Source organism: Symphalangus syndactylus, chromosome 8 (assembly GCF_028878055.3).
Source record: "Symphalangus syndactylus isolate Jambi chromosome 8, NHGRI_mSymSyn1-v2.1_pri, whole genome shotgun sequence".
Classification (NCBI taxonomy): Eukaryota; Metazoa; Chordata; class Mammalia; order Primates; family Hylobatidae; genus Symphalangus; species Symphalangus syndactylus.
Window position 1 is genome coordinate 121,193,887 of NC_072430.2, and position 142,496 is coordinate 121,336,382.

The 142,496-nt window shown below is 47.9% G+C and overlaps 3 protein-coding genes across 3 annotated transcripts; 1 reads left to right on the forward strand and 2 right to left on the reverse strand.

Moving 5' to 3' along the window:
* Positions 1-36,410: 36,410 nt before the first annotated feature.
* On the reverse strand, positions 36,411-37,034 carry LOC129488406 (proteasome subunit beta type-3-like). The gene has a single exon (XM_055290581.2). It carries the CDS (start codon positions 37,032-37,034, stop codon positions 36,435-36,437), a length of 600 nt encoding a protein of 199 aa, XP_055146556.1. The 3' UTR covers positions 36,411-36,434.
* Positions 37,035-59,685: 22,651 nt separating this feature from the next.
* On the forward strand, positions 59,686-89,990 carry IGFBP2 (insulin like growth factor binding protein 2). Its single transcript, XM_055290582.2, has 4 exons — positions 59,686-60,270; positions 85,789-86,018; positions 87,098-87,238; positions 89,494-89,990. Exons 1-4 carry the CDS (start codon positions 59,829-59,831, stop codon positions 89,656-89,658), a joined length of 978 nt encoding a protein of 325 aa, XP_055146557.1. The 5' UTR covers positions 59,686-59,828; the 3' UTR covers positions 89,659-89,990.
* An 8,006-nt stretch (positions 89,991-97,996) lies between these two features.
* On the reverse strand, positions 97,997-122,155 carry IGFBP5 (insulin like growth factor binding protein 5). Its single transcript, XM_055290584.2, has 4 exons — positions 120,580-122,155; positions 104,729-104,958; positions 103,989-104,108; positions 97,997-102,771 (listed from the first exon to the last, which is right to left on the reverse strand). Exons 1-4 carry the CDS (start codon positions 120,914-120,916, stop codon positions 102,640-102,642), a joined length of 819 nt encoding a protein of 272 aa, XP_055146559.1. The 5' UTR covers positions 120,917-122,155; the 3' UTR covers positions 97,997-102,639.
* Between the last annotated feature and the right edge of the window lie 20,341 nt (positions 122,156-142,496).

A 142,496-nucleotide genomic window follows, 5' to 3' on the forward strand; every position in this document is an offset into this window, starting at 1 on the left:
CTTCCAGAATACCCAAAATCATGAAACCAGTTTTAAAGTTCTTGCTAGTCTGCAGGCAACCACAGACTCAAAATATTTGGGCTAGACTCTTCGATGGAAACAGAAATCATCTGGCCTGATCTCTTCTTTTTACAGATCAAAGCACCAAGTCCTGGAGAGAGGGTGAAATTTTGACTAGACCTACAGATTATTAGAATTGCAAGGCAGCGAACAGCACCACAAAGGACAGAATGAGACCCAGCCAAAAGTTTCTGTGGATCTGGTGACCTCCAATCCACACCATTTCCTGACGACTCCAGTGCACGATGGTTGTTCCCACTGCTGGGCGACTAGTGTGGCAGGCTTCTGCTTGTGTTGCCCCATTGCTCCTATGACTGATTGGCTTATAGCCTGCTGAACCCAGGGGATAGTGAGTTCTTTGAGGGTAGGGGACACTTTAGCAATTAGAATCCTAAAATCACAAACATGGTTTAGCTGGAAGGAACCTTAGAAACGCCATTCTCCTATCCCTTTATTCTACAAATGGGAAGACATAGGCTCACATAGGGAAGGATCACATTATGGTCACCAGTTTCATGGTGGCAGAGCCAGCTCCAGAGCCTCGAATCCTCTGACCACTTCACCAAGCTGTGTAGTTGCACTGCACACTCAGTAGAGCCTCAATATGCTGATGACTCATCCATTTTTACCCCTAGATCTGTCCTCTACCCAGAATTTCTGACTTGCAAATCCTATTTCCTATTCAACATCTCGACTTGGATAAGTAACAAACATCCCCACATGTCCAAAATGGGGCTCAGAGAAGACTGGGCATGTGTGAGTGTGCATATGTGGTGTCAGGAGGTAGGAATAAGCACTCATCACACATTAGGTTCTTGTTGGCTAGAAACACTGTCTAGCTAATACCAGTGGGCTAATAGATTACATAGGGCAAAAGAAGGGTTGTGTGCTCTCTGTAGCAAATGCCAAAGAGTAGTGTTATCATACTGGGGAAGTTTCAGAGCCAGCCCTTCCTCTTGCCCACACATATAGCTGGCATACACTGGCATAAGGAGGAACACACCGGGATGTCAACAGAGTCACACACACACACACACACACACACACACACACACACTCTCTCTCTCTCTCTCTCTCTCTCTCTCTCTCAATGTTGAAAACTGTTGTAACTCTTGTATTATTGGTAGATTGAAGCTACCATGTTCAATTCCACATAATATTAAAAAACTACTTTAATCTGAAAATTTATTAGACCAGCTGTTATCTGTTATCACCTGTTCACTCCTGAAAACTTTTTTTTTTTTGAGACAGAGTCTCTGTCGCCCAGGCTGGAGTGCAGTGGTGCGATCTTGGCTCACTGCAACCTCCACCGCCTGGGTTCAAGCGATTCTCCTGCCTCAGCCTCCCGAGTAGCTGGGACTACAGGTGCATGCCACCACGCCTGGCTAATTTTTGTATTTTTAGTAGAGACAGGGTTTCACCATGTTAGCCAGGATGGTCTTGAACTCCTGACCTTGTGATCTGCCTGCCTCGGCCTCCCAAAGTGCTGGGATTAAAGGCATGAGCCACCGCACCCAGCTGAGAAAAAATTTTATTATGGCTTCTACAGTGCTATTTCTTACAATTCTGATTTTCTTTTTTCAGGACTCTACCCTGTTTGAACTGCCTTTATGAAAAAAACTGCAAAATGCTGCCCCAAGGGAGAGAATAATATAACTCATTATATAAGATTGATCAGAGATTAAATGAATACCTACCAATACCAATGTCTTCATTGATGCTAAGCTTCTCCCTCTTGCAAAGATAATCAACAAATTCAATTGCTTCCTAAGTTGATGGCAGTGGAACAGTGCGAGCCCTCCAATTTGCTGTGGCAGGAAATAATACATCTGGTGTCCTCAACCACCACTCTGATTTGTTCAGATGACAACTCAACAGGAAGGGCCTCTCAAGGTGCAGTCCTTTCATCTTTAAGACGAGAGATTGTGTTTCTCATAAAATAATCTTGCTTTCTCTGATTTCTGCAGTAGAATGTTTTATGTGCTGTGGAAAAAGAATAATACAATTAGGGACATACCAAGGTCATATCAAGACATACCAAGGTCATCCACACAGGCCCTCTTACCTTCAGTGGACTGGAGATAGACCATCAGTAGATGAACTCCTCAGAAAGTCTTCATGGACTCTATTCTGTTTCCTTTTCTGGGTCCTTAGGAAATAGAGAGTGCTAGAATAACTACATTCTAAATGTCATAGAATAGAGATTAGGAATAAAACAGAGAAGGAAAAGAAGGGAAGCAGAAAAAGACCAAGATAAAATTGATAGCAACAAGGAGATCACACATGTCACTATTCAGTGCCTACAATTTCCTTTCCTTCCTTTTTCTTTCTTTCCTTCTTTCCTCCCTTCCTTCTTTCTTTCTCTCTCTCTTTCTCTCTCTCTTTTTTCTTTCTTTCCTTCTTTCCTCCCTTCCTTCCTTCCTTCCTTCCTTCTTTCTTTCTTTCTTTCTTTCTTTCTTTCTTTCTTTCTCTCTCTCTCTCTCTCTCTCTCTCTCTTTCTTTCTTTCTTTCTTTCTTTCTTTCTTTCTTTCTTTCTTTCGACACAGTCTTACTCTATTGCTCAGGCTGGAGTGAAGTGGCACAACTATGGCTTACTGCAGCCTCAACCTCTGGGCTCAAGTGCATTCAAGTGATATTTCCACTTTACCATCCCAAATAGCTGGACTGCAGGAGTGACTCACCATGCCTGGACATTTTCTTTTGTTGACCATGCAGTCAAGAAACGCATCCTCCTTCTTGAAGTTGTCTTCCTTAGCAGCCTAGACAAGCTGAAATTTTTCCTGAGGTGAAAGTTCTGTTTTTCTCAGGAGACACACCCCAACACACACACACTAGAGGCTGAAGGTGACTTTGCTCATGCCTTTATTGTATCCCCACAGGTCCCAGCCCCAAGGATGGAAGAGAGCAAATGAACGTAGACATTTCCCCTTGGATAGAAAAAAAAAAGAAAAAAGGCTGAAAGTTTGTTCTAGTTTGAAAGAAAAAGAATTAACAGTAGGGGAAAGGAGGGGGTTTTACTGGGATGTGGTGAACATACAGAAGGTTGTTTATAAGATGTTTCTTAAAAACGACCTTTCAACAAGCTGCTCATCTATTGCTGTGTAACAAGCCACTTCAAAACAGCGGCATCAAACAAGCACGATTTATTAGTTTTCCCAGTTCTGTGGGTTTACCGGGCAGGTCTTCTGTTGGCCTCACGGGGTTCCCTGTCCAGCTGCATGCAGCAGGCGGGTTTGTGCAGCCAGCTGGGCCTCTGTCTCCTTTATCCTGAAGGAGGCTAGACCTCGCCTCTAAACGTGGTAATGACAGTGTCCCAAGAGAATGAAAGTAACATCTGCAATGCAAGATCCCTTAAAAACCAGCTCAGAGATTCACACTGGGACATTTCCGCCATATTCTATTGATCAAAGCCAGTCACAAGGGCAACCCATGTCCAAGGGATGGAAAAATGGATTCCATCTCTCAGTACATCTATAAACTGACAGAGTGAAGAGAGGAGGGCACAGGGGAAGCATGAGTCATCAGTGGCCATTATCATAACAACATATCACATGAGGCAGTTGTCAGATATTAGAATGTTGGAACCAAAAGGGACCAACCAGGACAGGAACCCAGGACTCTTGACTTCCAGTCCAAGCCTCTTCCCACTAAGCCAGTTATTCCAAGCAATACTTAGCTCTCACTCAACTGCCGGGAGATTCAAGCACATCATGCTGCTAGATGTGGCTTCCAGCACCAGCTCAGTCAAATGTGGAGAACCACCTTCCGCCCTAAGCAAGCCTGGCTTCTTCCCACCCTTCCCCATGCTTCCCATACCATTTTTAAACATTCCATAGAGTCAAAACATTCTCCGTAAATTTTAACAAGTCGATGAGGAATTTCTACAGTGAAACTCTTTTTCCTTTTGCAGCAAAATGGAATAACAGCAAACAACATTGGAGGAGGACTTGTCTGGGAGAGCAGCCATTTTAAAGAAGAGCACATTAAGTCACAAACAGTCGCAGCTGATCTACTTTGCAGCGTCGCCATACATGCCTAACTAAATATTGAAATCCCAGGAAAAACTCACTGTGCATCATGTTCCAGAAACTAGCTTTGCAAACAGTCTTTTCAGATGTGTACATTTTGTGTATTTGAGGCATACAATATATATCTTTTCCTCCATGCTCACCCAAGCTTTACTCCTATATTTAATTCAGCTGCACTGCCATAAAAGCATTTCTATAAAGTACTTAATTTCAGGTGAGGCAGGGCAAAGAGAAGCCCCCAGGCCCAGGCTCTCCCTCTAGGAGAGGTTTTCTATTGGGGATGATTTTGTCTCCCCACCCCCACCCCAAATCTTCGGGGACATTTTTCAATATCTGCAGCACTTTTTGTTGTCATGGAGGAGAGGTACTACAGGCATCCAGTGGGTAGAGGTCAGTGATGCTGCCAAACATCCTACAATGCACGGGACAGCCCCCTAAATGAAGAATGATCTAGCCCAAAATGTCACTAGTGCCGCTGTTGAGAAACTTGCTCTAGGAGCTTGTAATTATGACATCAGGGCTGGCCTGTTTTGTGTTCAATGAAAACGTGGTTGCAGCTCTCTATTTAAATCATCGTTTGGGCTGGGTGCAGGGGCTCATGCCTGTAATCCCAACATTTTGGGAGGCCGGGGTGGGTGGATAACCTGAGCTTAAGAGTTTGAGATCAGCCTTGGCAATATGATAAAAACCCATTTCTACAAAAAATACAAAAATTATCCAGGCATGGTGGTACATGCCTGTGGTCCCAGCTACTCAGGAGGCTGAGGTCAGAGGACAGCTTGAGTCCAGGAGGTTGATGTTGCAGTGAGCTGAGATTGTGCCACTGCACTCCAGCCTGAGCAACAGAGCGAAATCCTGTCTAAAAACACGTTCTATTCAAGTATGTTTTAAACTATGGAGAAGAAAAGGGACATGGGAGCACATTTTTGGCAGGGGTTAAGTCGTGAAATACACAGTTTAGAGAAGAGATTATTTTCCATAGCGATTAGGCATTCATCACAAAGGAGGGACAGCTGACTATGTTAAAATATAATTGCCAGGTAAATATTTTCTTGACTACAAAGTGATGTTATAGGGTATTACTCAGAGAGGGAGGCGTTCTAATTAGCCGCTAATTTTTCTTCATTTTTCCAGTTCTGATCTGGAGACAGATGCAGCTGTCACTGATGTAGAGCCAAGGTTTTCAGGACCTTTCCTCGTCACTAATAGGAAACTACCCTCTTCCCCCAAAGGGCCGAGACTGGCAGGTACAGTGAGCCCAGAGATTGGAACTTGTCAGTTTCTCATATATGTAGTTCCGAAATCAAAACGTCTCTCCCAGAAGTCTCTCAGTCATGGAGAGCCTGGCCAGGTGATGGGTAGATAGTCTTGTATTGCATGGGCAAAGGGACTCAGGCTCAGGGAATTTACATAACTTGCCTAACAACACACAACTGGTAAGAATTGGAACCAGGCTCTGAGGTCCCATCTTCTCGCTTCTAGATTGGATTGCTTTCTTATTGACTTGGTATGTTGAAAAGGGTACTTGATTGGGAATGAAAAATAGCATCAAGTTTTCTTTTCTCCCTTCCCTTCTCCTTCCCTTCTCCTTCCCTCCTTCCTTCCTTCCTTCCTTCCTTCCTTCCTTCCTTCCTTCCTTCCTCCCTCCCTCCCTCCCTCCCTCCCTCCCTTCCTTCCTCCCTCCCTCCCTCCCTCCCTTCCTTCCTCCCTCCTTCCCTCCCTCCCTTCCTTTCTCCCGCATTGACTATATCAGCCCTTAGTTTATTCTGGAGAAGTAAGAAATAGTTTGTTACATTTTTTCCCAGATTCTAGTTATTATGCTAACTTTACATTCTTTTAAAAATGTTTTTAACATCAAGTTCTCTGTGGCTTTAACATCTCTAGACCTAAGTCTAGAGATGTTAAAGGAGGACCTAAGTCCTCTTCTGTAAATTGGGATAGCAATAATGTCTGGTGTGTCCACAGCCCCTCACAATATCCATAATCTCATTGGATCTAGACTTCCCTCACTAGGCCCCTAAGAATTCTATCTCTTCCATTCCCAAGGAGCCATGAGGCCATTGGTGAGTGGATGGAGGGTGAGGGTTTGCAGGTGCTGCTGCTCAACTCAGGCTCTCCCTGCCGCAGAGTAAAAGAGGCAGAGAACAAAGAGGGTGTGGTGTGGGTATGGGCCATGCAGGACGGTGGATAGATCGGGACTGTCATGGTAGCAATAGCAGCAGAGTCAAGCTAAGGAGAAGCTGGACAGAGCAGAGCCCCGAAGAGCATTTTCTTGACTTTCCTTTGGTCTATGCAAAGTGCCATTTACTCATTCATCCATCCGTCCATCCATTAAGCCTTCACTGAGTCCAAACTGTGCTCCAAGCACACAGTGGAGAGTTAAAGTTAACTAAGATAAGGTGGATCCCTCCCCTCCTAAGGTGTCAGAGTGGGTAAGGGTGTAGGTTTGGGTATCAACAACCTGAGTTTGTCTTCCAGGTCTGTCACTTCTTTGGGCAAACTCTTTAACCTCTCTGTGACTCAATTTCCCTATGTGTAAAATTGGAATAATAGCAGTCTATATTAAAGGGATGCTCAGAGGATTAAGTGAAATACTTTAGGTAAAGCACTTAGCATAAGGCATGGCACAGAATCAGTATTCCATAAGCATCAGCTGTTGTGTTACTAGTAAGTGATGAGGCACATATGTCAATAATTCACTGTTAGCTGACCTGGACCCCTGGTAGATGGAGCCCATTGGAGGAAGCTGGAACATTCAGGCAGGAAACAGGCACGAAAAAAGAAAGGAGAGAAGATGACCCAAAATGCCACCATGGCATGTGTGTCTTGTTTTTATTTTTTATTTTTTTGGCTTCTACTTGGGCAGAAAAATAAACATATAGAAAAATCCCCATGAGAGGAGAATTCAGATGCCACGAAAATGTAGCGGGTACTCACACAAAGCCAAGCAGGTCTACCTGTGACCTCCCTCCATCTTTCAAAGAAGCCTGTGAGGTAGGTACTATCTACCACCTGTACTAGCTTCCTGGGGCTGCTGCAACAAATACCACAGACTGGGGGACTTCAAACAACAGAGATATATTTTCTTGCAGTTCTAAAGCCCAGAGGTCTGAAATCAGTATTGCCGGGCTGAAATCAAGGTGTTGGCAGGTATATCTGTTTGTTAAGATTGCTATAACAAAGAACCAGAGACTGGGCAGCTTAAAAGACAGAAATTTACTTTCTCACAGTTCCTGAGGCTGGAAGTCCAAGATCAAGGTGTTGGCAGGGCTTTTCTCCTGAGGCTTGTCTCCTGGGCTTGCAGGGGGCTCCTGCTCACTTCTTTGTCCTCACATGGTCTTTCTTCTGTGTATACATATCCCTGCTGTCTCTTCCTTTTCTCTTTTCTTTTTCCTTCCTTCCTTCCTTCCTTCCTTCCTTCCTTCCTTCCTTCCTTCCTTCCTTCCTTCCTTCTTTCTTTTCTTGAGATGGAATCTTGCTCTGTCACCCAGGCTGGAGTGCAATGGTGCTATCTCAGCTCACTGCAACCTCAGCCTCCCAGGTTCAAGCAATTCTCCTGCCTCAGCCTCCAGTCCCTTCCTCTTCTTATAAGGACATCAGTCCTATTGCATCAGGGCCCCACCCTAACAGCCTCATTTTAACTTACACACCTCTTTAAAGACCTTATCTCCAAATATACCTACATTCTGAGGCACTGGGGGTTGGGACTTCAACATACTACTTTCGGGGTGGTGACACAATTCAGCCCATAACAGCAGGACCATGTTCCCTTGGGAGGCCCTGAGGGAAAATCAGTGCTGCTTCTTCCACACTCTGGTGACTGCTGGCATTCTTTGACTTGTGGCCACATCGCTCCAATCTCTGTCTCAAGGGCCACTTTGACTCCCTCTTCTGTCTATGCAATCTCATTCTACCTCCCTCTTACAAGGACATTTGTGATGGCATTTGGGGTTCACCAGGATAATGTTTTTATCTCAAGATCCTTAACTTAGTTATATCCGCAGAGACCTTTTTTCCAAATAAGGTAACATTTGCATGCTCCAGAAATTTGGATTTGGATATCCTTTGGGGGGGGCATTTTTCAGCCCCCCAAAACTGAGGCTCTGCAGGATGAAACAACCTGCCCAATGTTATGGAGAGAACAGAGGCAGAGGCAGGTTTCCAAACACAGGGGACGAAGCTCAGTTCATGGTTCCTTCCAGTCCATGTATTAATAGCTGCACATCTTTGAAAGCAGGATGAGAGACATGCCCTGCTAAGGAGGATGCCCTCACCCAGAGTTTTTCCTGCAGAGAGGAGGAGCACAGAAGCTCAGCAGAGACCGTGGGACCAGAGAATCATATTTGTGGTCAAGCAAGTTCCTAGAAGCAAGGAATGTGATGTAAGCCTCAGATCCAGGGAAACGGAATTTATCTTGGAAAATGACGCAGGTGCAAAGGGCCAGGGCTGCTGGAAGAGCACTGGGGTGGTGACTCTGGGCAGGCTGCAGCTGAGCCAATGTTTACTGTCTTCAGAAATGAAACGGTGGGCAGGGAAAAACTCGCTGTGTCTCAAGCACAGAGACACTGGGAGGTAACCAGGCTCGATGAAGGTGGCTGCCTGCACAGTGGTTTGGACCCTGGTGTATGTGTGCATGTGTGTGTATGTGTGTGTGTGTGTCAGGGAGAGAGGGGGCAGGGCCAGGGCCAGGGATGCTGACAGGTGCTTTTCTGTTTGAGAAACGTGCTTGCTACAAGCACAAGGAGCAGGTAGGATCATCAACCCACTCTAGTTTGCCGGGAACTTTCCCTGTGTAAGCATTGAAACTTCTATGTCCCAGGAAAACCCTTTTTCCTGGACAAACAGACACAGATGGTCACTGTAGCTCCAGTACTCCTTTGAATATAATGAATGCCTCAAGTCTATTTCACATGGTAAGGCCATGGCCACGGCTCTGTCGCCAAGCTGAAGGGGAAGGAGAGGCAATTTGTCTTTGCGAATTGCCCCAAAACAAGCAATACAAAAAATGATGCGGCTGGGTGTGGTAGCTCACATCTGTAATCCCAGCACTTTTGGGAGGCTGAGGTGGGCAGATCACTTGAGTTCAAGAGTTTGAGACCAGCCGGGCCAACATGATGAAATCCCACATCTATTAAAAACACAAAAAATTAGCCTGGCACGCGCCTGTAATCCCAGCTAGCTGGGGGGCTGAGGCAGGAGAATCGCTTGAACCCGGGGGCAAAGTTTGCAGTGAGCTGAGATTGTGCCACTGCACTCCAGCCTGGCCAACAGTGAGAGTCTGTCAAAAAAAAAAAAAAAGATGCATTCATTATGTATGAGCTTGGCTGCCCTAACAGAGACTACAAGTAACAGTGGCTTAGATGTAGTAGAAGGTCATTGTTCTTCCACTTAACAACCGGGGCTTACACAAGTCAGAGTCAGCGTGGCAGCTCCATGAACAGGGTTCCCTCTGTCTGGTTGCTGCACCTTCTCTAGGGTGCTGCCCTGGTGCGCATGACCTACCAGCTTCATGCTCCTCACCACACTGCTCCCTCTCAGCTCTCCCTCTCCATGTAAAGAGTTCCCTGTGTTACAGTTCCCCTATGTAAGTGTCTAGAGAGCTTTCTGCTTTCCTAATTGGATGCTGACTGATACAACCTGTGACTTCAAAATGATAAGAGGTACAGAGTGAACATGGGCAGAGGAATGCCACAGACATACCCGTGGCAGACATATCTCAAGAAGTGAGACCAGACAGAGAAGAACGGGCATTGATGGCTTGGTCTGAGACGGAAGAAACATCTTCGGGTTGTTGTTCATGAGCAGGTGGTTTGAGCTGCATGGAGCTGTAGAGTGGAGCTTGGGTGGAAGTTGATTCATGGGCTCCTGAGTGGAGGCTCCACAGATGGGAGTGGACTCAGGCAGCAGTCAGGGCTGAGTTGGGTGAGGAGGGAGGCCCTCAGCAGATTGGCTAGAGGAAGCAGGGGTGAAGCCAGGAAGGGTCAGCAAGGGGCAGGCAGTGGAGCAGTCAGAAGATCCTGCCTGCATGTTGGAAAGAGGAGGGGAGAGCAGCAGAGTCAGTAAGGAGAGGTGAGAGGCTCCTGGATGAAGAGGGAAGTCAGCAGGGGGCACCAGTGAAAGTCCCGGTTATGGGCTGACTTGTCTCCCCCCGAAATTCATATGCTAAAGGCTTAAGCCCAGTACCTTAGAATGTCACTGTACTTAGAGGCAAAAACCTTTAAAGAGGTGATTAAGTTAAAATGCGGTCATTAAGGCGAGCCCTAATCCAATTTGACTGGTTTCTTTATAAGAAGAAGAAATGAGGAGCCTGGCCAACACAGTGAAACCCCGTGTCTACTAAAAATACAAAACTTAGCTGGGTGTGGTGGTGTGCTCCTGTAATCCCAGTTACTCATGAGTCTGAGGCAGGAGAATCGCTTGAACCCAGGAGGTGGAGGTTGCAGTGAGATGAGATCGCACCATTGCACTCCAGCCTGGGTGACAGAGTGAGACTCTATCTCAGAAAAAAAAGAGAAGAGAAAATGGGGACACAGAAATGTACAGAGGGAAGAAGCTGGGAGGACACAGGAAGCAGATGGTACCTACAAGCCAAGGACCATCTACAAGCCAAGGAGAGAGACCTCAGAAGACAACAATTCCACTGATACCTTGACCTTGGACTTTCAGCTTCCAGAACTGTACAAATAAATTTCTGTTGTTTATAGAACAGTGTCCTGACCTTGGTCTGTGCTGTTTGTTACAGCAGCCCAAGCTGACTGATACAGTCCCTTACTTATCAGCATATGTTGAATTCTTCCCAGCAACTATTTCTGGGAGCATTTTGCCTGATCAAACTTTTTTCTTCTGTCTCTTTATTTTCTTTTACATATTAAAATTTACTCTTTTAAAATAAAATTTAAATTTTATTTTCTTTTAAAAATGCATATAAAGATTATTAAATATCAATGTCCTTGTTATGCAGAATAAACAACTGTAAAAACATTTTTTCATTTGTTTCAAGCATTCTTGATAAAATAATTAAACATTTTGATGATAGTTAAAATTTGACACAACCCTCAGCCCTTTCCTCTTCTCTCTTTCTTCAGAGGCTGTCACTATCAAGGAACTGATGTGGATTCTTTCAATCCATGTGCCCATGAATAGCATTTAGTATTGGTTTGTGTGGGTTTTATTTTTTTGCATTCATGATACATGTGTTGTGAATTTTGACTCTATCACTTCCAAACCTCATGTTTCCTACTTCCCAAAGTCTAGCAGGCAAATCATGGTATAAGAGATGTTAACTGGTACAGGACTAATAAGGCATTAAAGAACATTGAATGGGTCCGGCGCGGTGACTCATGCCTGTAATCCCAGCACTTTGAGAGACCGAGGTGGGAAGATCACTTGAGGCTAGGAGTTTAAGACCAGCCTAGGCAACAAAGGGAGACTACATCTCTACAAAAAACACAAAAATTAGCCGGGTATGGTGGCATGTGCCTGTAGTCTCAACTACTCAGGAGGCTGAGGTGGGAGGATTGCTGGAGCCTAGGAGTTGGAGGTTATAGTGAGCCATGATCACCCACTGCACTCCAGCCTGGGTGACGGGGTGAGACCCTGTCTCCAAACAAACAAACAGACAAAAAAACATTGAATTGAATAATGACGTATTATTCCCTGCAGATTAAGTCTCAGGGGGACTAAGTATTAAACACCTGCTAATTTCCTTCCGTAACAAAGAGGAAGTACAGACTCTAAGCTAGTCAAGTTATCTGGCTAGATTTTCATACCACTGTCATTTTCCATGTGTTTATGTATTTGTTTACTATTTTTTGAGACAGAGTCTTGCTCTGTTGCCCAGGCTGGAGTGAGTGGTGCTATCTTGGCTCGCTGTAACATCCACCTCCCAATTCAAGTAATTCTCTTGCCTCAGCCTTCCGAGTCACTGGGGCTACATGTACCTGCCACCACGTCTGGCTAATTTTTATATTTTTAGTAGTTGACCAGGTTTGTCTTGATCTCCTGGCCTAAATTATTGATTCACTCGCCTTTCTTTTTCTTTTTCTTTCTTTTTTTTTTTTTTTTGAGACGGAGTTTCACTCTTGTTGCCCAGGCTGGAGTGCAATGGGGCGATCTTGGCTCACTGCAACCTCCACCTCCCAGGTTCAAGCGATTCCCTTGCCTCAGCCTCCTGAGTAGCTGGGATTACAGGCATGTGCCACCACACCCAGCTAATTTCTTATTTTTAGTAGAGACGGGGTTTGTCCATGTTGGTCAGGCTGGTCTCAAACTGCCGACCTCAGGTGATCTACCTGCCTTGGCCTCCCAAAGTGCTGGGATTACAGATGTGAACCACTACACCCGGTACCGCCTTGGTCTTTCGAAGTGCTAGGATTATAGGCATGAGCCACTGTGCCTGGCCCATGCACTTATTTTTATAATTCCTACTTAAGATGAATAATATTTGTCTTTCTTTTTTTTTTTTTTTTTTGAGATGGAGTCTGGCTCTGTCCCCCAGGCTGGAGTGCAATGGTGCGATCTCCGCTCACTGCAAGCTCCCTCTCCTGGGTTCACGCCGTTTTCCTGCCTCAGCCTCCCGAGTATCTGGGACTACAGGCGCCCGCCACAACGCCCGGCTAATTTTTTGTATATTTAATAGAGACGAGGTTTCACCGTGTTAGCCAGGATGGTCTTGATCTCCTGACCTCGTGATCCACCCGCCTCGGTCTCCCAAAGTGCTGGGATTACAGGCTTGAGCCACCGTGCCCGGCCTTGTCTTTCATTTTTGACAGTAGAATAAAGCTACCCTATAAAGCAAATTTATTAAAGTGTAAACATTAGGTAGATTTAAATTTAAAATATTAAGCCAATAATGGTACACGTGGCATGTGAATACTGAAAATTAGTGAAGGGCATTCATGAATAGGATTTTGGGAAAAGCTGATACCTACATTTATTGAGCACTCTGACTGCCACTGGCACTATAGAAGGCATTCTATATGCAATTTGTTGTAATCACACAACAACCCTGAAGAAGGGATGACTAGTCCCCTTTGGCAAATTAGGAAACTGAGGCCCGAGGGGAGATGTAAGTGGCTGAGCCCACGTTTGAACTCTCTGATCCGAGACTCCTGTGCCTAGGCTATGTGTAATGTCTGAAGTCTTGTCTGTAAGATGAGTCTTAAGGCACACCTGATCTAATGACTTCAAAGAGCTGCCTAGGGGAGTGCATAAGGCAAGGATGCTGTCGTGCTTTGAAACATGTCAGAGTGGCTTCATGGCACATGCTAGTGCAGAAGGATCCGTGCTTGGGTTTGATGCTCTGCTATTGCCTCCTTGAGAATCTTAATACTTTTTCTTTAGCTGTGTTTGTATTTCAAGTCTGATGGGATAATGCACAGGAGGCTTGAAGCCTCATCTCACCTGCGACCCACCCCGACTGTCTCCCTGGGATGGGTTCTCTACAGCCCACTCTGGCCTCCCCCTCCCCACCCCCAACTCCATAGTGGTGGCTACCCTCTGCCCAGTGTGTTGATGGGCCACGTTCCACTATTAGTCGTCCTGGCCTGGGTGCAGCCACAGAGTTGGGCACGTTCCACAGTATCTCACATGGGGCGAGGTTATGTCCCTCCCCAGGGTTGCAATGCTGTGGCTTTTGCAGTGGACAACTGAGCATGAGCCTCTCATTCACCCTCATTCCAGGGACCCTGGCACCCAGGCACCCTGGCACCAAGGTTGCAACTCCTGGGGAGATCGCCTGTCCTCTACAGGTTGAGGCAGTGGCTCACCCACAGGAAGGGGAGATCCACTTTCCTGCCCCCTGCCAGGCTCCACGTCCCATTTTGCTTTTGGCCTCACAAATGATGTAGTCGGCCCTGAATGCAGTACAAGTATAAGGAAGTAACTAATGTATGTGTCCCTGTGTGCGCTATGTGTGTCCATGTGGAAAAGCAAGAAGACAAAGGGAAAAGCTCAGGAGGAAGGAAAAGCCTTCTCTTCCTTTGGGAAACCTCCAGGGCAGGGGAATCCACAGACATATAGCAGAGCACACAGGACAGATGTCCCAAACGGCAGCTCTCCTCTCCAATCCAGCAACTTGCTATGGGCCTCTGTTTATGCAACTGCAAAATGAAGGGTCTGGGAATGGGATGGAAATGGGAATCTATGGATTCCCTCCCCAGAAAAATGGGTATGTTACATGGGACTTCAAACCATCACAGCTGCCCCACTATGTGCCTGTGAAACTCACTGATGGGCCCCAGGGGCTCCAGGTTAGGAATCCCGGGACTGGAGAGTCTCTGACCTTCCTCCTGACATCCAACTGGGCAGGAAGAAGCAACCAACCTAAGAAGGCTGAGTGGGTGGGAGACGGGCTGCAGTGTAAAGGCTCCAGCTGAGACAGAAGAGAAAGGCTTAGTGAGACCCGTGAAAAGTGCAGAGTAATGAAGATGGCGCAGTGTGACGGTTATAAAATCCCCCTGGGAAATGAGGCAGTCAATTAAAAAGAAAGAAAATGAGGAAAGACAAAGAAAGTACGTCTCGATAGAGTAGAAAGTGACAGGTTAGCAAAGCTGGCTCATGAGATGTGTGCACTAACAGTCCCTGGGGACCTTACCTGAATTCCATGGCGGGCGTGACAGCTCTGCCAGCTTGCTCTCTGATGGGCCACTGGAAGATTTCTGGGGCTAGCTGGCCAAAGCTCTGGAGAGAAAGAGTGAGTGGACACCAGCTTCAAAGAAAGCCACTCCAGGGCCCTGGGGTAAAGTAGCGTAGAATAGAGATTTGAAGTGAGTGAAGCAACAAATGGCATAACAAAATGCTTAAATTCAAAAAAGGAAGCCCAGTGTCTGGGGAAATGAGCAGGTAAATGACCAGACACAACATGAGAAGGGCCAAAGGGAAAATCAGGGGAATTTCTGATATTCACAGAGATGTGATAAGTGGATGTTTTTGTTTGTGGGAGAAGACAGGAAGGCTTGTGTTACACATTTTGTAATTTAATTGCATAATTTGTGCAAAATTTAAAACTCACACAAAACAGGACCAAATATTATTCCCGGATACCTAGATTGAAAAAGAAGATTCTGCGAGGAGTGGACCAGGCTGAACACAGGAGTGGAATTATTTTTTCCAGAGCGTAGGCCCCCATGAGAGCCAGAACCACAGGTCGGGAAGAGTGTTTGGACTCAGCCCTGGGTTTAAATCTGTCCTCTGCCACCCTGAGCACTGTGATTGTAGTTATTTAAGTTATTTAAATTGCAGTTTCATTGTTCTTCAAAAGGGGAAAGTAATATTTGTCATGCCTGTGCCACAGGGTGGTTTACAGGCTCTTATGGAAAAAATGTGTGTGTAATAGCTTTGTAAGCTGTAAATAACTTCAAATGTAAGACATTATTGCTTTGCTCATTTATTTGTTTATTACCAGTCTAAGTACTCCCATTATCCTAGCTAAACATAGTGTTTTCACAAAGTTAAACAAAGTTAAAGTACTGTAATAATTCAGTCCATTCTGTCCTTCATTTTATTACTGTTATCACGGGAACATGGGCTGAATGGGGCTTTATCCAGTCATTCTTTCACTTCTTTTTTCTTTTATTGGATTCATCATTCATTCAACATACAGTAACTGAGACCCTGCTGAGGAATAGACATCCCACAACTCACCAGGGCAAGGAAGGCATGTGGCATTGTCTTTCTTGGGGGAGCTTGTTGGCTAGTGAGGGTTTTACATCCCATCGACAGAAAGGAAGGAACTCTCCCCACCTCCATTCACACTGAAGCTCATCTAAGTTCTATTTTAATTTTTGCCAAGCCAAAGCAGATTGTCCTCTGTTTCTAGAGATTAATTTGACGTCTGCCTGGGCCTCTGCTGGCTTTCCTCATTTTAGTTTTCCTGAGACCCGTCAGTTTTCTGCGTGGTGTGTAAATTGGCTTTCGAGACTCACAGGCTTTAGGCTTATTCTCAGAAGTATAGTCTTCATCTTCAGTATGTCTAACCAAACAAATTCCTCACTCCTTCGGGCTAAACTACTGAAACCATCCTTGGAAAGACTACTTTTAATTTTTTGATTTGTCACAGCTATGGAATATGATATCCTCTCCTTAAGCTGTAAACGCCTTAAAGACAAAAGCCTTGTTTCTTCCAAATTGTCCTAGACTCTAATTCCCACAGCTCAAAATATGTTGAAGTGCTGGCCGTGGGGTCTGTCATCTCTCTGGGGGAACCGACACTCAGGAAGGATGCGTCCACATTTCTCCTTAGTCTGCTGCTTCCTTGGGGTGACTCCCCAAGCCAGAGCTGGGAACATGAAAAGCGGAGTCTCAGCCATGGTCATGCCCTCTGGAGGTCGATCACAGCCAGCTGGAGAAGTTCACCCAGGGGCTCTAGGAAGTACTGCCAAGAAGTGGAGGAGTGAAGCATCTGTCCGTGTGGGACGTGGGTACAGTTCCAGGGGAGGGTGTCACGGGTTTCTTATGGCCACGTACTGTGGAGCACGGCAGAGACGATACTTAAAATGAGAATTAGGTCTCAATGCCTTCTCTAAACTATTTGCTTAAAAAGTAATAATCTCCTGGCAAGGCACGGTGGCTCACTCCTGTAATCCCAGCACTTTGGGAGGCTGAGGCGGGCAGATCACTTGCAGTCAGGAGTTCAAGACTGGCTTGGCCAATGTTGTGAAACCCTGTCTCTACTAAAAATACAAAAATTAGCCGGGTGTGGTGGCGGGCGCCTGTAATCCCAGCTACTTGGGAGGCTGAGACAGGAGAGTCGCTTGAGCCTGGGAGGCAGAGGTTGCAGTGAGCCGAGATCGCGCCACTGCACTCCAGCCTGGGTGACAGAGGGAGGCTCTATCTCAAATAAATAAATAAATAAATACATACATAAATACATAAATACATAAACTCACTCACTCTCCTGGTAACATCCCCCCTGCCAGCTCCACCCCAATGCATATCTCATCCAACTGAGCCCCTCCCCACTGCTCCCTCCCATGGTTTTCTCCCCTTCTCTCTAATCCCTTCCATCGCCAACATCTTGAGGTTTCATTTTTTTCTTTTTTTTCTAAGAGAAGACTCTCCTGCAGCTGGTTCCTTTCCCATGCATGCTCAGGCCCATCTATCCTTCCGCTTACCCCAAACACCTGTGGACCAGGAGCTGTTCTTCCCTGGAAAACTTCATTTCCCCGTCTCCTGAGACAGGACAGCAGCCAGCTTATGGCTCCTCTGTGGTCCCAATTCTGTATTATTGTTCGGCTACAATTGACTAAATGCCTTTTCTTGGTTGTTGTTTATTTTGGTAAAAAATACACATACTATAAAAATAAGTTGCAATAGCCATTAACTTGGGTTAATGGCATGCTCACTCCACAAATATCACAGAAGCTGTAGGCAGGAGACCAACAGAGCCTCAGTCCTGGTTGTAGAGGACTGGTTCATAGAGACAACATTGAATTGATATGCCATTTCTGAGCATGACTCTCATGATCCCACATGGGCAATGCCTCACTCTACCCCATCCCTAAACCCTGCCCCAGCCCCAGGCAAGTGACAAACCATCAGGGAGTGAGCATCTACCCCTCATGGTACCTTACCAATGTGGGAAATGGTGAAAAGGGGCACATGGGGTTCTGGGGTTCAGTGAAGCTCAGCAGATTGGCTCTCGAGACTCACAGGCTTTAGGCTTATTCTCAGAAGTATAGCCTTCATCTTCAGTATGTCTAACCAAACAAATTCCTCACTCCTTAGGGCTAAACTACTGAAACCAAGCATTTCCTCTACACGCTATTCTTCTGCGACATCCATATCAATGATCCATCTATTGTTTGGATCCCTGAAAGCACCACAAAGGAATGTTTGTTGCAGTTCAGGAGTGGGCTCTAGCTCACTCCCTATAATCTCTGTCAATACCTCCCCTAAGTGAATTCTCCCAAAATCTAAGAGAGAACAATTTTCTTCTTAGCAAACATAGCTTCGAGATACATCCACAGGATGATCTTCCCACCAGACTGCCCCCTCTCCTCTCTGAGTACTGGATGCACTGCTACCCTAAAGGCGTAGCCATACCATCAATTGCTACTTAAGGCTGTAACTTTGTACCAGCGCCCACCAAGCAGCTGTGTCAGCTTCAGTCACGCTCTGATTGCACCCTCTTTACCCTCCTGCTTCCCTCCCTTGAGTCAACCTTTCATGATCCCTGAGATGTGCCCCAAGATAAAGCAGCCCAAGGCAATGATGGGGCACATGGGGTATAAATAACTGGAACTGAAATTCACTAGCCATGCCACATTGTCCAAGTCACTTTCCCTCTCTGTTCCTCTCAGCTCTTTCATAGTTGAATAAGGCCACTGGAACCAATAATCTTCCAATTCCAGATCTATAGGTCCATGGTGGTGTTTCCTTTGATACCTCCATAACGTGTCCAAATGCCACAACAACCAGCCCATTGTTGGGTCTCCAGCCCTTGGGACATTTTCATCCCCTGACTTCCTGCTTTGCTCTTTTTTGCCCATGCTTAATCATAGCTCATCTTGATCATCCGCACGTGGGATCTGCCATTCCCCGGACTCGTCTCTCAGATGGCAAAGTGTTTCTGGAATCTGATTGGGCCCCAAGTTTTGCTCTGTTTTGTTACAAAGTCATGCCCTTTAATCTAAGCTGACTCTCACTGTTGCTAAGGACTCCTTTTATGTATCCCTGAAGAACCATTATTACACATCTCAGCTTGTCTATTGCGAACATTTTTTAACCCAAATTCCCATCTCTAGCAGATGCACTCAAGCTGGATCTATACCTTCTCAGCTTGTGCTGTTTCCAGGCATGCTTCCAACCGCCTGCACCTGGCTGCCAGAGCGGCTGTGTCCATGGCACTGCCCCCTAATGTGCCCCTTAGAAGCATCTCCAAACCAAACACTGGTGGGAGCTAGCGGATCAATGAGCTGGCCCCCTCACCTTTCTAGAAGGATACTTCTGAGAGGTGTGTTCTGTGCTGGTTTCTGGAGTTCTCCACTGGACAAAGCTGCAGACACCATGGTGGACACTGGCCTGAGAGGGCATCCTTTGCTGAGCACCCTCCCTCCCATCTCATCTCATCTCTCCACTCCCTTACGGTTGCTTCTGGAATCAATTCCCACGTAAACTAATTGTCCCAAATCCTCATCCCGGAGTCTGTTTTGGGATACCCAAACCAAAACACCATCTCTCTTCCATTTATATCTCTCATAGCCAATAACCTCATATCCTATTTTGTGGGGACATAAGGCTGGCTGAGTTTATAGGGAGAGCTGTGTAGCCTTACTCACGTGCCTCTGTATCCAAACCTTAAAACTTCTGAATATATCCATGTATCTTAGTCTCAAAAGGGAAGGGAAGGGAAGGGAGAGACCAGGCAAAGCTTGTCTACCTTTCCTTAGGAGTTCTTTCCGCCTTGTGGGGTCTTGCTTAACCACTCTCCCCACAACTCAGCTTTTTTTTTTTAATCGCCTTTATTTCTTTTCTCTACTGGCAGGTTTCTTTCTGTCTTTAACCTGTTGGGAAGGAAAATACACCTTTCCTTGAATCTGTTCCATAACCTACTGACCTTCCCTCCCCTCGGAAGCATCTCCCTGGAATTGTGAAGGCTCTTCACCTTGGTATGACCTACCCATTCCTCCTTCCTTTGTGACCTGGTTTCCATCCATGTCACTCTGGTAGTGCCATGGTAAGATCATCACTGCCACCTCATTTTCCAAATCCATTAGCCTTTTCTTGTCCTCATCATATTTTCCTTGACTGTTTGTCTTTTCCCTCACTTTAACCTGTTTGTTATATTGGCGTTGGGTAATATTGTGAAGCCCCACTGCAATCACATCACTCTCCTGGTTACAATTTTTTGAGAGCGCCTAACTGGTAAAGGGATTAAAGCTGTTTTCCTAATTCACACATTTCGTCTTCCATGGATGACCTCTAGCTTTTCAGCTCATCTTGCAAGCCGTCCACTATAGGTAATTGGTCTACTAATGAGTCTCCAACTATCCAATATCCATTTTTGCCTCCAGAGATACCTTAGGCCAAAATGCCCTCATTTCTTCTTCTTACTTTTTTTCATGTCCCCACCGAGGGCAATTTTATCCTCATTTACAAAGCCTTTCCCATTTTCTCCCAGCCCTGCTTCCTTATCTAAGCCCTCAGGGGCATTCATTGCCTTGGCCTATTGTTTCGTACTTTCCTATTTCCTTCTTCAAGTGTGTGCCCTTTCTCTTCAATAAGACAGGGACTGTGTATAACCCTAGAGCCTGATCCATGGCATTCCATGTATGTTTGCTGATGATGACAAAGATAAAATAGAATGTCTAAGTCAGTGTCAAAGAAGTCATATACTGCCAGGTGCGGTGGCTCACGCCTGCAATCCCAGCACTTTGGGAGGCCGAGGCGGGTGGATCACGAGGTCAGGAGTTTGAGACCAGCCTGACCAACATGGTGAAACCCCGACTCTACTAAAAATACAAAAACTAGCCAGGTGTGATGGTGGGTGCCTGTAATCCCAGCTACTCGGGAGGCTGAGGTAGGAGAATCTCTTGAACCCAGGAGGCGGAGGTTGCAGTGAGCTGAGATCGTGCCACTGCACTCCAGCCTGGGTGACAGAGCGAGACTCCCACTCAAAAAAAAAAAAAAAAAAGTCATATACTTGCCCTCCTGCAGCTTAGCCTCTGGCGGATGGAAGACTGAAGAGCTTCTCCCATCAGAGGTGGCTGGAACACAGTTGTGAGGGTGTTGTCTTTGGAGCCTCCTCCCTTTTTCCTCCTTGGGCATCACCCCAGGCTCCCACCCTAGGTTTACTCCAGCAGAGCCTGGTCTCAGCCTATTGTTTATGACATCTCTTTGGGGACTTTTGGGAAGGGTGACACCCAAATTATCTTTTTATGTTATTTTATTTTTTTATTTTTTATTTATTTTTTTTTGAGACGGAGTCTCGCTTTTTCACCCAGGCTGGAGTGCAGTGGCGCAATCTCGGCTCACCGCAAGCTCCGCCTCCCAGGTTCATGCCATTCTCCTGCCTCAGCCTCTCCGAGTAGCTGGGACTACAGGCGCCCGCCACCACGCCCGGCTAATTTTTTGTATTTTTAGTAGAGACGGGGTTTCACCGTGGTCTCGATCTCCTGACCTCGTGATCCGCCTGCCTCGGCCTCCCAAAGTGCTGGGATTACAAGTGTGAGCCACCACGCCCGGCCCCAAATTATCTTTTTAAAAACTTTATTTTTATTTTTATTTTTTGAGGCCGAGTCTCACTCTGTTGCCCAGGCTGGAATGTAGTGATGTGATCTCGGCTCACTGCAGCCTCTGCCTCCCAGGTTCAAGCAATTCTCGTGCCTCAACCTCCTGAGTAGCTGGGATTACAGGCGCCCACCTCCATGTCCAGCTAATTTTTTTATGTTTTTAGTAGAGATAAGGTTTCACCATGTTGGCCAGGCTGGTCTCGAACTCCTGGCCTCAAGTGATTCACCCACCTTGGCCTCTCAAAATGCTGGAATTACAGGTGTAAGCCACCATGTCTAGCCCCAAATTATCTTTTGATAGATATACTCCAACACCCCGAGAGGGAAAGAAATTTGTCCAAGGCCATGTGCTAATAAGTGGCAGAGTCAAGCCTGGAATTCTCCTCTCCTCTATCCCAATCCAGGGGGCTTTTTCACAGGCCTGGGTGAAAATTCAGCTTCACCCTGTGCAGGAGGAAACAGGAGTCTTCGCATTATCTGGGCAAAGACACAGCTTTGGAGGCAGCTGGGCCTGTCACTTACTAACTCTTTGACCTTGGGGTAATAATTTAGTTTTTCAAATCCCAGTTTCCTCATGCATAAAAGTGGGCATAATAACATCTATCTCAAAGAGTTATTGTGAGAATTAAATTAGATGGCCTGTAGAATTTTACACTGGGAGGAGGTATGGCATTTTGTTGAGAAGACGGGCTTGGGTTTGAACTTTGGCTTTGTAATTTCTTGGTGGTATAACCTAGGGGGAGTTATTTGACTTCTGAGAGAAAGACCTCAGTTTCCTTATACGTAAAATGAGGATAATAATAACTGTACTTCATTTATAGGAATAAAGGAGATAATGTGTATCCAGTGCTCAGCAGGGAGCCTGGCACATGGGGAACCTTCTGCTCTTATGGATGATCACACTATGTCAGGCGCGTGGCAGACTTCCAGAGAATGTTAGTTTCCGCTTTCCTTTGCGAGCAAATACTATAAACAGGATAATGGGAAACACATTTTAACAACGAGAGACAGAGAGAGAGAAATGTTTTCTGGGACTTTAGGGCATTTTAGGCAACCACTGTTCCTAATTACCAGCCCTGTCGTGTTATCTGTGTTTGTGCTTCTCTCCTGCACTAACCTACGAGCACCCTCAGGGTGGAGTCACGGCTATTTATCTTTGCTTTCCCAGCAAGCAAAACAGTATCAAGTACGTAGTGGGCGATCAAAAATGTTTGCTGAATCACTGTCATAACTGGCTTTTTAGGAAAAATAATGGAAGCATTACATGAAAAAGGAAATGCAAAGTAGCATGAATATGTATTTGGTGGAATATAAATATAAGATAGTAACATCCTAGAGAGCTTTGTGTTTGTCAGGGACTGTGAGTGTGTAATTATGTGTTCAGTCCTGGTCACAAATCCTACAAGGTGTGTACTATTATTATCCCCATTTTATGGATGAAGAAATTGGGGCACAGAGAGGTTAAGAAACTTGTTGGAGGTTATATAACTAGTGAGCAGTGGAACTGGATTGGAATCCAGGTGACTTGGCTGCAGAGCCTGGTCTTCTAACCAGTATTCTGTACACCCCTCCTTCTTACGATTAAGCACTAAATTAGCCTCGGGCAGTTGTGAGGGTTAAATGAATGTAAACCAGAGTGCGCATCACATAGTGGATGCCCAGTAACCATTAGCTCCTTACCAAAAAAGTCCCACCTACCCACATAGCTCAGGCCACCAGAGATCTGGCAAGCTTGTAAGGCCAGAGGGATTAATTCTGCACAAGTGTTTGCAGTAGTAACAGGGGTTCCTTTAAAAAGCAGTTTTGCTGACTAATTAATTAACTGAACTCCCCTTGCACCTTCTACTTCCGTCTCTGCGCCTGTAATCCACACCATCTGGCAGTACAGTTCTTTGTGTGGATATCTGTCTCCCCAACAGGACAGAAGAGATCTGATCATGTCTCATTAATTTTTCCATTTCCTGCCGTGCCTAGGACAGTGCTTGGCACAAAATAAGCGTTCCATAAATAGTTGTGGAATTTTTGAGCTAAATTAAATATTCACAGTGGAAAAACAGGAATGAAATAGTCCATGAAAAGGCAGAAAGTAATCTGTAGCATCACAGTGCCAGTGATTTACAAGATTTGATGCCTCCTTCTCATTAGGCAAATAACATATGTCCACGGTAGAAAAATGAGAAAATACAGACAAGCAAAGAAGAAAATGCCGAAATTGCCAATGATTCCATTGTTAACACCTTAGTTTATTTCTTTTTACTTCTCTTTAATGATAGGCAAACTCTTACAGGCTTGAGGTTCAAAGAACGATTACCTTACAAGCAAATGCTTTTTCTTTTTAGAATAACTTTATGGAAGTGGACTTACATAACCATTACATTCACCCTTAGGGAGTATCCAGTTTGATGACTTTGATTATTTCTTTCTTTATTTTTGAGACAGCGTCTCACTCTGTCACCCAGGCTGGAGTGCAGTGATGCAATCATAGCTCACTGCAGCATCAAACTCCTGCACTCCAGCGATCCTTCCATCTCAGCCTCCTGAGTAGCTGTGACTATAGGCTCATACCTCCATGCCTGGCTAATTTTTAGTTTTTGTTTTGTAGACAGCATCTCACTATGTTGCCAAGGCTGGTCTCAAACTCCTGGCCTCAAGTGACTCCAAAATGCTGGGATTGGCTGGGCGCCAGGGCTCACGCCTGTAATTCCAGGGCTTTGGGAGGCCAAGGTGGGCGAATCATGAGGTCAGGAGTTTGAGACCAGCCTGGCCAACATGACAAAACCCTGTCTCTACTAAAAATACAAAAATTAGCTGGGGGTGGTGGCACATGCCTGAAGTCCCAGCTACTCAGGAGGCTGAGGAAGGAGAATGGCTTGCCCCAGGAGGTGGAGGTTGCAGTGAGCCGAGATCATGCCACTGCACTCTAGCCTGGGCAACAGAGTGAGACTCCATTTCAAACAAACAAACAAACAAGCAAACAAAAAACAAAGTGCTAGGATTACAGATGTGAGCCCCTGTGCTTGGCTGACTTTTCATATAATAAATTGATACATTTGTGCAACCATCACCACCACAATTTAGTTTTCAAATATTTCCATGCCTCCTAATGGGAGAATTTTAAAATGTAAGCATTTTAGATAAGCTTAATAGAAGAGCGCCCTGTGAGCTGAAACCATCTTTCTGCAGATTCATATCTGAATCACCCAGCAAGGTGGAGCACTGTGTGCCAAGACTGGGAGCCAGGAAACCTGGGCGGCTGGGTGTTCTGAATTTCTCCGTGTCCTTAGAAAGTGGCTTTACTTCTCGTCCTACATCTTCCTGGGTTCCCATTAGGGAGGCAGAAGTTCCCATGTCCTGACTTATCAGGTAATTTTAATTTTTGCATTATGTATTCACTTCTTTTCTCTCTACTCCTTTTTTTTTTTTTTTTTTGTCCTTTCTCCACTTTCCTCTCCCATCCCCCTGAGACAGGTTGCAGCAGCTCATCCATTGGGCATCTTTGGGCATCTCTGGGCATGTTGTCACTGAGACACCAGCTCCATTTTCTTCCACTCTGATCTTCCTTGATTCTGGTCTCTACCCTGCAACCAGAGGGAGCCTAGTCCAAACCTAATCAGAGCCTGTCACTCCCCTGCTTAAAGCCCTCCCATGGCTTCCCATCCCACCTAGCATAAAATGCAGACTCCTTGGCACGACCTTCAAGATACCTGCCCAGTTCTCCAACCTCATCTGCTAGCACTCTCTTCTCTGTTCACTTTCCCTGTCGTGTTGGTCTACTTGCAGGTCCAAGAACATGCTGCATTTGTTTTCACCGCACAGCCTTTGCACTTGCTGCTCTCCTTCATTTCCTTACTTTATCATTTCACTGGTCTCTGCTCAAATGTCACCTCCTTGGGGAGACCTTCCTTGGCTACTGATGGAGTGCAGGACATGCTACTCTTGCGGGAAATGTGGGGTAGCTACGAATGCTACACCTTGTACACCTTCACCCCCATGCTACAAATGCAGCACCTTGGAAGTCACTCTCTGACCTTCTCCCACTCCCTTTTTTTTTTTTTGGAGATGGAGGTTCACTCTGTCACCCAGGCTGGAGTGCAGTGGTGCGATCTCGGCTCACTGCAACCTCTGCCTCCCAGCTCCAAGCGATTATCCTGCTTCAGCCTTCTAAGTAGCTGGGACTACAGGCACCTGCGACCAAACCTGACTAATATTTGTATTTTTAGTAGAGATGGGATCTCACCATGTTGGCCAGGATGGTCTCGAACTCCTGACCTCATGATCCGCCCGCCTTGGCTTCACAAAGTGCTGGGATTACAGGCATGAGCCACTGCACCCAGCCTCTCCCACCTTTCTGTGTGAGAGCTAGCCATTAAATAATTCCCTGACTTACCACCCCTGAAAGTAGGTCATAAGACCGTCATGTGATAGGTGTCCTGCCCTACATCCAGAGAAAAGGAATGAAGACAGAGAGATGCCAAGAAGAATCTGAACAAACAGGCCTTGCTAAGTTTCCCTCACTTTCTCACCATTAGACCATACCATCTTTGTCCAATCATAATTTACATAACTGTCCATTCTTCATCAAACCTAAGCATAAAAATACACAGTTTTTTCTGTCTTTGGTTCTTCACTTCTGAAGACTCCTGTATCACATAAACTTACATTAAATCGGTACAGTTTTTCCCTTGTTAATTGTTCTTTTGTTATAGGGGAGTCAGCCATGAACCTTGGAGCAGGTAAGGAAAAGCTATTACCTTTTCTCCCCACACTACTCTGTCTTAGCATGGCCTAGCCCTCCTCCACCATCACTCCCCACCCGTTTGCTTTGCTTCTATGTTCCTTTTTGTAGCAGGATCTGCAGTTATATCATAAGCTCAACATTCATTGAGTGAATGAATAATTGGTTAACACACAATTCGCTTTGACTTATGAAGATACACCCACTAAAAAGCATGACCCAGCTGGGTGACGCTCATGCCTGTAATCCTAGTAGTTTGGGAGGCCGAGGTGGATGGATCACCTGAGGTCGAGAGCTCGAGACCAGCCTGGCCAACATGGTGAGCACTCATCTCTACCAAAAACACAAAAATTAGCCAGGCATGGTAACGGGTATCTGTAATCCCATCCCAGGTACTCAGGAGGTAGAGGCAGGAGAATTGCTTGAACTCAGGAGGCGGAGGTTGCAGTGAGCTAAGATCACGCTATTGTACTCCAGCCTGGGCAACAGAGCAAAAAATCTCCATCTCAAAAAAAAAAAAAAAAAGTGTGACCTGAAGGATCTGAATATGTGACAGTGCTATGCTTAGAATGTTCATGTCAATGTTCGTGTCCCCTCCAACACTCAAGTTAAAACTTCATCCCCAACTCAACAATATTAAGAGATGAGGACTTTTGGAGATGGTTAGGCCATGAGGGCTCCACCATTTGTACCTTGTTAAAGGGCTTGAGGGGGCAAGTTTGTCCCTTTCACCATGTGAGGACATTGCATTTGTCCCCTTGGAGGATGCAGCAACAAAGTACCATCTTGGAAGCACAAACTTGGCCCTTACCAGGCACTGAATCTGCCAGCACCTTGATCTTGGACTTCCCAGCTTCCAGAACTGCAAGAAATAGATTTCTATTCTGTAAAAGTTGCCCATCCTCAGGTATTTTGTTGAAGTAGCACAAATGGACTAAGACAGATATAGGGTGTAAGAAGAAGGCTTGCACAGGGGAGGTGGTTTCTGGGGTCTGTCTGCCTGGCTTCAGATCCACCACGTAATAGCTATTTTCATCTAAAATAAGGTGCTATTTATAGTGCCTACTTCATTCATTTATTGTCATCATCATCATCACTCTTTCAAAATAGGGGCCTAGAATCTCAATAATGCCTCATGAGAAGTGGCTTTGGCAGCATGTAAGGAATAACATGGCGGTGGTGTTGGTATTCCTATAGTACAGGGCAGTGGTTCTGAAAGTGTGTTTCCTAGGTCAGCTCCATCAGAAGCTGAAGCTCCATCAAGCAGAAACTCTGGGTGGGCCCAGCAATCTGGTTTTGTTTGTCTGTCTGTTTGTTTGTTTGTTTTTAGACAGAGTTTCACTCTGTCACCCAGGCCGGAGTGCAATGGTGTGATCTTGGCTCACTGCAACCTCTACCTCCAGGGTTCAAGCGATTCTCCTGTCTCAGCCTCTCAAGTAGCTGGGATAATAGGCACATGCCACCACGCCTGGCTAATTTTGTATTTTTAGTAGAGACGGGGTTTCACCATGTTGGCCAAGCTAGTCACAAACTCCTGACCTCAAGTGATCCGTCTGCCTCGGCCTCCCAAAGTGCTGGGATTACATGCATGAGCCATGGCACCCGGCCACCAGCAATCTGTTTTAACAAGCCCTTTTGGCTGGTTCTGATGCACACTCACGTTTGAGAACCACTTGGATAAGGTAGAAAACTGGTACCTACAGGTTGAGTCAGACTCACAGACATTTTTGCTTGTCCTGCATGATGGTTGGACATTTTGAAATTACCTGTCCACATTTACAATTTTGGAGATTTCACATAAAATCACAGATTTTCAGCTTCTTTGGCTGGAATAGAGTAGTAGCTGCCCCTTGAGACACAGCAAGGATTCTCCAGTTTGCTGTATCCCTGCTACGGCCTGTTGTTATACCTAGCAAGGTTTATTTGTTCCCTTTACCTGTCTGGCCCCTGCAACACCTGTTACGGAACTGTTAATCATCAAGGTCAATGCCATTCCATAGAAACCCTTCATTGCACAGATGAGGAAGCAAAATCCCCAATAGGGAGGTGGCTTGGTTGCCCGTCATGGCCAATTCCAGACAGAACTCAGAGCCAAGTGACGCCCAGATCTGCTCTCTTGAGGGAACTGAGACCAAGATGGGCCGAGGCATTAGAGCCTCTCAGGGACCCAGTCCTGCCAACCCTGCCCAGGACTCCTGTGCGAAGCCACTGAGATACTTTCAAGGATAAGACTCTGGAGGATGCAGAAAATTTCCCTTTTGTCGTGGAGTTAGGGTGTGAGGAGAGGGCCAGTGAGCTGGTGGAGAGGTCTGTTCATTTTCTCAGCTCTCAACCTGACAGAAGGGCAGAGGGGGTGCTGTGTACAGAGGGTCCTGGCTGTCTGCAAGGCCCCACCCAGACACTGGGCTTTCTCCTGCAAAGCAAGCATCCCCCAGACACTGCCAGGGCAGAAGCTGCAAAGTACAATGCCAAGGGGTCCCCTGGCTGCAGTGATGGTGGCCATAGCTAGGTTGGCTTCATCCTGAGCAAGCCGTTCCTGACTTCACGAGGTTCCAGAGAGTTCCCTCAGTGAGGAGGAGGAGGGCCTTGCAGGGCAAGGCAGCCCTCCAGGAAAACCTCTTCCACAGACTGAGCCAGTGGTGTTGCTGGGCTGAGCCCCTGCCTGCCCCGGACATCACTTCCAGCCTTTCCCAGCCTTTCCTTCACCTGCACCCAGGCTGCTTCTCTTTCCCAGCTGGCTCCTGAAGAACATTCCTTGCCTCCTGTTTCAGGGACTTCTCTCCAGGTAGTCTTTCAGTTCTTTCTCTCCTCTTCATCCTCCCTCCAGCTTAATCCCTCTCTCCCCTCAGGAACGTCTTTCCCTCACAATTGACCCCAGGCCTCTGACTTTGCTTTGTACCTGACCTGGAGCATGCTCTGATAATAAAATGCCAAACCGCATCCCTTGGCCGCCGGCTCTTTTCCTGCCAGCCCCAGCACCACCAGCATCTGCAGCAGCTCCCGGGCTCCCACCTTGTCTGGCACGCAGAGCACCTTTCTGGCACTCTATAGTGGGAGGGTGGGGGAGGAGGAGCTGGGCTTCCAGGGAGAGAAAGGCTGGGCAGTTTTGATTCTCAGAGGCAGGGAGGATGAAGGAAGGGGTGAATACAGTGCGAGGAAGGGGAGGAGAGGAAGGGGAGGGGAGGAGGAGGTGGAGGAGGGAGAAGTGGTGTTTGCTTGAAGGTCAGAGGGGAACTGGAGTGTTGAAAAGCATGAAGGGCAGAATTATGGGGAATGCTGATTTAACCTAAAGCAGTAGTTTCAAATTTCTTGGACTGTGACACCTGGTAAGAAACACATTTTACATCACAACTCAGCAAACTACACTACGTGTATGCACACATGTGTCCACACATACACCATACATCCTGAAAAATCAAGTTTCACATGAGGATACTTACGCTTACTACATGCGATACACTAATATTTCTATTATATTCCTTTTTCCATATGCTTATCTTTTGTACATAATTATAATAAGTAGTCATTAAACATGGATACTGTTATACCTATTAAAGTGATTTCATAATCCACTAGTGATTCATAAACCACAGATTGAAAAACGATAAATACAGGCAGTGAGAGTGAATTTGTTACTGGCTCCTAAATCTATGAAGGATGATTAATAAATAATGATATTTATAAATAATGATAGCAAATAGACATAGTTCTCAGCAGTTTTACATACATGATTTTATTCAGTCTTATAAATCTATTAGGTACTATTATTATTTCCATTTTACAAATGAAGGAACAGACACGCCCGAGTTCATATAACTTTGCTCAAGATGGTAAGTGGCAGAACCAGGATTCAACCCTCCCAGCCTGATGCAACAGCCACGGTCCAATATTCAGACATTCCTGCTGTTAAAGAAAGACATTATTCAATGATACTTGCTAAACCAGAGTAAGGCAGACTTTACTCAGGACTATCCCTATACGTTTAGGGATCACTGCAATGAGGTCTCACAGCAGGGGAGAGGGACTGGGCTCACCTGGGCAAGTGGGGATTTGTAGCCAAGGAACAGGGTAGGAGCCAGTGTATGGAAAATTACTGAAAGTAAACATTAGGGGTAAGGAGAATTCTGGCCAAACAGAGCTAACAGGATTCTTGCTGAAGACAGGCCAGGGTGATCAGACAGCACCTGGGGGATGGTAGCGGATGAGGAACCTGATCAGCTAGAAACAGTGTCCAGATCTCAAGGATCAGGGAGCTTCTTGCTAAACTGATTTAGCAGGGCTCTTTGCTGAAACTGGATTTTATAAGAAAGAATCTCGGAGGAGACTCAGAAGCCTAACTGAAGTTTGTCCAAGCAAAGAATTTTTGTCACTGCACAAGGTGACCTGTACACATTCATCGAGTCATTCATTCAGAGCTTTGAGCTTGGTGCTCCAGAGTGACAAATGACTGATTGTAGCTCCTGCCACTTGGATAGCTGTCAGCAGTAAGAGGGGAGCAGATCTGGAACACGGAAGTACTGACATCACAGAACCTGAGGAATCACAGAGTGGGGGCAGAGATCATCAAGGCCACCCCTCACTTCACAGATGGGAAACTGAGGCCCCAGGACCCCCAGAGCTAGAGACTGAGCCTGGCGTGAACCCAAGAGCTCTAGACAACCAAATCTGTTCTCTTCCCTTCAAGGGCCTCCCTGCAGGGTTATAAGAAGCCTAGATGGTAAAGAGATATTTGTAGTTGCCATCTGGAGATTCTTGTGGGCAACATCATGAGCTCCTGGAAAGAGAGGTGAGCAAATGCCCAGTTCTGCCCTGCTGTTCCCCTGCACCTGGCACCATGCCGGGCACTAGCTACCTTCTGTGAGCATCACTTATACTGTCCATTTTCTTTTGGTCGCGTGCACCCTCATCATTGCTCTGCTAGACTCTTCTTGCATTTACCATTTACATCTTATATTTTAGTTAATTCTCATTGCATTTGATATCTTCCCAACAGACTAGATCCATAAGTACCTTGAGAATGTGGAATGTGTGTGCCTTCTATACTACCATCTACTCAATTGCCGTGGACCATGCCTATCTCATAAGCAGATGCTGAATAAATGAATGAATGAATGAGCATTGGGGAACCATATCCTGAACTTCCCAACTGAAGCACTTCTCCCGGATTCCTAGTGGGCAGCTTTGTACATAGAAGCTGCTCCACACATGAGTTCATGTCCTTCGTCCTTGGCAGCAAGCAGTAACTACTTATCCAAGGATCAGTGTAGGGAGAGCAAGAACCTCAGGGATAACACCACTGAACCTGCAGCTTCATTTCAGCCTGCAGAGAAAATACAACTGTGGCTATTGGGCCAGGCAGGTCCAGCCTTCCTGGGTCATCTAAAATGACTGCATGCTTGCTCTTCAACCCTTTCCTTGCACCTGCATTTCTGAGGTGCCTTTGCCCTCTGGCTTCCAGGTAGCCGTGGCTGATTGGAGGAACTGGTGGATCACTGGAGGGCCACCAGAAGGAGGGGAGAAGCCGGCCATTCCTCCTTCTCCAGTCCCTCCACTTCCTGCCTTCTTGGGCAGCATTTGTCTCCTCTGTGGCCCCAGCTCCCTTGGGGGCAGCCCCCACCATCATTCTAGTACCTGCTAGATGTAAAGTGGCTAAATTTTTAAAATAAAATACAGGCCACCAGTTAAATGTGAATTGCAGATAAACTGGATACTTTTTTTTTATTTTTTGGAGATGGAGTCTCACTCTGTCGCTGAGGCTGGAGTGCAGTAGAGCGATCTTGGCTCACTGCAACCTCTGCTTCCCAGGTTCCAGCAATTCTCCTGTCTCAGCCTCCCTAGTAGCTGGGACAACAGGCGTGTGCCATCACACCTGGCTAATTTTTTGTATTTTTAGTAGAGACAGGGTTTCACAATGTTGGCCAGGCTAGTCTCAAACTCCTAACCTCAGGAGATCCGCCCGCCCCTGCCTCCCAAAGTGCTGGGATTACAGGCATGAGTCACCATGCCCAGCCCAACTGGATGCATTTTTATATTACATTTTTGATTACGATAAAGTACACATAACATAAATCTTACCATTTTAACCTTTTTAAAGTATACAATTCTGTGGCATTTAATGCATTCTATACTGACTTTTAAAATACTAGCAATTATTATTTGTTATTTATTTGAAATTAGGATTTAACTGGAGTTAAATACACTAACTGTTATTGTTAATACAACCATAGTAGGGTATTGTATTGTAATAGGGTGACCTGTATTGTAATAGGGTGACCATTGCTCCTGGGCTCTGAAAAAGCACCTCTTCTTGTCACCCCTCCAGTCCAAGGAGGTTTTTCTAGCACCTCTGTAACCAATTCCCTTCATTAAAGTCTCTGAGTAAGACTTAGCGAACTCCCTCCCTCGTGCTTCCCTGGCTGGACCCTGACTGTACAAACAATGAGAATTACCCACCCTCCAATCACCAAGAGCCCAGATATCACAGTAAGGTCCCGGAGTGAGCCCCCATGTGCTTCCCTCCGGCCCAGCCTGCTCCATCATCAACTCCCTTCCTCAGCAGCTCTCAATCCTCCCCTACTCCAGAGAGCAGGCCAGGTGTCTCTGTAATTCTCAGGTGCACCCCCACCCCCTGCCTGGGGTGATTGGTTCCATGTGTCTGTCTGCGGGGCCACCCGGCCCCCTCCTGGCCCCCCTTACCCGCCTTCCGCCCACCTGCCTTCCTTCCTCACAGCTTCGCTCTCGCCTCGCTGAGCCCTTCCTGTCGCACGTCTGACACGTCCCCTGCGTCTGCGGGCTCTCCTGCTCCCTCCCTGCCCCCTTTCAGACAAGACAAAGAAAAGAAAAGGGTGGCTCTTGTTGCATTCACTACTTTATTAATGAATGCAAGAACAAAAACAGCTGGCCCTGCGGACGTCCTGCTGAACTGGGGTGCTGTAAAAGGAGATGGAATCCTAGCATTTTGGTTTTGAAAGGGACTTGAGGGGCGAATTAATCTCATTCCTGTACAATACGGGGTGCCTCTCCCAAAATCACAAAAACCAGAAACACGGTGCGAGAGTCATGAACCCATGGAGGTGAACAGTTCAGCCGCTGGAATATAGATAAGTGGTTCCCAAAACTACTTTACATCCTGAGAGCCTGAGTGTGTAGTGAGATGGATTGGCACAGCACTACCCCAGGTGCGTGTGGCCTGTGCTGCTGGGGCAGTGTGTGTTGCCACACCACAACGTGATAGCGACAGAGACAGAGAACTCTCAGAAACTTCGGGAACTATTTGACATTGCTGCACCTTCCAACGCCTAACCCTTTTGCTACTCATTCACTTTATGATTGTATTGTCAGTCTGTGATGAACTAAGGTGCAAAAATGGGTTCTTTGCCAGAGGTGATTTGAAAAGCACTCTTTCGGAGGAGCCACACTCAGGAGTTGGGTCCAGTTTTGGAAAGAGGATAAATGTCTGGAGGCAAGTGACTTAACCTCTATGGATCTGAGTTTCTCCTCTGTAATATGGGGACAATCTTGACTCCTACCACATTGGACTGTTGCGAGAATTCTACAAGTACACGACATAAGCACTGTGGGGCACCAGGCACACAGTGGGGGGTGTGTGTGATTATTTGCAGATGCTTCTTGACTTGAGTTGACCAAACCACCAAGATCATTGTCCACTGACACTCTTTCTGGGAATCTCTGAGGACGTAGCTTCTATTCCCACTCTTTGTTGGCTGTTATAATAATTACTGATCTTAAAGTTCTCTTCTTTCCATGGCGACATTTCCATCCCATCCTCTGTCTTGACTCACGGGACCTACAAGATGAAATCTGGGATCTCTGCATTGGACCCGAGCACTGGGTCCACTCTGAGGCCAGGTTGGAGCTGATGAGGGAAGCCAAGGGCAGTTATGGGGGTCTGAAGAGAAGGTATTAAGTCATGAGAGGGAAAGGCCACAAAACCAGAGTCACAAAATAGGCACTAAAATCGGAACTCCACAAGGGCAGCAGAAGGCAGACCATGAGAAAGAAATGTGGGACAGTGGGGCGTCGTTGTGTTACTATAAAGGAGTCCCAATCCAGACCTCAAGAGAGGATTCTTGGATCTCATGCAAGAAAGAATTCAGGGTGAGTCCATAGAGTAAAATGAAAGCAAGTTTATTAGAGAAGTAAAGAAAAAAAAAGAATGGCTACTCCATAGGCAGAGTAGCCACAAGGGCTGCTGGTTGGCTATTTTTATGATTATTTCTTGATCATATGCTAAACAAGGGGTGGATTGTTCAGGAATTTTCTTGGAAAGGTGGGCAATTCCTGAAACTGAGGATTCCTCCCCTTTTTAGACCAAATAGAGTAACTTCCGCATATAATGAGCAGTGAGGACAACCATTGGTCACTTTCCTTGCCATCTTGGATTCGGTGGGTTTTGGCTGGCTTCTTTACGGCATCCTGTTTTATCAGTGGGGTCTTTATAACCTGTATCTTGTGATACCAGTCCTGTCAACCTCCTGTCTCATCCTGTGACTAAGAATGCCTAACCTCCTGGGAATGCAGCTCAGTAGGTCTCAGCCTTATTTTACCCAGCCCCCACTCAAGATGGAGTCACTCTGGTTCAAATGCCTCTGACAATTGCAGCAAGCTGTTGGCTTATTCATAGCATCCTTTTTTTTAAAAAATTATGTTTATTTATTGATTTTTTTGAGTTGGAATCTTGCTCTGTCACCCAGGCTGGAGCACAGTGGCGCAATCTCGGCTCACTGCAAACTCCACCTCCCGGGTTCAAATGATTCTCCTGCCTCAGCCTCCCGAGTAGCTGGGATTATAGGCATGTGCCACCACACCCTGCTAATTTTTGTATTTTTAGTAGAGATGGGGTTTCTCCATGTTGGCCAGGCTAGTTTCAAACTCCTGACCTTGGGTCATCTGCCTGCCTCGGCCTCCCAAAGTGCTAGTATTACAGGCATGAGCCACCACACCTGGGCTATAACATCCTTTAAAGTGTAGGACATGATCCTTCCTGATATGCTTCTGGAAAGCTGAAGATGTTCTCTGATGTCTGATAACCACTATTCACACCTGAACACATCTCCCTCACTCTAGGAGGGGATGTTGTTGCAGACTCTGTCACGTGGTGGACAGGAGACAACACCACACTGTCAGCTGGTAGGCAGCTGTGGTTCTGGTTGCACTGGTGTGCCCTGCCTGTGTCTCCCTTTCCTTCGTATACCTCTACTGTTAAAAAAAATCTCTGCCAGAGGACTCAGTACCAATCCTATATTCACATCTAGCTTATCAGCATGCTGGGTGTGCTTTGTACTACGTTTTTCTTTTCTTTTTTGAATTTCGAATTACTTGGCAAGACTTTCAAATTGAGAGAATTAATGGAAAAGTCTGGAGAACTAATTTTGCTTTGAAATGAGCCCCTTTAGCTACCTTGGACCTTCATTCCTGCCAGGCCACAATCAGCTGGAGCTGAGTGGCAGCTGACCCCTTCAGATGCATATGAGCTCTCCCCTTGGCACAGTCCCCACCATTCCTGATGGTCAAGAAGCATCTATATATGAATCTTCACAGCTCTCTGCTTATCTAACTGATTAATGTTCCCTTTCTGATACATATAGACATCTGAGTTTGCAAACCCTTGTCTAAATTTTGGACTCTTAAGAAGTCCCTAGGGCCAGGCACAGTGGCTCACACCTGTAATCTCAACACTTTGGGAAGCCGAGGCAGGTGGATCACCTGAGGTCAGGAGTTCAAGACCAGTCTGGCCAACATGATGAAACACCATCTTTACTAAAAATACAAAAATTAGCTGGGTGTGGTGGCGGGCGCCTGTAGTCCCAGCTACTCAGGAGGCTGAGGCAGGAATATCGCTTGACCCCAGGAGGCAGAGGTTGCAGTAAGCTGAGATCGTGCCATTGCACTCCAGCCTGGGTGACAAGAGTGAGACTCCATCTCAAAAAAAAAAAAAAAAAGTCCCTAATACAGTTCTTCTCTTAACTGGCTGTTGGGATATGCTTTTTTTCATTTCCATCCTCTACTTCAGCCCCTACTCCATTCCTCTGCCCAATCTCAGCTCAGCTGGCATTAGCATCTGCCCAACATTTTTCTTTTCTTTTCTTTTCCTTTCTTTCTTTCTTTCTTTCTTTCTTTCTTTCTTTCTTTCTTTCTTTCTTTCTTTCTTTCTTTTTCTTTCTCTTTCTTTCTTTTTCTTCTTTCTTTCTTTCTTTCTTTCTTTCTTCTTTCTTCTTTCTTTCTTTCTTTCTTTCTTTCTTTCTTTCTTTCTTTCTTTCTTCTTTCTTTCTTCTTTCTTTCTTTCTTTTTGAAAGAAAGGCTATTTTATTAAAAAAAAAAAAAGTGTGCTCTGGGAACAGGGTTAGTCCATTTGGGCCTTCAGTGTCCTGGTGGTGTTTTGTCCTTCTCGGTGCTGTGGATGATGACTCCCATGCCTGACCCTGCATCCCAGTCCACAGCATTCAGCATGGCTTGGGAGATGGTTTCAAACAGGTGTTCTGGATCCATGTTGGGTTCCCAGAGGGACTCGCACATTCCGTACATTTGTTCAGCATAGCTGCCACTGACCACAAAGTCATCAGTCACCATGGGGCAGCCGATGAGTTCTAGAGAGCAATTGAAGGGCTTAAAGGTCTTCAGGTCCAAACCAGCAATTACTGGCTCAGTGTAGTAGGGGCCAAAATGTTTCTCATACAAGAGGTTGGCCATCATGCTCATGAAGGTATGAGGTTTGATCTGCTGACCTTCCTTCAACTCATATAGATTCTGCCGGAACTTGAGGCACTGGGCAACTGTCTGGACGTCAGTGGCAAGCCCGGCCAGACTGATGTACAACCAACCACCCATGGGAAAGATCTCCTGGAAGTCCGTGGTCACCATCTGGGCCTGGATCCCGAAGTGCCTGTCTGCAGCGATGGCCACACCGTTCTTCCCCTTCATGGCCATGATGGCTCCTCCGTTGTAGGACATAATAGACATGATTGTGTGGTGTACGAGGACCCCTCCATTGCCACAGCAATTCCAGTAAACCAGGTCTAGCCTTCACTCCTGCCCATCATTTCTGACATTTAGACTGTACATAGAGGGTCTTGAGATTCCAGGCCTTTACTCATCCTGCATCCCCTACTTACTTGGATGAATATTAATATTTACAATAACAGAGAAAAGTTCTCCAGAATGTCTGGCAGGTGAAAGAAGTTAAATAAATGGAAAGTGTTGTTATTGTTTGCACCATACTCTAGTTCTTCCAAGGGCCGGCTTCTAAACCTTTCCTGAACATCTCTCTTCTGATGTCTCCTCTACAACTCGAGATCATGCTCTTGTCACTTCTCCATGGACACGGCCACCACTTTCTAACTGGCTTCTCTGACCCTCCTTGGTCCCCTTTAGATCCTTTCTGCCAGCATGTGATCTCCCTGAAATGCAATTTTGTCCATGTTACTCTTCTAATGAAAAGATGCTGCTCTATTGTTTCAACATGAGAGAGTCTGAGATTCTCAGTAGGACTTAGGATTTCTCTGTGACCCACCCCCTCCCTACTGCTCCAGCTCCATTGCCTGCCATTCCCAGTTTTACCCTGGAGTTTTCCAGGAACACAAACTACTAGTGGTTGCCACAGTACCCCGAGCTCTGTTTGCCTCCATGCCCTTGGCTGTGCCATTCTGATGGCCTGGAAAGCCCTTCCCAGCCCGTGCAACGTCTTCCTCTAAACTCAGTTCCTGGGTCTCTACCACATCCCATGCTGAGTAGGTGCCCTGCCACACTGCCCTGGGCATCCTTAGCACTGCCCATGCCCTCTAATCCTGCATGGCCTGCCTGCTTTGTTGGGGTGTCAGATTTTTGAAGACAAGAACTGCATCAATCTAGCTCACTTTTACATCCTCAAAACTCAGCCCACAGTAGGAGCTTAATCAATGCTGATGAATAAATAAATCACGTCTCCAATTAGAAAGTAACTTTCCTGGTCCGGTACTATACCTTTCTAAAAAAGAGATGAGTAGGTGAAATTGAACAGAGCTCTTAGCTGTGCAACTCCAAGCTTTGTGAAGCTGGAGGGCTTCTGCTCACTGTTTTCCTAGGGATAGGCTTGGCTAGAAACTCATTTTGCCCCATTCCTTCTCCAGCATTTCACACTGAAGTGGCTTCTATTTTTCTTTCTTTCTTTTCTTTTTTTTTTGGAGATGGAATGTCACTCTTGTCATCCGGGTTTGAGTGCAATGGCACAATCTTGGCTCACTGCAACCTCTGCCTCCCAGGTTCAAGTGATTCTCCTGCCTCAGCCTCCCGAGTAGCTGGGATTACAGGCATGCGCCACCACGCCCTGCTAATTTTTGTATTATTAGTAGAGACGGGGTTTCACCACGTTTGACAGGCTGGCATTGAGCTCCTGACCTCAGGTGATCTACCCACCTTGGCCTCCCAAAGTGCTAGGATTACAGGCGTGATCCACAGTGCCTGGCCTGGGCTCTATTTCTCATCATAGTTGCAGTAACCATATGACCTGGACTGTCTGAGGTCAACCATTCTGTCTTTGGCCCTGTTAAATGCACCTGCATTGTGAGACCACAGTCCTGATTGGAGGTTTAGGTGCTGTGGCTACCCTGCCCACAGCTCTGGATTCCCAGCCCTTTTAATTCTTTGGAAAAAGGAGATTTGCACAGATCAGATGAGAAGACCATGGGCAGTATGGGGTGGAGAGAATGATGGCGTGTCAGGCATTTATTCAGCACATTGTGTTGTACCAGGCCCTGGTGAGGTTCTGGACATACGGTGGGGAGTGCAGCAGACTCATTCCTTATGTGCAAGGAGCTTACAGTTCAGTACAGAAGACACACATTCATCAGAAACTCACCCAAATCAATGTGAAGCTGTAACTATGAGAAGTGTGACAGATCCCTGGAGTTGGTAGGGAGAGTTTGATGCAGGGAGGACAGGTCTTCCATGGGAAGACAGTTGAAGGAGGAGTTGCATAGTAAAAGGGGAGGGACTGGAAGAGCTTATGATGGGGGAACTGGCTGTGGAATGAGGCTTGCCAGGGGCAGAGATCCTATGCAAGACCTTGAAGGCAGGTCTAAGGTGTGGGGGCTTTATCTTAAGAGCCATGGGAAGCCACTGAGAGTTTTAAGCAGGGGTATGAGTGAATCACATTTATGTTTGGAAAAGAATCTTCTCTGGTTACTATGTGGAAAGCAGATTGGGGCAAAGTCTTGCTTTCTCAATAAGAAGGCAGTGAGCAGAAACCTCTTAGAGAGTTTGCCAGTCATTGCTGCTCCCCTCCCCCTGCAAGCTACACCAGAGCATGAGGAATTGTCCGTTTGGTTCACTGATGTATCCCAAGCAACTAAAATTGTGTCTGGCATGTAGCAATTGCTTCCAAAATGCATGCATGCGTCAAAAATTCCCAAGAGCTTCAGGGAAGGTTTATGTCAATCTCAGATCCTTGATTGACTAAGTAAGGGATCAGTCATCTTGATTCATTTGATCAACTTTTACTGGGACCTAGCACGTGTCAAGTGGAGGATACAAAGGATCTCATTGCCTCAAAGGGAAGAGACAACAATCAAGGAAGTGGCAAGTGCAAGATAACAATAAGGGCTCAACTGTCCACAGTGCACGATAATAAGTTCATCAAAAATGGATTTGTTGGACGTTTTTTGATCAAGGTCAGGAAAATCTCACTCGGTATCTCACTTCGTTGTCATGCTGCTGATAAAGACATACTTGAGACTGGGAAGAAAAAGAGATTTAATTGGACTTAGTTCCACATGGCTGGGGAGGCCTCAGAATCATGGCAGGAGGCAAAAGATACTTCTTTTTTTTGAGATGGAGTCTCACTTTGTCACCCAGGCTGGAGTGCAGTGGCGTGATCTCGGCTCGCTGCAAGCTCCACCTCCCGGGTTCATGCCATTCTCCTGCCTCAGCCTCCTGAGTAGCTGGGACTACAGGTGCCCGCCACCATGCCTGGCTACATTTTTGTATTTTTTTTTTAAGTAGAGATGGGGTTTCACCGTGTTAGCCAGGATGGTCTCGATCTCCTGACCTTGTGATCCTCCCACCCCGGCCTCCCAAAGTGCTGGGGCAAAAGGTACTTCTAACGTGGTGGCAGCAAGAGAAAAGGAGGAAGACGCAAAAGCAGAAACCCCTGATAAACCCCTCAGATTTCGTGAGACCTTATTCACTATCATGAGAATAGCACGGAAAAGATGAGGCCCATGATTCAATTACCTCCCCCTGAGTTCCTCCCACAACACGTGGGAATTCTGGGAGATACAATTGAAGTTGAGATTTGAATGGCGACACAGCTAAACCGTATCAGTATCTGCTTTTGGTAAGCTGCATGACCTTGGGCAAGCAGCTTTAACTTCTCAGAGCATCACTTTCCTCACCTGAAAAGTGGAGATAATAAGAGCTGATTTGTAGGGGTTTTTTGAAGATTAAATGAAATAATTAAATGAGATCACTTTTGGATATCGCTTTGCTAAGGGGCTGGCACATAGTGGACTACCCAGCCATGCCACTGTTCCGTTCCTACTTCTTCTTTCTCCTCCTTCCTATTCCTCCTCTACTTCCTCTCTTGTTGTTGCTATTATTATTATTACTATTAGCGAGCCAAGCTGCCTGTATTTCTCCAGAAAACCATTACCCATGGTTTAAAAAATCCACCCTTGGCCAGGTGCGGTGGCTCACGCCTGTAATCCCAGCACTTTGGGAGGTCGAGGCGGGCAGATCACAAGGTCAGGAGATCGAGACCATCCTGGCTAACACAGTGAAATCCTGTCTCTACTAAAAATACAAAAAAAATTAGCCGGGCGTGGTGCTGCGCACCTGTAGTCCCAACTATTCGGGAGGCTGAGGCAGGAGCATGGCGTGAACCTTGAAGGCGGAGCTTGCAGTGAGCTGAGATCGCCCCACTGTACTCCAGTCTGGGTCACAGAGTGAGACTCTGTCTCAAAAAAAAAAAAAAAAAAAAGAGAGAGAAAAGAAAAAATATCCATCCTTGCTTCTACTCTTTTAGAGGTATATAGAGTTGCCCACAAGAGAAGCAGTTCAATTACGATTGTTGACTACACGGCCTCATCACTTTTGGTTTGGAGCTCACAGTTGAAACCACGTTTGTCACCTCTGTCTTCCATGGATTAATATGTGCAGCCTGTCTCTCCTAATCAGATGTCACTGTGGCCTCTCATGGTATCCCCTGAGTAGTCGCTCTCTCCAGAGAATGGCCACCCCTCCAGCCCTTGGGGTACCCTCTTATGGGCCACTTCAAAGGAATTTTTGCCCACTGCTCATAGCCTATATTTTAAGTCAAATCATTTGAAATAAGCCCTTCAAACTGGGTGGAAAATCTCTCTAGGCATTTTTATGTGAAGTGGAAACAGAAAATCTTATTTTTATAGAAAGACTCCTCCGGGATCTCACTATCTAGTAGAGAAGACTGGGGCAGCCCTGAGGTTTGTGTTACAAGAAAGACTTGGGAGGGAAAGGCGTCTAGGCCATCTTCCTGGGAAGGTCACATAAATTCCTGCTTAGCAATCAGCATAGGCTGAGGGCACACCTTCAGGAGCGAGGAGCAAACAGACTCCAGCTCCTCTTCCATATTCTTCCAAAGCAGTTTTGGTGAGTACCAGGACCAACTGCTGTTGAAATGCACACCCACTCACCTCACAATGTGGCCCAGAAGGAACCGGAACCCAATAGGATAGGGGCAGAGTTATAAACAACTCCACTGGCTACATCACACTGTGCTTATCGCTGCAAATATTGACTCTGGAGGATCAAACAAGTGGCCAAAAGAACAATAATATTTTCCCCAGAGAGAAGGTCTTGTTCCAGACAGCCAGGATCAAGTCGGATGGGCAGGCAGTGACAGATGGCACGATGCAAGGTGAAGGTCTCCATGCAAGGGTGCCGCTCTCACGTGGTGGGTCCCCTTGGAACTGCTATGCCCAGGGAAGGAGAGACCAGACTCAGGGTGCCATCAGGTGGTCTTAAAGAACACAGGGCATCCCATATCGTGGATCAGAGTTTTCAAAGTCAAGAGATTGCTCCAAGAGGCAAATGTCCACAGCAAAGATCCGACTCCAGGTCTGGCAAACATTGACCTGAATCCCTTCTTTGGGTCAGACATCCTGCCAGAAGCCCCCAAGAACGATCCCACACAATCCTTACAAAAGCCTCATGAACTACGTGTTCTTACCCCATTTTGCAGATGCAAAAACTGAGGCTCCTAACAGTTTGATGACTTGCAAAATAGGTCACATTGTAGGTTATCTGGCAGAGCTGGGATAAGGACTCCCCAGTAAGTGCCTCTAAAGTGTGCTGTGCTTGTTCTGGTTGTTTCGAGCTCTGAGTTCTTCTGTGTTACGACTCAAATGCCCCTTACACAGTGCAAGTCCAGAGAGCAGGATTCTGGACAAAGAGCAGGAACTGAGGTCATTGATTGGCTAAGCCTCGGGGTTGTTTACTATTTTGTAAAGAGGTGGATAGAAATAATTATTGATTCTGCATTCTGGCTCTTGGGCAGAAGGCACAGTTTTGAAAGTATCAGCAAGATGCCCAATGCTGCACCCTAGCCATGCAGTGTGTGTGTGGGGGGGTGGGTGGGAGTGGGTGGGTGTGTAGGTGGGTGTGGTTATGTGTCTAGTGCAATTGTGGTAGAGGTTTCATTGTGACCCTCTAAAACCTCCCTTCTGCCCAACCCCCAGACAATGATACCTTACAGCAAGAGCAAGCTTGTCCAACCTGCGGCCCAGGATGACTTTGAATGCAGTCCAACATAAATTTGTAAACTTTCTTAAAACATTATGATATTTGTTTGCGATTTTTTTTTTTTTTTTTTTTTTTAGCTCACCAGCTATCATTAGTGTTAGTGTATTTTATGTGTGGCTGAAGACAATTCTTCTTCTTCCAGTGTGGCCCAGGGAAGCCAAAAGATTGGACACACCTGCCTTAGAGTCCCTTGGCCACTGATTATTATTATATTATAGCAGAGTCACCTCGGACTCTGCTCTATAGAAGGAAAGGGCTGGGTCATAGAAGGAGGCCTTCAGTGGATCAGGCCTTCAGGGGATCAGGAGGTGGTGGGAGGATGAAGATAATAACAGTGGAGGAAAAGGAGTCATAGAACACAGAGAAAGAGAGAGAGGGGAAAAGAGAGAGAGACCAACCCCAAGATAAGCTACAATGTGACAGAGAGAAACAGCAATGTAAGAGATAGAAATAGTTGCACTGTGACAAGTTGCTGAGAGGAGAGAGAGAAACACTTTACAGAAAGTGAGCAAGAGAAGTTTCACTGGAGGCGGCAGTGGGAAAGATTTCAAGTGGGAAGTCGGTGCACATGGAGAGCTGTGGATGAGAGGGGGTGATGGACGGCCGTAGAGAGGACTCGGAGAGACGGTGGGTGCTAGGCACTGTGGGATACCACAGAGACACGGTGCTGCTGCTACCCGTGGCCTCGAGGCCCTGCCAACCACCAGCAGCCTCCAGAGAAGCCGTTTCCAGTAGGCACCTGTTGTCCATGGCTGAAGCCCAAGGAGAATGTGGAGTTCAGATGTGGGAGAGAGAAAAAGGATCCCAGAAACACCTTCACGACCGAGGAGACAGAGCTCTGATTTCCACCACCACCTCCAGGAAGTCCTCCCAGCCCACAATTTAGGCTGCAGAACTGCAGAGCTCCCCATGATTCATCTAGAGGCTCATCGTCCCTTTGCGTTGCCTTCATAGCTCTGTAGAATTATAATTAGGGTTATAATTCTCTATAGGCCTTTTTTATTTGTGTTTTTCCTGTGGGCGTGTATTGTTTCTTTTAATAGTCTGTACATTTCTCTACTATTTCTATCTCCTTTGCAGTATCTGGTGCAGGGCTTCTGTTCTTCTGGGTATGTATAACACTTTACTTCTTCCCCTTTAGCAATTTATTCTTTTACAAAATTCCCAGCTTATTACATCTTATGCCATTCTCCTGGCCATGTCCTTTGTTAAAAATCCCCTTCCTACTTGATAGCTCTTTATACTGTCCATTGCCCTACATGAGGTATTTATTATCTCATGAAGGCAGAGCAGAAGTTATTATTCCTGTTTTAAAGATGAATGGACTGAGTCTCAGAGACATGTCTATTACTTAACTTGGCCAAAAGATTAAAATATCTTCTACATCGTGTAGCAATATACAGCATACAAGCTGATTTTAGGTGGTATTAGAAGAAAGATCTCTTATTTATGTATTTTGTCTTCATGTGTAATAGGAAAATAATATACTAAAGCTGTGTTTTGGGGCATATTATTCCTTGCAATGTTTTTATTTCAATAAAATGAGTGTGGCCTGGTGTGGTGGCTCACACCTGTAATCCCAACACTTTGGGAGTCTGAGGTGGGCGGATCACTTGAGGTCAGGAGATAGAGACCATCCTGGCTAACATGGTGAAACCCTGTCTCTAATAAAAATACAAAAAATTAGCCGGGCGTGCTGACAGGCGCCTGTAATCCCAGCTACTTGGTAGGTTGAGGCAGGAGAATCGCTTGAATCTGGGAGGTGGAGATTGCAGAGAGCCGAGATCGTGCCACTGTACTCTAGGCCGGGTGACAGTGCAAGACTCAGTCTCGAGAAAAAAAAAAAAAATTAGCCGGGCATGGTAGCACGCACCTGTAATCTCATTTACCCGGGAGGCTGAGACAGGAGAATCGCTTGAACACTGGAGGCAGAGGTTACAGTGAGCCAAGATCACGCCACTGCACTCCAGCTTTGGTGACAGAGCAAGACTTTGTCTCTAAATAAATAAATTAAATGAGTTGATTTAAACATAAATATTAGAGAAATAATAATCGATGTGGTTCAAAGATAATGCACAGAGTAGGAAGAAGTTCTTGAATGGCTGATGTTTGGGAAATACTGCTTGGTGTGAGCTCTGAGCCCAGTGGTGCTGAATTAGTTGTGTTTTCCTGCCCGGCCACAGTCAGGATGAAAAGGCAGGAATGCCAAGTAGAATGGCTGTTGCTTTGGGAGTTACAGGATCATCCAATGGCCCTGAGGGGTGAGCTTCTTTTCCTCAGGCTGCGATTCTTCCACCTACGCAAAAGAGAATCACTGAGGCTGCTCACTTGGAGGCATACCAGGAGAATGAGAATGGAGTAACCTCTCTACCATAGGCAAAGCCAGGCAGGAGGGTTGTGGGGAGATGGGTGAGGGGACGGGGGCACAGGAATCAGAGAATACTAGTCTCTGTCCTCACTGAGCTTTCAATGTCATCAGGGAGGTGGAGGTAGGGCACAAAAAGAAACACAAAGCCACCTGAACTCAGATCTTAGGACAGCTTTGAGGGGGGCTCCATGCCTGGTGTTAGGAAGGAGGAACAGGCTAGATGAAGTTTGCCTCACCTTCAGGAAGGTGCTCAGCAAGGACTGAATCAGGATTTTAGAAGAGTCTTCCTCCTACAAAGAACGTTTCCAATCCCCAAACTGCCCTATAAAGAGTCTCCAAATTGAGGGTTCTACTTTTCCCCTGGGGAGTGATTCTTTGCTACCTCCACCCTGCAATGGCTGTTTCCAAATTGGATTATTTCATCATTTCCTCCTATTCCTCCCCCCGTTCCCCCTCTGTCTTGGTAGAGCAGTAACAGCCTCACCACCTGGCTTCTGATTAGAAAAGAGAGGCAGCGGTTTAATCACAGAGCAACAGAGAAACAAGGCCTGTCTGTGAAATTGCAGCATGTAGTCTACACATCCCTCTCCCAGGCGGGAAAGAGTTGGGGAGGCGGAAGGGTGCAGTTCAAACTCATTTCTCACCACCACCCAGCAGCAATTTCATCAGAAATCAAATGTGCCTACAGCAACTTCTTGCTTTCCATGTCATGACTCTCTGCTGAGGCAACAGACTTCCTGAAAAGGGGAGTTAGGGCAATGAGTGTCTGCTGCATTGAGGTAAGGGAGTGAGGAGACGGGGAAGGGGAGACGGCTGTGTGCACAGCTGGGCACACAGGGTCTGTAGCCAGCATTGCAATATGCCTCTGAGGGGTGTGTGTGTGTGTGCATGTGTGTGTGTGTGTGTTGTGTGTCTATGGGGCAGGCTGGTGTCTGTGAGGTGTAAAGATAAGCTGATCAGTGAGCTTGTAATTTCCCATTGCCAGGCCCTTGGAAATGCTGGCTGGGTCGCTTTCCATCCTTTATTTGTTTAGCTTTGCCTGCTTCTCAGTGGCCTCAGGAGGGTGAGGGTGGGGGTAACAGGGAGATGAGATAATTGTGGGGGCCTGGACAAGTTTGCTCAGACAGTATTGTGTGGCTAAGACTATTGAGCTACTGAAAGAGAGAAACCAAGTACAATAATACTAAAAGTAAACATGAAGGCCGGGCACAGTGGCTCATGTCTGTAATCCCAGAACTTCGAGAGGCCGAGGTGGGTGGATCACCTGAGGTCAGGAGTTCGAGACCAGCCTGGCCAACATGGCGAAACCCTGTCTCTACTAAAAATACAAAAATTAGCCGGGCATGGTGGCGTGTGCCTGTAATCCCAGCTACTAGTGGGGCTGAGGTAGGAGGATCGCTTGAACCTGGGAGGCGGAGGTTGCAGTGAGCTGAGATTGTGCCCCTGCACTCCAGCCTGGGCAACAGAGCGACACTCCATCTCAAAAAAAAAAAAAAAAAGTAAACATGAAGACTCCAAAACAAGGATCTGTTAGTGTTGAGAGGAGCTGAAGGTGGTAAGTATGCCGTCTTTCTCCAAGTCGCTGGCTAGGGAATGGGGCGAGCAGGGATTTGCTTGGAGGGGAGGGGGAGCTAGCAGACAGATTTAGGATTAAGAAGTCTGCTGCGTTTCAGGAGCTCCCCCACTGGAATAAGATGGGCTGTTGTTTGCCAGGCCTGAAAGATTTATTTAATGATTCCAAATAGAATATCGCCAAACAGATGTAGTCTCGTTCCTCGAAAGAAAAGCTGCAGCAGGAAGCAGGGGGCGGGCCGTCCAATGGAGGCCGCAGCGCTGCTCACATTGTCCACAGATGCTGCACTCTGCTTGAAACCTTTCCCAGGCCTGTTCTCGCAGCATCTGCTTTGCTTCCTTCTGCTGCCTGCCTCTCTTCCTTTCTCCAGGACGTCTCAGGGTGCACGTCTGAATCTTGTCCTGACTGAACAGAGAGGGGCTGCCAGGGCCCGGCCAGGGCTGGGTTGAGATTCTCCTCTGGGGACGCTGGGGACTGGGAACACCTCACCCTGAAATCCTGGGAGGGAGTGGGGACCCTCATAAAGAACTTGACATTTGTGGAGCTGGCCTTTCTCACAGGCATTCTAGGGCTTTCTTGGGGTTACATGGATGGCTGCTCTAATGGGGGTTGGTTGGATGCAGGCTGGGAAGTGATACTTCAGGCCCTATGTTATCTCTTGGGCATGGAAGCCTTTGAAAATCTGCTCTCTCAAACTGAGGACGCCCTCGAGCAGGGGTGGACCAGCTACAGCCTGTAAGCCAATCCTGGCCGCCATCTGTTCTTGTAAATAAAATTTTATTGGAACACAGCCTGCTCATTTGTTTAAATATTGCCCTTGGCTGCTTTTGGGATATAATGGCAGAGCTGAGTCCTTGCAACTCCATGAAGCCTGCAAAGCTTAAAATATTTACCACAGCGCCCTTTACAGCCAAAGTTTGCCAACTTCTAATCTAGAAAATTCTGGCTGAGTGATGCTTTGCTCAACACCCCTTTCCGTCAGTTGCAAAAGGCCCCTGTCCTGAGCCATCAAGGATTTCCACAACTCCTTGACCCCAACACAACCTTCCAAGAGGGGAGGGAAAAAACTTCTATTTGTTTGTAATGTGTTTAATGGGAAGCGCCTCTACCCAAGGCTTGGAGCTCTGTCTATAGTGCTCTTTGTAAAACTGTGAGCCCCAGAAGCTGGGCAGGACTCCTGGCCTGGTAGAGGGTTGACCCATTTATCCAAATTGGCCTGCCTCTGGAGAGCAGCAGTTGTCCCTTGCTTCCCAGGGAATGACCAGCAGTCGGAGGAGACAAGGGTGAGTGGAGTTGCCCCTCAACTCCTTGGAACAAGGCCTGGCTTCTATGCAGATGTCCCGTCAGTGAGGAGGTGTGGATGCTGTGCCAATTACCCTTTCCAAAGATGGCCTCCACAATATCTCTGTCCCACTCGTTATTTCTCCCCGCCTTGAACATGGGCTGACATTCTACGTGTCTATAGGATGTAGGGGAAGTGATGCTGCGGGACTTCTTAATGCCAAAAAGACTTGCAACTTCTGGGCCCAAGCGCAGTAGCTCACGCCTGTAATCCCAACAACTTGGGAGGCCGAGGCGGGTGGATCACCTGAGGTCAGGTGTTCAAGGCCAGCCTGGTCAATGTGGTGAAAACCTGTCTCTACTAAAAATACAAAAATTAGCTGGGCATGATGGCGCATACCTGTAATCCCAGCTACTCAGGAGGCTGAGGCAGGAGAATTGCTTGAACCCGGGAGGCGGAGGTTGCAGTGAGCCGAGATTATGCCCTGCACTCCAGCCTGGGTGAGACTCCGTCTCAAAAAAAAAAAAAAGACTTGCAACTTCCATCTGGTCTCTTGGAGCACTCACTCTTGGGACACTCCCTCTCAAAACCCAGACCCAGCCACCATGCTCTGAGCCACCTGAGCCACAGGAGAAGCCAGATGCAGGTGCTGTTGTTGACCAGCCAGCTCAGCTCTCAGCCAGCAGCCGGCACCCACTGCCCCCAGGGGAGTGTGCAGCCCTCTTGGGTGTCAGTTGAGCTGGGCTTTCAGATGATGACTCCAGTCCCAGACACCGTCTGCTATAACTACATGAAACAGCCCACATGAGAACTGCCCAGCTGAATCCAGTCAACCCACAGAACCACAAGAAGTAAGATAAATGGCTGTTTCAAGACTTAAACTTTGGGATGGTCTGTTATACTGGAAAGGTCATGAGAACAAGGCAATGGCAGCGTGGGCTGTGAGGGGAATAGGGGATGAGGGTGGCCATCTGGTTAGTCCCAGGTGGGGTTCCATTGCTTTGGTCTGGAAAGCTTCCTCTAGTAGTAGAAGATTTGGACTTTTCCCTTCTGTGCCTTGGTATCTCCTTTTTAGAGGAGAATCACCACAAACTCCCTACCTACAAAATATAAATCAAGAAGAGATTTTTTTTTTTTTTTTTTTGAGACGGAGTCTTGCTCTGTCACCCAGGCTGGAGTGCAGTGGCCAATCTCGGTTCACTGCAATCTCCACCTCCTGGGTTCATGCCATTCTCCTGCCTCAGCCTCCTGAGTAGCTGGGACTACAGGCGCCCACCACCTCGCCTGGCTAATTTTTTGTATTTTTTTAGTAGAGATGGGGTTTCACCGTGTTAACCAGGATGGTCTCGATCTCCTGACCTTGTGATCCGCCCGCCTTGTCCTCCCAAAGTTCTGAGATTACAGGCGTGAGACACCACGCCCAGCTGGATTTTTTTTTTTTTTTTTTGAGCCTACAACATGCCAGCTGCTGAGCTCACAGGACCCTCACAACTACTCTTTGAAGTAGACATTATTGTTCACATTAAAGATAAGGAAACAGAGGCTCGGAAAAGTCAGACGACTGGCTCGAACTCATCCAACAAGCAAGTGGCAACGTCAGGATGCAAACTCGGATCTACTGTTACATGTTTGAATATTAATTGAAACTGACAATTTCTATTGCTACTGGAAAAACATCCTACAAAATAAATGTGATAAATAATACTTACATAGTACTTCAATGTTTTAGCTGTTGTTTTTAAGTCTTAAGTGCGTAAAATATTGTTATTCATATGCTCACAACAACCCTATGAGGTAGGTATTATCAGTGTCTCCATTTTATAGATGAGGAAACTGATACACAGAGAGGTTAAGAATCTTGGCTGGGTAGGCCAGGCGGGGTGGCTCATGCCTATAATCCCAGCACTTTGGGAGGCCAAGGCAGGCAGATCACCTTAGGTCAGGAGTTCAAGACCAGCCTGGCCAACATGGTGAAACTCCATCTCTACCAGAAATACAAAAATTAGTCAGGCGTGGTGGTGCACGCCTGTAGTCCCACCTACTCGGGAGGCTGAGGCAGGAGAATCACTTGAACCCAGGCGGTGAAGGTTGCAGTGAGTCGAGATCATACCACTTTACCCCAGCCTGGGTGACAGAGCAGGACTCCAGCTCAAAAAAGAAAAAAAAAAAAAAAAGAAAAGAAACTTGACCGAGTTTACACAGCTAGTAAATGGTTGCATTAGTCAGGATAGACTAGCCTATGTTACAATAACAACCCTCTCAAATCCTAATGGCTTAAAACAACAGAGGTTTAATTTACACTCATTAGCTGTTCAAGGCAGGAGGCTCTATTCTCTAATCCATACAGTCACTCAGGATCCAGGCTGGTGGAGATCCTGCCATATTGTAGCCTCACCATTTAAAACATGAAGAAGACAGAAACTGAGGAGTCACGTAGGTTTTGTTCCGTTGCCTCAGGCTGGGAGTGACACATCACTTCACCTCACTCACAGCTCACTGCCCACAACTAGTCACTTGTGGCTGTGTGAGTTAAGCTTCTGTGTGTGAAGGAAGGAAAAGAGAATGGGATAAAGGTGAACATCAGCAGGCTCTACCACAGTAGTTTGAACCAAGACTTGAGCCTAGGTCATGTGGCTTCAGAATCCCTGCTCTTAATCACACTAAACTGCCTCTGTAAGTCATCCTTTCCTTCATCCAGTGCCTAAGAACATGCAGTCCAATGCCTTCATCCTTCAGAAGAACTTGAGTAAACTCAGAGAAATTGAGTAGAGTGCCGCAGCATGCCCAAGGCCACACACCCTGAGATTGGCAGTAGGTCCTGAATTAGAGTTGTCGTTTCTTGGCTCCCCTGGAAGTAGTGGAAAGGTAAGTTTTTGGCATACTAGTTGGATGACCACGGGCAGGTCACTTAAATTACCTAAGCATCATTTGACACTTGTAAGAATTAAATGAAATAGCACCTGTAAAAGTGTCTGCACGGACTTATCGCTGTTAGTTTTGTTCCTTTCTTCCTGTTGTCACTGCACTTCCCTGCCTGTTACCTAGGCCATGCAGACGAGCCAGGCCTTCGACTTATACTGCGGATAAGATTCCAAATCTCCACGGCTGGTTTCCATACTTTCTTCCAGGCTTCTGAGGACGCTGTGCTCTGGTTTCTTCTATTTCTTTTCTGTTACTTTTCTGTTACTCTTGAGCACACTTGCTGGAAGCAATGTACATCCAGTTCTCCCTCTCTTGCCTCATTACACTTTGGGGAATAACTCCAATCCCTTCCAACCAAGCAGTCCCTTTGAATTTCTCCTTCCTCTGCAAACATCTTCCGAGCTTTACAGAGGGAGAGACGTGGTGATTTCCTGACCTCACACTGAGGAACTCTAAACATCATACCCTACTCCTGCACCATGCCAAAAGACATAGGCGCCTCCCACGTGCCTAATTCAATCATAATGGCAGGACTATCTTTGGCTGAGGGTTGCATACCAGGCAGTGGGTTAAGGATTTCACCTTGTTTTATTTACTCTTATTTAAAATTTTTGTTATTTTTTAAAATTAGAGACAGGGTCTCACTCTGTTACCCAGGATGGAGTGCAGTGCTGTGATCCTAGCTCACTGTAACCTTGAATCCCCGGGCTCCAGCATCCTCCTACCTCAGCCTCCTGAGTGGCTAGGACTACAGGCACCCCCTACCATCCCTGGAAAATTTTTTAATTTTAATTTTTTGTAGAGATGGGGTCTTGCTGTGTTGCCCAGGCTGATCTTGAACTCCTGGTCTCAAGCAATTCTGCCTTGGCATCCCGGAGTGTTGAGATTATTGGCATGAGCCGCTGTGCCCAGCCTACTTTACTCTGTTTTGTTGTTGTTGTTGTTGTTCTGAGATGGAGTTTCACTCTTATTTACCAGGCTGGAGTATAGTGGCACGATCTTGGCTCACTGTAACCTCTGCCTCCAGGGTTCAAGTGATTGTCCTACCTTGGCCTCCCCTGTAGCTGGGATTACAGGCGTGCACCACCACTCCCGGCTAATTTTGTATTTTTAGTAGAGACGGGGTTTTACCATGTTGGTCAGGCTGGTCTTGAACTCATGACCTCAAGTGATCCACCTGCCTCAGCCTCCCAAAGTGCTGGGATTACAGGCATGAACCACACAGTGCCCAGCCTAATTTACTCTTTGCAACGAGTCTCTGAAACAGGTACTATTATCATCCCCTTATTACAGATGAGGAAACTGAGGCTGAGAGAGGTTAAAAAACTGGCCCCAAATTACATAGCCAGTAAGCAGAGGAGGTGGACATGAATCCAAGCAGCTTGGTCCCAAGGCCCTTTTTTGCTTAACTCCTACCTGCCTCCAGGGCCCACATTCTGATTCTGATTCTTTTCTTTTGTGTCCTTTCCATTTGGTCACTGTGGAGTCATCCAACCTGACCAGCAACTTCCAGATGGCACGGCTATACAAAGCCTAATCTATCATCTGGGAGGAGGCGCTTGGTTAAGATTTTCTGAAGACAAAGATGATGACAGCGATTGATCGAGTTGTTGACCTGGCACTTGATGCTTGTTCAGAAAGTCACCACAGAGCATGCAGCCCCAGCCTTAATTTCACCACAGCACATTTTTCCATTCTTCATCTTTTCCATAATGATGTTCCCCAGATTTCCATTAGGGAGTTTCTTACCAAGGAGCTGGGTCAGAAAAGCCAGAGGTCCTCACCCCTGTTCATTCTGTTTCAGGGTTCACCAAGGAGGAGGCTGTGCTGCTCTTTGGCAAATCCCAGGGGAATGTATAAAAACTAGAGGACATTTCCTCTGCTCAAGCAATGCTCTTATCCTTTTGTGCTTCTTCCCTTCCTCTCGAAACAACAACTAAAATTCAAACTCAAAACTCCCCCATGAAAAAAAAAGTATATGAGCCATCCATGGTGGCATGTGCCTGTAATCCTAGCTACTTGGGAGGCTGAGGTAGGGGGATCACTTGAGCCTAGGAGGTTGAGGCTACAAAGTGCTATGACTGTGCCTGTGAATAACCACTGCACTCCAGCCAGGGTGACACATAGTGACCCCATCTTTAAAAAAAAACTATGATGGCCGGACGTGGTGGCTCATACCTGTAATCATACTTAGACCTGGAATTTCTGGGTGATAGGGTACACATGTGTTCAGCTTTAGTAGACAGAGCTAAAAAGTTTTGCCAAGTAAATGTATGAACGTATACTCCTATCGGAAGTACATGGAGGTTCCACTTGCTTCCTATCCTTGCCAACAATTGGCACTTTCCATCTTTTCTCAATTTACCAGTTCTGGTTGAACACCTTCTTTATTCACAGTGGGCTATTCGCAGTGGGGTTAATGTATGTATGATAAAATAGGAGGAATTTTTAAAATATGATTTCAACTTTTATTTTAGATTCAAGGGGTGCATGTGCAGGTTTATTATATGGGTTTGTGGTGTGATGCTGAGGTTTGAGGTATGAATGATCCCATCACCCAGGCAGTGAGCCTAGTAGCCAACAGTTAGTTTTTCAACACTTGCCCCCTCTGTCCCACTCCATCTAGTAGCCCTCATTGTCTGTTGTTGCCATCTTTACGTCTATGATTACCCAGTGTTTAGCTCCCACTTGTAAGTGAGAACGTGTGGTATTTTGTTTTCTGTTCCTGTGTTAATTCGCTTAGGATAATGGCCTCCAGCCGCATCCATGTTGCTACAAAGGACATGATTTCATCCTTTTTATGGCTGCGTAGTATTCCATGGCGTATATATACCACATTTTATTTATTCAGTCCACCATTGATGGGCACCTAGGTTGACTCCATGTCTTTGCTATGGTGAATAGAGCTGCAGTGAACATATGAGTACATGTGTCTTTTTGGTAAGATAATTTATATTCTTTCCTTTTTATTTTATTTTATTTTATTTTTTTGAGATGGAGTCTCACTCTGTCACTCAGGCTGGAGTGCAGTGGCCTGATATCAGCTCACAGCAACCTCCGTCTCTCGGGTTCAAGTGATTCTCCTGCCTCAGCCTCCCGAGTAGCTGGGATTACAGGCATATGCTACCATGTCCAGCTAATTTTTGTATTTTTAGTAGAGACAGGGTTTCACCATGTTGGCCAGGCTGGTCTCGAACACCTGACCTCAAGTGATCCGTCTGCCTCAGCCTCCCAAAGCACTGGGATTACAGGCGTGAGCCACCGCGCCTGGCTATTTTCTTTTAGCTATATACGGAGTAATGTGATAGTTCTGAGTACCTTGAGAAATCTCCAAACTGCTTTCTACAGTAGCTGAACGAATTTACATTCCCACCAACAGTGTATAAGCGTTCCCTTTCCTCTGCAGCCTTGCCAACATCTGTTGTTTTTTGACTTTTTAATAATAGCTATTCTGACTAGTGTGAGATGGTATCTCATTGTGGTTTTGATTTGCATTTCTCTGATGATTAGTGTTGTTAAGCATTTTTTCATATGTTTATTTGCTGCTTGTCTGTCTTCTTTTGAGAAGTGGCTTTGCCCACTTTTTAACGGGGTTATTTGCTTTTTTGCTTGTTGAATTGTTTCTGGATATTAAACTTTTATCAGATGCATAGTTTGCAAATATTTTCTCCCATTCTGTTACTCTGCTGATAGATTATTTTGCTGTGCACAAACTTTTTAGTTTAATTAGGTCCCACTTGTCAATTTTTGTTTTTGTTGCTATTGCTTTTGGGGCCTTAGTCATAAATTCTTCCCCAAGGCTGATGTCCAGAATGGTGTTTCCTAGGTTTTCTTCTGGAATTCTTATAGTTTGAGGTCTTACACTTTAATCCATCTTGAGTTCAATTTTGTATATGGTGAGAGGTAGGGGTCCAGTTTCATTCTTCTGCATATGGCTAGCTAGCTATCCCAGCGCTATTTATTGACTAGGTACTTTCCCCATTGCTTATTTTCTCAACTTTGTAACATTATGGCTGGGTTCATTATTCTGTTCCATTGGTCTATGTGTCTGTTTTTGTACCAGTGTCATGCTGTTTTGGTTCCTGTAGCCTTATAATATAGTTTGAAGTCAGGTAATGTGATGCCTCTGACTCTGTTCTTTTTGCTTAGGATTGCTTGGTCTATTTGCACGCTTTTTTGGTTCCATATGAAAAATACAACAATTAGCCGGGCATGGTGGCAGACACTTGTAATCCTAGCTACTCTGGAGGCTCAGGCAGGAGAATCGCTTGAGCCTGGGAGGTGGAGGTTGCAGTGAGCTGAGATCACACCATTGCACTACAGCCTGGGCAACAGAGCGAGACTGTCTCCAAAAACAAAAAAAATAAAAATAAAACTGTTTATTGTAAGTTTTCATTTATGTGGAAACTCATCCATGCCAGTAGAAGTCAGGACAATGTTTACCCTTGCAGGGCATGGGGATAATAACCAGCAGGGGCATGAAAGGTTTTCCATATGCTGTTAACGTTCTTTCCTTTATTATTTATTTATTTACACAGCATCTCACTCTGTCATCCAGGCTGGAGTGCAGTGGCATAATTACAGCTCACTGCAGCCTCGACCTCCTGGGCTCAAATTATTTTCCCACCTCAGCCCCCTGAGTAGCTGTGACTACAGGCATGCGTGACACCTGGCTTATTTTTATTTTTATTTATTTTTTATTTTTTGTAGAGACGGGGTTTCACATATTGCCTAGGCTGGTCTTGAACTCCTGGGCTCAAGTGATCTTCCTCCATCAGCCACCCAAAGTGTTGAGATTACAGGCATGAGCCACTGTGCCTGGTCAATGTTCTTCTTGATCTGGGAGCTGGTTATATGGTGTGGTCAATTTGTGGATATTCCTCTAGTTTATCTACTTTTTTGCATGTATATGTCAATAAAATATTTTTAAAAACATTCCTCTCCTGATGACTTAGTGGAGAAAATCTCAGCTGGGGTCTGACTTGACCTGAATGCTTCTTCTAAATTGTCTCATCCTTCTTAAATTGGGAAGAGTGTGCCAGCTTCAGAAGCTTCAGCAGGCAACAATATCCAGCTCGAATCAAATAACATTGTTTTGTTTTCATTGTGTTTTATGGTTACCATCTATAGATGGTCATCAATACTACATTTCCATTTATGGTAGTGACATAAAATTTCTTTTAAAAATGATCGTAAGCAAAAAAAAAAAAAAAAGAGTGAATTGCCTTACTTTAAAAAAATTATGTAAATAATAGTACAGGTGGTACCTAGTTACGGTAAACCATATAAGGGTAGGGTTTATAAAACGCGATTGAGATGGAAAAAGGTAGGGATTAAGGGGAAGGGAGAAAACCAGTCTTAGCCTGTCCCCATCTCTCAACCAATCCTCACTGCTGGGCACAGACAGGCTCTCAAGCCTGAGGACATACCTTTGCAGAGGACTCATGAGAAATCTAAAGTGAAGAATGATCCAGAAACAATGTGATGGGCAAAGCAAGAGACAAGGAGTGGAGAATCTGGATTCACTCAACAAATATTCTTTGAGTATCTCTGTGCAGACACTGTTCTAGCCCTGGGCCTACAGTAATAGGCAAAATGGTTAAGTCGTAGGCCAGCCAGTAACCAGCTCTGGGTTCTGGGCTGAGTCCCCCTACTTCTCTAGGCTTCAATGGATTGAGGATGCTCTGTGATTCAAGCCTCTGTAGCAGCTGGCCTTTGGGGAGTGGGATTTTGAGTGAGGCTCAGGAGAGGTTAGGAAAAGCCTTAAAAAGATGGGATTATTTTGTTACGTGTTTGCGTGTATTTAGGGTGGGGAAGGGTAAAACTGGCCATTAACCTGGGAACTAGGAGAAAAGAATTGGGTGTGGCCTCCAGGCTCATTAGAAAGTGAAATATCATTGAGTACTTTGCATTTGTCAAGTCAGCTTCACTTTGCCTGCTCATCTCCACTGCTCTTGGCTAAAAGATCAAGAACTTTAAAAGGAGGTGGAAAGAGAATGAATCCCAAAAGATAAGTGAGTAGCTGCATGTGAATGAATGAATGAGTGCCACTCTTAGCCTCTTAATAGACTCATCACAGCCTTTCATTCCCAGCTCCTGGGCATTGCAATTAAGACAGAAAGAGAATGAGGGGCCCTGCCAGGAATATTTTGAGAGATTGTACTTTTCATTCACTCAACAAATATTTATTGAGTGCCTACCTAGTGCCAGGCAGTATTTAGACCTGTGGGCTGTCCAATTTGATAGCTACGTAGCCACACATGGCTATCAAGCATTTGAATTTTGGCTACTTCAAACTAAAATGTGCTGTATAGCATACACATCAGAACTTGAGGATTTAGTATAAGAAAAGGAATGTTAACTCTCTCATTAATTTTAGTGTTGATTACCCATTGAAATGATAGTATTTTGGATATATCGCCAAATTAAGAATATTATTAAAATAAATATCACCTATTTCTTTTTACTATATTTTAATATGGCTACCAGAAATTTACAGTTGCACATGTGCTCACGTTTGCGGTTTGCAGTAGATTTCTATTGGACAGCGTTGTGCTAGACCCTGTCCCTACTCTGTAGGAGCTCAGTGGGTGGGACCAACAGAAACATGTTACAAAGCAGGCAGGAGACACCAGGGAGAATGAAGGTGGAATGACCATGATCCTTCCTGTGTCTTTCTTATTTTTATTTTTTTCAGATTGGCACTGTACATAGTGCTTTTTACTTCTTCTTCTTTTTTTTTTTTCAGATCGGCACTCTACATAGTGCTACTGATTTCCAGAAGTCCAGCTCTGTCCGTCTCTCCCTCTGCTCAAACATGGATGCGGTATCCTTACTGCCCAGCATATTAAGCCAAAGCTCCACAGTCAACTGGATTTCCTGCCTCCCCCGCTGCTCTCTGCAAGCATCCTGCCCTCTGGCTGAAGTGGACTTTCTGATCCCCAAACTCATTTTCCCATTTCTGTGTGTGTGTGTGTGTGTGTTTTGAGAGTGATTCTCACTCTGTCACCCAGGCTGGAGTGCAGTGGTGCGATCTTGGCTCACTGCAACTTCCACCTCCTGGGTTCAAGCGATTCTCCTGCCTCAGCCTCCCAAGTTGCTGGGACTACAGGCGTGCATCACCGTGCCCGGCTATTTTTTGTATTTTTAGTAGAGATAGGAGTTCACCATGTTGGCCATGGTTGGCCAGGCTGGTCTTGAACTCCTGATCTCAGGTGATCCACCCGCCTCGGCCTCCCAAAGTGCTGGAATTACAGGTGTGAGCCACCGCGCCCGGCCGCATTTCTGTGTTTTTGCTTCAGGTGATCGCTCTGCCTGTGCCCTTGCTAACCGTCCATTTCCTCTGATAGAATTACAAAATTACAAGCTTCAATTTCAGTTCCGACTCACCCAAGAAACTCCCCTTTCCTCAACCACCACATCACCTCTCTACCAAAATATTTCTTTTCTTCAAAGCCTCTGATAAACATTTATTTATTTATTTTTTATCTTACCAAAGTCTTTCCCCGTAACTCTTCCCAGCTTAGGGTCTTAAGACCAGGAACTTCCCTTCCTGGAGGCATCTAGGTCACCTTCAGAGCCAGGTGGCCATTGGGTTAACTAGCTGAACTGAATCAAACAGGCTCTGAGCCTTAAAGTTAGAAAGAGCCAGAGTGGAGGGGTCTGGTTGGGGAAGAGGGGCGCTGAGGTATAGGGAGATTAAACCTGCGGTGGAGGCAGCTTAATGGTCCATCTCTCACCCAGGGAATCTCTGTGACAGGGGTCTTTGTTAGGGTCACACCCCAGGAGATGGCTGATGATTATGGCTGAGTCCAGCCTGGAATGATGGGGGTTGGGGGCAGCTTGGGTAGATGACTCAGTAAATCAAACAGAACAATAAAAGGAGGTCATGCTTGTCCATCTGCATTACTGAAGACAGCCATAAATGGCCTTACCCCAGAGCGGGTCTGTCACACCTGGAGAGCTGATCTGACCTCTCCAGGACCCCTGCAACTGGGTGTTCTGGGATCTGTCCTGCAACAAGTGCCTCGAGATTTGTAGGTGGGGGCCCAGAGTGCTAAGGGATTATTTTAGCGGGCGGAGAAGGGAGGGGGTCTAGGGCAGAGGAAGGGGGCAGGTTTTGCGGAGCATTGCACTTAGGGTTCTCATAGGTTGTAGTCACGAGCTCCCAGGTTTGGAAAACTGCAATAGTCACTAAGACCATTCGGGGCGGTTTGGGTCTCGCCTGGTCTAGACGGGTCAGAAACTCGCAGGACCCACCCAACAAGAAGTCATTGTTCCAAGCCACGTGTCAGCGGCGGGTGATACCCCAGGATGGAAGGAGTTAGTGTGAGCCGACTGAAATCTACTTGAAGGTCAAAACGGTGCCTTATGTCCTTTGTGTTCCCCAGCGGTTAGCCCAGTGCCGGCCACATGGGAAGCGCGCAAACGAAGTCCTCGCGAACTGAACTGAGAGCAGACAAAAGCACGCGCTCTTCTCCACCGCCACGCCGGTCCTACCCAAACCCGCGAGTTATCTGTATTCTCCTCCAGTAGTCAGATTCAGGGCCAGAAGAGTGCGGAGGGACGTGGCCCGGGAAGAGCAGGGGACCCCCAGAGCCCGTGGCCAACGCAAGGGTGGGCGAGCAGGCGTGCGCGCACGCCCTTGCCGGCGCGAGGGAGTGTCGGGGGGAAGGGAGTGGTCTCCAAAAGGGGGAGGGGAGAAGGCAGGGGGCGGGGAGAAGCCGGCCCTTTAGGACCCGGCTGCGGCGGCGAGGGAGGAGGAAGAAGCGGAGGAGGCGGCTCCCGCGCTCGCAGGGCCGTGCCACCTGCCCGCCCGCCCGCTCGCTCGCCCGCCGCGCCGCGCTGCCGACCGCCAGCATGCTGCCGAGAGTGGGCTGCCCCGCGCTGCCGCTGCCGCCGCCGCCGCTGCTGCCACTGCTGCTGCTGCTGCTGGGCGCGAGTGGCGGCGGCGGCGGGGCGCGCGCGGAGGTGCTGTTCCGCTGCCCGCCCTGCACACCCGAGCGCCTGGCCGCCTGCGGGCCCCCGCCGGTCGCGCCGCCTGCCGCGGTGGCTGCGGTGGCCGGAGGCGCCCGCATGCCATGCGCCGAGCTCGTCCGGGAGCCGGGCTGCGGCTGCTGCTCGGTGTGCGCCCGGCTGGAGGGCGAGGCGTGCGGCGTCTACACCCCGCGCTGCGGCCAGGGGCTGCGCTGCTATCCCCACCCGGGCTCCGAGCTGCCCCTGCAGGCGCTGGTCATGGGCGAGGGCACTTGTGAGAAGCGCCGGGACGCCGAGTATGGCGCCAGCCCGGAGCAGGTTGCAGGTAACGCGGTCTGGAACAAGTAGTTGGGAGAAACTTGGAGGGCAGCGGGGAAGCCCGACGGGCGGCTGGATCTCACGGACTGTTTTAGGGGCGGCAGAGCGGAGACCTTGGACCAGATCAAGGGGGACTGTTGCGAGCGGGACGCGGAAGTCAGGCCTGGGGAGGGGAACTGGAGTTAGAACAAGTGGAAGAGCCCTGGGCGACTCATTTGGTGGGGATGAATGGGGAGAGGAAAGGCATCCCTGCTGCCATAGTCTTACCCGCGTGGAACGGACCCAGACTTCTATTCTGGAGGAGGGATTTGCTGGGAAGGGGGCCGGTGGTCAGATCCATGGGAGTAGGAACTCGAACCTTATTTGGGGCACTGCTTGAGGACCCAGGGGTCCTGGTGGGATCGCTGCTGGGAGGCGGAGGCTGCGGGGTGCCAGTGACACCAGGAACCTTGGAAGAGGAAAGGTAGCTAGGAGGAGGCACCGGCGTCCCAAGGGACCATTCCTTCTACTGGGGTTGTGAGTTGGAAAGAAAGGACTTGGTACTTTGTAGGATGAGTCGCTTAGGAGAAAAATGAAAACGAACACTACCATTTCTCCATAGGGAACGAGCGGGGATCTTGCTACCACGTTGAATGGAAAAATAAAAGGGAGGCATTTGGTAGGCGAGGGGTCTCCTAGCAGCTGAATCAATGTAACTTAAGCCCGATCGCCGGCTGCGTTCCCTGGACGGGGGCAGCCAGGCTGTGCAGTTTCGCATCTGGGCCCCAGATCGAAAGGCAGGAGAGATGCGTTGCCACCTCCCCACCCCCGCCCCTATCCTAAATTGAGGGACCCCTTCCTGTAGGATAGAATGGGGACCCGATATTCTTTGTTCAGGGGCCCTCATCCCTCCCAAAAACTTATTTGAGGGACACAACCAGGCTCTAAGGAGGTTACTTTTTTTTTTTTTTTTTTTTTTTTTTTTTTTTTTTTTAATTACGAAAGCCTCCTGCCCCAGTGGTCGGGAGGAAGCTGTAATTATTTTCTTTCCTCTTGGAGACAGTGGTGAAATGTGTCCACTGCCTGCTGCTGTTGTTGAAAAAGCAAGTGGGTCTAAGTTTCTCAAACTTAAAAAGAAAAAGTGAAAAAGAAGAATGCTTGCTTTTTAGCTTCTGAGGTCTTCGTAAGCCCCCCACCCCATGCACCAACCCGCCTCCCTTCTCCTGGTCTGCTATTGTTTTTTTCCCTCTTCTCCTTGAGAATGGAATTAGGGGTCAGAGTTGAAATCTTTCTTCTGTTTCTCTAGCACATTTTGCTCTGGAGTACAGAGCAAGTTAGGGCTTCCTCTGAGTGGAGCCTCTCAATCCCTTTCTTCTCCCTCGGCTCGCTTCCTTCCCTAGCCTGCCTGGAAGTTAACCCTTCCCTCCTGCTTCTCTTAGAAAGTAACAATAAAAGGAAAAAGCCCCCATGAAATCCTTTCACTGCGGGGTGCTTGTCCCCCAGTCATGCGTTCCTCCTCATCACCCCTCGTGGTCCACCGGGGAGGTGCTGTGAAGTTTCTGAGCTGAACTCTGACAAACTAAACATCTTCCTCAGCAGGGTGAACTTTTTGAAAGGCCTCTAAGTTCATAGGATGGTTTGGCTGCTGACTGTTTTAATAAAGTGTGTGATGCCTTTCCTTCTTTAACGTTTTACTTTTTTTTTTTTTTTTTTCTACTCTTCGTTCGTCTCACTCTAAGCCTGAAAACCAATTCTACTTCCCAAATCCCTGAAGCCGGTTAGGGTCTTTAGCCAGGAACAGATGCGGCAGATTTTCTCCCATTCACTTTTCCCTGGAGCCTGAAGGGGGTGGGGGGGAGTTGTTAGGGGAGGCCAGGGACAATGGGGTGAGTTCATGGGAAGAATGTCACTCTGGATTTTCTGCCTGGTTATGGGACTCCCTTCCGCCAGCTTGCCCCAGCTGCCTTCTCCTCCCCAGTGCCCAGACGCCTTCCGCATTTTTGTGCACCAGCCTGGGAAGAGGGGATGTTAAGCAGGGGTGGAAGGTGGGGGGTGGGGCTGGAAGCTGAGTGGGTGCACTCAAAAGAAGTGACCAATGTCAGGGGTGCCTGAGAAAGAGTCGGGCTGGGGGAGGGGAGCACTTTGGGAAGGAGCCTGAGCTTGCAAGGGTGCAGGAGAAAAAGGGGTCAAGGTTGGAGGCTTTTGTGCGGGAGAGGGTCTTAGGCTGGGGCAGAGACTGGAGTCACTGGATGGAGAGTGCTGGTCCGCGTTGGGTGGGGCCTGGCCCAGCGGAGATCTTAGCACTGAATCCTCTGCCTCCCACTCCATCTCCCGTCCCCTCTTCTCTCCCGTCCGAAGAATGAGCACCCCCCTCCAGCCTGCATTCCTCATTGAGCAGGTTGCTTTTGAGAATTTTAAACATACCCTCTTATTTCGAGGCAGCGAACCTCAGCAGTTCCGGCTTTGCTGTTAGCTCTTTTGTCTTTGTTCCCGGGACTCAGGGGCTGTGTTGCTGCTGGCTTCCTGGGGATGGCAAGGATGCAGGGGTGGGGGTGGGCACATCAGTGGGTGGAAGGAGTGGGTGGTGGTGATCCTGTATCCCACGGGGACGATGGGCTGGGGCTTGTTGGTTCAAAGAAACTGAGAAGTCAGACTTGGGGGAAGGGGTGGGTAGGCCTAGAAGAAAAACCGAAAGGAGACCCTGAGATCTGCTTGAAGTTGGGACTCTGAAAGCGTGTGTATGTGTTTGGTGGTGGAGTGGACAGAAGTGCCTAGAAATGTCAGGGTCGAGGAGGGAGCAGGGTTGGGCCAGTCCAGGCCCTTTCAGAATTAAGGTTGGGCTAGACCGGTTCCTTCAGTATCTCCCCAGCCTCCTTCCCTACCGTGTACAATGCAGGGGATTATACTGAGGGGCGGGGCCGCCCGAGTGGCCGTCTGGCCCACTGCACGTATAAAGGTGCTATAGAAATGTGTAGTCATTCAAAGTCCCAGGGCGGGCAGACAGGCAGGCGGGCAGGCGGGTGGGTGGGCCTGGGGAGGCTCTGCATCTGCAGTTGCCGGGGTAGAATAAAGGAGGGAAGAGGCGAGCACTGATTTACAGTGGTTCAGTGCAGCTTCAAAAAAAAAAAGGGGGAAAAAGCAATGGGACTTCTGGCTCAGAGTACTGCTTTGCATCTCGTCTTGCATAAATTTGCATACTGAGTTCAAAGTCGTAAAATAGACTAGGGAAATGAGTGGGATCTACTGTCACTGATTGTTAACACCACTACCTTCCACCTCCCCTCCCCCCATCTGGACAGAACTCCCAGCAGTAGTTCTGCTAAGCAGCGCTGCCTGAGTCACCAGTCACCACTGCTCATGAAAGAAGGAGATGGGGAAGCGCCTGTCTAGGAGACCAAGCAGGGTGTGGCAGGGTCTCGGAGGCAGGGCCTCTCTGAAGGGTGTGGCCCGACAGATTCTGGACCAGTGAGGCAAGTGGCGTTCTTTCTGACGCCTGGGGTTGCCATTTCCCATGGTGGGCTGCAGTTTGAGGAAGCTGCGGAATCCGGGTCTTCTTTGTTTGAAATTTCCCTACTCAGCTTCCACATATGTCCAAAACATTTACTGTGATAAGTCCCTTTGTGTGGTGGTAATGACCCACTTCTTTAGACAAGATATTTGAGGAAGGTTTGAGAACAGAAAAATTCTATGTAACAATGTTAAGAAATCTGAGAAAAATGGGGCACCGGAATCTCTGGGTTAGAATAGGTGGTAGAGCCTGGAGGGAGAGAAGAACCCATCTGGTGTATTCCCGAGGGTCTGCCTACACAATGGCTCTTGGCCAAGTGGACTGTTGAGTTTCCTGTCAGGCAGAGGGAAGAGGGAGGCTTAGATAGTTCTCACTGTTGGCCTACTTTAGCACTGAGCTTTAAGACTTTCAGGCAAATCATTCCTTCAGGCTCAGAGGCTGGAAATTAGTTCTATAAAAATGCCATGGGGACGGTCGCATTGGCTCATGCCTGTAATCCCAGCACTTCGGGAGGCTGAGGCAGGTGGATCTCAAGGTCAGGAGTTTGGAGACCAGCCTGGCCAATATAGTGAAATCTCTTCTCTACTATAAATACAAAAATTAGCTGGGCATGGTGGAGCATGCTTGTAGTCCCAGCTGCTTGGGAGGCTGAAGTAGTAGAATTGCTTGAACCCGGGAAGTGGAGGTTGCAGTGAGCTGGGATTGCATCACTGCTCTCCAGCCTGGGCAACAGAGCAAAAAAATTCCGTCTCAAAAATAAATAAATAAAATAAAAATGCCACGGGTTGGTCAGGCGCGGTGGCTCACGCCTGTGATTCCAGCACTTAGGGAGGCTGGAATTACAGGTGGGCAGATCTGAGGTGGGCAGATCACCTGAGGTCAGGAGTTCGAGACCCGCCTGGCTAACATGGTGAAACCCCATCTCTACCAAAAATGCAAAAATTAGTTGGGCATGGTGGCACCTGCCTGTAGTCTCAGCTGCTTGGGACTCTGAGGTAGGAGAATCGCTTGAACCTGGGAGCTGGAGGTTGCAGTGAGCCGAGATGGCACCACTCCATTCCAGCCTGGGCAACAAGAGTGAAACTCCGTCTCAAAAATAAAATAAAATAAAATAAAATTAAAATAAAAAGCCGTGGGTTACCCGAAAGTAGGAGCATATCCATTCACTCATTATCTGACCTTTGAGGGCTGACTTGGAAAGAATTGGTCTCTGGTCCAGTCATGAGGTGGCTTCCAGTTGGTTCTCAGCTGGGCTGTTCACACCCATAGAAAATGGGAGGTACAACCGTTCAATTTCTTTTTTTTTTTGAGACGGAGTCTCGCTGTGTTGCCCAGGCTGGAGTTCAGTGGCATGATCTCGGCTCACTGCAACCTCCACCTCCTAGGTTCAAGCGATTCTCCTCCCTCAGCCTCCCGAGTAGCTGGGAATTCACACATGCACCACCACACACGGCTAATATTTTTGTATTTTTAGTAGAGGCAGGGTTTCACCATGTTGGTCTCAAACTCCTGAACCTCAAGTGATCTGCCCGCCTTGGCCTCCCAAAGTGCTGAGATTACAGGCATGAGCCCCCGCACCTGGCCACAACTGTTTGATTTTGATATGAGGAAGTTCTGAAAATTCTGCACCAAAGGGAATGGAGAACAGGTAAATACCTACGATGCCTGGCAGGACAGGACGGGGGCTGCTGAAAGGAATGAAGGAGGAGCAGAACAGAAAGGGGCTGTGAGGCCACGTCCACATCTGCTTTTGTTGTTGGTCCTTCCCACGTACTAGAACACTGTACCCAAAAGAAAAAAGCTTGTTTTTTTTTCTTTTTTTTGCAAAGGGTCTGTGTATCTGGGAATTGTTATTTTTATTTGTATTATTATTATTATTTATTTACTTATTTTGAGACCAAGTTTTGCTCTGTCACTCAGGCTGGAGTGCAATGGCGCAATCTCGGCTTACTGCAACCTCTGCCTCCCGAGTTCAAGCGATTCTCCTGCCTCAGCCCCCTAAGTAGCTAGGATTATAGACACCTGCCACCATGCCTGGCTAATTTTTGTATTTTTAGTAGAGACGGGTTTTCACCATGTTGGCCAGGCTGGTCTCGAACTCCGGACCTCAGGTGATCCTCCTGCCTTGGCTTCCCGAAGTGCTGTGAGTACAGGCATGAGCCACTGCACCTGGCCTATTTTAATTTTTTAAGGAACTCTGTATCCAGGGAGTGCATTTTGTCTCAGCCTTTCTCTCTATGTTCCCGACTCCCTCTTCCTTCTCCTGCCTTCTCCATGCTGTTCTCTTTGTCCCTGCAGACCATTCTTTCCTCTCCCACACTTCTCCCTTCCATGCCTTTCCTACTCTGGCTCAGCTAGAACACCTGCTTGCTAGGTAGGTGGGTGGGGCTCAAAAATGGTGTGGAAAATATAGTGGTCTCAGCCTCAGAGATCCGTCCAGTCAGAGGGATATTATGTAGGTGACTGGAGACTATAATGCTTGAAAAAACTAGAATCCTTAAATGAGGAGGGTGGTTGACTGGGCTTTGAGGGAAAGGACTTCTATAGACCAGGGAATGGGGATTTTCTCCTATAAGGGTTAGCACTAGCGCTGCTTCTGCTGAAACCAAGGCATAGAAGAGGGAGATGATGTTTGAATTCGTGAGGGAAGCTGGTGACGTGGTTGGCAGATATTCTAGTTCCCTCTGCTTCTCCTGTCTCTGGCCAGCAATTCACTGAGATGGCACGCAGCCGCCAGGAGATTGATGGTGCTCACATCTGTCCTCACCCTATTATGAACTGGCTTCTGTGCCTGCTTTGTCTCCTGTCTTCCACCTCCCTGCGAGGGAGGCCGTTCTGCCTCCATTTCACAGGTGTGGACACTGGGTGACTCAGCGATACGAAAATGCTGAGAGGCTAACCTGGGCACCTTCCCACTGCACCCCTCTACCTCCATGGCCGGGCAAGGAGTTGGGCTGTTGGCAGAGAAAAGCTTTTGACCCTGTCAACCAGCAGTTTTGTTCCTGGACAGCTGCCATATGCAGGTGATGTATGGGGCACAGTAAATTTCTGCCAGATTTCAATTATGTAGATTCCCTTGACTCCATGGAGAGTCACAAGTCCTGGAGTTTGGGGACCTCACAGTTGTAAGTAGCCAGCATACAGAGGTCAGTCAGGAGGGACAAGAAGGTCACAGGGTGGGCCTCTTGAGAGAAGAGCTGCTGGATAGCAGATGATGGTGCAGGCAGCCTGGCCTTTGCTGTCATATTGACCGAGATTGGTTCTATTGCAACCCCATCTCTTAATACCTCAGTAGTTAGTAAGGCTCTTCCTCCAATGCCAGTTCCCTGTTGGTAAAATAGCAATGATTTTACCGCTTTCCCAGGGTGCCTGTTAGGGTGGCTGTGATAATGGCAAGTACCTGGCACATAGTATGTTCTTGTATATATTAGCTGCCTTAACAATCTTGACAAGTGACATCTCCTCCTTGACAGTTAGCTGGCCTTTAAAATGAAGGCCAAACTGGAAAGGTCAGGCAGGCCACTCTTCTCTGGAGGTTCAAATCCCAGGTGGTCTACCATGTACTAATCACCCAAGGTAAGAGATTTCTTGCTAAGCCTCAGTTTTCTTATTCATAAATCAAAAATTGATAGTATTTCATTGGGTCAACTACACAGATGTGTGTAAAGATATTAACTACATATAAAACCTAAGCTCTTGCATTTTGGTGACGAGTCACTTGATGTCCATCTCTTCACCTATGAATGGAAATATCCATACCTTTCCAACCTACTTTCACAGGGCTGTAGCGAGGCAGTTTATGGAAAGGGCAATGAAACTGTACTTTAAATGCAATATAAATGCAATTGCTAAATGCAATATAAATGCAGTGCATAAATGGTTGGAGGCAAAATCAGGCTTGCTTTTTTTTTTTTGAGATGGAGTCTCGCTCTGTCGCCCAGGCTGGAGTGCAGTGGCGCAATCTTGGCTCACTGCAAGCCCCGCCTCCCAGGTTCACGCCATTCTCCTGCCTCAGCCTCCCGAGTAGCTGGGACTACAGGCGCCCGCCACCATACCCGGCTAATTTTTTGTATTTTTTAGTAGAGACGGGGTTTCACAGTGTTAGCCAGGATGGTCTTGATCTCCTGACCTCATGATCCGCCCACCTTGGCCTCCCAAAGTGCTGGGATTACAGGTGTGAGCCACCGCGCCTGGCTAGGCTTGCATTTTTAATGGATTAGTTGGGCAGTGCTCTTTGAATCCGATGTCCTAACATCTAGGACTGACTGTTTTTGGTATGGGACCTTCTCTCTGCAGTGTCTAGAATGGGAGTTGGAGGGACTGTGGGGAACAGAGGTGGCCCCAGAGCTTGGACACCTGGGTTCTCATGCTGGCCTTGCTGCTCATAAGCAGGTAACACAGGGCTGAGTTCCTCCTTTGCCTGGCCAGCCAAGCTGGAAGACCTAGCCTTCTGGCTGTCAGTGTCCAGAGCTCTGGAGAATCCCTGAGGCCACATCTCTGGGTGGAGGAAGGTCCTCTCTGTATAGATGGCCCTCCAGGGGAAGTCTGCAAGGATCCAGACTTCAGAATAATAGAGTTAAGTACTAACTAATCCAAGTGGTCCTAGCACATTTAGCACATATGGCATGCTCAAGGGTGTGCAATTGTGCAGTCATCAAAGCCGGTGAGGACACCCGATGCCACCCATTTCCTGCACCAGGAAAATGCACCTTTCACATCTCTGAACCTGGGATGCCAGAATGCACTGAACTTGATCCTGGCAAATAAATTGGAAGCTGTTTCCAAAAAAGTGATGTCTTCTTGCTACATTGTCTCCAGAGTTTACTCCTGAGTTGGAGAGCAGCATCTCATTTTGCAAGGGGCTGGTGGATTCTCCATAGAAACGCTGGGTTGGGGGAGTGTCTTCTGAGTACTGGGGCTCTACCTAATGTCTGATTCCATCTGTGGTACCAAAAAGCCCTCTGAATGGCAGCCTGTCTGTGCACAATGATGCCGAAGACTTTCTTTTCCATCAGCTAATGAGGCAAGGCCCCAGGAAAGCAGAGAAGGCGGATGCTTGAGTCTCTGAGGGTCAGAATACACTTATGGTGAAATCAGGACTGGGGACAAGGCAAAGTACTGCCATTGGGAATTCGGGGTGGATGGTCATGTTAGACCAGGGGTGTCCAATCTTTTGGCTTCCCTGGGCCACTTGGAAGAAGAATTGTCTTGGGTCACATATAAAATACACTAACACTAACCATAGCTGATGAGCTGAAAAAAAAAAATTGCAAAAAAATCTCATGATGTTTTAAGAAAGTTTACGAAATTGTGTTGGGCCACATTCAAAGCTCTCCTGGGCTGCAGGTTGGACAAGCTTGGCTTAGACTCTTGGAGGGCTTTCATGATGGAGGCAGGAAAGGAAAAGCCCCTTTTACAGATGGGATAGTAGGTCTAGAGAAATGTGTTGGTTTCAGTTCCAGAGTAATTTCACCTGCTCCCACCCTCCACACTCACAAAGAGCAGGCTGGATGGGATGTTGATTTTTTTTTCTTCTCCTGGAGAATGGACCATCTCCCTATGCCTCTCCTCCTCCTTGGCTACTAACCCCTGACTCTTCCCTCCCCCTTCTCTGGCCACTCCTGTTCCTGAACAAAGCCAGGGAAGATCTGGGCTGGCTCAGCCCCTGGGTGTCAGTCAAGACTCAGAGGGAGACTTAGCTCAAAAAGCCAGCTCTCCCGGAAAGAAATACAGAGCAACTGTAGTCAGGAATTTTTCCCTTTCCTTTTTTCTGTGGGCGGGGGGAGGGACACTTGGCAGTCCTTGGGGCCCTTCTGGCTGCCAGCCCCACATCTCTTCCTGGCTGTTGGGAGGCAGGGCAGGAGGGAAGATTGGGGAGAAGGGGGCAGGGGCTGGCAAACCCCCAGCTGCTGGGCAGTGGAATTCGCCCATAGGCCCTGGTGGAGTTGGCCTCTAGTGAAGCCTGGGGAGGTTTCTAATTAGTGGAGGACGGTGAAGGTGTGGCAGCCTGTGTTCATTCAAGGAACTGAGCTCTCTGAGCCAGGAAGTCAAAGGGAAGAGGGGGACTGAGTCCCGGAAGGCCTTGGTAGGTGGGAGGTGGGGAGGAAGTTGTGCCTACTCAGTGTGTTCCATCCTATTAGAAGTTGAGAAGAGAGAGGTGTTTCAGCTGGAGGGACTCAGGTTGGACTCTGAGGGTGCAGAGAGTCAGTCATTGGCACTAAGCAAAGGGTGCCACCTCAAAGAATAAGTGATATAACAATGATAAACAAAATGGCTTTGTTCTAGACATTGCCTGCTTCTACCAGAAAGCTCATTTTGTTTTTTTTTTGTTTGTTTGTTTTATATTTCCCCCCCCCTCCCACTTCCTGCCCCAGCTCTGTTTTAGCCTCGAGATTCTCTCCACTTAACAAATGAAGAAATCAAGGCTACATTCAGGTTCAACTGCCAAGGCAAGCACAGACCAGATTGTAGTCTGGGTCTCTAGATTCTTCTTCCAGCTCTCCATTTCACCAGACTCACACATGCAGAAAAACAGTGAATTATATACTGCTTCTTGGAAAAGCTGCTTTTCCCTGGGAAGTAGTAATTAAGGCATATCTTCTCAAAAATGTTCCTTTATGCAACTCTCTAGGAAGTTTCTTTTAGGTCTATTGTCTTCACTTCTGGATGGAGGTGCCAAGTTGCCTCTGGGTGGTGAACTTGTTTTCTAAAATGCCCGAGGCCAAGAACAAAATGAAAATGGGAATTCCCTTGTGCCCTGTGCCCTGCCCCTGTGACTTCCTGATAATGCTGAGCAGTTGCTATAGCAACAGTGGCGGGACGTGTGTCAGGCAGGATAAAGGGGGTGGGGGTAGGACAGGTTTACTGGATCAAAGAGGCTTTTGCAGTTGACTAGGGCTGCTGACATGACTGATAGCCTACTTCTAGGGAAAGATGGGGGTCCCATAGAGATGGGGAGGGGAAGAAATGAAGCCCTGGGGCTAAAAGGTCTTGCTTGAGAGTCTTTTCTTAGGTGATGCCAAGTGACCAGGTGCCACCTGGTTGGTTAACAACTTGGGCTTGGTTTTGGCCACTGGCTACATGACTTTGTGCAGTTGGCTTCCAGCTCTATAGCTCATTTATCAAGTGTGAGGGGGATAAGAAATTATCAACCTCATGTGCCTGCTTGATAATGAAGGTAAACATGCAAGCCACGTAGCACAGAAACAAGAGATAATCAAATGAGGTAATGCACGTTCTGATTCTTGCAACACAGGAGAACAGGAGAATGGCAGACACCTGCTTTTGGACGTTTTCTGATTGGTCATTTCAAGAATGCTGTTAGCAGGTGTGACTTATTCCCTTGAGTGTGGCTTACCTGGACAGCTGCCACTTTGCTTTGGAAAGCCTTCAGTGAGTCCAGAGAGGAGTCAATAGTTGAGAGTTTTCCAGGGGGCAGTCATGACCCTCGATGCCATTGTGCCTGTGGTTCTAACAACAGCTTAATGACCAACCATGTCCCATTTATTCTCCAGAAGTTAGGACTCCCACTTGAGGCTCTGCTGGTTGTCTCTGGTTTGGTTCACTGCCTCTTAAACAATGAGAGCATAGCCAAGGAAGGTGATTGATGTGATATACTATCAGACAAAATTAGTGAACTTTAGTTGAAGACAGAGAAAAGCATGGTGACCTATTTAAAGACACTTATTTATATTCAAGACACTTCTTGTGCTGGTTTGAGAGTGGCCGGCAATCCTGGACATCTTTGCAGGTTTTAAATTTCTTTTTGTATGCTGTGGGTTCAATTTGTCAGGCCTGGAATATCTGAGAGCAGAGTTATGGGGATGGAGAAGAGGACAGTGGAAGGGGAGGGTGGTGGGAAAGGTTGGTAGGATTCAGCCTTTGTTACACTATGGGAGTAGGGCTGTGGGATTGCATCATCGAAACTGAATTGTTTGAATGTGGGTCTTAGGAGAGGCATGTGTCCTTCCCATCCCATCTCATGGTTCCACTTGCTCACTGCCTTTCTTGACTTGCTCACTGCCTTTCTTGACTTGCTCACTGCCTTTCTTGACTTGCTCACTGCCTTTCTTGACTTGCTCACTGCCTTTCTTGACTCTTAACCACTCTTGCTGATATGGGCCCTAGATGGTGAGGCAAAGGCCAGAAGAATGAGAAAAAGAGTTAACGTAACAGGGTACTCTTGGGCAAGTGCTAGATGCTCTTTGATAGTGTATTAGTCTGTTTTCACGCTGCTGATAAAGACATACCCAAGACTGGGCAATTTAGAAAAGAAAGAGGTTTAATAGACTCACAGTTCCATGTGGCTGGGGAGGTCTCACAATCATGGCAGAAGGTGAAAGGCACGTCTCACATGGTGGCAGACAAGAGAGCTTGTGCAGGGAAACTCCCCTTTATAAAACCATCAGATCTCATGAGACTTGTTCACTACCACGAGAACAGCATGGGAAAGACCTACCCCAATGATTCAATTACCTCCCACTGGGTCCCTCCCACAACATGTAAGAATTGTGGGAGCTACAATTCATGGTGAGATTTGGGTGGGGACACAGCCAAACCGTATCAGATGGTCACCTTTTCTAATGTGTAAACATTAATTGAGTACATGCTGTGTGTCAGCTAGGAGACCATATGAAAAAGCAGTTGTCATACCACTTATAACACATGCTTTTTTGTGCTGGAGGGGGACAAGGAAAGCATCTTAGAAAGGCGAATAAAGAAGAAACCAAGTCAGCAGAGATGTATATACATCCTATGCAAATAAACAGGTAGCTCTTTTAGTCTTTTGACTAAGTCTCTTGGGAAGAGCTTGATGTTAAATAATGAAGTCCCTTCATGGTAAATAAAGTTACGAAAGTAAGAGAATCAAGTTGGACAGGCTTCTACTTCTTCAGTCTTGGAAGAAAAAAGCACAGTGTCTTCCTTCCAAAAATGTAAATTGAGGACACAGAATGTCTTCTCTCCTGTCCTTCATTCAGTAAGTATGGAAAGCTGTATGGAAGCTAAGACCAAGTTTATGTCTTCAGGAAGCTTCTATCCTTAGGAGGACTAAGAAAATGCACAGACCTACAGCTTTTTGGCAATGGACTCAGGCTAGAGTGCTGTGAAGAAAGTTGGGTCAAATTACCAGAAGACTTTACCCAGCAGTGCTTTTCTTTTTTAAAATTTTTTAAAATATTTATTTATTTATTTATTTATTTTATTTTGAGATAGAGTCCCCCTCTTGTGCCCAGGCTGGAGTGCAGTGGCGTGTGATCTTGGTTTACTGCAAGCTCTGCCTCCCAGGTTTGCACCATTCTCCTGCCTCAGCCTCCTGAGTAGCTGGGACTACAGGTGCCCACCACCACGCCCAGCTAATTTTTTGTATTTTTTAGTAGAGACAGGGTTTCACCATGTTAGCCAGGATGGTCTTGATTTGCTGACCTCATGATCTGCCCACCTCGGCCTCCCAAAGTGCTGGGATTACAGGTGTGAGCCACTGCGCCCAGCCGTTATTTATTTGTTTTTTTTTTTGAGACAAGGTCTGGCTCTGTCACCCAGGCTGGAATGCAATTGTACCATCTCAGCTCACTGCAACCTCCACCTCCCAGGCTTAAGCCATCCTCCCACCTATGGCAGTGCTTTTCATCCATGCAATCAGGTGGCCTTTGGACACTTGGAGGCCATATCGTTCATCCTTCTTCCTTCTCAAAAGCTTTCTCCTAAGTTATACCAGAGGGAGTCTGTGCAATTTCTTCCCATCTGCAATTTCTCACTTGTTTTGTTCTTTCCTATGAAATTCTTGGATGGCTTCTAACTTGGGTCTCTCCTATTTTAGTTTAAGGCTGTTTTCTCTCTGGTCCTTGGGGAGACAGAACGGCTCCTTCCCTTCCCTTGGGTTTTCCTGGCCCTTGGACACCTCCACCACTCAGCACCCTCTGGCAGCACCAGGATGGACTTGTCCCTTGGCTTTCAGTTCTCAGGCCTGAGTCATCTTGATTACCTCATCTTCCCCTTCTTAATTCTGTGACCCTCTTCAACTACCTTTGGGTCTTCTTTCTGATTTGTTTGCGAGTTCTTCATGGCATAGAGAACTGGCCAGGAGCCCAGGGCTAGGTTCTGACTGGTGGACAAGTGACCCTGGTAACATCATTGCCCTGGCCAATGAGAGTGGTGGTGAAGTCCACCATGTCACTATTGTTTGGTCCTCTTCCAGCAGGGCTTCAGGGACACTTGAGGTTACTAATAGCTCTGCTTGATGAGGAAGATGAGGGGTGGTTGGTGTGAGAGGTGACTTTTTTTTTTTTTTTTTGAGACAGAGTCTCACTCTGTCACCCAGGCTGGAGTCAGTGGTGCGATCTCAGCTCACTGCAACCTTCACCTCCCGGGTTCAAGCGATTCTTCTGCCTCAGCCTCCCGAGTAGCTGGGATTACAGGCATGCGCCACCATGCCTGGCTAATTTTTGTATTTTTAGTAGAGACAGAGTTTCACCATATTGGCCAGGCTGGTCTCGAACTCCTGACCTCGTGATCCACCTGCCTTGGCCTCCGAAAGTGCTGAGATTACAGGCATGAGCCACCGCACCCAGCCCTGAGAGGTGACTTTTTTAAAAGAAAATTTAAAAAATGCAGTAAAGTACAAAAAACAATGTAATAACACAAGCCTACCATCCAGAACCGTGGGCAGTTGATATTTTGTCCACTAGCATGCAGTACTTAGTGTTTATCTTTCTTAGCTAAGCAGATTTGCATATATATGATAGATGACTAATATGCCTATGTTTGCATATATTGCATCTATATGCATATATGTGATAGATGACCAATATTGTCCAAATTGTTTTGTGAAAATAAATTGAAAATGTACATAAAGGTTTTATTTTCCCTCTTAACATTAGGTGTCTGAGATCTAATATTGACATCCATAGGTCAGAGATATTCTTTTTAACTGCTATATGTTGTTCCTTTGTATTACCCTACTGGTTTTATTTATCCATTCACCTGTTGAAAGACTTTTGGATCTGGTGCTAATAGTGTTTTTACAACTACAAATAATGCTGTAATGACCATTTTTGTACATGTGTCCCTGTGCACATGTAGAGAGAAGTAGAATTGCTGGGTCAGGCACATTCTTCCCATTCCCATAGTCCCTGGTTCAAGTTTGAATCAAAGCACAGTCTACTCACTTGGGCCTGAGCAACTAGGTCACCTTGCCAGGTTCCTGGATGGCTTTAGTTGAACCTGAGGAGAAATGTTTGGGACCCATGGAAAGGAGTGAAAGCTGATAGTGCTGTTTGCCATCTTGATATCAATTTCTCTGGCTCTTCAAGGACAGCTTGGCTCATGGGGCCCCAGGGACCTTGGCTGAATTTGAGCATGTTTTTGTTTTCTCAAACTGTCTGCCTCAGCCCTGACCCTCCCCAGGTCTTTGCAATTCCAGGAATGACCCTGATGTTTATAAAGGAGCCCTTTGGAGAGTGCACAGGCAGGGAGGCTCTGGAGAGGCTGTGCTGTTTCTGCTCACTCGGGGGGAGCCCGAGATGAGACGGCAGCATGAGGGCATACTCTAGAAACCTCCATGACGCCTGGCCAGGAGAGGCCCCTCTGCATATATCCAAGCAAGCATAGGTGTCTGTTTACAAACTCATGAGTGGATGAGCTCACAAGGCTGTGTCTCTGCAAAGCTTGTACCCGAGACCACCTCTCTTGAAAAGAAGAGGCATTGTTCTCTCCTCACCAGGAAGTTCTTCAGGAAACTCAGACAGAACAGAGAGAATCACAAAGGCATGGGGGCCTGGCAATGCCAGAGCTTGAGAGGAGAGGTATCATTCAACATACAGATTCCTTAGTCCTTGCCTCTGACTTTCTGGGGCTGGGGTCCAGGGCTCTTATTTTTAGCAAGCTCGTCAGATGATTTCTGATGAAGAGCTATGTTTGGGAACCTCTGACTGGGTCTAATTCCCTGAATTTACAGATGAGTACGCTGACACCTGCACAAGTTCAACACCCTGCTTAGCATCACTCAGAATCCCAGGGGTGGTGGCGAAGTCAGGATCGAACCTCAGTCCTTCCTCCCACACTAGGACTGCTTGGCCAAGCCTTCGAACCCAAAAGCTGGTGCTCCAAAGGAAATCCAAAAAAGTTTGCATCATGGTTTGACGTGGAGGGGATTCATCAGCCAGGTGGGGGCTCTCTGCCCTCCCTTGGTGGTGCATCATCTCTTGTAGGTGTTCTGTCACCATGGAAGGGCAGTGGCCTGTGCCTCTTGGGCTTGCTAGTCAACAGAGGTCACTGAGCTCTTCAGCACTCAGCTGGGTGATTGGCCTGTGGTAGCTGCAGGTGGAGGGAGATGATTCTCAGAAGAGAAAGGCTAGTTCTTGCACTCGTGTGATCTTATAACCTAGGGGACTTGTGGATCTGAAACATCTGAGAAGGCTGTTTGCAGTCATTTACTACCACAAAGGAAACTGGGAGAGGAGGGACCACCTGTTGGAAAACCATGCTCAGAAGTGACTGGTCTGTTGCTGAAGGATGGAAGGATGTCAGGTGTTGCATGGCTGGCTCCCTTGCAGGAAGGAAGGGCTCAGCGGGTGAGAAGGAATAGGAAGGGAGTTTACAGTGAATGAAGCTGGGTGTCCTTAGGAGATAGATGGACCAGTTGGGGGGATGTCATTAACTAAGCTGGAATGTGTCCTGAGTGCCAGCCTGTACTGCGACAGACATCTGTGCACACTATTCAGAATTCCAGTGTGAGAGGCCACTGCTCCCTCTGACCTTTTGAAAAAAAAAGTCAGGGGAAGACACATAAACAGTGTCACTCACCCACAAAGTCTCAGGACTTCAGGTTAAACTTTAGCTAAAAAAGTAACAAATAGAACCCCCATTTTACCTTCCTCTTTCTTAACTTCTGCCTCCCTCCCTACCTCCAGCATGGCCTGAATTACTAATCCCAGCCTGTTGGTAGGCTGTGCTATTGAACATAGTGGCCACATGCTAGATGGAGTTTGGTGACCACCATCAGCCATACAAAGAGGACTGGCTTCGAATTCACTCCAACAAAAGCTGTTTCTTGTATGTGCTGGCGTGTTTATGAGCCCTGTCTCAACTGAACATGCTTGGTGATTATGAGCTACTGCCTGGCCTCCTTCCTTTTGTCCCTCCCCCTAAATTCTGTAAACAAAGTTAAAGTAATTTAGGCAAATTCATTCTTGCTTAAGGACTTCCATCAAATGGCAGAGAGCTTTGATATTTAGCAATGTATAAAATTTATAAAATCAAAACCAAGCTTTAGAAGAAATATGCAATAGATCATATTGCAGAACTCTCTCATGAATCATTTTTTTCCATGCATTTGGCTGTTCTACAGATCAGACATCACCTAGCCTTCCCCTCACATGGCAGATATACCTTTTATTTACCCATTCAAGAAATTGATTGTCCACACATTTCTTTTTTTTTTTTTTTTGAGACAAGGTCTTGCTTTGTTGCCCAGGCTGGAGTGCAGTGGTGCAATCTTGGCTCACTTCAAGAAGTGAACTCCGCCTCCTGGGTTTAAGCGATTCTTGTGCCTCAGCCTCTCAAGTAGCTGAGACCTCAGGCATGTGCCACCACGCCCAGCTAATTTTTGTATTTTTGGTAGAGACAGGTTTTTGCTATGTTGGCCAGGCTGGTCTTGAACTCCTGGCCTCAAATGACCCGCCCACCTCAGCCTCCCAAAGTGCTGGGATTACAGGCATGAGCCACCATGCCTGGCCACCACACATTTTTTTCTAAAGCTTGGTTTTGGCCACAGTGAGAGTTTCTTGGGCTGTCAGGGGTAAAAATACCATGTCCTGTTTAACAGCAGCCATCATTTTAGCAGAATTGTTTTTTTTTTTTTCGAGACCGAGCTTCGCTCTTATTGCCCAGGCTGGAGTGCAATGGCGCGATCTTGGCTCACTGCAACCTCCGCTTCCTGGGTTCAAGCGATTCTCCTGCTCAGCCTCCCGAGTAGCTGAGATTACAGGCATGCACCACCATGCCTGGCTAATTTTTATGTATTTTTAGTAGAGACAGGGTTACTCCATGTTTATCAAGCTGGTCTCGAACTCCCGACCTCAGGTGATCTGCCTGCCTCGGCCTCCCAAAATGCTAGGATTACAGGCGTGAGCCACCGTGCCCCGCCCCTTGGCACAATTGTTAATATCATTTTTCAGACTTGAGAAATTAGAGCTCAGAGAGGTTAAAGGTTCTGACTCGTGAGTGAATCTCAAGGGGCAGCACTGGCATTCAGGGTTCTCGACTGCTGGTGTTCATTGCTCATTCCAGTTTGTTAATGAATCGTCCACTGCAATGGATATTAGTGGAGTTGTCTAGAGAGCAGGGGGAGGAGGATGGTGGTTAGTATTTATTCTGTTGCCCAACATATGTCAAGGCTAAGTGCCTTTTGGGAGAAATTAACAAGGACGGAGTCATGTGAGTTTTCTGCCCAGCTAGGGTGGAACCAGGAAGCTGCAGCCAACCTTCATTCCCCTGGCCCATTACTCAGAATTAACTCTTGAAAGGCTTGGAATGCTATTACCTGTTGCAAGAGGTGAGTCCATTGGAGGAATGACAGGTTCAGGGTTGGCTTAGATCATCTCTGTGGTCCTCCTCTTCCTCAACCCTGCTCTTAGATTTTAAGATAATCATGAGCTAGGAGGAGAAGGCTGGAAAATGGTAAGTCTTTCTTCAGAATAAAGAAAAGAAAAAAGAAGGGAGACACACTGAGCTGTTAGGAAGATGTGATTGTTCTAGGTAGGGAAAAGGTCTTATTTCCTCACCAGGTCTGGATAAGGACCGAGGCCACACACTCTGAGGAGGAAGGACCAGGGAGGTGCTTTTAGATTCTTGGGGCTTAGTTTCCTAAGAAAGCTTTTTAAGGTCTCTCTTAGATCAGGAATCACCAATTTCCAAATAGAGCACTGAGGTCAGAACATTGTGCTAGGAGAAAATGAGATTTTATGGGAGTCTGTTTCTGTCAAACACAAGAGTTTGATTTGTTGAGTAAGATCATTGATGCAACAAACAGGATTACATTGGAAAAATGGGCTGTGCCAAAATTAAGTCTGAAAACCTGAGTATGAATGCATAGAAGTGAACAATAAAGGCTCTTTCTCTTGGGCTGTCAGCTTCCAGCTGCTCTCCTTGGCTAAATTAGTAAGGGTGGGCCAAAAGACAATGTAGGGACCCCATGATAATTGTGAAGAACTGCTGATACGGCAGAGAGGTTGTGTTTGCTCCTGTGAATTCAGATGGTAGTCCATCTGGGCTCAGGTTTGCCATCTGTAAAATGGGACAATGATCCATTTCTTTTCATCCCATCTGCCTTCCTCATCTCCAGCTCCCCTCTAGGGGTCTTAGGTAGAAAGGTGTGGCAATCTACCCAAGGCAGGGGTGGGAGTTCTCCCCTGCCCTTCAGGCCCCTCACTAATGGCTCTGGGGTTGTCTGTCATCTCCCTGACTTCTCTTTGGAAAAGCTTGACCTTCTATATGTGAAATCCCTTGCTTCTGTGTTGACCCATTTCCCCAGGTGCTATGTAGGGGAGAAGAGCTAATGCTTACTAATCTACAGGGAAAGTCTCTTCAGGGGCCTTGGAGGTTTCTATCAACCATTTCTAAGCCCATGAGCCTTTTCCATTGATGTCATTTGGGTTGCTAAGAACCATTTCTTATAGTGACCTTTGCACCAGAGCCTGTGGAGTTGCATACATAAGTGGTTGCTTAATAAATATTATTCTGAACTTAACTCTCTTAGGCAGAAAAAAAATACAACTTGGTATTTTTGTTCTGAGGGCAAATTCCATCTCTAGCTGGAGTTCGACATCTGGAATGTTTTCCTGTGGATTGTTCCTGCAGCCTATAAGAGAATATATGGGAAGAACTTGGTAACGTATGATGATGCCCTTGTCTGACTGAGGGGAGGAGGGGCGCTATGTGGGTACTTTCCTGGTAGGCAGGAAATGGAAGTGGCTAAGAGCTAACCCCATGTGTGCCTACTGTGTGCCAGGCCCTCACTGTAGATGCAGGCTGCATCTCTTTGGATCCTCCCAGTGGCCCATAGGAGGTGCATACTGTTTGTCCTCTTTTTACAGATGAACAATGGAAGCACAGAGAGCGTAAGGAACTTGTCTGGTGCTGCACAGCTCAGTAGTAAAAGCTTGAATTCCAACTCTGGCAGTTAGATTTTGGGATTTGAATCTCTTGGCTGGGAACAGTAACAAGGAATGCAGGCTCTTCTCAGCCTACAATGCTTTCTGATCTCTGCCCGGTCAACTCTTTCATTTCCCTTCCCTGGGCTTCTTCTTCAAGATGTGGAGTTCAGATCTGGCCACTGGATTTGAGTCCAGAAGCCTGTTCCAGAGAAAGAAACAGATGCTGATGCATGGTCTTGTTAAACCATCTTTAAAAGACCTTGCATCAGCAAACCAGGCCTGTGGATTTCTTCATCTTATTGGCATGTTTGTTGGCACTGCTGAGATCAATAAAGAAATGGAATAAAACATACCCTTGAATCCAGGTGGCCTCTGTGAGGGTGGGCAAACTTGACCTTCACCTCAGAGAGTTTGGGACATCTCAGGACAGGAAATCAACTTTGTCCTCCTGGAGGAACACTGCCAACTTGACCCCAGCCTCCTGGGACCTGGAGCCAGGGCTGCATATGGCATCTGTGGGCCCTGGACACTGCCTCTGTGGGCCCTTCTGTAAAAACATATATTTTTAAAATTTAAAAATTATTATTTTTCATTTTTGAGACAGGGGCTCACTCTGTCACCCAGGCTGGAGTGCAGTGGCATGATCATGGCTCACATGATCATGATCATGCAGCCTCTAACCCCTGGGCTCAAGTAATTTCCCACCTCAGCCTCCCAGGTAGCTGGGACCACAGGTGTGCACCACCATGTCTGCCTATTTTTTTTATTTTTAGCAGAGACAAGGTGATATAGTTAGGCTTTGTGTCCCCACCCAAATGTCATCTTGAATTGTAATCCCCATAATCCCCACGTGTCAAGGGAGAGATCAGGTGGATGCAGCTGAATCATGGGGGTGGGTCCCCCATGTTGTTCTCGTGATAGCGAGTGAGTTCTCATGAGATCTGATGGTTTTATAAGGGGCTCTTTCCCGCTTCGCCTGGCACTTCTTCCTGCCACCTTGTGAAGAAGGTGCCTTGCTTCCCCTTCGCCTTCTACCACGATTGTGAGTTTCCTGAGGCCTCCCCAGTCATGCTGAACTGTGAGTCAATTAAAGCTCTTTCCTTTATAAATTACCCAGTCTCGGGCAGTTCTTTATAGCAGTGTGAAAATGGACTAATAAGGTCAGGTGTGGTGGCTCATGCCTATAATCCCAGCACTTTGGGAGACCAAGGTGGGCCTCCTGTGGCAAGGAGTTCAAGACCAGCCTGGCCAACATGGTGAAATCCCGTCTCTACTAAAAATACAAAAATTAGCCACGCATGGTGATGCATGCTTGTAGTTCCAGCTACTCGAGAAGCTGAGGCAGGAGAATTGCTCAAACCCGGGAGGTGGAGGTTGCAGTGAGCCGAGATCGTGCCACTGCACTCCAGCCTGGGTGACAGAGGGAGACTGTCTCAAAAAACAAAAAAAAAATCAAAAAACTGTATTTTATAACTTGTTTAATAAATGCAAATGTATTAATATTATATATTAAGAATTTTTAACCTAAAAGTTATTTTTTTTTCTGATGTTAATAGAAATCAAAATACATCCTAGGCACGATGCCTCCAGAGCCTAATGGACAAGTTGGCCCTGCCTGGTGCCTTCAGGCCCAAATGCACATTTATCTGTGTGTGCCCCTCTCCTTTTTCAAATGTGTTTCCAGAGATTGCAGAGGGCCTTCTTCTGAGGATTAATGTTGGATTGACCTCTGGGACGCAGCCAAGGGATGGTTCTTTGGCCACTGTGGTACAAGAGGGCTTAGTGAAGAGGGGGAGCTGCAGGCTGAAAGTCCTCTGGGAGGCCCAGGGAAGACCCTGTGCCCTGCCCCCAAGAAACTGTGGACTAGTGTGGCTGCAGATGGAAGGGTAGTGGAGGAGTCTTAGCTGTGGATGCGGAATATTTGCTTTATATGGGGCCTGGAGCCATTTCAGCAAATGGGCTATCAACTTCCAGGTCTTGGGCTAAAAGCCTGACTCCAGAACAGTGATTCTCACCCTGGGCGATTTTGCCTCTCTGGGGCCATTTGGCAACGAATGAAGACACATTTTTTGTTGTTCCAACCTGGGGAGGGTGCTACTGGTTTCTGGTGGGTAGAGGCCAGGAATGCTGCCCAACATCTGGAGTACACTGGATGTTCCAGACATTGAGTTCGGGTGAGCGGAGCCTTTCCAGAAGCTGCTGGATAGAGCTACACATGAGCTGCCTTTCCTGTCTCCAACCAGACAACGTGTCGTTACAGCCATAATAGAGACTGGCTGCCTTCACCCAAGCCAGTTCCCAAAAGGGCAGAGCCAGGTGAGCCTCTGAGCATCACAGACTTCATGTCCACAGAGTGGAGAGTTCCAGAAATGGTGGCAGGGTGCAGTACCAGCAGACTCCCAGAGCCCCTGTCTTCTCTAACACCCTGTGAGCAGAATGCGGTGTCGAGGTCTCCAGATATCCTTCCTGCCTCTGTGGGCACAAAGCTGGGTAGGGTGCAGTAAGCAGGGTGATGCCAAGGGTGATCTCAGGTACCAAGGGTTCGGATGAGGGCAAACTGGAGGTGCCCCACTTCGTGTCTGGGAAGGGCAGCGGGGTGGAGGCAGGGAGGCTGGGGATGAGTGCGTGCACTGCACGGCGTCTGTGTGCTGCGTTAGAGGTTAGTGTTGAGATGGAAAGTTGACTGAACCTGACCTCTTCTGTTTGTTGTCCAGGTTTGTCTGATCTCAGACTTTCCCTGGCCTTTCTCTTTCACCCTTTTGTTCCTGACCTCTGGGGTCCATCTGAAGAGGGAAGGGGGGCTCTTCTAGGAGGGTGCGGACCTGGTGGCACTGAAGAAATCTGCCGCACGATGGGGTGACTCAGTGTCCCTGTTCTTGGGAACCTGGCAGGCAGCTGAGCAGGGGGACTCACTCAGCCTGCCTCTCTGGGCCCCTGGGTGTCTGCTGCTCTCCATGTGGAGGAGCACAGAGGGCAGGGCAGGATGGATGAGGAAAGCTGCGGGCTGGTGCCTGGGTCTGATTAGACATGGTGGAGCAGGACTCCAACCTAGCCTGGAGGCGCACGCTAAATCGGCCTTTTCCTGTCGGTGGTGCTGGGCTGCCAGGCCGCTGGAACAATTTAATCTGTGCTGGCTTCATTTATGGTACAACCGAGGCTCCCCAGAGCCCCTGTGGGAATAACCATTCTAAATAAAAGGATTTTCCAGGTTTCAGAGGTTTATACATTTAAACATTGCAATTTTTTTTTTCTGAAGTTCAACAATTTTGGATAAAAGTCTTTTAAAATGATGAATAGGTAGAATTTTATTTCCCTCCCCTTTTTGATGTCCCAAGCTCATCATCATCAACATAATTCTTGTTTTGGGCTAGAAGACATGGAAATCCCCAGGGTTCATTGAGGGGTGTGGCATTCATTGTTTGCCACACACAAAAGGTACCCGGAGTTTGTATGTTTTGTTTTCTTAGTGTCCTCTTTTCTCTCTGCCATTTGATCCTTCTTGCTACCGTCCACATGTATTCCTTCTTTGTCCCTTCAATATTGTTGACTTTCTTCTATGGCGGCCTTGGAAACCAGACATCCAGAAGCCAGGCTTCCTGGAGCAGAACTGTTGTGAACTGTCTTGAGGTTCCTCACGGGATGATTCTCCCCTCATCTTGAGTAGAAAGTGCCAACATTTAAACATGCTCAGCCATGGTAACAGCTATCAGGATGTTCAGAGCTTATTTTCCTTGGTTTCCCTGTTCTTGGTTGGGTTTCATGCTGCTGAAGTAGTAGATAACTGGGGCATTCGTCATTGTCATCATCATCAACGTAATAACCGCCAGCAACATGGATATAGAATTTCTGAGCTCCAAGTCGTCTTTTATTTATTTATTTAATTATTTATTTTTGAGGCAGTGTCTTGCTCTGTCGCCCAGGCTGGAGTACAATGGTGTGATCTCAGCTCACTGCAAACTCCACCTCCTGGGTTCAAGCGATTGTCCTGCCTCACCCTTCTGAGTAGCTGGGATTACAGGTGTGTGCCACCACACCCGGCTAATTTTTTTGTATTTTTGGCAGAGATGGGGTTTCACCATGTTGGCCAGGCTGGTCTTGAATTCCTGACCTCAAGTGATCCACATGCCTCAGCCTCCCAAAGTGCTGGGATTACAGGCGTGAGCCACCGCACCCGGCCTAAGTCGTCTTTTGACTGCTTTTTTTTCATCATACTCTCAACAGCTCTATGAAGAAAGAACTGTTATTATCCAGCAACTTATAGTTAAGAAAGTAGAGGCACAGAGAGGGTCTGTGTGGGGAGAACACATGCAGCTGATATAGAAAATGGCAGAGCTGGGATTTAACCCGACTACACCCCTTTAACCAGAGCTGCTACCCTGGGGACAGCGTGCTGGCTTCTAAAGGAAGCTGCTGCATAACAAGTGAAGACTGACTAGTTATCAGGCTCGGAGGGAGGGGAAAGGACAGGGGCAACCCCCATCAAATGTCCCATATGCTGGGGCCTATGCTGGGCACGCCTTGACAGCAAGTGCTGCTGGAATGCCAGCACCCGCTGCTGTCCCTGGCATGGAAGAGGCGCCCCCTCCCTTAGTTGGTGAGTGAGTGAATACTCTTGTATAGAATTACTCTAAGAGTCATTCATTTGTGTTCTAAGGGCTGTAAGTTTTTGAAGGTGCATTAATGGGGAAGAGAAAATGTGCAAGATTGGTTGAAAAACACCCCTCTGCACCCACCCAGATCTTGTTGGGACCTGCAGGAGAGCAGCTCTGAGTGGGATGGTCTGGGGCTGTTTGTTGTATCTCCAAGGGGCTGGGGCTGGGGCTGGGGCTGGGTGGTGTGAGGCCCTGCCCTTCTGGAGCTTGCCGGGGCTTGTCTCCTGGTTACAGCTCTGCCTTGCGATTCAGATCCTCTCTGCCTCCTTTGGCTGGACGTGCCTCAGCCAGAGTGAGACTGTGGCAGGCTGGAGCTGTTTTCAAGGCCTCCTTCACCTAGGCTGTGCATACAAAAGGTTGAAGAAAGTATAAGGAGACTTAATGGATGCTTCTTGGACAGACATCACAAAGCTTCATGCCCTGCAGAAGCTGAAGCTATGAAGTCGAAGGAGTCATAGTTCCTGTTCTTGGGGCTCTCAGTATAATGGGGTTGGGGGGTGGGCTGCACAGACAGACTTGGGAACGAGGGAATGTCAGTGGGGCAGAGCTGTAGCTGCCTTGGAGCAGCACTATGGGACCTAAGGCGGGGCCAGGTGGGCAAGTGCAAAGTGACAGCAGGGGGATGCTGGGACCAGGTTCTGGGTGGCGACGTGGCCTTCCACCTTCTCACTCCTTTGCCATACATGCTGCAGCCCAGTGATGTCTGTGGCACGAGTTATAAAAAACTCAACTAATTCGTGCTCTTCCAGACCACAAATGAAGAACTTTAAACTGGGGGTTATAGTGGGAGAATTTGGGGGGTCCCAGAAAGGACTTAAACCCATTCCATGGTCAGGGCCTTTCGAATGCATTCATCCCTCTGTGCGCCTCTGTTCTGCCCCAGCCTTGTAAGAGGGTCCCTATCGTTCTTCTAGAGCCAGACAGCCTGATTTCAAATCCTGAATCCATCACTTTTCAGATTTGTGATCTTGCTCAAGTAACTGACCTCTGTGAGCCTCAAATTCTCCATCTCTGAAAGTTGGGGAGGGTGATAGTAGTACCCACCTAAGAGTTAAGGTGAAGCTGAAATTGATCATCCATGTAAATTGCTCAGCACGGGCCCTGACAGGCCATCAGCACTCATTAGCCACGCGTCATCTCCACCCTCATCATCGTTACGGTCCAGGTGGCTCCTGGAGGGCACGTCTCTCTGGGAAACCGGACCTGGAGCTCTTCTTCCCTTCCTCTCTCGGCAGACAATGGCGATGACCAGTCGGAAGGAGGCCTGGTGGAGAACCACGTGGACAGCACCATGAACATGTTGGGCGGGGGAGGCAGTGCTGGCCGGAAGCCCCTCAAGTCGGGTATGAAGGAGCTGGCCGTGTTCCGGGAGAAGGTCACTGAGCAGCACCGGCAGATGGGCAAGGGTGGCAAACATCACCTCGGCCTGGAGGAGCCCAAGAAGCTGCGACCGCCCCCTGCCAGGGTCAGTGAGGGTCAGGTCTGGTGGAAGGGGTGGGAGGACAAGGAAAGTGGGGTCTCAGCTGGAGGAGGGTATCCCAATAAGACCCTCGTCTGGTGTGACCTGTAGGCAAAGCACTTTTCTGTCCACAAACAGTTGTGGAACATAGTGACCTTTGGGGCAATCAGTATCTCTGGCTGTGAAATAGATTGGACCTGTGGTTTCTTGATGTTCTTTCCTTCTAAAACCTTCACATTTTTGTATGGTTTTGGAACATAGACACAGAAAATGAATCCCAGAGATGAAGACAGAGTCCCTGAAACTTGCTTACTTTTTTTTTTTTTCCTTCCTCTGAGATGGGGTCTCACTCTGTTGCCCAGGCTGGGGTGTAGTAGCGCCATCACGCCTCACTGCTGCCTCCAACTCCTGGGCTCAAGTCATCCTCCTTCCTCAGCCACCTGAGCAGCTGCAACTATAGGCGTGCCCCACCACACCTGGCCAATTGTGTATTTTTGTGTGGAAATGGGGGTCTCACTGTGTTGTCCAGGCTGGTCTCAAACTCAAACTCCTGGACTCAAGCAATCCTCCCACCTCGGCCTCCCAAAGCGCTGGGATTACAGGCGCCAGCCACTGCGCCTGGCCTGAAACTCAGTCAGTCTTGTTGCCACATGCTTCCCTCACTGAACTACCCCCTCTCCTCTTTCCTGCCCAGCTCTGCCATCTTGGGTCCCGGCCCTGGTTGGTTTTATGGAAAGAAATGGAGCTTGGGCATGGGGCAGGGGCATAGAGACTCTGGAGACAGCCACTTGGATGGATATTTGGAGGTAGAGCCCATTCTGACACATGAAAGCCACGGTCACAGAATAAGGAGAGGAGTGAACATTCCCATCCATACAATTTTCTTTAGGGGCTGGGGTTGGGCACCCAGCATGGCAGGGAGATCCCCGGGCAGGCTGTCAGAAGTCCCTGTGCCCCTTGCTGGCTGTGTGACCATGGGGAAGTCCCCTCCCCATGCAGCAGCTTCTCCCTGAGCTTGCGTCTGGCACGTGCTTCATGGGCCTGCTGTCCTCACTGCGGGCGTCCCCTGCTGTGTGTGCGTGCAGACTCCCTGCCAGCAGGAACTGGACCAGGTCCTGGAGCGGATCTCCACCATGCGCCTTCCGGACGAGCGGGGGCCTCTGGAGCACCTCTACTCCCTGCACATCCCCAACTGTGACAAGCATGGCCTGTACAACCTCAAACAGGTGAGCATGGTGCCAGCCTGGGCCAGAGCAGCTCCTCCTCAGCCCTGGGCCCCAGAGGTGCCTTGTTTCTCCCTCACCTGTCTGTAATCCTCTGAGGTCTGAGCTGAGTGAGAGACTCAGACTCATGTCACCGTGGGGATTGGGATGCCAGCTGCCAGGCCAGGGAGGGTGCAGCTTTTCTCCCTGCCTCCGATGGGTCAGTTGCTGGCTCCACTTGCCCAGCCACCCACCAGCCTCACTTGGAGTCCAGGTTGGGAGGAGGCTCTTGGAGAAGGGAAGTGGCTTAAACCAAGCATCTTCGCTTTGATCGGACATTGACATCACCTGGAGCTCTTCCTGGGCCCGCCCCCAAATTGCCATGTGGTAGGTCAGGTTTGCAGCTCTAACAAGCCTCAGGTGAGGCTGATAATCTGCGACCTACACTCCCACCATCATTGATTTCAACCACTGGCCAAGTTGTCTTCATGGTTTCGAAGTATCTCAGGGAATGAAGAGTCAGGGATGGAGAAATGCCGTTGGAAAGATTCTGAAAAGCCATCTAGAGGCCGGGCGCGGTGGCTCACGCTTGTAATCCCAGCACTTTGGGAGGCCAAGGCGGGCGAATCACGAGGTCAGGAGATCGAGACCATGGTGAAACCCCGTCTCTACTAAAAATACAAAAAATTAGCCGGGCGTGGTGGTGGGCGCCTGTAGTCCCAGCTACTCGGAGAGGCTGAGGCAGGAGAATGGCGTGAACCCGGGAGGCGGAGCTTGCAGTGAGCCGAGATTGCGCCACTGCACTCCAGCCTGGGCGACAGAGCGAGACTCCATCTCAAAAAAAAAAAAAAAAAAAAAAAAAAAAAGCCATCTAGAACACTATTGTAAATACGTTGGAGGAAATGAAGTTTAAGTAAACCACTCAGGAGCCCTTCTCCCTCCTCTTTCCACCTTCTGTTCATATACATTTTAACAGTCAGTGTGCATATGCAATATTTTCCCTGTAACATACTTTTTTTTTTTTTTTTGAGATGGAGTCTCGCCCTTGTCTCCCAGGCTGGAGTGCAGTGGCGCGATCTCAGCTCACTGCAACCTCTGCCTGCCGTATTCAAGCAATTCTCCTGCCTCAGCCTCCTGAGTAGCTGGGATTACAGGTGCCTGCCACCATGCCTGGCTAATTTTTGTATTTTTAGTAGAGATGGGGTTTACCATGTTGGCCAGGCTGGTCTTGAACTCCTGACCTCGGGTGATCCACCCACCTCAACCTCCCAAAGTGCTGGGATTACGGGCGTGAGCCACCACACCTGGCTGGGCATTGGGATTTTTATAAAGCTACCCTGGTGGTTCTAATGGCAGTCTGGGCTGACCTAAAGTGTGGGTGTGTGAAGCCAGGAGATGGGAACAGGGCTCTGCTGATGGCTTAGGGGGTCTCACCTCTCCACCCCCTTCACCATCCAGGCACCTTGACACTCTAAATATTAGTTTAATATTAAAGGCTATTTGTGTACATGCCCTCTAAATGTAAGCCGGCTAACTCCATTTGGAGCTCAGAAGAAAAAGTCTCGATCACTTCTCATGGAAAACAGGCTGTCTGCTGCACCTTTAGGTAACTAATGTGATTTGCAGGAGTAGTTAGCTTATGCATAAAACAGAGGCCTTGGAGTGGGAATGCCTGGCTTCCATCTCAGCTGTGCTTCTTACCAACTGTGTGACCTTGGGCACGTTGCTTAGCCCATCTGTGCTTCAGTTTTATCATCTGTAAACCAGGGATAATAATGGCATCTAATTCACAAAGTGGTTGTGAGGATTAAATGACTATATTTGTTAGAAACTGAACGAGCAGTGTGTCTTTTGCTCACACAGTGCCTGGCACACACTGATTTGGATTGCAAACATGAGGTTTTTCACCTGACACTATGACTAAGCTTCAGTATGCTGGGTCCCCCCCACTGGATGGGACCTCCTTGAGGCTGGGGACTGAGTCTTTTCATCTTCGGGTGTCCTGAATGGCCTTGCTAATCAGAGGGGTCCCTGGGCGGGCAGCATCAGCATCATGCTTGGAGCTCGCTAGCCCTGCAGAATTTCCAGCTCTCCAGGGATCTACTGCATGGGAATCTGCATCTTATCAAGGTTCCCTGGCGCATATTTGAAGTTGCGAAGCTCCACCCGGCAGCGCGTGGGTAGCTGCAAGGGGTGGCTGCTCAGTGGACGCCGGGTTGAGGGAGGGAAGGAAAGTTGCTGGCTGCGGGCTCCTCCATGCTCTTCTCCTCTCTCCCCAGTGCAAAATGTCTCTGAACGGGCAGCGTGGGGAGTGCTGGTGTGTGAACCCCAACACCGGGAAGCTGATCCAGGGAGCCCCCACCATCCGGGGGGACCCTGAGTGTCATCTCTTCTACAATGAGCAGCAGGAGGCTCGCGGGGTGCACACCCAGCGGATGCAGTAGACCGCAGCCAGCCGGTGCCTGGCGCCCCCGCCCCCGCCCCTCTCCAAACACCGGCAGAAAACGGAGAGTGCTTGGGTGGTGGGTGCTGGAGGATTTTCCAGTTCTGACACACGTATTTATATTTGGAAAGAGACCAGCACCGAGCTTGGCACCTCCCCGGCCTCTCTCTTCCCAGCTACAGATGCCACACCTGCTCCTTCTTGCTTTCCCCGGGGGGAGGAAGGGGGTTGTGGTCGGGGAGCTGGGGTACAGGTTTGGGGAGGGGGAAGAGAAATTTTTATTTTTGAACCCCTGTGTCCCTTTTGCATAAGATTAAAGGAAGGAAAAGTAAAGTGTGTGTCTTTTGCCTGAGTCTTTGGGGTCTTCCAGGGAGAGATGCGGAGCCTGGCCTAGGTTGGCCTTCCCGCCAGCATCCAGCTTTGCCCCTGGCTCCTAGGAAAATGGGAAAGGCCCTGTCTCCGTTTCCCACTCATGAAATGGCAATAAGAAGGAATGGGAACCTCCTGAATCCAGATCAAACCCTCCAGTGCAGCCCCAGGACTCCCAGGTGAGGCTTCTGCCCCCATGCGGCCCCTGCCTGGCGCTGTACAGGGGCAGGATGAGTCACGGGGTGGGGGTCAGGGGAGATGTGGAGCGTGGGTCCGGCTTCCTCCCTCCCACCTTCAGATAACACTGCAGTGGGAGATAAGGAACAGGAAACGTTGGGATTGTTGTCGTCTGGCCCCTGAAATAAAGGAGGCTCCCTCCTGCCCAGCGTGAGACATTTCCGCTCAGCCCCCTAAGAAAGGGAGTAGGGCTGTGGTTAACTGGCTTATTCATAAAGATGACACCACTGAGAATTCAGGTGCTGCGCTCTAAGGGGCCCAAGGGATTTGGTCTCCAGACCAGCAAATATCAATTGAAACAAAGGGCTGTGAGTGTGTCAAGGTGTGCAGGCTGAGGGACTGTGGAAGGAGGCACAGAATGTGGCCTGTTTCCTCAGCAGAGTTCCACATCAGGGCTCACCTACATCTGCCACTCTGTTCTGCTGGCCTCTCAACTCCAGTGAATTCCAGGGGGCTTATGCACCCCCACCCCTGCTTTGCAATGGGCCATGGGGGGAGAAAGCTCACCATTTGAGGCCCACGGTCCCTGCCCCCTAACCTTCCTCGGTACGTGGCCCAGGACCTGGTCTCTCCTGTCACTCCCCTCTCCTGTGGCTGGAGTCTGATCCCTTCCCACAGAGGAGGGGCTCCCCAGGGGCCTGGCCCAATCCACTACCTTCCGGACCTTCCATCTGGTGAGTGTGGGGAGGCGGAGGGATGGCAGGCCCTTTACCAGGTGTGACATAAGTGTAGCTGGAATGCAAGACAGCTTTCTTGGAGTGCAGGAAAACCAGATCCCCAAGAATAGATGGAGCCCTGCCAGGAGGGTGTGTTCTAGGCTGCAGCAGGCCAAGGCCAGCACTTGGCCACTGCCCCAAAAGTATTCATTCAGCGGATCCTTGTGCATCCGTGAAACAGGCACTATTGTTAGTTACACTTTACAGATGAGGAAAAGGTCCCCAGAAGTGCCCAAACTCTCCTGCCCTGGGTCTGGGGACCCCTAACTCCAGCGCGTGGCAGCCACCCACCCCTGAGTTATACTGGCCCCGTTGGTGGAAGCAGGTGGGACGCTTGGAGAGGGCCTAGAGGGCTCTGGGCACTGGATGGACCTGGGGCCTGAAGCTCAGCAGTCCCTGCATGGCGTCTGATTGTCTTTCATTCGGCGCATGTGTGTTTCATTCGGCGCATGTGTGCTGCAGCTGGCCCTTCCCCCTGCCCTCTGAGTTGCTGCAAAGAGCAGTCAGCACCCGGGCTGCTGTCCCCAGGTGGAGCTGCTATCCCTGGGTGGAGCAGCCCGTGCCTGCCCTCTTGGGAAGCCTGGTGTTTCTCAACCTCGGTGAACATTTGACTCGACGGCGGCACCTAAAACAAAAACTGATGCCAGTACCTCAGCTTCAGACATTCTGATGTAACTGGTCTGCCACGGAGCCCAGGCAGGGTCTTTTTCCTTTCTTAGGTTCCATGGTGATTGTGGACCAGGGAGGGAGAAGGCAAGAAAAAGGCCTGAGTCAGGACACCTGGGCTTGGATCCTTTCCCACCACTTCGTTTTCCATTGCCTGGGGCTACGCCTTCCACCTTCTCTGAGCCTGTTTTCCTCATCTGTCTATTGGGGATGTTATCAGCTTTAAATAGCAGGGTGGAATCAGTGTGAGACTAGATGTGAAGGTGCTTTGAAAACTATAGGACTGTATAAAACGGGAGGAGTTACTATGGGGCCATTGTTGGGTCAGCTGTTTGCCAGACCTCACGCCCCAGGTCTGCCACCTTGTCCATTCTTTGAACTTTTGCAGAGGGCTTCTGAGGATGCCACAACCTCATTGCCCATTTCCCCTCCATTACCCTTAGTGCTCTTGTACCCCCGACAAAAAAGAGGTAGCTTTTATGGGTGAGTGGGTGAGCGGCACCTCTGCTGTGGCTCTAGCTGCAGGAAGCACACTCACTGATGTGCAGTACAACCTAGAAACCTTTGCCGAGAGGAAGCATCATTGCATCCATGTGGGAAGATGGCTGGCTGGGCAGGGATCTTGAAGATGTCAAGCACATCTCTCACCTGGAACTAACCGTGCCTCGTTAAACGTTAAGCAAACACCGGGGCTATACTGCCACTGTGTGGCAGCATGCGGAACTGCAGCTGAGCATACATCGGGCCTTGGAGAGTCTGTTGCATTGAAGAGGGGTGGTCCAGAAGGAGTCAGCTGGAGACCTTGTTACCACTGGCCCTATCCCAGATCCCCTGAGTTAGAAGCTCGGGGAGGGGCCTGGGAGTCTGCATTGAAACTTGCTTCCTGTGTGGTTCTTATGGGGGACTGGTTGACTTCATTTATAGGATCCAGGGCAAAATAAAAATATGAAGTCCCTTATTCAGAAATTATTAAGAATGTCAAGACAGAAATAGCAGAACATTAAACCAAGTGTCAGCCTTGTGTGACTGCATGGGTCATGCCCACAGGGCTATCCCTCTTCTTATGCTCTCTATGTTTGGACAGTCACCACTGTCATCCCTGAATCTGTTCGATGTGTCTTGAATACTAGCTACATAATAAGATGTGGTGGTTAAAAGCGTGACCGTGGAGGCGAGGTAGTCTTTGAACAGAATCAGACTCTCTTGAGTTATGTGTCTTTGGACATATTTCTAACCTCTGTGAATCTCATTTACTTCCTCTTTAAATATTGGGATAGTTTCTATCTCAAAGATTTGCTTTGAGAATATAAAATCATTTCTGTCACATGGTAAGTGCTGCCTAAATGTAGCTCTCGGCCTGGCATGGTGGCTTACGCCTGGAATCCCAGCACTTTGGGAGGCCAAGGCTGGTGGATCACCCGAGGTCAGGAGTTCAAGACCAGCCTGGCCAACGTGGTGAAACCCCATCTCTACTAAAAATACAAAAATTAGCTGGACTCAGTGGTGGGTGCCTGTAATCCCAGCTACTTGGGAGGCTGAGGCAGGAGAATCACTTGAACCTGGGGGGCGGAGGTTTCAGTGAGCTGAGATTGCGCCACTGCACTCCAGCCTGGGCAACAGAGTGAGACTCCATCACAAAAAAAAAAAAAAAAAAAGTAACTCTCACTGTATCCCTGGCTCAGTGTTAGGATGTCAGGCTATGAAGATGATGAAGATGAAGAAGATTACGGCCTTTGTCCTGAAGGGCTGAGATTCTTGTGGAAGGAAACAGCCCCGAAACCCAAAGATGGCCCTCCATGGATGGCAGTACCCCTCCAGTAGGGGATGTGGGGCAAGTTAGGAGGAATAGTTAAGTCTGGTGTCAGGGAAGGTGTCTCAGAGAGGGTGAAGGCAGAGTTGGAAGGAAGAAGCTGAGATTGGGGAGAGGAGCGGGAGGATGTACGTGCATCATGCATGCATGTATGTGCAGGTGCGGGTGTTGGGGGCTGGGGTTCAGACAGAGGGAGCAGCATGCACAGAGACTTTGTCTTATTTTTATGTCTGTATTTATTTATTTTTAGAGACAGGGTCTTACTCTGTTGCCCAGGCTAGAGTGCTGTGGCATGATCATAGCTCACTGCAGCTTTGAGCTCCTGGGATCAAGCGATCCTCCCACCTACCTCATCCTCCCAAGTAGCTAGGACTACAGGTGTGCACCACCTTGCCTGGCTAATTTTTATTTTGTAGAGACAGGGATCTCACTATGTTGCTCAGGCTGGTCTCGAACTCCTGGGCTCAAGTGATCCTCCCACTTTGGCCTCCTAAAATGCTGGGATTACAGGAGTGCATCACCATGCCTGGCCTGCAAAACCTTTAAGTCATGGGCTGGACAATGAGCCTGGACACTGGCACATGGTTGGCGATATGTGTGGTGAAGGGAGGCGGCAGGTGGAAGAGGAACCAGAGGAAGAGGAAGCCAGGGCACATCAGGAACGACTTGGGGTGTGTTGCTGAGGGATTTGAACTCTGGACCAAAAGTTAAGTACCAAGGAAGGAAGTTAGGCAGAGGATGGGCATGATTAGATTGGTGTTTAGAAAGTGAACTGGGCCTTGGCCGGGTGTGGTGGCTCACGCTTGTAATCCCAGCACTTTGGGAGGCCGAGGCGGGCGGATCACGAGGTCAGGAGATCGAGACCATCCTGGCTAACACGGTGAAACCCCGTCTCTACTAAAAATACAAAAAAAATTAGCTGGGCATGGTGGCGGGCACCTGTAGTCCCAGCTACTCGGAGAGGCTGAGGCAGGAGAATGGCGTGAACCCGGGAGGCAGAGCTTGCAGTGAGCCGAGATCGCGCCACTGCACTCCAGCCTGGGTGACAGAGCGAGACTCTATCTCAAAAAAAAAAAAAAAAAAAAAGAAAGTGAACTGGGCCAGGCACGGTGGCTCATGCCTATAATCCCAGCACTTTGGGAGGCCGAGACGGGTGGATCACCTGAGGTCAGGAGTTCAAGACCAGCCTGACCAACATGGTGGAACTCCATCTCTACTAAAATTACAAAATTAGCTGAGCATGGGGGCACTCGCCTGTAATCCCAGCTACTCGGGAGGCTGAGGCAGGAGAATCACTTGAACCTGGGAAGCGGAAGTTGCTGTGAACTGAGATTGCACCATGGCACCCCAGTGCAAAACTCCATCTCAAAAACAAAACAAAACAAAACAAAACAAAACAAAAAAACCATGAACTGCAACTGTGATGTCCAGCGTGGAGGACAATACATGGTGTGGGATTGGGTGGAACATCCCTGCAGGAAGAATTGCAAGGATCCAGGGGAGAAGTGAGCATGATCTGAATGAACCAGGGCTGGGGAGATGGAGAGAAGGGCCGAGGGTGAGGGTGGTCCGTGAGGTCACTGATTCCTAGCACCTGGTGGCTTATTGGATGGAAGGGGTAAATGAGGAGTCAGGACTGAGGCTGGGGGTTGGGCTTGGACAGCTGGGTGGATGCAGTGCCATTCTCTGAGACAGCAAACAGGAGGAGGAGGAGGAACGGGGAATAAGAGGGGAGGGCTAAAGAAGGATTAAGAGAAGGAAGAGGGATGGCTTAGTGGGGAAGATGATGAGTTCAAATTGTGTTGTTATTGAACTTGTACTTTGTAAGGCATAAGATAAAATGATAAGAGAGGCCAAGAGCCTGAGCTTGCAGGATGAGTTCAATGTGGAACACATTGTATTTGAGTTGCTTGAGGGACACTGGGTGGAGAAGACATCCCTGACTTTCCCTCATTCTCATCCTGACGTCAATTCTTGAGCAAGGTCCATCAGTTCTGTCTGCAGGCCACGGTTCCTTTCTATTCCCTCCTCCCCATTTCCTCTGTCACCAACAAAGAGGGAGATGGGATGGTTGATGGGTGGGGGGCTGACCAGCAGGTGGGAAGCGCACAGGAAAGTGTTGTCTTTGGGAACAGAGGAGGACAGGCAGGGGAGGAGACAAGAGTGTGGTGGGTGGTTTTGTGGATAGCTTTGTAGGGGTTGGAATGGGGAGATGGGAAGGTTCTCACCTGCTCGCCTTGGTTTTCTCTGATAGGGAGAAGGTAAGGGTGTTTGCTAGCAGTGAGGGAAGGTGGTACAATGCATTGGAGAAATGAGGGTAATGTGGGGGAAATAATCCGATTAGGGGCCCCTAATAGGTTTCCCAGGCAGGATGTGGGGCCTCGGAGCCTGGGGATTCTGGGGTGATGTCAGCTCACTCAATAGTGGCACTTTTCCCTGTGGGGCTCAGCAGTGCCATGCAGGAGGGACAGTGCTGACTGGACAGGGCTGAAGTGCTGCAGGGCAGGGGAGCCCCAGACAAGCTGATGCCAAGCACGGAGCTGTGGGCTTCGGTCTCCTTAGGCAAAGCATCAGAGCCAGAGAGGGCCGATGGATTGAAAACTCAAGCAGGGGCAAGCAAAGGCTCTCGTCTCTCTTAGGTAAAATCGTCTCTGCTCTCTTGCCTCATTCTTCTCACTCTCATAGTAGACTGTGACTAGAGTGGGAGAGTGGGGTTTCAGGGCTCAGAGTGTGGCTTAAGTGGATGGAGGGGAAGGCAGATGGTGTGTGGCAGCGCTTGGACCAGCAGCATACCACTAGGGAGAGGGTGGGAGACACAGTTTCTGGGCTGCTGAACCGCGGGGACCCTAGGGGGATGGTGCTATCGCTAAGGGGCTGTATGGATTGTCCCACTGAGCACGGGCGGTGCAGGGTGGTGGGGGGACAGGAGTGGAGTTGTCCGTCCAGAGCCGGAATCCTCGATGGCCACGGGCTGTGAGCAGGGATTCACAGATGTGGGTTATATGGGTAGGAGGAGATGAAAGGGGAGGAGAGGACCACAGTGGTGGGGCATAGGGTTGTGTGGGGGGCGGGGCGTGAGAGCCTCTGGGAGGAGCAATGGGGAGAAGGATCCCAGCTGGCACCTGCTCCAGGCAGTGTGCCTGCAATGGTAGGGTGAACAGCTTCCCCCGGATAAGCCAGGAGACAGTCTGGGGGCAGGAGGTGCCACGTGAGAGGCCTTCCCGTAGTTCCTCTTCCTGTCCCCCGACTTGAGGCACCCCTGGAAAGGAAAGCAGAGAAGGCTCCTGGTCCCTCTGTGCACCTCCTAATGCATCCTCCACCTCCTCCTCCTCTACCTTCACTGCTGGGCCCTGGTAGCCTGAGAGAGCTGTGTGGGAGCCTCCCTGGCTACCCAGGTGACTGCAGGGTGGGCTGAGTGACAGGCGTCGGAATCCTGTGCTCTTTGGCTGGATAGACTACTCTGTGAACTTGAGGGACCTGGCGCTGACAGGTGTCAGGGAAGCGGCTCAGCCACCCCAGAAGGAGGTGTGCCTGGTGACGAATCAGGCCATCGGCAAGGCAGGGACACCCCAGTGACTCCTCTTGCCCCGTGACTAGGACAGGACAGGACACATGTCTTCCTGGCGGCCTCAGCCATTGAGCTGGGCAGAGTGAGGATGCCACCACCTCCGTCTCCCCGCTGTGCTCCTGGGCCTGAGGCTCTGGGGTGGGCGGTCAGTGGGGTGCGTGGTCAGTGGGGTGCCTAAGGGGCAGTGTGCTGTGCAGCTCTGTGAACCAGGAGGGGCCGTAGGGGAAGACCCTGGGGACGAAGGGTCCTAGGAGGGAGGAAAGCAACACGGTGAGGCGGCAGAAGGTCGGAGGGTGTAAGAACTGTGCTCTTCAGTCCCCAGGGGTTGACATCAGGGGTGCCATCTTGGGTTTTCCTCTTCACTGGGCACAGACAGCGGTGGAGGTTGGTTAGGAACCAGAGGGAGACTTTGTCTTGGCTGGAGGTTCCCAGGAGTTATGAGCTTACAAGGTAGTGGGAGGAGGGAATGAGGAACATTCTAGAAATGGCTTCCTTAAAATCTTCTCCAAGGAGCAGAAACTTCTCATTTGTCTAAGGGTGGATGAAGGTCACTTTACTTCATAGCAAAGGCTGAGATGAAAAGATGGTAATAATTGTTAATAGAACAGTAGGGGAACAGGTGCTGAATATTCCCAGTTCTCAGGGCTTTGGGGACATTAACTGGTTGAATCCTCACAGCAGCTCTATGAGGTTTTACCCACAAGGAAATGGAGGCCTGAGGAGGTTATGTAGGTTGCCCTGGGTTCCACGGCTGTGGTGGCTTTCCGACAGATGAGGAAGGGGCTGCTGGAGCTCCAGGGGGAGTGCTTGTCTTGGGGGCTGGGGGGGTTCTCTCTGGACCATGTGGCTGCTCAGCCCTGATCCCGCCGGGGGCCTTTCTCCATCCCCTCTCGGCTGTGACCTGAGGAGAATCGGGGGCTTGCCTCTCCCTCTGCCTGCCTTCCCTGAGCCCTCGGAGGAAGCCGACGCAGGCTAACTGAATGCATAACTTTATTAAATAAATGCTTTGTCATGACAAAAGACAAAGATCAAGGAGTAACATAAATTATAAGTTGAATAAATAGTATACAGCAATCTTCACTTTTTAAGAAAATGTGAGATCCTTTGTTGGTTTTTTATTTCCTTAAGTACAAAATGCTAAACAGGAGCAGAGCTCTTCCGCATTCAGGTGTTTTTTTTTTTCTGCTTTTTTTTTTTCTCACAAACTGGTTGTATTCGTTGATTTATTTTTCTATCCTTTTCACCAGTAAAGATTATCATCATTTATTTTTGTTTTTAAAGTTGAAAACTAAGAAGAGGAGAGAACAGAGTTATGGTATGAATGTATGTAAAACTATAGAGAACTACAGTAATATGTACTGTGGTTATTGCTGTCTTCAAAAAAAAAAAAGAAAAAGCAAAACAACAACAACAACAACAACAACAACAAACAACCGGTAGGCAACTCGGAATCTGAAGGAATCTTGTCTGACAACTGTGCTATCCATGTGGGCTACTGTGTGACAGTGGCAGTGGAGAGGAGACTCCAGCTGGTGGCCGGGGACCGGTGGAGTGAGCGGGCACAGGGAAGCTGGGGTCCCCTTCCCCTTGGACCCTCCCCACCTTCCCTTTCCCCATCCCAAAGGATTTCAGGAGAGGAGGCCAGAGTCTGTGAAATGACTAAACTATATACTCCATTAGAAAACCAAGAAAGTATGTTTTAAAATAGAAACAAAAGCCTAAGAGAAAATAAAAAGTGGAGAAACAGTGCAATGTAATTCTTGCACTTTAGTGGTTTTAAAAACACAGACAGTACAAGGCCCAGGTTGCTGGTTGGTGAAACCCCCACCCCTCGTCCCTCCTCCACTTTGCAAAATGGAGCCTCCTTTCTCTTGGAAGCCAGACATGTCCTCTCTGACGCTATGGGGTTTCTTCTCCTTAGAGCTCTTCTCTGAGGTTCCCATTCTGGGCCGGAGCCCTCTCAGGGGTGAGTGGATGGATCCGGGGTACTGTCTCACCTTGAGGGGGGCTTGGCGGTTGCCATGGCACCCTGTCTCGCTAACCGCTGGGTGGTGGGAGCAGGGTGGTTGAGGCCCACCCTCTAGGGGAGGCCAGCCCTGTGGGGGTACCATGGAGGCCACAGAGGTGGTGGTGGGGAGATGGGGTGAGAGAGAAGGGGCATGATCAGAAAAGGGCCTCCCTGGACCTCGTGCGCTTGCCTTCCTCCTCTCATGGGGCCAGTGTCCCCAGGCCTGTCTGTCTAGGCCTGGCTGTCAGAGAAAGGTTCCAGTCTCTTCCTCCCCAGGTGCCCTGCTTTGCCAGGTGGGTCAGGGGAGGCTGGAGGAAGGAGGGTCAGTCCTGGCTGGGCTTCCCTATCTCCTGGCAGTCACAGGAAAGACAGAGGCATCTTCCCCACTGCCGGAGTGAGGCACAAATCTAAAGGGGATGGGAGAGACCTTCTGTGGGTGTGAGTGTGGGAGTGGGCAGCACTTAGACCCGGAGCCATGGATAGCCCGGAGTCCAAGGTCTCTGGGTGAGCAGACAGTCGGCCAAAGGCCAGCCTGGAGTCAAAGAGACCCCTGCTTAGATTGCCATACTCGCACCATTCCAAACCTGCCTCCCTCACACCCTGCCACGGGGGAAGAGGTGCCGTCTTCTTCCAGTGCCTCCCTTCCCAGGGTCTCCCCACCCTGGGCTCAGCCAGACCGCCCATTTGGGAGGCTTAGTTCCATGTGTCCATGAAGGCCCAGCTTCTCTAGGGAGTGACCAGCTGCCCAGGAGAAACTCCTGCATGCAGAAGAGACTCACAGGTTTGGGTTAGCAGGCACGAACTTTGGAAACCGGAAGAGGCTGGCGCACTCACAGCAGGCTCTAATCCCCCACCTGATGGCTGGCAGCAAAAAGCCAGTGCAAGGGGCAGAAGCCTGCTCAAAGTCCAGACGCAGTGCGCGAAGAGAGAGCCCCTCTCAGGAATCAGGTCCAGGCTGGGAGGAATGTGGGGGGAGCTTGTAGTTCCTGGCTCAGTCTTTTCTTAGGGGAGTGGCACCCCAGTATCCACTTGGCAGATCCTAGTTGGATAACTGCTCAAGATGCAAAGGAAGAATGGGTGGAAAGAACAGTGATGTGGAAGAGGTTTGGGATACTGGCCTAAGACATACAGAAACGTGAGTTGGCTTTAGGGGACAGCTGTGCAGAGAGATGGGGCGTGCTGACTTGGCAGGTCAAGTCCTTGTGGCTGCTGGCCCTATCGGGCCCCTTTGTCTCGTGAAGATTGAGCACTTCTCCTGTCCCCAGCCAACTGTCCTGTCCAGGGGCATAGGAGATAGCCCCCAAGTTCTATAGCTATAGGGTTCCCATCAATTGAAACAGATTTGCTTTTTCGCTATTCCTCTTCGTAGCCCCAAATTCGTTGTTGGAGGCGGTCTCCACTGTGTCATGCCGTGAGCAAAGAGTGAAGAGAGCTGTGTCCACAGCACGAAGGGGTCTCTTTGGCCAGTGTCCAAGCCGCCTTTCCTGGATATCTTCAGCCTTAAAGAACAGTCACAAGGCCACCCATTGGTTGAGGAAGTCATTGGAGAATGGGAGTTTTCTTGGTTCAGAATCTGGCTGCTGAGTGACAGCATTCCTGAATCATGCGTTCCCTGCTTGTCCCAGCCTTCCTTCCATCCTCCACCCCAGGGAGGATGCAGGGACTGGCCAGAATGGAGGAAGAGCTGGAAAGACTCATGGGCCTCAGTCCCTCATTGCAGGCTGAAGGTGGGCAGCGGGGCACATAGTCTTGTCCCTTCCAAAGCATGGCCAGTTTCGACTGATTCTTCCTATCTGGCTTCTAAAGTCTAGCACCCTCCTAAAGTTACTCACCTTCCCTGGCTCTGTGGCCCGGATTAAGCTCATTTCTATTTTGCAACCCATTCCCCCATTTTCCTCTCTTTCCTCTCAAATTCCAGAAAATACATACGGTGGGGAAGCTAAGGAAATTTCTATTGGCTTTTCCCCCTTTCTGCTGCTTTGCGCCAAAGCTAGAATGGAACAGCAGCTCCCTGTCCCTTCAGCCCTCTGTTCCTCCCCACATCGACTCTGGACGGAACCATCCATCTCACTGTTCTCCTGCATCTAAACCTTTTTGCCACCATCTCCCTCTGCCATCTCTTACTTCAGTCTCCCTCCTGCCCTGCCAGCGTGGAGAGTGAGGGAGGCTTCCAAAAATGCACGTTCTGTTCAGATGAAAGGAAAAGGCTGGGGTGGGACTGGTGGATCCATCGTGGACCTGTTGGGCTCATGTGGTGTGGTGTCCGGAGACTGTGACTTCCTGAGGGTTTAAAGACTAAAATAGAATGGACTGAGGCGCGCGCTGTGTGCACCACGGAGGACTGGCTTCTGCCTGGCTCGGTGGGTGCAGATGAACACACGTGGGGAATCACTGTCAAGTCCAGTACTGTGCCCCACAAAAAAGCTGAGTTTATTGCTCACGGGAAACTCTGCCTCGAGGCAGGCAAAAATGCTATTATGGGTTGTATTAGGAGAATAAGGGTTTTCTCAGTTTTCCCAGAATGAGGAAGATCCTCAATGCCCCTATAGGAACTACTTTGAAAAGTTAATGCAAACCTTTGAAAGAAAGGAAGAAAGAAAAAAACAGAGAAAAAGAATAGATTTATATGCCTATATATGACTATATGGTGTCTTGTAGATAAATACAAGCCCACTTTTTTTTTCAGCCTATCCTCCCCCACAGAGGCTGCTGCGCTACTTACAAATTGAATTAAATGAGGGCTGAAACTGCACGCTTCAGCATGTACTGTAGTCACCCTGGAAGAACAAATCTTTCCAATATTGGGGCATGTATTGATTTCTAAAAAAAAGTCTGCCTGGGGAATGAAATACGCACATGTCTTTCATATTCATAGATCTGCTTCCGAAAACCTCTCTATTTAATATCACTCAATTATGAAGTTGTTTTGCTTTCAGAGGAATGGAATGCATTTTAGTTTTTATAAATTTGGGGAGAGACAACACTCTGCCCAGGTAAGAGGAGAGGAAGCTCAGGGGTCCAGCTGTCCATACTGCTGGCTAGAGGAGGAGACAGATCCGGGAGAGGCCCTGGCGTGTTTTGCCTTTTCCTTTCTCCCCCTGACCAATCTATACTGGGAAACCCCAAGAGTGTCATTGAATGCCACATCCTGGGCTGCATCTTCTAGCGCCCACCTCTCCCCACCCCAGGCCAGGGCTGGACGTGAAAGTTGGGCCCCTCCCTGGTCTCAGTGCATTTCCTTCCTGCCCACCTGCTTGTCTTCCTTTTCCTAACTCTATTCATCTTTCTCTCTCTTCTACACAAACACTTCCTTCCCTTCTCTTCCTCTCATTCTTCCTCTCTTCCCTTCTCTGTTCATCCAACTTGCCTCAAAAAGAAAACCATTTAAAGGGGGGGTGTCTTTTTAGCTTTTTGCCTCTCTGTTGTTGCCATTTTCGAAGTTGAGCCCTTGCTAGAGATTCCGAGGTCCTCAGTTTCCTCAAATAGATAGATATGTATTTTTCCCTTAAATGAGATGAAATGAGTGGCGTCCTGGGGTGGAGGGAGGCGCTGGCTGGAGTCGGGGCTGGGGGTGGGAGGGGGTGAGGGAAGGGTGGGGGGAGGACGCATCACTCAACATTGCTGCTGTCGAAGGTGTGGCACTGAAAGTCCCCGTCAACATACTCCATGCCTGGCAGCTTCATCCCGTACTTGTCCACGCACCAGCAGATGCCACGCTTGCGGCCACGGGAAGGTTTGCACTGGGGTGAGTAGAGCAACAGGTGATGAGGACGGCCGCACCCCAGGGCTCTGCTCCTCCCTGCCCGGCCTCTTCTCTACTCCAAGGCAAGACTCTCATCCCCAGAGAGTTGAGGGCACTAGACCCGACCCTTGGGTTTCTGGTGTCCCCGTTTCATGGAAAGACCCAGGGAAAATGTGAATTTAGGCAGCCTACCCTTGGCTAGCTCCTTCAATCCCTTTGTTTCCTTCTTTTTCAGACATAGGATCTCATTATGTTGCCCAGGTTGGTCTAAAATTCCTGAGCCCAAGTGATCTGCCTGCCTCAGCCTCTGGAGTAGCTGGGATTACAGGCGTGAGCCACTGTGCCTGGCTTACAGTCCCTTTTTAAATATTACCCATTCGAGTTCCCCCAACCTGAAACTCTGCAGGGATTCTCAAGAGAGTCATGATCCAATAATAATGATCACGGTAATAATAATAACAGGAGGAGGCATCATTTGTGGTATTATCATGTACCAGACACCACTCAACGTTTGGTATGCAGTAGGTACTGTTCTAAGTGCTTTACAAAGATCAATCACTTACTCCTCATTCTCCATTTTACACAAGGGTCTGGAGGCACAGAGACATTAAATGGTGAGTAAGGGGACACAGCTAGTAAGTGGCAGAGCCAAGATTTGCCCCACTGTGGCCTGGCTTTTATATTCAGATTATTGGTGCCCTTAAATCAGCATCAGGGTCACCTGTCCACCCCAGAGTCCACCCCAGGTCTACCAATCAGAAACTGCAGGGGTGGGGCCCAGCCATCAGCCATGCCCTCCAGGGATCGAACGGCCTTGGAAATCTGAGAACCATTCCCAAAGGGAAGCCTGGCTGTGAAGGGACATGAGCTGATTTCAGATGGTACACAGAGAAAATATGGTTTAAATTCCTGAGTGTGTGGTGCACCAATGATACATGCTGTGCAATAGTGTTACAGACTTTCCTTTTGCAATGAATTCATGTAGCTAAGGCGAACTGTGGAAAGCATATGGATTAAGGCATAGGAGAGAATGAGGAAATGGATTACAGCATAGTAGGGAATGTGGAAAGTCGTGATCGTGGTATATGAATGGGTATCTGAGGCCCGCTAAGTGGTTAACGGTGGAAACCTTAGGCACTTGCCCAAGGGGGAGTTTCCTGGCAGGTGCCATTTTCGGAGCCACCTGAGCCTGGGAGCTCAGGGCAGGGGACGTACCTGCTTTCTCTTGTAGAATCCTTTGCGGTCACAATTGGGCAGGTACACGGCACGGGGCACCATGCGTGGGCTGGCTTTGAGCTCCTGCAGGGAAGCCTCCATGTGTCTGCGGCAGGGGCCCTGTGTGGACAGGAGGGTGAGAGGCGTGGCGAGACCAAGGGAAAACCACCCAGCTGCGCTGACAAATGGCCCAGGGGGTGGGGGCCGAAGGGTCTCAGGAGGAAAGTGACCACCTTTGGTTCTAATCATCTGGTACCAAAGATCTGTCCTCCCTGTCACTTGTCACATGCGCTGGGATCACACAAAGCCTGCCTTTGGCCAGGTACGGAGCCATACTTTCTCTTTTGTGTTCCAGGCCATCCCCTCCCCTGCAGCTTTTCTGTTCTGCTGAGTAACAATGTCCAGAGGTTCCCGTCTCTAGATGCTCTAGGAGAATATTCAGTCTCTGCCTTGGACTGGACACAGCTGCAGGGCCCAGGTACCCGGTGTGTGGCCGCTGGGCTGGCACACACTCTCCTCAAATGAGCACCGCCTCTATTCCCACTTACTCGCACAAGCCCTTGGCCCTGACAAGTGTATGCTCTGGAAACTCTCCTCCCACATCCTAAGCTGAGCCACATGGTGGGCTGTAGGTCCTCTGCCAGGTCTAGCCTAAGCACCTCCTGCCGCCATGAATGTCCATTTAGATGCAGGAAAAGGTCAAAAGCCGGGGGGGGAATGAGGGAATCCCCGAGATGCACCTGCTCAGACTCCTGTCTCATCTCAGGTGCAGAGATGACCCGGGGGTGGGCAGTGTTCTCGGCTCCCCCCACAAACTTGGACTGGGTCAGCTTCTTTCTGCGGTCCTTCTTCACTGCTTCAGCCTTCAGCTCGGAGATGCGGGTGTGTTTGGGCCGGAAGATCTTGGGGGAGTAGGTCTCCTCAGCCATCTCAGAGGTGGTGGGCTCCTCATGCTCACGGGAGTCTCTCTCTGCAGGAGAAGGAGCCAGAGGGTCAGCCCCCATGGGCCAAGGTGCACATGGCCAGAGCCCAGGGCTGGGCAGTTTGGGGTGAGGGGAGTAATAAAGGCTGAAGCAGATGTGTCTCTGCTCTGCTGGAGCACACCCTGAAAGCAGGGGGATAGGAACCAGGAAGCAGAGGGAATGCTCATTTAAGTGGCAGAAAGTTTCTGGCATGCTTGGAGTCAAGCAGAGAGCATAGGCAGGGAGACTTCACAGAGGAGGAGAATCGAGAGACTGATGGACTGATGGGTGAGGACGGAGCGGGCCTTCTGGGGGCAGGAAGGAGGAAGGGCCAGGAAAGTGGCCTCTGCAAGGATGAAGATGGCAGTGAGCGGTTTGCTTGCTGGGGGATGGCCAAGTAGATGGGACCTGGCTGGAGGTGGGGCTGAGAAGTAGGAACCCGGGAATCTGGGCCCATGGAGGAAAATGACACAGCCAGGGCATGGACGAGAAGGGCAAAGGCTGTCCTGTTAGTGAGATGTTTGCACTTTCAGAGCCGCTGGATGTTGAGATCTCTTTGGACCTGGGGAACCTATAGGAGGAGGGGGTCCTGGGGTCTGGAGCAGCAGGGTGGTGAGGACCTTCATAAACGGCAGGAGGGGGGGACGGGAGAGCCAGAAGTGTAGGCCCGGAGGGGACCGGCGTGGGGCCAAGTGGAAGTCGGAGGCCTCGCTCCCGCTCTGGCTCAGAACTGGTGCCGTGCTCGGGGGCCTGGGAGGCTGGGACGTTACTCAGCTCCGGACTGAGAGAGGCCGACAGCTGGCTGAGACCGGGACAGTTATATATAGGAGTGGCTTGGTGACAGTCTATACTTAGCTGGCTTTTGACCTTTAGAGAAGTAAGACTTTGTTCATGTATTAGTTGATCCTTAATTCCACCCGTCCGGCCTTTTCTTGGTGCGCAGATTTCCCCTCAACTCTTATCTCATAGGCATCCATCCCTGGGTCCCCTTCTCCTCTCAGATCCTTGACCTCCCCCAGCCTCAGAGGAACCAGAGTGGGGGAACTTTAGATTGTTGTTTCCAGGCGGGCAGCGTGTGACCAGGATGCCCCACAGTGGGACCAGGTGCAGGGGTGAGTGGAGGTGGGGGGCCCTGTCTTCATTGCCTCCCTCTTTTTTCAAATACTGGAAAGAGAAAATAGAGCTTTGAGTGACCTTAAATAACTGAAATGAGGTGAAAGGAAATTCTGTTCTCCATGTACTCCATGATCGCTGCGATGCCCAGGAACAGTGACCGCCAGACATCTGGGATGGGGAACAGAAGAAGTGGGTAGAATTCCAGGAAGTAGGGGTGGGGTGCAAGGAAAGAGAAGCTTTTTAAGAAGACACTGTTTTATGCCTCTGGGCAGGTATAGAACCCGACTTCTGAGCTTGCAGCCCTGGGCAAGTTCCAGGTGTGAGTTAGGAAAGGCATTTGGACACCTGGCCTAACCTAGGCAGGATGGCAGGTGGCAGGAAGCACCCAAGCATCTGTTTCTCTCTTGGCTCAGGATTTGTCAGGTCTCATGAAATAGGTATCTGGTCTTTAAGGCCTTGGCAGAGAAGGTCCCTGCCCTAAAGAAGCCTCCAAGGGTTCGCAGCGTTCCTGATGGTGAGTTGCTTTGGGTATTTATTCACAGGAAAGGAAGGGAGGTAATTACTGGAGAGGAAGATGATGACTCGGAGAAAGCAAATAGCAAGGTGGTGGGCGGGCTCTCCCTGAATAAAATGCAACCTGAGAGTCCTGGTACCCCTTCTGGCCTCTCACCCCCTCTTCCCAGTCGTGTCTTGATGTCCCAGTACCTCGATTCTGCTCTATCAAACCCTGCTGTGATGACTCATCAATAGGGTGACATCCCTAGTAGGTAGAATGCAGGATTCTAGGGATTGGGGTCATGGTCTGGGGTAAACTGACTTTTCTTGGTTGTAGTGCAAGTGAGATTGGCAGGAGGAAGGGAGAAGCATGGCTGGTTTGGGGACTTTGTACAAATTGAAAGGCTGGGGCTCCATTATCTAGTAACACAGGCCTCACCCCGAGGCTCAGATCTTGGAGAAGAGGGAGTAAGGAGAGGCAGTGCTAACCATTGCACAGAACGGCTTTTGGGCCCGTCTTATCGAGGGACTGGAGGCACGCCACTCAAACTCAGCATCACCAAGCATTCTAATCCTCAAAAAGTAGTTGACTCCTGTAGGGGGAGGGGCAGGCAGGAAATGGTGGCTACTGAAAGCCTAGAGGGGGTTCAGGTTGGAGAAGCCTGGACCCCTTCCCCAATCAAGATTGTAACTGGATAAAGTGAGGGCAGGTGGGGGAGTGGGCTGGCTGCTGACCAGCGCATACGTCTCTGCGTCTTCTTCAGTGGACTGCCCCAGCCTGGCCCGGAGAGCCAACACATTGTCACCTCTTCAAGGGGAGAGAGCCTGGGAAGCTGGCTTCTCTCCTGCGGCTGGTGTAGCAGTTCCTGGAATCCTTTCCGTAGGCCACGTAGTCCATCCCCCTGTGTCCAAGCAGAAATAAGCATCTATCTCTCTAGTTCTTAAGGACATCTGAAATGGGGGTGCCATTCCATCCTCCTCTGGCTACCTGTTGGGGGAGGCTCTGTCCATTTGGTCAGAGGGTGCCCTTCTCCAGCTGTCATTTCAGCTTATTCTCTCTTTAGCCCTGGGGGACACAGAAGCATGGTGGCCCACAGCCTTCCCTCAACAGCTCTTCTCAAGACCTTTCACCTTTTGGGACTTTTTCTAAGAAGTGCTGTGGGCTGTCCTTAACCTTGAGTCACCCTTTCTGGGAGGGGGGTGGGGCTGTTGACAAAGGTTTGATATGCCTTGGGGTAAATTTATTTTGACCTCTTTTCTTTGAAACTGTTCAAGTACTGCCCCAGGGCCAAGCAACCGTGATACTGGCATACAAAATGTAGATTCTCATATCTCTCTTCATTTAAGGAAGTTTGCTGTTGCAAACTCTCTCCTTTTCCCAGCCTCCCCAAGGCGAGTCTCCTGAGGGCACACCTTCCCCAGCTTTGCAAGCTTTTTGGCTGCTTCTGAAGAGCAGGCTTAACGTTTTGATGTGCCTCCCAGTTTCTGGTGCCACTTAACCCCATGGGACCTATTCCTTAGGCAGCAGCAGAGTCCAGTGTCGAAGATACTAATCAGGATCTTGTGGTCACCTGTAGGCTCCAGAGAGAGCGGAAACTTGGAGGGGAGCCAGGGCAGAACCACAGAGATTAAAGGACTGGAAAGTAAGACTGGAGCTGAGTGCCAGAAGCAGCTAGCTCGACTCAGCTGCTCTGTGGCTGAGTCATAAATAGGCTTTCAATTTTGGAAGGGTTTAAGTTTTAGATAAAACAAGAAGGAACAAGTAGACTAGCTACTCTGGAGCTATTTCATCAAGAGAAAATGAACTGAGGTTGCAGAAGGGATCTAGGCAGGATACCCGGGAGGACTTCCTGGTGAAGATTGTTCTGCACGTGAACAGCAAAAGAACTCAACAGTCAGCTCTGGAACCTGTTTGACAAACAGGTCAATATCTCCATGTGGCCAGCAGAGGGCGTGGGAGACTGACACCCACACAGCATGGGCGCACTTCTAGGGACTGGAAGCGATTTTTTTTTTTTTTTTTTTGAGACAGAGTCTCGCCCAGGCTGGAGTGCCGTGGCGCAATCTCGGCTCACTGCAAGCTCCGCCTCCTGGGTTCGCGCCATTCTGCCTCCGCCTCCCGAGTAGCTGGGACTACAGGCACCCGCCACCATGCCGGGCTAATTTTTTGTATTTTTAGTGGAGATGGGGTTTCACCGTGTTAGCCAGGATGGTCTCGATCTCCTGACCTCGTGATCCGCCTGCCTTGGCCTCCCAAAGTGCTGGGATTACAGGCGTGAGCCACCGCGCCTAGCCTGGAAGTGTTTTTAAAATCTGGAATTTGGAATTGAGCACGGTGGCTGATATCTGTAATCCCAGCACTTTGGGAGGCCAAGGTGAGTGGATTGCCTGAGCCCAGGAGTTCGAGACCAGCCTGGACAACATGGTGAAACCCCCCTCTCTACAAAAAAAAACACAAAAATTAACTGGGCATAGAGGCGTGCGCCTGTAGTCTGAGAAACTCAGGAGGCTGAGACTGGAGGATTGCTTGAGCCCAGGAGGTGGGAGGTTGGAGATGGGAGGTTGGAGATTGGAGGCTGAGGCTGAGGCTGAGGTGAGCCATGATTGCTCCACTTCGATAGCTCCACTGCACTCTAGCCTGGGGGACAGAGTGAGACCCTGTCTCACAGAAAAAATAAATCTGGAATTTGGGTGCCTCTCTCTCCTACTTCTGTAATAATCACTCAAATAAAACCCTTCCTTCTGTTTGTGTGTCTGCAGGATATATTTAAAGAGTCAGGGAGACAAACAAGCGAGGCTCAGAAAGAACCCATGTGTGGGAGAGTGAAGGCAGGTGAGGGAGAGGGGAACAGGGCTTCTTTGTGCATGGCATTCTGCTGTTTCTGTAACCTGCAATTGGAAAATGATCCAGGAAGGAAGAGAGACATATTCCAGACTTCCCCGCCCATGAGATGCTGTTCTGAGAGGGTTTTGCAGAGGATGGGAAATGTGGAATGCTCAGCATCCATTTCTCCTGCTGGGATCTATGGAGGCCAGACCTTACCTTCATAATCCTATTCAATGACTAAGGGAGGGGATGATGATAATATTTTCTGGATACAGTATTTACCTTTGGGGTGGGATCTAAATCTCTGGTTTCTATATAATACCTCCAGTCCTTCCCACTGGCTCTCCAATGCCTCTAGCCCCTGCCACATTTGGGTGACCAACTCGGTCCTCTTTCATTCATAAGGAGTTCCCCATACACCCCAGTGCAGCAGCATCCACAGAGGTACACACGGTACATGGGCCTCTCCCCATGGTAACATGAACACGTGTTTGAGGACTGCACCATTCTCTATGTCCTGGCAAACACAGAGAGTGTCATGATGCAAACCCAGCTGCTACAGACCTAGAGGCATCTTAGGGTGAGAAATACCACATGCTGCACAATTGCACAACGCATGTACCCTGCCCAAGCTCAACCACTTTCTCCAAACCTGCCCTTTTGCCACGGCTGTTCTCTTCCGGCAGAGTCTGAAGGGTTCTGATTCCACCTTGCTTGCTAGTCATAGCAATGGATGGATCCAGGTGGAGACCTGACTGCCTAAAATCTAAACCCCCCACCCCCGGACCTCTTAGTCACACCCCGGTGCTATTAACAGCCTGTTCCTGGGCTGGTGTTAGTTTATCACTCTATCTTGCTTGACCTAATAATCAATTGTAAGAGAAAACTAGGTGACCCAGATATTGTGCCTTAACTTACAAAAATTGAAGAAACAGAGGCATCTTTGAAATTCACAGTCCAGGAAGAGTGTCGGGCTTTGCCAGGCCACCCAGACCTGGGGAGATTCTCCCATCTCCTTTTCTAGACAGAAGATAAGATGAGGACGCCTAGAATCTCTCTACAAAGAATGAAAAAGAGAGCTGAATTTCTTCTGGGTTTCATTCTAGTCCCCTCTGTGGAATTTAAATAGCCAACTTCTTAAGGGCAGAGCTTTGTCATTTCTCTTTGTCTCACCAGCATATAGTATTCAATAAATAACCTTTAAATGGAGAGATGTGTAAATCTGCCCAAGAGGCAAAGAGAAGTAGGTCTGGAAGTATTTCTGTAATATAAGCTGGGGCTTAGAGCCTAGTGCATGCCTTGGGAGGTTATCTCATTCATGCCCCTGCCCTGAAGCAAGATAACCCTGCTGCAGGGCACAGGGAGGCAGACAGGTGAGCACCATGGGTGTGAGAAACAGCAGGGGTGCTCCTGGATTCACTGGGCTTCTCTTTGGCCTAAGGCTACTATACATTAATGTACCACTTAGGCCGGGCATGGTGGCTCACGCCTGTAATCCCAGCACTTTGGGAGGCCAAGGCGGGTGGATCACGAGGTCAGGAGTTCGAGACCAGCCTGACCAACATGGTGAAACCCTGTCTCTACTAAAAATACAAAAATTAGCTGGGCATGGTGGTGTGTGCCTGTAATCCCAGCTACTTGGGAGGCTGAGGCAGGAGAATCAGTTGAACCTGGGAGGTGGAGGTTGCAGTGAGCTGAGATAGTGCCACTACACTCCAGCCTGGGCAATAGAGTGAGACAAAATGTATATACACACACATATATATATATATGTGTATATATTTAATATAGCAGCCACTAGCCAATGTGGCTATTTAAATAAATATTAAATAAAATGAAAAATTCAGCTCCTCAGTCACTCTAGCCATATTTCAAGGACTTCGTGGCCACATATGGACACTGCAGACCTACAACGCTTCCATCATTGCAGAAAGTCCTACTGGTCAGTGCTGGCCTGACGGCACTGGCCTGTGCCTGGGTATGGATGAAAATACTGAGGCCCAGTCTAGAATGTTCTGCAGTTCCCCTCCTCCCTTGCCAACCCTAGGTCCCTAGCCAACTTGCAGCCACCAGCTCCTCCCTACAACACAAGGCTGGTGGAAGCATGAGGGATTGGCTGTTCACTGCTTTAAAAAATGTAAGACATGTCTCAGTCTCTTGAAGTCTGTTTCCCAGCTGTGGATGTCAAATGGCTCTTCTGCGCTTGTGTGTGTGCGTTTGCAGAAGGAGAAAGGCCATAGTGGTTGTGGCAGGGGCGCGGGGGAAGGCGCTGTGGGGCCTTCCAGGGAAGCGGCAACATCATCGCTTTTCCTACCCATCCCATCTCTGACCAGCACCTGCCTGGCGCCAGTCTCTCTCAGAAGATGTTCTTTTGTTTGTTTGTTTGTTTTTGTTTTTACTCGATCGTCAGAAATAGGCATGCATGTTCTGGGTTCTTTTTAACCTGAATTATGGGCTGAAGAGGAAATGAGCACTAACCTTTCAAGAAAAAAACAAACCCCCAAAGCTATCATCCTAAAAAGCAGCTGTAAGAGTGGAGGAAAGCCAGGAGGAAGACCCCGGAGGGGAGTTGAACAGACTCAGAGTCCTACTGACTGGATGATGAGGGCTGTAGGTGTACCCAGCTGAGCCCCCCTACCCCATTTTAGGCCAGGAGAACTAACATGGTTAGGTACTCTAAACCAACAGCAAAGCTGGCCAAGCTGGGAATATATCTCTATCCTTACCAGAGAAATACAGACACCATGTAGTATAGTGGATAACCATTCAGAATCAGGAACCAGACCACCTGGGTTCAAATCCCAGCTCCACTACTGAATAGGTACAGCAAACTGTGCCACCTTAAACCTTCAGTTGCCCTTTCTGGGAGGAAGATGAAGCTGTTGACAATAGCTCAGTAAACCTTGGTGCAGCTTTGGCAACACAGCAAGACCCCATCTCTACATAAAATGAAATATTAGCCAGGTGTGGCAGTGTGCACCTATAGTCCTAGCAATGGGGAGTCTGAGAAGGGAGGATGGCTTGAACCCAGGAGTTGGAGGCTGCAGTGAGCCATGATTGTGCCACTGCACTCCAGCCTGGGTGACAGAGTGAGACCTTGTTTCTAAAAATAAATAAACAAACAAACCTTGGTACAGACTTACTTTGACCTTACTTTCTTTCTTTATTTTATTTTATATATTTTTTGAGATGGAGTCTCACTCTGTCGCCAGGCTGGAGTGCAGTGGCATGATCTCAGCTCACTGCAACCCTCTCCTCCCAGGTTTAAATGATTCTCCTGCCTCAGCCTCCTGAGTAGCTGGGACTAAAGGCACGCAGCACCACGCCCAGGATGGTCTTGATCTCTTGACCTCGTGATCCACCCGCCTCAGCCTCCCAAAGACCTTACTTTCTTCTTCCTTTTCCCAGATCGGTTTTCTCACCTGCGTTATGAGGAGGATGGCAATGGCCCCTTCTCCCTTATATTCTGAGGATTAATAGGGTGATGCATGCTAATTCATTCTCAGCACACGTCTCTGCCTTTGTAGTGCTCTGTTTCCTACCACCTCCCTAGTTCCAATCATCAACTAAAAATTTGGTTGCTGTGACACCTGGTTGACAGACGCCTACTTGTAGACCACAAGATCTAAGGCTCCTTGGACTGCAGGAAGGTCTTCCAGAAAGTGTTGGCTCAACCTTTGTCTCTGGGGGTCTGTTGGCCAACACCAGGTGAAAAGGACTTGGCACAGGTGCTCTGTGGACCTGTCTCCACTTAGAGAACTCCTCCTGGGAGTCCTTCCTCTGCCTAACCCATTCCTTCATGCTGCGTTAAGGGCACTTAGTCTCCTTCCCTGAAGATATATAGAGAAAAGGGGGCCCACCGCCCTCCACAGTGTAGATGCCACAGGTGGGAAGGTGACACCTCACAGAGTAAGGGGCTGAGGTCCCGCTTACATCTGCCCCACTGTCCAGGGACCAGAGGTAAAGAGAGGCTCCTTGTTTTTTTCTGATGCCAAACTAGGATTTGGGGTTGTGACTCTGGTTCACATTTCTTGGTCCCTGGGAAGCAGCTGGCGATAACTGTACACACAGGAAATATACGCTGATGCACAGGTGCCTGGGTGAGAATCTCCAGCCAAGCTTCTTTTGGAGTTGGGGAAGGGGCAGCATGCTTAGTGGAAGTGTCTGTCTGTTCCCCATACATGCCCCAAATGAGAAGGTATTGGTGGGGGGATAGGTGGGGAGCAGCCTCTGGAGGAAGCACTGGGCTGCTTTTCTCCTGGCCACTTTCCCATCATGAACCACCACAGCCAGTTCAGAACATTGCCAGCCGTGCCGGGCGTGGTGGCTCACGCTTGTAATCCCGGCACTTTGGGAGGCCGAGGCGGGCGGATCACGAGGTCAGGAGATCGAGACCACGGTGAAACCCCGTCTCTACTAAAAATACAAAAAATTAGCCGGGCGTGGTGGTGGGCGCCTGTAGTCCCAGCTACTCGGAGAGGCTGAGGCAGGAGAATGGCGTGAACCCGGGAGGCAGAGCTTGCAGTGAGCCGAGATCGCGCCACTGCACTCCAGCCTGGGCGACAGAGCGAGACTCTGTCTCAAAAAAAAGAAAACAAAGAACATTGCCAGCCGCAGCCACATTCCCCCAAAGTTCTGCATGACCAGAAGGGGGCGGCAGGGAGGAAGTAGGGTTTACTCTTCTCTCCTGAGGCCCCTAAGAAGGTGCCCAGGCTCTGCTAGGGACCAAACAAGGGAGCCCTGCCTGTCAACGAAAGCTGAGACTCCTCTTTTTTGAGTCTTTGGGAGCAAAAGGAAAGAGTGGGGACAGCAGTTCCCTTCTCAGGTGAGAGAGGGGTTTGCTGGTAGCCACTAGCCACGTGCAGATACATACTGAACACCTGAAATGTGGCCCGGGGAACTGAAGAACCACATTTTAAAATTTATTTAATTTTAATTAGTTTAAATTTAAGAACAGATACTCAACTCAGTTATTGGAAAGATTTTAAAGTATGTTTGGAATGCTTCAGGTATGTGACTCTGCTTTTTCAACTGTAAATTTTATGAAATCTAAATACAGATCAAGTATTTCCAATGAAAATTTAGTGTCCGAATTGAGGTGAGCTGTAAGTGTAAAAAACATACCGGATTTCAAAGGCTAAATATGAAGGAAAGAATGTAAAATATCTCATTATAATTGTTTTATTTTGAGCATGTGGTGAAAGGATATTTTGGATATATTCAGTTAAAATGTGTTATTACAATTAATTTCCCTGTTTTTTTTTTTTTTTTTTATCTTTTTGAAAAAGATGTGGCTACCAGAAAATTAAAAATGACAAATGTGGCTTGTATTATGTTTCAATTAGAAGTGCTGTTCTAAATGATCTGGAAGAAGAGTCATCCTGGCTGAGGTGACAGAGGGGTGTCACAGTCCCAGTTCGGGATAACTGGAACCCACATAAAACAACTCAGAGAATCAGCAGAGGTCATCTGAGGCCTGGCTCTGAGTGTAGATTCAGTGGGACCTTATTTTAGGCCAGGGAAAGGGGCCTGATGGTTTAGGTTGAGGGGTCAAACATGAGATAACTGAGTTCATTTAAAATGTTCCTATAGTTCACCTGGCAGGTCTGACTTAGTGGAAAAAGGGGCCTATCTTATCTGCCTCCTTCCTAAGCATCCCAGAAGGAGGAGCTGCCACGGCCTCCAGGATGTATTAGAACGGCTCTCAGCACTTCCTGCAGCGTAACCGGAAGTCCCCAGCTGCCCTCTGGAAGCACATCTCTCCTCTCTTGCTGAAAGATCTGAGACACACCTGCCTATGAAAGCCAGGGGGACCTCATGCTCTCTTCCTTATCAGCTTTGGTGGTATATGGCTTTCCTTCTCTCCTTTGGATGCAGAACTTCCTAGCTACCACACTCACCCCACCCAACCACACCCTCCCTCGATCTCTGCTTTCTGTTGGCACCACGTGAGGACTGTGCTGTTGGAAGCGGGCCACTTCTGCACTGTGTTCTTCAAGACTACAGGCCTCTGCACAGCTTAGAGGCAGCCAGGGCCTGCCTGCCTCTCCACATCAGGAGAGCTTCCTGTCATGTAGAAAATGAGGTTTGGGGCATGGACCTGAAAGCTGGGCTGAACACCCCTCCTTCACACCCTCCTGGTCCTCTTTCTCTGACCAAACCACTAGCTTAAGCCAGGCTTGTATGCAAGACTGTGTAGAAAAAGGGACAGAAGTGAGTGTGAAGATAAGAGAGTGTGGCCCTCTCCACTTTGGGGCCGCTTCACTCCTTTTCCTACTGCCCCTAAAACAGAGCGCCTTCAGATTGTGGGTTCTTATGTCATGGTGTGATAGCATCTGGCAGTGTTTGCCAAAGGCCTTACTGCAGGTTAGCCCAGGCCCAGGCACGGGCTCCAGTGACTAGCAAGAAAGCCAGGAATCGCTGAATGCAGTGCTGGAGCCCCTGCCAGGAAGAGCTGAGTCCCAGCCCCTTGTCTGCCTCTAATCCTGCTGCCACATCTTGGGCAAGTGACTTCCCACTCAAGGCTTCAGTATCCTCATCCTAAAACTAGGACCTTGACTGTGATGATGGCTATGCGTTCCTTCCAGCTTTAACATTCTTTGGCCAATACCCAGACAGTTCCTGGAGAGACACTAGGACTGAGCTAAGCTGAGTGGCCAGGCAGTAACTAACTAACCTGGTTAGGTGCTCTAAACCAACAGCATAGTGGCCAAGGTGGGAATATAACCTCTCCCCCTCACAGAGATGTTCAGTCACTCCTCTGGATTTATATGTTTTAAAAAAAGAGAGAGAGAGAGAAATGACATCATAACAGAATTTATGGAAAGAAATGAAACTGGAAATAAAAGGGGGGGATTTCACTGGTATTAGGGGAGAGGAGTAGAAGCCTACACTGCCTTCCTTGTTTATTTTATTATTGATTTTTGCAAGTATGTAATCAACATGTAATCAGTCTTACTGTTTTGAATAACATGTCCAGATTGCAATTTAAGGATAGTCTCTGGGAATTGCAGCTTTTGGACCAACTCTAGAGAAAAAGCAAATGTAAAACTAAACAAACCCCTCCAAATCGCCCGCTTGACTCTCAACGCAGCCGTTCTCCCGCCCTCTTCCCTTCTGCTCTGGCCCCTGGTTGGTACCTGCTCTTTATGATCTTCTTCCAGTTTCTGGATGTAGTGGGTCTGGAGTGTGGTGGTCTCTTCTCCAGAGTTTTATTTTCCACACACTAAATATCTTAAAAGTTTCATAGGCATTGCTGAGGTACAAAGTAGAAACTTTAGACAAGAATTACCTCCCCTTCCTGCTGGCTTCTTCTTCGCTCCATTAAGGGGGCCAGGGCTTCTGCAGGGAATTCCTGCTCCCATGCCCTTTGCTGTAACCCTCACGATGACCTCTGGCTCCTAGGGTCAGGCTGGTCCACCCTCTGCAGCTGCAGGCCCACCTGCCTGCTCAAATCCAGCCCAAGCCCCGGGACTAACTCACAGCTGCTCTGACTTAAAACTCAAGCCCTCAGGGGATGCCTTAGAGTTGGGGTGGCGGGTCGGGGGGTGGATGGAGAAGGGCAGAGGGAAGAGTAGGAGGGAGGGGTGAGAAAGGGGAAAAAGAGAAATGGAAAGAAAATGAGCTCTCACTAGGGCTAACTCTGCTTGTTCTTCCAGTCTGAGCTGACACAGCAGAAAGGTGGGGGCGGGGGAGGCGGAGGCCGGGGCGGGGGCGGTGGGCGGAGGTGGCAAGAAAAGTCCAGTTAAAGCCCCATCTCTTCTTCCCAACTCCCGTTTTGGTTGGCTCAGGGCAGCCATCCTCTCAAAGGCTTGTTTCAGAGGGAGGGGGTGCGGGTGGGAAAGGAATTTGGCTCCTTCAGTTTTCCATGATCTTGCTCAACCCAGACATAAATTTGGCCAATAAACCTAACTCTGGAACTTGACTTCAACATGGCATTTAGACCAGGCTTGGAGTTGAAGCCAGGGTGATGGAGGCCAAACCCCTCAAAGAAGCAAAGGCTGAATTCACTTTTATTTAGGTAATGCTTTTGCTTTCTTTTCCAGAAGCCTATTTTTTTGTCCCACGGTGTCTCATTTCTTAATGACAGAACTGAAAGCCAGAACCCACGGCTCCCTACATCTCAAACTGAATGTCTCACCAGCACAGAGGAGACCTACCCGAACCCCGGTATCTATGCTGGGGACAAGCCCATCAAACCTCATTGCCCACCAAAAATGCCCGAAAGCAAACTCAGTACTTCCTTGACTCCCTCCACTCACCGCTATTTACTGAGCTTTGCCCATCAAATAACTCCCGTCTTTCATCTCCCTCCAGCCTCACACACATTCTTTTTTCCGCATCTGTCTCTGCTCCTGAACTGGTCAGAATGAAATGCAGAGCCAGGCTCGCTCTCAGCACCCTGCTCTCGGGCCCACTCCCTCTCCAGTTGCTCAGCAACAGCCTAGCGAAACACCCTCTCCTCTGCCCTCTCCTCTCCCTCCCAGAGGCTTTGGCTGCCTGCCACCTCACTCTCCTCTGCTCCCCATTTCTGATTCCAGAAATGCACCTTTTTTGGGTTATACATGTTTGGTTACATATAAATATATGTAATATAGTATATAACATATATACAATATATAATACGCATTATGTAGATATAATATGTCGTGTGTGTGTGTGTGGGTGTGTGTGTGTGTATGCTGCAACTGCGGGAGGGAGGGAGCAAATCCATATCTGCAAGCTCAGATTTTGGCGGGGGTGGGGGAGAAGAGGGAGGTGGGAGGTGGGTTGGGAAGCAGGAATTTTGGCTAAAGGACCAAAAGTGCACTCTCCCTCTTTCTGTCCGTTTCTCTCTCCTTAAGAACTGTCTCTACACCATCTCCAACTTTTTGGGGACCCGCGCAATGGTTGTCCGGCTAAAACGCCCTTTCCAGGAGCGCCCACTCCCATCCCATCTGTTCGGGAAGAAGATGTCGGCACCAGCCGCGGTGGAGCGCCGCCAACCAGCAACAGCAGCCGGCCGGGCACCTGCCTTCGGCGGGGTGGAGTTGGAGAGGAGTGCTGGGGAGGGGGCGGGTAGAACAGGCGGCTTCGGGTTGGCTCAAAGGCACTCAGAAGGTGGGGGTTGAGCAAGGGGCGGCAGGGAATTCTACAGGGGATCTTGTTTGGACTGAAGTGTCTGTGTGTGTGTGTGTGTGTGTGATGCGCCCTCCGTGCTCGCCTAGCAATTGCGCGCGCGTGCGCCCTGCGTGCACACCCGTCACACTAGCCACATCACACTACACGCTTGGCAAATAATAAGTGGAGCCAGGATGCGGCTGAGTGACACCTTACGTACTTTCGGTGTGACTGGATTGTTACCCAGGGCGGTCGCTTCCAAGCCGGGAAATCAATTAATGTTTTCCCCCTCCGCTAGGCTTTTCCAAATCCACATCCCCCAAGATGAAGGCGGGCAGGACCGCCTTTAAAAAGTGGATCTTAATAAAAATAATCTCACAAGCCGGTCTCTGGAGTTCCCAGGGCGGGCACGTCTTCCCTTTTTCCTCTTTTTGCAGGCTGCAACCTGGAGATCGACTATCTCTTGCAAAGCTAGAGTGGCTGGCGCCTGCGCCACTCAGACCCTGCAGGGTTTGCGGGGACGGAAGCTGAATACAGGAAGCTCTCCGGCCTCCTGGCAAGCGCGGACGCACTCCTCTCCTGCCCTATAGTGACTGAAGTTTGCACTTAAGAAAACTCATGTTAGAGTGCTCGTGAGTAATGGAAAGGGACAGGGAGGGAGAAGGGGATTGCCCCCTTAACTAGACTGTCTCCGTATCTAAACTACGCCAAATAAACATTGTTTAGCCAAGTTTTAACCCCTTTTGGAGAGAATCAATAGCCAGTTTGACGTCTTAGAACCCAGATTTTTATGTAGTTTATTTAACTTTTTTTTTTTTTTTAACTAATGATCAGGTAACTCTTTCCAAAAAGAAACTCAGTCTAAGGGGGTAGAACTGTTCTGATTGAACAAGTAGCTGTGTCAATCATTTCAACCCTAGACTCCTGGCGCCGAGAATTTGGGGGCGGTGCAACCCGGGGGCGGGGCAAGAGGAGGCGAGGCTCCCAGTGCGTGGCTTTTCTGTCTCCGCCCCCTGAATTTTGCATTCTGCGTTTCCAGGGCCCCTCATGCACTTAATCCACACCCACTTGTGATCTGGTTTAAGAGATGGGGGGGGCGGGGTGGGGGGATTGCGGAGGGAGGAATTGCGGGGCGGGGGTGGAGGTGGGATGGTGCCAGGAATCTGCATAGGCGAGGAAGTTGAAAGATCTGAATCTCACATCCCCTTTTGCCTCCCAGCCCTATGTCCACCTTTCATCCTAGGTAAAATCTGAATTGGAGAGGGGGAAAAGGAATTAGATTCAGAAACGAACACCAGGCACAGAATACCAAACCCTTCCTTCCTACTCTTCCCCACCCCCACCCCGCACCCCCGCGCTCCTAAAGTATTTTTCCCTTCCTGGGATAAAATAAAAGTCATTTTGCAGTTAAATATGTTTTACCATCTACCACAGGCAATCATCTTCAATAAAAAGCAATGGTTATGCACATGGGAGGGGCTTCAGGGCTCCTACCCAAAAGGCATTAGCTACCAAGGATGTGGGGTGTTTGTGGTGTGTGTGTGTAGGGGTGGAGGGATAGAAACGTCTGGAGGCACGGGGGTGGAGGGGCCAAGAGGGACAAAGGTGGAATTAGCTCAGAAGATGGGTAATGCCTCTCTCTCCAGGCCGCAATTAAAATAATATTTTAACAAAAGAGATTTTTTTCCAAGTTCAGAAAAAAACGTATGCGGGGCGCGAGGGGGTGGAGGAGGGAGTTGATAATGTAACATACACTCTTTCAGACCGTAGATAGGGTACCAGGGGATTTGGACCTTGTGACCGAATAGGAGCTCAGAATCAGTATTCGGACAGAGTAGGGGGGCGGGCAAGGTGTGGATAGGAGGAAGGAGGAAGGAGAAAGAGCGAAAGCTGGGATAGACTCGGCTAGACAGTTCCCCAGGGTAGCAGGATCCTCCAGGACTCCAATTCCGAGGTGCAAGGACCCTCCCCGACTACTCCCGAGCTGCACCCCAGCTCGAAGCCACTTGCTGCGCAAAGCGCGCGGGCCCGGCCGGTCCCGTGTCCCCCGCCCGTGCGCCGCGTAACTGACTGGCACACCGAGCGCGCTCACCGATCTTGACTTGCTCGCGGTAGCTCTTTTCGTTGAGGCAAACCCCGCGGCCGTGCAGCAGGGCGTGCAGCGGCTTCTCCTCGTCCTGCCGGGGGAGGCAGCGCAGCCCCTGGGCGCAGCGCTCGGTGTAGACGCCGCACGACTGCCCCTCGGCCAGGGCGCAGGTCATGCAGCAGCCGCAGCCCGGCTCCTTGACCAGCTCGCAGCCCAGGGGGCTGGGGGGGCACATGGAGAGGGCTTTCTCGTCGCAGGGCTCGCAGTGCACGAAGGAGCCCAGGCTCTGGGCCGGCCCCGCATAGGCGGCCAGCAGCAGGAGGACCACGGTGAGCGACACCATCTTCTCTTAGTCGCCCCCTTTACCTCGGGGTGGGGTAGGAGAGCGAGAGTGCAGGGATAAAGGGGCCAAGAGGGCGCCCGGAGATTTTTTTGTTTTTGTTTTTGTTTTAAAATTTCTGGCAGGTAGAGCAGGTGCCCTCCCCCAGACACTTGCAAAAATGTAGAGAGAGGTGGAGGACTGGGTTGCCTGCGAACAGGTCCCAGTTGCAAGAATTAAAGCCTTGCAACAGGTTGGGGGAAGCAGGGCAGCGCCAGGTGCACGCAGTGAGCGGAGGCCGGAGAAACCCTCAAGCCTGAGCGGGTCAGAATTATAGGAGGAAAAAAGCCACAAAATTGTTCACCCCCAAGCAACCACCGAAATAATGAGCTCGGAGGCAGTGGAGATGGCGTTGGGGGTGGGAGAGAAAAATGGATTTATCTTTAAAATTTTTGCTTAAAATCTAAAATATACCCCGCTCCTTTCTAACCCTCAGCTGCCAGCGGTGCGCGGCGCCGCAGAACAGGTAAGAGGCGTTGGCTGCAGCCGAGAGGGTGGGAGAAAATGTTGAAATCAAGAAATTAAAAAAAAAAAACCAAAACAAAAAAACCCCAAACCCTAACACCTCTTTTCTCCCACTTTGCCACCTCCTCTTCGAAATTCGCAGTTCTACGCGAAGTCCGGAGAAGGGTGAAAACGGAGGAGGGGTAATGAAAAGGAGCAAAAAAAAGGAAAAAGCCCACACTGCTTTGCAGCTCTTTCCTAGCTCTTTTCCCCTGCAGAAGTTTCCAAAGAGACTACGGGCTTCGGGCGAGCAGGCGCTTTTAAATAGCCGGCCCCTGGCTGCCAGCCAGTTTGTAGCTGCAATTTGAGCTTCCCAACACCCAACTCAGGCAAGGATGCCAAGGAGCTTTGCAGTACAAACTCACACGGGGTGGGGGTGGGGAGAGGCCTTCTAGACACAAGGGGGCTCCCCTTCGCTCCCTGAACAGCGCCCTCCTCCCCTCTGAACAGCGCCCTCCTCCCCGCGGAATGTAAGAAAGGGGCAAGGGGGACAGGCTGGGGCTACAGAGAATGGGGAGGAGGTGGAGGGGCCAGTGGAAGACAGAGTTCTTCGGAGCAGGGTGAACACAATGAGGAGAGTAACTTCGTCTCCCCCTCCCTCCTATCCCTTAACTAGTCAAGGCACAGGCTGAAGGGAGACGTATTTTCTTATTAGCCAACTGGATATACCGTGCCCAAGAAATCTTCCTAAACTTCTGCAATTGACTGTATGCTGGTGTCTGTTTCCATGTGGGGTGTGTGTGTGTGTGTGTGTGTTTGGGGGACAGGTAGTGTAGGATGGCCAGTGATGGCTGGTGAGCTAAATTTAAAAAAAAAAGAAAAATTGAATCTCTCCCCTAAAAGTCTGGAGAAGAGGATTTAATCAGGGGGTTTCTGTATTCATGATGAAGAGGTGACCACTTTCCTTCAGCTATGTTGGCCAGGGAGGTTCTCTCTCTCTTTCTCTCTCTCTCTGTGTGTGTATGTGTGTGTGTTGTGTACCTGCAGGAATGGACATTCATGCAACAGCATTATTGAGAGCAGTGAGTTGCAGAGATGGACACTTTGCAGGAAATGCTGTCTGAAAACCTTGCATGGTGGCCTAAAGTGTCCTTGTGTGTGGGGTTCTTAGAGGGAAGAAAGGTGGATTGGAGTGACACTTCCCTCTCTGTCATTTTGCAGAGGTATTTCTATTGGGCAGGGCCACATCCCTGGAGGGAGTGGGTGGCAGAGTAGCGGGAGGAGACATTGTGATAAGTTGATAGGTTAGTTGGTGCTTGTAGGCACATCCCAGGAATATGAGCTGACAGGACCACAGGACCTGCTTGAAAGAGGTCCTGACCAGGAACCGAATCATGCCACTGGAACCTCTTTAATAAAATGAAAGAAAACTAAGGCCTCGAAAAAAGGAAGGTGGTGGTTTTAGCCTTTTCTGAAATTGACCTGAGTGGGCCATGAATCTCATAGGCAAGTCAGAGAGAAATGACCAATGTCACTGCCCCTGCTGGGTGGACTTGGTGTGGGCTGTTACACCTTTTACATTGTGCTTCCTCCCTTGAGAAGTATTCTAACTTTCCTTTGGAGAAGGGGCTGCATTTCATGAAGTTTGCCACTAGACTGCACCCTTATCTATGATAAGAATTCTTTCTGGAGGACTGCTTTTAAGAAAATATTTTTTCTTGCTCGTTCAGTTCAGGAGCATCTCACTTTATGCCGTTAACACCCCCAGATCCTGATCTCTCTTCTCACTTATCTGTTTGCCGAAACGCACATTTTAAAACAAGGCTAACATTTAAAGTTATGTCTTTGCCTGTATTGCCAAACGGGGTTTAGGTGGTGGCTGGGAGAGGGAGGAGAATTGTGTGTAATGATTAAAACAAAAAATAGCAGCAAGGCTCATCTTAATTTCTTCTTTTCTCTGTCTGAGGGCTTGGTAAGGTAGGAACTAATCAATATTCAAAACTTTGGTGGAAATATTTTAGAAGTGAGGGAGATCATGTGTTATTTTCTCATTTGTGTCAAGTTCAGACTACAAGAGTGGCAGCAGAATGCGTGCAGTATGTTCTCTTCCCTGCTCCTATTTCTTTCTGCACACCCTTAGCAGCTCAGCCTGCCTCAGGCACACTGGTAGCTTTTCAGATGATTGGGGGAAGTTGTGGTACTCCTTCCAAAGAAACATGAGTTGCCTCGTTCCAGTCACCCTGTATTCTGAGAGAGATGGCCTCTAGTGACACCTCTTTTCGTGTAGCCGACTTCCAATGGCTGGATAATACAATATGTGAAGACAGGTAAAAGGAGGGGGAATCATTCACAGAAAAGATAAAAAGGGTAGAGAGAAGGGAGGAGGAGAATGTGGTGGGAGCTGGACCCTGGGGCAGAGCAGTACAGGGGCCATGGAGAGAGGTTACTCTGCAAGACTGTAAATGTTAAGCAGCCATTCTTCTTTTTTTTAAAATATACTTTAAGTTCTAGGGTACGTGTGCACAACGTGCAGGTTTGTTACATAGGTATACACGTGCCACGTTGGTGTGCTAAGCAGCCATTCTTTATCTCCACTTAGAAATGGGCTTAAGTTATAAGGGATTCAGAGACTGGAGCTGTTGTCCAAGAGACCCTTGGATAGGCTTCCCAAGAGGGCATGAGAGAAACCTCAGTAGCCTGGGATTGTCTATAGTAATTTCATCCAAAGATGGAGGACTGGCCAGATGGGTGTTGTTTCTGAGCCCATAATTAACATATGACAGTGGAGTGGGAAGGTGTTGGTGTTGTTACTGCAGGATACGAGATTATGGAGGATGCCTATGAGCCTTACTTGATTCCATTTTCCCCTTCACTCCGTTCTGGAGGTCTAGATCTGTTCACAATTACCTTTAGAAAATTGCTTCTAGAAAAAAAATAGTTTGCATCAACCAGGGTAATTGGGAAGGGATCATTAATTCCTGCCAGATACAAATGTTCCCTTCCTGGAGACCCCCCTTTGCTGCCAGCTTGCTTTCGCTGTCATGGGCTTCCCAACTCTGGCACAGGCTAGCTTCTATACCTGTCAACTGCCTCTTTTTCGGGGAAGTAGTATTTAAATATCAACCACTTGTGTCCCGTTTCCCCGGAGACCACCCCTCCTCTTTCCTTTAAAAGATTAACTGCTTATCAAAACCAACTTTCAAGAAATGCAACGGAGTGAAAGGCTTATGCTGTTTTATCTGGATAACTTTTCAAAGGATAGATAGCATTTTTATTTTATAAAGCTTTGGATTCCTTACCTGTGGTCATTTTCTGTGAGTTTCTAAGTGATTTTCAAGGATGATGCCTGATAACACAGTTTGGGAAAGCTAGACCTTTCAGTAGGACACAAAGTACTGTGGATTCTACTGATTAGAATGGAAAAATGTTAGCTAAGGATCTTGTCTTCATTCTCTTTTCTGTGTCACTCTCACCACTCTCAGACAGGCTTATTTATATAATTTATTCAATTTTTAAAGACCTCATGACATTGACTTCAGTCTCTCCCAGAGGCCAACACACATCAAGAATACTAATGCTGCGGCCATGTTGTCCTGGTCCCAAACTAAGGTACAGTGATATTCAATAAAGAAAGTGCCCCCTTTTCAGGTCCTTCCCTAGATCTGGGAGGTTCAGCAAGACTGAAGTCTGTGTAAAAGAGCAGCGTGAGGCAACTTTGTTGTAGTGATATTGCTGAAGGCTAGGTGGCAGGATAGATACATCATTAGAAACACGCCTCCTTTCATGAAGGGAAAGAAGCAGATACTGGTAGAAGTGTTTAACAATGGAGATGGGGGAACAGGGGAAGAAAAGCATGGATGGAAGGACATGTACGGACACCCTGTGGGTCCACTTATAGGCCACCCCAGCATCGGCACTGCACTGTTGCCCCAAGAGCACCAGACCAGCCCGAGGTGCAAAACCCTCTGTGTCCCACCAGACGCTGTGTTCATGATTACTTTTCTTTGGAGAAAAGGTATGGCCAGGGTAGGAACTTGATGACTTTGGGTTCATCAAAGGGTGTCCTAAACCTTCTCTGAGGAATAATCAGAAGTGATCTTCAGCCACAATTCGTAAGAATTCCCCGTTAAATTAAAAAAAAGGTAATTATGGCACATTTCAAACATTCAAAGAACAGAAGATAATAGAGCATGTGCCCTCCACTCCCTACACTTATTTGACACATGTTCACTTTTTGCCATTGTTGTTGAAGATTTTTTTATTTTATTTTTTATTTTTATTTTTGAGATGGAGTCTTGCTCTGTCTCCTAGGCTGGAGTGCAGTGGCACGGTCTTGGTTCACTGCTACCTCCGCCTCCCAGGTTCAAGCGATTCTTCTGCCTCAACATCCCTAGTAGTTGGGACTACAGGTGCGCACCACTGCGCTTGGCTAATTTTTGTATTTTTAGTAAAGACAGGGTTTCACCATGTTGGCCAGACTGGTCTTGAAATCCTGACCTCGTGATCCATCCACCTTGGCCTCCCAAAGTGCTGGGATTACAGTCATGAGCCACCGCGCCCTGCCGAAGATTTTATTAAAAGAGAAGTAGAGTGGGACAGATAGCTCACCTCCCATGCATGCCATCCCTGCACCCTCTTCCCTGGACAGAGGTAGTCACTGTCCTGAAATAGCTCTATATCCTTTCTGCACAATGCTTTTCTAGGTTTTATGTGTAGTTTCTCATAGAACAGAATTACAGTGATTTTTGAGGGTGAAACCATGTGCTACTTTAGAGTTAATTTTGTAGTGGTGCTTGCAGTGGTGGCAATTTAACTAGAGTCTAAATTGACCCTGAGGCTGGCTGTTAAAGGAGCCGGAGCCAGCTGTGACGCAGAGTGATTTATATCCTGATGTGAGCCGCATATAAGTTAATAGCTGCACGAATTGATGTTAAGGAGGCTTCTGGAGCAGTTCCAGACAGATAGGGCAGAGCAGGGCAGGCTCCATAAATACTGTTTCTGGTTGGAGCCCTTCTGTCTTCTTGGATCATGGGATCTGGCATGTTCCTACAATGGACCTCTCAGAAGCTGTTTCAATTTTGGAGAACGAGATTAACCAGAAAAAGCGATCTGTTGTGACTTAGAGACAGTGTTGATAGCACCAGATCTAGGTGGGAGAGAGATAGGGTAGGTAGAAAAAATGGAATCACATGGAAAAAGAGGAAAGAGAGAGAGAGAGTGTTAACTACTTGAAGCAGGTTTAATATGATTCATATGAACCGTGAAAAGGCCAAGTAAAATCACAGTGCATGGTTAGCAACTGAGATTTCACACAGTTTGGGAGGGAGAAGTGGTAAGAGCTAGCTTACCACTGTTAGTGCAGAGGGTAAATTTGTGTGAATTAGGAAAAGATGACCTTCCTCAAGATACTTTACTTCTATTCATCAGAATATTGTTATAAAATACAGTTTCTGTTAGGACAGGAAACTTTACTGCCTCTTCCAGGAAATTGTCATAATGAATGTACATGTCTATGTCTGCTCTGTGAATAGCACCACTTAAACAGGGCTCTTGCTGTGTAGTACACAATCTGCACAGCTCTATATGCAATGGCCCTGGTTGGAAGAGCTAAACTTCATATCTAAACTAGCAGGAAACACTGCTTTTCTACTAGTGTGGAAAGCATGGGTCTAGTGACGTGATTTGATCCATTACTGGGGCTAAGAGATAGTCCTGAAACATTTAAAGCAGCTGCCTGTGGCCGTGTTCCTAACTGGGTCAGTCTAAACCCCTATGCCCTTCTTTCCTTAGAGAATTCAAGCTTTTCCATGCCTCCACACCTGTGCACAAACTGTTCATTCTGACAGGAACACTTTTCTTCTTCACTGCTAAGTGGTGAGCCGCTAATTGTCATTAAAAACCTGGATGAAATCACATCTACTTTGGAAGATTTTGCTGACTCTTGTGTGTGATTTCCTAAGTGCATCTTGCCGGTGCCCCTGGGATCCTCTGTGTCTTCTTCAGTAAAATAGGGGGAAAATATTGTCTACTTCACAGGGTTGTCGTGGGCCTTGAGTGAGGCACTCCATGTAAATCTTGTTAGTGCTTAATCAATATTACCTGCTGCAGTCCCAGCTTCCCCATTAAACTGAGGGTCTTGAAGGGCCCCAGGTTTTATTCATCTTGGTTTTCCTCCTCTCCTTACCTTTTGGTCATGAGCCCTTAGTATAGTTTCCAGCACAGAAGGCACTGAATACATTATTTTTAATTGAAAAACATTGAGTGTGGTGGCTGTCGCCTATTATCTCAGCACTTTGAGAAGCCAAGGTGGGGAGATCACTTGAGGCCAGGAGTTCAAGACCAGCCTAGGCAACATGGTAAAACCCTGTCTCTACAAAAAATACAAAAATTAGCTGGGCATGGTAGCCCATGCCTGTAGTCCCAGCTGCTCAGGAGGCTGGGGTGGGAAGATCACCCAAGCCTAGGAAGGTCAAGGCTGCAGTGAGCCGTGATTGCGCCACTGCACTCCATCTTGGGTGACAGAGTTTGACCCTGTCTTAAAAAAACAAAAAGAAAGAAAAATATTTACCACCCCTGAATTATTACAGCATCTTCCAACATCTTCCTAAATGCCTGAGTTTATCTTTGCATCATTTTGCCTGACTGTTGGTAATGTCTATGTTGATGTGTTTCTATTATGTTCTTTTATATACTAGTCTGGTCAATCCTGTATATTGCAAATGTAACTTAAAAACTCTTTACAGAAATTCCAATAGACCCCTAATGTTGGACTTAAAATATGTTAATTGTAATGTAACTTAAATATGTACAGACATTTTAAGGTGTATGCTCTGTATGCTAACCTCACTGTAAAATCCAACTAATATGTAAATAAACCCAACTAAAGTTACAAACTCAACAAAGTACAAAATGACAACATTAATTTGTGTGTTGATTGATGTTTGGTTGATGTTTTGCTGAAAATAAATCACTACTCGTGTTGTGATTATAGTTTAACTGTGACAGTGCAAGTTTTTTTGAGCTTGGCAAGCACATTTGATATTTTGTTTGATGATTTAACTCTCCCACTTCTTTTTTTTTTTTTTAAAAAGAAAACAACAGTGGAGTCATGTCTTACATAGTGGTTAGTTTTTTTTTTTATTATTATTATACTTTAAGTTTTAGGGTACATGTGCACAATGTGCAGGTTTGTTACATATGTATACATGTGCCATGTTGGTGTACTGCACCCATTAACTCGTCATTTAGCATTAGGTATATCTCCTAATGCTATCCCTCCCCCCTCCCCCCACCCCACAACAGTCCCTGGAGTGTGATGTTCCCCTTCCTGTGTCCATGTATTCTCATTGTTCAATTCCCACCTATGAGTGAGAACATGTGGTGTTTGGTTTTTTTGTCCTTGTGATAGTTTGCTGAGAATGATGATTTCCAGTTTCATCCATGTCCCTACAAAGGACATGAACTCATCCTTTTTTATGGCTGCATAGTATTCCATGGTGTATATGTGCCACATTTTCTTAATCCAGTCTATTGTTGTTGGACATTTGGGTTGGTTCCAAGTCTTTGCCATTGTGAATAGTGCCGCAATAAACATATGTGTGCATGTGTCTTTATAGCAGCATGATTTATAGTCCTTTGAGTATATACCCAGTAATGGGATGGCTGGGTCAAATGGTATTTCTAGTTCTAGATCCCTGAGGAATCGCCACACTGACTTCCACAATGGTTGAACTAGTTTATAGTCCCACCAACAGTGTAAAAGTGTTCCTATTTCTCCACATCCTCTCCAGCACCTGTTGTTTCCTGACTTTTTAATGATTGTCATTCTAACTGGTGTGAGATGGTATCTCATTGTGGTTTTGATTTGCATTTCTCTGATGGCCAGTGATGATGAGCATTTTTTCATGTGTTTTTTGGCTGCATAAATGTCTTCTTTTGAGAAGTGTCTGTTCATGTCCTTCGCCCACTTGTTGATGGGGTTGTTTTTTTTTTCTTGTAAATTTGTTTGAGTTCATTTTAGATTCTGGATATTAGCCCTTTGTCAGAAGAGTAGGTTGTGAAAATTTTCTCCCATTTTGTAGGTTGCCTGTTCACTCTGATGGTAGTTTCTTTTGCTGTGCAGAAGCTCTTTAGTTTAATTAGATCCCATTTGTCAATTTTGGCTTTTGTTGCCATCAACAACCCTTCATGCTAAAAACTCTCAATAAATTAGGTATTGATGGGACATATCTCAAAATAATAAGAGCTATTTATGACAAACCCACAGCCAATATCATACTGAATGGGCAAAAACTGGAAGCATTCTTTTTGAAAACTGGCACAAGACAGGGATGCCCTCTCTCACCACTCCTATTCAACATAGTGTTGGAAGTTCTGGCCAGGGCAATTAGGCAGGATAAGGAAACAAATGGTATTCAATTAGGAAAAGAGGAAGTCAAATTGTCCCTGTTTGCAGATGACATGATTGTATATCTAGAAAACCCCATTGTCTCAGCCCAAAATCTCCTTAAGCTGATAAGCAACTTCAGCAAAGTCTCAGGATACAAAATCAATGTACAAAAATCACAAGCATTCTTATACACCAATAACAGACAAACAGAGAGCCAAATCATGAGTGAACTCCCATTCATAATTGCTTCAAAGAGAATAAAATACCTAGGAATCCAACTTACAAGGGACGTGAAGGACCTCTTGAAGCAGAACTACAAACCACTGCTCAATGAAATAAAAGAGGATACAAACAAATGGAAGAACATTCCATGCTCATGGGTTAGAAGAATCAATATCGTGAAAATGGTCATACTGCCCAGGGTAATTTATAGATTCAATGCCATCCCCATCAAGCTACCAATGACTTTCTTCACAGAATTGGAAAAAACTACTTTAAAGTTCATATGGAACCAAAAAAGAGCCCGCATCGCCAAGTCAATCCTAAGCCAAAAGAACAAAGCTGGAGGCATCACGCTACCTGACTTCAAACTATACTACAAGGCCACAGTAACCAAAATAGCATGGCACTGGTACCAAAACAGATATATAGACCAATGGAACAGAACAGAGCCCTCAGAAATAATGCCACATATCTACAACTACCTGATCTTTGACAAACCTGACAAAAACAAGCAATGGGGAAAGGATTCCCTATTTAATAAATGATGCTGGGAAAACTGGCTAGCCATAAGTAGAAAGCTGAAACTGGATCCCTTTCTTACACCTTATACAAAAATTAATCCAAGATGGATTAAAGACTTAAATGTTAGACCTAAAACCATAAAAACCCTAGAAGAAAACCTACGCAATACCATTCAGGACATAGGCATGGTCAAGGACTTTATGTCTAAAACACATAGTGGTTAGTTTTAAAGTCATCTTGAGATACAAAATTGAGTATAATCAAGATTCCCCATGAAAAGTCCTTAAATTACTTACAAAACAAAATGGTACTGCCAAACCTTCACTTTTTGTAACATGGCACCATGTCACCCAGCCTTCACTCAGCTTCCACACATTATTTCAGGAACATGTCTGCTTTTGCTCTTCAGCCCATCAGCAAATGACAATGAAAGTGATGTTACTTGGCTTCTATGCCTTAGAAAATGAAAAAAGTCTTTAGAGCTGAATTAGGTGGTCATCCAGATGACCTAAAATATGTTTATTTTCAAGATTATTAGCAAAATGACACATACACACATATATTGCAAAACAATTAGCATAGAATATATCTCTAGATCACTCTAGTTTGAGAAATACTGGTGCACTCCTTCACTGTCTTTTTCACTCTCATCCAAGATGGCTGTGTACTCAAGGAGAGCATAAATGGTATTCACTGACTGCTTCAGAGTTACCTCCTCATCAATACAAGGAACACAGACACTTGACCATGAACCGAAAGCTGGGTTCACAGTTTCACAGACTCTTGAGCTGACTAGAACTCCAGGAAGCTGATCTGCAGAGATTCTGTTCCAACTTTTGGTCTGCTGGCAAGGCTGTGAAGTCACTCAGTTTAACTAGGCAATTATTGGGTTTTAAATAGACTCAGGACTTATCCTCTGAGAGCTCCTTTCTAGGCCAGACACACTTGACCAGCTGGGACAAAAAATCTACACACAACCAAATGACAAATCTTGGACAAAACCACACTTTAAATATAAACAACATGAACAGTCTCTAGTATTATGGCTTGTGTGTGTATCTGTAATGGGGGGTATATTGGAAGCTACATACAGAGATGTCATGGGGCCAGGAGAGTTGGCTACCAATTTGTTGGTGAATGAGGAAGGAGGAGATACTGTTTACAGCATAAACATCATGACTTAATAGGTCCTTCTCCTTGTGTAGACTTGTATCAGATTAATGCACCAATTCGATTACCAAGCAGAGAACAAAAGCATCTTAACCACAAGCCAACCAAGAGAATATCTATTTAAAGCAAGGATTGAAAGACCAGGCTGGGTGCAGTGGCTCACGCCTGTAATCCCAACACTTTGGGAGGCTGAGGCAGGTGGATCTTCTGAGGTCAGGAGTTTGAGACCAGCCTGGCTAACATGGTGAAACCCTGTTTCTACTAAAAATACAAAAAAGCTGGGCATGGTGGTGAGTGCCTGAAATCCCAGCTACTCAGGAGACTGAGGCAGGAGAATTGCTTGAACCTGGGAGGTGGAGATTGCAGTAAGCCCGGAGCACGCTACTGAACTCCGGGTTGGGCAACAAGAGCGAAACTCTGTCTCAAAAAAAAAAAAAAAAAAAAATGAGTGGACAGAGATGTGGGATTTACCCAATTGGCATAGATTAAATGTGGAGGGTGGGTTTCTCTGAGACCCAAATGTTGAATATCACATTTATTTTTATTAAAGCACCTCATCCTTGAGCAAGTTGCATAACTTTTTCTGGTTCAATTTATTCTTCTGTAAAGTGGATTATGGTACCTATCAGTGGGGTGTTGTGAGGACTAAATAAGATCATGTACGTAAATCACTTAGCGCAGCACCTACTACAAAATATATTAGTTTGCTAAAGCTGCCTTAACAAAGTACTACAAATGGAATGACTTAAACAACAGAAACTTATTGTCTCACAGTCCTGGAGGCTAGAAGTCCAAGATCAAGCTATCAACAGGGTCATGCTCCCTCTGAAGGCACCACTTCTGGAAGAATCTATTCCAGGCCTCTCTCTCAACTTCTAGTAGGTCCTTAGTTTGTGGTGGACTTCCATCTTCATATTGTGTTCTCCCTGTGGTGTATCTGTGTCCAAATTTTCCCTTTTTAGAAGGACACCAGCCATTTTGGATTAAGGATCCACTCTACTCCTGTATGACCTCATCTTAACTAATTATATGTGCAAGGACCCTATTTCCAAATAAGGGCACATTTGGAGGTACTGGGGGTTCAGACTGAACATATGAATTTTGGGGGGCACAATTCAATCCATAACACACTCAAGTGGTAATTATTATTCACAATATCTTTTAAAATTACCTTTTTTTTTTTTTTTTGAGATAGTCTCCCTCTTGTCACCCAGGCTGGAGTGCAATGGCACAATGGCACGATCTCGGCTTACTGCAACCTCCACCTCCCGGGTTCAAGTGATTCTCCTGCCTCAGCCTCCTGAGTAGCTGGGATTACAGGCACCTGCCACCACACCCAGAGAATTTTTGTATTTTGGTAGAAACAGGGTTTCACCATGTTGGCCAGGCTGGTCTCGAACTCCTGACTTCAGATGATCCACCCACGTTGGCCTCCCAAAGTGCTGGGATTACAGGTGTGAGCCGCCACACCTGGCCTCTGTGAATATTTTTATAGACAAAATTTTCAGATCTGCATCTCTCTTCTCACAGTCCTTCTAGGCCTTAATTTTGCCTAGAAAAAAAGTGCCATGAAAGCAGGCAGTTTGACGGCTGTGTTCACCATTGCATTGCCCAGGGCCTAGAAGAGCAACCGACATATAGTAGATGCTCAGATATTTGTGAGTAAATGAATGAAGTCTATTTCTTTCCTCCTTTCCTCTTTCTATTTTTTAGTTTGATTACTCAATAGCCAGCTTCTCTTTCTTGTTATCTTTTTTATGTTGCTAAAGTATTAAAGGCAAAAAAAAAAAACCAAACAAATTTTAATTTTCTTTGTTGATAATTACTAAATCCTCCCTAATCACTTGCTCTCTGCAGCCAGTTAGAAACCCAACCAGATGGGAAAGGGCCTGGGAGAGTAGAGGAGTATTGGGGGTTGGGAGAGATGCCTGTGTTGGAGAGAGTTGGAGTCCACTTGGGGCATTTCCTAGGGGTTGATATGGGCCAGGGCTGGGAGTCTGGAATGAATGGGACTTAATTCTACTCAATAGTCTGGGAAGAAATAAATGAGGTCAATGTTGACCCTAGAGGTTCAAAGTCAAAGTTTAAATGAGGCACCACCAGTAAAGGCCCCAAAGATTTGGTCACCTGCATCAGATGGTTTCTGGTCCGTGAACACATAGGGAGTTGTATAAATCTTGGATTCAGGCAGGACCTGGAATATGAAATACAGGGAGAAAACACTCTGTATTCTAGAAATCCTGAGATAAACCGTCATATGCTAAGCTTCTCTGGAGTGGTCTCTGGACCCCATCCCCTACTCCTCCAAAACAGAAATGACTGAAAACAGCAGACACACTAATCATTACTGATTAACTATCATCATCTGTGTATATATGTATTTATCCACCTACCTACCTACCTATTTCTCACAGCTGTAAAACAGAGGTTACATATGTACACAGCCCTAGAAAGAAACAGGAAGGATACTGGCTGGCTGGGGACTGGGAGACATGGGTTTAAGGGGGACAGTTGCAATTCACTTTTTGCCTCTTGTCACCATTTGGGACTCTGAAGACAGCATTGGCTCACCCTCCCCCACCTTCTTTTTTCCTAGAGGTTTGACTGGTTATTTAATTATATTAACACAAATCATTTCATTGTAGAGAATTTCAAACAGACACAAAAGATGGCTCTCCCATCACTCCATGGCCACCCTGTTCCATATACACAGCTCCATCTTCTCCTCCCATTACCATCGACTGGATTTTAAAATAGAATGAAAACAGGCCGGGCGCGGTGGCTCGCGCTTGTAATCCCAGCACTTTGGGAGGCCGAGGCGGGCGGATCACGAGGTCAGGAGATCGAGACCACGGTGAAACCCGTCTCTACTAAAAATATAAAAAAAATTAGCCGGGCGTGGTGGCGGGCACCTGTAGTCCCAGCTACTCGGAGAGGCTGAGGCAGGAGAATGGCGTGAACCCGGGAGGCGGAGCTTGCAGTGAGCCGAGATCGCGCCACTGAACTCCAGCCTGGGCGACAGAGCGAGACTCTGTCTCTAAAAAAAAAAAAAAAAAAAAAAAAAAATAGAATGAAAACATGGCCCTTCAGTCCAGGCACAGTATTATGTTTATGGGGCATCTTTCTTCTTACACCCTGAACACTCAGCTGCATTTCCTGACTAGTAAGTAGGGAGGGGGATGATTCCTCTCTCTATTGGAGAAGAAAATTTGGTGATCTATAGAAGTGAGCGTTTGGGGAAAGTGGGTCAGTGGAGGATGCAGGTGAGGTTCCAGAGTCTGGACATACAAGAGGATGCGGTGGGGGGCAGATGATCTGGGCAGAGGATGCAGTGCAGCAAAAGGTGGAAAAAAGGAGATGGAGAGGGCACATCCAGGTGAAGCGTCCTGAGCATAGTGGAGCCCACAGAATTGGAACAAGTGGGGCTGGTGGTACCTATCTGGGAATCATCCACAAAACTGTGGCAACATGAACACGACCTCCCACAGAGAATCACTGTGCAGAAGAGAGTGCCTGGTCTGAGCTTAGTTGAAGAGCCCAAGTTATTGCTTGAGAGGAAAAGAGGAACAGAGAAAGAACAGTCTGGAAATAAAAGGAGCAACTGAGACATCAGTCTCTGCCTTCTTGAACTAGGAATGCTCTAAGAGAAAGAAAAAAATCACCATAATAACACCATTAGCCAACTTTCATAGAAGCCTTCTTACATGTGAGCCACCTGACATGCATTATTTTACTTAATCTTCACTACAGCCTTATAAGGGAAAGCACATTTATTAACTTTATAATTGAGACTGGAGGCACTGAATGGCTTAAAAAACAAGCCCAAGACCACACAGCTACTAGGTAGAAGAGTTGGGCTACGAGCTCAGGAAGTTTGAGCTGGCAGTCTCTACCCTTAACCATGCCAAACTGCCTGCCTGGGGAAGCCATGGTTGGTTTCGCCTGGTGAAGAACTGCCACTGAAGACCGAATTAAGGGAAAGGGTGGTGGGTTGCCGAGAGTAGAAGTCAATGAGAGCCACCACATGGAGTCATCAGTACAGACCAACCAGTCAGTCTAAGAGATTGTTCTTGGAAGAGGGAAGCGAGAGGTAGTGGCTAGATCAATGACTGTGATGGTTAACTTATATGTCAGCTTAACTGGGTTAAGGGACACCCAGACAGCTGGTAAAACATTATTTCTGGGTGTGTCTGTGAGGGTGTTTCTGGAACAGATCAGCATTTCAGTCAGTGAACTGAGTAAAGCAGATTCATCCTTACCAGCATGGGCTGGCATCCGCCAATTCATTGACGGCTCAAAGAGAATAAAAAGGCAAGGAAGATGGAATGAACTGGCTCTGTCTTTTCCTGAGCTGGGACATCCATTTTCTCCTGCCGTTGGACATCAGAGCTCCTGGTTCAAATTTCCCCTGAATCTCACCCCGAATTCCCTCCAATTCTCAGGCCTTTGAACTGGGAGTTACACCAGAGGCTCCGCTTGTTCTTAGGCCTTTGGACTCAAACTGAATTACACTATTGGCTTTCCTAGGCTCCATAATTGCATGAACCAATCCAATAAAAAATCTCCTTTCATCTGTGTATCTATGTATTTCTTTATGTGTCTGTATATCTATGTATTAGCAATCCATCCATCCATCCATCCATCCATCCATCCATCCATCCAACCACCCAACCATTCATCCATCCTATTGGTTTTGCTTCTCTGGAGAACTCTGACTAGTACAATGACCCTAGGAAAACCCTGGTTTTCTGCAAAATAGAGGGGGAAGTGGAGAAGCTGGTGACAAGGGAGACAAGAGGCGAAGGCAGGGAGTGGACATATGAAGAGAGCTGGAATAGATACTTTTTGGTGTGGGTGGAGGGGCTTGGTTTCTGTGCAGGCTTGAAGGCAGAGAGGTAATTCCAGGAAGGAAGGAGGGATGAAGGGCACCTGTTTGATTTGATCATGGTGAAGGAAGTCAAGAGCTTGTCATCATGTCAAGGTGGGAACAGACTGGAACCTATGGAGAGAAATGAGTGTGTGAAATAGCTGGGATAAACTGGGTAGGATGGCAGACTCTTGAGATTGCCAAGAAGTTGCTTAGCCTGAGTCCCAGAGAAGTGTGCAGTTATATTTCTCAAGTTTTCTTGGTAGTGGCTCAACTTGACCACAGAGTGCCAGCATTGCAGAGATTGGTTAAGGCAGATGGAGGCCTGGAAATCAGATCAAACTTGCTCCTCAGTGCCTTCTCCCTCCCTCTGCCAGCTCTGCGCCTGGCATGCAGGATGGGAAAGAATAGAGGTGGTTTGGAAGCAGGAGGCAGGGAGCCCGCATCCCTGCCTTACCCTACCTCCTGCCGCCACTTGGGCAGCACTGCAGTGAGCTCCAGGATGAGGAGGCTGACTCAGGTGACTGAGAGTCTCCTCTTGGAGCAAGTTGCTGCCCAGCTACAGGGCTGGCCAAGCCATCTCTCCAACCAGATTTCAGAGAGAGGTGGCTGGCGGGAGCATGGTGATTTCACATGCCTCAGCACACTCCTTTCTCACCAGCTCCTGGGAGGTGCAGGGCATGCTTAGGAGCTCCATGCTTTCAGCCTCACTGTTTAGCAGGATGGCCATTTATGCCCAAGGTTCAGATTCTCAGAGTGGTCCCTGTCCCCAGAGTAAGAACTACTTACCCTACCTCCTGCCACCACCCAGGCAGCACTGCAGTGAGCTCAGGAGTGAGGAGGTTGACTCAGGTGGCCCAATTCAGAGCAGGCACCCAACTACTTTAGAGCAAATTTCCCCCTGAACTCCTGGGGTAGTAGCCAGTGCCCCCAACTCCTAACACAAGTCCAATTACCCAGCAGGCCCAAAGAAACGTGAGTAAAGCTTCCATCTCCTTTCTAGACTTACACGGATGGGGCTCTGTCACAGGCATTGGCTATAAGCAGGTTGGTCTCTCTCAGCCATACGATGCGACAGCAGGAAGAGAAAGATGCGGCCTGGTTAAAGCCCACTGGGAAATGTGAGCGGGATCAATGCTAGTTGAGAAGTCTGGGGTACCTTTTTAGTAACAGCTTTATTGAAATATAATTATTCACACACCATACAATTCAACCATTTAAAGTGTACAATTCAATGATTTTTAGTATATTCATAGAGCTGTGCAACTATCACCACAATTAACTTAAAAATATTTTACCACCTTGAAAGAAACCCTGAGCCATTTAGCTATTACTCTATAATCTCCCCAACATCCCCTACCCCTAAGCAACTACTAATCTACTTTCTGTCTATAGATTTGCCTATTCTGGATGTTTCATATAAATGGAATCATATAATATGTGGTCTTTTGTGTCTGGCTTCTTTCACTTAGTATAATGGTTTCAAGGTTCAACCATGTTGCAGCATATATCAGTACTTCATTCTTTTCTTTGGCTGAATAATATTCCAAGGTATGGATATACCATAGTTTGTTTATTCATTTATCAGTTGATGGACACTTTAGTTGTTTCTAGTTTTTGGCTATTAAGAATAATGCTTCTATGAACACTTGTATGTAAGTTTTTTTGTGTGAACACATGTTTTTATTTCTCTTGGGTGATGTACCTGGAATTGAGATTGCTGGGTCATATGGTAACTCTATGCTTAACTTTTTGAGGAAATGATTGGCTGTTTTCCAAAGTAGCTGCATCTTTTTCCATTCTCTGGGGCAGTGTATGAGAGTCCCAATTGTCCACAGTCTTGTCAACACTTATTATTATCTGACTCTTTGATTATAATTATCCTACTGGGTATAAAGTGGTATCCATTGTCATTTTGATTTGCCTGATGACTAATGATATTAAGCATCTTTCTATGTACTAATTGGCCATTTGTATATCTTCTTTGGAGAGATGTCTGTTCAGATCCATTGCTTTTTATTTTATTTTATTTTTTAAGATGGAGTCTTGCTTTGTCACCCAGGCTGGAGTGCAGCAGCGCGATCTCGGCTCACCGCAACCTGTATTTCAAGGCCTCTATAGCCACATGTGCCTAGTGGCTACTGTATTGGACAGTGCAAATATAGAATATTCCCATAAATGCAAAAAGTTTTACTGGATGTTGTTATAGCGGCTGAGTTACATGTCCAAGATGACATATGGGTCATACATCATCCTTAGGCTCTGAGTCCTTGGATCAGTGCTAGATCTCAAGCATGAACCTAATTGACAAGAGAGAAAGGACTTACAAGAGGAAGAAACATTAAGTTGTTTCCATGGTTCTAAAGTTCTGTTGTATTTTTAAAAAGTCAGAAGAAGCCACCAGCAAATGAACCCAAGTCAGCTGATGTTTCATGAGAGTACTTCAGCACCAGGCACTGTGCTTTATTTTGTGTTACGAGGAACACAAAGTTGAGTATGTTTCCTGATTGCAGAGATCTTTACAGTTTTCTGTGGAAGACTGGACACATATAGTTAGTACAAAGCAGCATACAGGTATTATCTTCAGAGAGATGCAGGCAACCAGCCTGGCAGCTGGGGATTAAGACTCACTCCCAGGGGCATCTCTATAGTACACACACCTTGATAGATATCCTATGTTTCCTAGCCATTTAAGCACCCCCTTGTCTTTTTGACTCTCCCAGAGAGCATGACCAGCTTCAGGGAAGAACATACCGATTATGTTATGACAGGGCTGTGCTTCGACACTGGCTGACATCTGGTCAACCCCACAATACTAAAACTGCACAGACTCACAGTGCAGAAGAGGCTGACAGCCCCAGTGAAAAACTGAGTTCTCCAGTTCTAACTTCCAGGGGTTATTCAAAGGGTCAGGGAAATGGGGCAGGGAGTGGTGGAGGGAAGACATTCTAGAAAATTGATGAGGAGTGTTTGGGCTGGGGCCTTTTGGAAACTGCTCCCATCTTGAGGCTGGCCCAGCCTGCCCCATCTCACCCCAGTGCCTTTGAAGTGTGTTACCTGGAGGGGGAGCTGAGCCATGCTTGGCAGGAAGGGGCGGAAGGCTGTGTGGTCTGGCACAGGGCAGAGCAGAGGGGCAGCGGGACTAAGCTAGGATCTGGTGCTGACTCACGGCACCTCTGCAGCCAGCATTCCACCAGCCGGTCCAGCTGGAAAGTGAGGGAAGGACCCAAGTGGAGACCTCACTGAGAAATCCAGATGTCTTTCACGAGAATAAACAAGGCAGCCCTCCTTTCTTTCTCTGGCCCGTGTTTCTCGCTTTGTGTGTGTGTCTGTTTCTGGGTCTCTGGGAGTGTGTGTGTGTGTGTGTGTGTGTGTCTTTCAGCTTTGAGCATTTTTCTCTGTTCCCCGTGCTTTTACTTTCCATATAGATCCACGTCAGGGCTTGATTTTGGTCTCTGCCTCAGTCACTGTCTTCAGGTATCACTGGGCAGAGCCCATAGTATCCCCCTCCCCCCGCCCACCTCCCTATACCTGTCTTTAACTTCCCTTCTAGTTCAAGCAAGGTCTGGGTTTCTGCTGAGTCTTCTGAGTGGTGTGTCTCGGCAGCCTCTGCTCTTCCTCCTTGACAATAGAAATGTTGGGGGGTAGCGGGAATAGAAAAAGCTCTTGACCTGGCAAAGGCCTTGCAGAGCTCTGGTTCTGTTTGTTGCTGGAGCAACAGCAGAGATTTTTTTTTTTTTTTTTTTTTTTTTTTTTTTAATAGGCACTTCTGGTAAAGGAGCAAAGAACAACAACAGAAAAATCCACTCCTTTAAAGTATGTACTTTTCTATGGCCTTGGATTTCATTTTTCTTTGCCATCCTGTGCCTCACCCCCAGCGTCCTCAGACAGGCCACACATCTTCCATCTTTCTACCCCTGCATCCTTCCTATTTCTCAGAAAGAAAAATCCATTTACCTCCCCCGGCCTTCCTCTCCCATCCCATTCTTCCTCATGTAGGGAGATTTGGAGAGTAGCTTGACTTTGATTGTCTGCATCTCATTTGACTCAGTTTCAGAGAGACACCTTTGTTCAGTGTCTGACTCTGTCTGAAAACATACCGGCTGGGAGTCACACAAAACTGAGTTGGACCACAATGCCTCCCTCAGTTAGCTGAGTCATCTTGGTGTGTGCCATTTTGAGCTTCAGTGCTCCTTACTTGTAAAACGGAAATAATTTAACCCACAATGGTAGGAATGCAAAACAGGATAATATACATAACATTCTTAAGCATACTGTTCAATAAGTAAACGGGCTTTCGACCCGAAGTTCCAACTCTTCACATTCACTGTGGATAGCAAAGAGTGTTCTCTCTTTTTAAGGTAGCCTTGGCTTCTCCTCTTAATGTATTCCCCTTTCCTTCTGTAGCAGGCATAATGATAATTGCCTGTCCTGCCTCTGTTCATGGGGAGTGCGCCTCAGTGCTTTGAATGCCTCCTGCCCCATCACAGTGACTGCTCAAGGCAGGACACCTGATCCCATCAGAATCCACCCATGGGTGAGTCTGGGACAATTCGATTCTCTCTTTCATAGATGAAAGAATGAAAGGCACACAGGAGGTAGGATCAGTTAGGAGCAGTCATGGGAGGTGAGAAGCCTTAGGAGGATGGAATATTGGAAGAAGGATAAGATGAACAAATAGTAGCAGGGGAGGAGGATGGAAGCAAGAGACAATGGCCCTGGATCACAAAGGCTTTGGTTTTCCTGTTCCAGGGACCCATGACATCTTCCCCATTTTCCCATGACATTCCTGGTACCTTTTCAACCACCCCTCTATTCCCCTGGACTAGTTGGAGGGGGTTTCTGTTCCTTGCAACCCAAAGAGGCTTTATGAGAACATCGCCATGGATTTTCTGATTCTGAGTGCTGCTTGGCTGTCACAGAAGTCCTCTTCTTCTCTCACCTTGAAGGGTTTGGGCATTCTGTGTCTTCATGGAATGTCAACTCTGCAAGGTGCTGCACAACAGGAGTTCATTCTTCTGTCAGTTTTCAAGCTAGACAACTTTCATGCTTAGGAAACTCCTGCAGCGTCCAACGATGTTCCTCTTGCTGCAGTTTGAACTCTTCTTCTCATTGTTCTTCTTCTTTTTTGAGATGGAGTTTCGCTCTTATTGCCCAGGCTGGAGTGCAATGGTGTGATCTCGGTTCAATACAAACTTGGCCTCCTGGGTTCAAGCGATTCTCCTGCCTCAGCCTCATGAGTAGCTGGGATTACAGGCGCCTGCCACCATACCCAGCTAGTTTTTGTATTTTTAGTAGAGACTGGGTTTTGCCATGTTGGCCAGGCTGGTCTCGAACTCCTGACCTCAGGTGATCCGCCCACCTTGGCCTCCCAATGTGCTGGGATTATAGGCGTGAGCCACTGCGCCTGGACTTCCCCCCACCGCCCCCTTGGAAGCCTTGTAGCTCAATTTTTTTTTTAATTAATTGGTTTCAAGGAGACCAGAGATCAGACTCTGAATTTCTCAAGGGAGAGATTCTGGAGACATAAAATCTGTTTTGAAAGTTTTAAACTTATCTTACCTTTGCAAGATGCCTGATGTTTTGGATCTCAGCTCTATTGTTTTGAGAATTCACCATACGTTCACAGACATCATCTCTTTGATCCTTCCCACAATATCTGGCTGGCTCAGTGAACCCATTCTCCCAGCCTGGAAATAAAAGCCTAGAAGAAGGCTGGCTGGGGGCTTGTGTCTCTGAGGCAAGTCAGCTTTGGAAACCTGGGAAGAATGCCTCCTTTCCCCACTATCCCAGGCTCATTGCCAAGCTGCCAGCTAGAGACCCGAGCTCTGGGCAGAACTCATTTCAGAGTGAGTCAGAAACATGAGGGAGTCTTGTTCACACATGCCGACCAAGGGAAAAGCCCCAAGGGAGATGTTTCAAGGAGTCCT

Coding starts and splice junctions, on each gene's coding strand:
- IGFBP2 (XM_055290582.2), top strand. CDS start 59,829: ATGCTGCCGAGAGTGGGCTGCCCCGCGCTGCCGCTGCCGCCGCCGCCG. Junction 60,271..85,788: donor CAGCCCGGAGCAGGTTGCAG/GTAACGCGGTCT, acceptor CTCTCTCGGCAG/ACAATGGCGATGACCAGTCG. Junction 86,019..87,097: donor TGCGACCGCCCCCTGCCAGG/GTCAGTGAGGGT, acceptor GTGTGCGTGCAG/ACTCCCTGCCAGCAGGAACT.
- LOC129488406 (XM_055290581.2), bottom strand. CDS start 37,034: ATGTCTATTATGTCCTACAACGGAGGAGCCATCATGGCCATGAAGGGG.
- IGFBP5 (XM_055290584.2), bottom strand. CDS start 120,916: ATGGTGTCGCTCACCGTGGTCCTCCTGCTGCTGGCCGCCTATGCGGGG. Junction 104,959..120,579: donor CCGCGAGCAAGTCAAGATCG/GTGAGCGCGCTC, acceptor CTTCTCCTGCAG/AGAGAGACTCCCGTGAGCAT. Junction 104,109..104,728: donor TGAGACAGGAGTCTGAGCAG/GTGCATCTCGGG, acceptor CTGTCCACACAG/GGCCCCTGCCGCAGACACAT.